The sequence below is a fragment of the Meriones unguiculatus genome, chromosome 18 (genome assembly GCF_030254825.1).
Source record: "Meriones unguiculatus strain TT.TT164.6M chromosome 18, Bangor_MerUng_6.1, whole genome shotgun sequence".
NCBI lineage: Eukaryota > Metazoa > Chordata > Mammalia > Rodentia > Muridae > Meriones > Meriones unguiculatus.
Genome location: NC_083365.1, coordinates 9,151,272 through 9,295,450, shown reverse-complemented (window position 1 = coordinate 9,295,450; position 144,179 = coordinate 9,151,272).

Sequence of the window (144,179 nt, the reverse complement as noted above, 5' to 3'; positions counted from 1 at the left end):
AGCCATTTTGCCAATGATTGGGTAAATGAAGGTCCCCCCAGGTAAATGGAGGTTCCCATGCTCAATTCTCTTTGATCCAAACCTTTCACCTCTGTTCACTCTCCCAAAAGTTTTCAATATACACCTAAAGGATTTTCTCCATAACCTACTTAACTTTGTCTTCTGCCTATATATATGTTTCAATAGCCTGCCAGACACAGATGTTTCCTATAGCCACAACAGCACCAAAGCAGCTACCACAAGGGTTCGAGTCTGACCTCACAGATTTCCATCAAGCTGGATCTGCACTTTCCCTCCCAGCCATGGATGTTCTCACAGACCCTGGACAGCATCAAAGCAGCCTGTTCTTCCGGACTTGGCCAGCATTTCAGCCTTTTGGCCTCCCTACAGTGCCCCCAGTGTCAGCAGGAAGTAGCCAGAAGAAAGTCGGTGCCAGTTATTCACTTATTAACAAAAGGCTGTAATAGTGTGCTTCAAGCCCAGGACAAGCAGCTCCAGGTTCTCCCAGCGTTCCCCAGTCCCTACCTGCTGCCTTGCATGGCTGGCAGCTCTCTGCTGACAATCCTCTACCCTAAATTTTCCAGGGCAGAGACTTTCCCTCCTCCTCTCCACCACATAATCTGACCATTTTGTTGCCATTATTTTTTCTCTCTTAACCCCTTACATGACATCCAAGAGCTGCTTCCAATGAACCTAAATTTATATACTTTAACTTATCTCACATGAGAAGTAGCCCAAGTTCCTCATTTTTTAATTATAGAAAAAGGGAGGAATGTTTGGATTTTGGAACTAAACCTGCTTCTGGTTTGCCTAGCAACTTATGATGTCATTGTGTCTCTGGCCAAGTGGCCACACCTGGAAGGCATGGTTACCTTGCTTCTTAAAAGGAAAAACCCCACACTTGGTCCCTCTCTTGCTCCCCTCTCTTGGTCTTTCCTCTCTTGGTCCCTTCTCTCTTGCTCCCCTTCTCTTGGCCTCTCTTGGCCCTCTCCCCTTCCTCTATTGGGGTGCCCTCTCTCTCTCTCTTTCCCACCTCTTTCTCCCCATCATGTCCTGCTCTCCCTTCTCTCCCTCTCTTCACTTCCACCTAATAAATCACTTTCATATAAAATCTGTTGCAATCATCATGATTTAATTCATCCCCTTACAATAAGCACCCCAAGAATATTGTGTGATCATTTCTGGGGATATCAAGCAATCGTCTATACCACAGATAGGGCACCACTGACAAAATGAAGATAAAACTCACTCAAGTCTCCTTAGTGAAGTAGTGAGATTTTTGGACTGTGAAGGGTTACTCATAGGAGCACAATGACTCAAAGGCAACTGGAGCACTGAGAACCCACTCAGCATGGGTGAGGACTCACAGAAGCTTTATCCTTCGAGAACACGTGCTCCGTGGTCAGAGTCTCTCCATAGTCACCAATTGCTTGTGCTTACGTAGCCTTATGAATCTGTTAAGTTTCAGAAACTCCTTGAGACTTGTGAGTTGTTTGCTTTTTGAGTCTTATAAATTTTGCTTAGTCTCGTACCTTAAGGAGTTGCCTCCAGGACCAAGTGAAGAAGTGGATATGTAGCAAAAAGGCAGCCTGTAAGATCTGATAAATGTCAAATGACACTTTATTCACAATACATAAATTTAAGGAAAACAGCATAAAGTAACAATATTCAGCTAGGCATTAAGACAGATGGGAACAGAAAAAACAGTAAGAAAAATTGGATATTAGAGAAATTATGCTGTTGAAATGTAAAAATAGTCTGGCTGCTTGTTCTCAGTAAAAAAGAAAATTTGTGACTGAATTGTTATTATTGAAGAATTAACTCCATAATGCAGCAAGGACTTAATAAAGATAGTAAAGATGTTAGTTGAGGAATTAGGATAGAGGAAAATAAATGGAGAGGCCGTATAAATACATAAAGTACAATTATATATTCAGGCAGATCGAGAGATACACATTTGGTGAGCAGATGAGAGTGATGATTGAAAGGAAATATTGATGGACCAGCAGCCGAGCATGCTGGTGCATATCTGTGATCTTAGAATTTGGAAGCATGGGCCAGGAAACTTGCTGTGAGTCCTGGGTCAGCCTGGGCTACGTAATAAGAGTCTCAGAAGACTAATAATAGCAATTATCATCATCATCATAATTGATGTTCTTAATAATGACATAAATACATGAGTATTCAGATAGAAATTGAACATTAATATTGAGCAGATTAAGTGAAATATATTCAGGGAGATTAAATGAAGACTTCCAGAGTACACTGGGAATTTAAAAAGTTACTGGGAGAAGAAGGACTACTTCCTAACTGGAATGACAAGTAGGCCAATGGTTACTATCTCAGCTTCAAAATAGCAGCTTAGAATGGTAGTGGCGTGCTTAGCATGCTGAAAAGAGAAGCTGGAGGTCTCCAAGAAGGTAAACTGTCCCATGAGAGTTAGCGTGAAGGCAGCACATTTCTGCATGTGTACAAACAGAGTTTACACGCTTACACTAACATTTCTTTATTGATGTTACTAAACAGAAATTCTCTATCAAGCTAAACCATCACTTGAAAGCGACTGTCAAATATGTTCAAACTCAAACTAAAAACCACTGACGACCCTTCAATGAGCATACTAGGCACAAAGAACGCTTTCCCAAGTAGTAACAGTAAATAACAAAGTAGTTAACTATCCAAAGAGGCCAAATTACGGCATGAGCTTAAGTGCCCCCAACAATAAATTGATAATTGTAAATAACAAAGTAGTTAACTATCCAAATTGATAATTGTAAATAACAAAGTAGTTAACTATCCAAAGAGGCCAAATTACGGCATGAGCTTAAGTGCCCCCAACAATAAATTGATAATAATACCTATATGTATTATTAATATAAAATAGAGTCTTACTCAACCATAATAAGAATGAAGCTATGTTATTTACAGGAAAATAGAAGAAACTGGAGATTTTATAATGTTTACTGGAAGGTAGTGGTTCATGAAAACAAGTTTTCCATGTTTTCTGTTGTATGGAGAGGCAAGAGTAAAAGAACATGAAAGTAAAAGGAAGCAAGGCGATAGAATCCAGAATCATCTGAGAAATAGGCCTCCAGGCATTCCTTTGGAGGTTTGCTTTTTTTTTTTAACTTTTATTAATTACACTTTATTCGCTTTGTATCCCCCATAAGCCCCTCCCTCCTTCCCTCCCAAACCCACTTTTCCTTCCTCTTCTTCATGCATGCCCCTCCCCAAGGCCACTGATAAGGGAGGTCCTCTCCTTCCTTCTGATCTTAGTCTATCAGATCTCATCAGGAATGGCTGCATTGTCATCTTCTGTGGCCTGGTAAGGCTGCTCCCCCTTCAGGGGGAGGTGATCAAAGAGCAGGCCAATCAGTTTATGTCAGAGGCAGTCCCTGTTTCCATTAGTATGGAACCCACTTGGACACTAAATTGCCATGGGCTACATCTGTGCAGGGGTTCTAGGTTATCTCTATGCCTGGTACTTGGTTTGTAAGAGTCTCTGGAAAGACCCCTGTGTTCAAATATTCTGGTGGAGGTTTGCTTTTATGATTTGATGAGGAAAGAGATATCCGTTGTGGGTGGAACCATTCTCTGGTAAGCATTCTGAACTATAAAAGTGGAGAAAGGGGTTTGAGAGGCAGCAGCAGCAGCAGCAGCAGCAGCAGCAGCAGCAGCAGCAGCACCCGCAGCACCCATCCCTCTGCTTCTTGATTGTTGATGAAGTCTGACCAGCTGCTTCAAGCTTCTGTCGTCTTGACCTGCCTATTTAATGGACCGTGTCCTTAAACTGTGAGACAGAATAAATCCTTGATCTCTTAAGTTAGTTTTGTCAGAGTATTTTATTACACCAGCAAAAGAGAAACTAAGAAATTTGTAAGAGGAACTGGGGCCTGGGGTGTGTGGGTGCTTGCATTCAATCCCAGCATTCTGGAGGCTGGAGGATCTCTGAGTTGGAGACGAGCTTGGTTTACATACTGAATTTTGGGCCTCTCAGGGCTACATAATGAGACAGCTTAAAAACAGAAGGAAAGAGGCTGTTGATGGGTAAACCACTGGCCATGTGATTCTTAGGCTTTTAGAGTTTTGTTTTTTTGTTTTCTGTTTTTTTGAATAGGAGGAATACAGATCAACTTGGAATCAATTTTGGGTTAAAAAAGCCCTTCAAGGCAATAAAGATAACATTACCTTCCTGGTGGGAACTTAGAAGACAGGAAAGTTGAGAAATATGGGCAGTGAGGGCCTGGCTCGTCAGACTTCAGAGGAGAACACAGATTTCATAAGGACTGATACTGCTTGTGAAATATTTTGACCAAGAATCGGTCTTCATTCTACCCGTGTCCTGAGAACCTGAGTGAAGTTGAATTGAAGTTGTTAATGGATGGGTTTGTTTTGCAGAGGAAGCGTGTGTGAGCGAGATTAAAGTTCTGGACAAAGGGAAATCACAGGGACAACTGGAAAGGTGCCTTGAGGAAGTGACCCTCCCTATCACCCATCACTCAACACCCATCATGCATCAATGGCTTTCACTTGCAAAGATGAAAATTTATGTGAAAGAAGAAAGCCTCAGCTGAGAATATAGCTGCGGTTTTCCCTCTTCCTCAAAAGCAGCTGCCTAAAAGAGTGTTTTGTCTCCCCAGGCTTAGCACACACAGACTGATACAACTGTGGTCCCGGGAGACCAGGCTGGACCCTGATCTACCCGTGGACCTTGGCAGTGCTGCCCAGTCCATGCGGTACTGTTTTTGGAAACATGAAAGATGGAAGATTGGAGTGATCATGGTGTCTTACCTCATTGTTTTAGAGAGTAGCTGGGGCCAGACAGTGTGTGGTAGGGTTAGAGTCCTTGCAGTGAGGCTCTTAGAGTGTGAAATAGTAAAGATGAAGGCTGGGTTATAGTGCACTCCCTGAAAGGCTGGTGATAGCAGCACTGTGAGACATCACAAGGAATGCTGTGAGCAAGCAGTGGAGCCAGCCCAAGAGAAAGTCTGTGTGTGCTGCAGATGGCATAGGTTAGTGTGTGTGTGTGTGTGTGTGTGTGTGTGTGTGTGTGTGTACAGTGCTTTGGAACTTAGTCAATGTTCTCACTAATCCAAGATGCCATACTCAAAGACGTAAGATTTGCTCTTTTCACTGCTAAATTTTGGTCTTGCTTAGATCTGATCACTTCTGTGTCCCGACGTTCTGCTTTTCAGAAATGTGTGCTCTGTGGCATCGTATGTTGGCCGTATGTAACTTGTTTTTGATTTTATAGGAATTCACAGTTAAGAGACTTTGATCTTTTAAAGTGGTGGGACTGCTAAAGACTACAGAGGCTTTTAAAGTCAGCCTGGATGAATTTCACATGGCTACATTGTCATGAACCTATGAGACAAGGGGCAGAAGGTTAGAAGGTTATGACTTCAAGATGATGTGTCAAGTTGGAAAGGGGTAGATTTACAGTGGTCGGTGTTAATTGCCATCTTGATAGAATGTAAAACAATCTGGGAGATGGGTGTCGGCTCACATCTGTGGGGGATTGCCTTGATTATTTTACTTGAAGACTTGAGTGGCACGTTCCCTGGCTGGGGTCCTGAGTGGACACCCAAGCAGGTGCAGCATTGTTCTTCTCTCCTCACTGACGGCAGATGGAATATGACCAACTGCCTCACAATCCTGGAGATTTGGTTTTCCCACCATGATGGATTATACCCTTGAAGCCAAAGTTTACCTTTCCCCCTTGAGTTCCTTTTTACAGAGTATGCAAAGACAGAAATGGAAGAGAAACTAAGATGGGAGAGTCCCAGGGGTGTAGACAAGGAGGGATGAAGGGACAGAGTGGCTAAGAAAGAGTGATAGAGGGTATGAATGTGATCAAAGATGATTATAGTCATTTTTGGAAATGCTTGGTTTGCTGCATACACTACAAGTGAAACAGAATACACTAATTAATGAGGAGAAGCAATCAGCCATTATATAAAGGTGAAACTAAAATTCTGAATAAAGAGCAGAAAGAAGAGGACAGTAATGTGCTCAATGCCTCAGACATCCTTGTTTTGCATTCAGAAGAGCCTTTTGAAATTTAAATGCCTGACCATTTCTCTTTTCTTGTACACAAAGGAGGTTAGAGGAGCAACAGAACATTTTACCAGCTAATTACCAGTTAAGTGGGAGAGGTCAAAGCTAGTCTGAAAGATTTGAACCAAAATATAAACTCACCCAATATGGTGCTAAGGGCTTATGTAAAAGAGAACCGCTAGCAACTTTGGCACATGTATTAAAATGTATCCAACTTTTATTTATTACTCAGGGTTATTCAAACTTCCTGTCTTTCTTTTCAACATAAGTAATTGTGAGTTAATTGTGGTGCTCTCTTTCAGAGGACTTAAGAATTGAAAGTTGAGATATTTGTCAACATCATGATAGGACAGGTAAAAATGTATTTTCCCATCATTCTGAAGATGTTTAACTTATTAAGCTTGTTGCTTCTGCCTGAATAAAGTGGATGTGGATTCCCTGTTCCCTCTTTGCAAGAGCTGTAGGTCCTTGAGTATTGACACAAGCTACTGTTCTTTCATGAAATGTTGCTCAGATGCTATCAAATGAAAGATAGTTCTAGCTTGATATGATGAGGCACACCTCATCCAGCACTCCATGGGCAGAGGCAATCGGATAAAAAGTTCAAGCCTGATCTTGACTGTGTAGCACCCATAAACAAACAAAAAAAAAGTTATATGTTTGATATAGCAGAAACAAAAAAGAAAGAAAATGTGCATGTCTGTCTTACAAAATAGGTTCAGACCACAGAAGACTCGTTTTCAGATGTATGTCAGTGTGAAGAGTAGCACGGCAAAAGGAGGAGACCAAATGCAATTTCATTTTGAAAGAAGTGGTTGCTGTTGTGAGGAAGTTTTGAGTCTTTATTGGTAAATGGCCTTTGGCATGATACATGACTTTCCTGTATTGTATTCTGAATAATTTACCAAGAAAATTAAAGACATATGCCAAGGGAAACCTGTGAGACTGCAATAAGACCTCTCATGAATTAGATATACACATACATTATAAATATACATATATTCACATATACATACATAATACACACATAACTATATATGTAAATTAGTGTGTACACCCCCTCTCTCTTGATCCTTCTGCATTATCCTAACTTCAATAGGGGATAAGTAATGCAGTATAAACCCCCAATCCTCAAAGTTTTTTTTTTAATGAGACAAGAGAAATGCATGCATTGTTATGTTACTATTTAATCAAAATAAGAAGGTGGAAACACAAATAACGACAGGCAATATATGATTCAGAGCTAACCTACCATCATAAATAGGCACACTTTTGAAAATCATTGAAAAGCAGATGCAGTGAGACTAGGTATACTGAAGAGGTTAAGATGGGCAATATGTGAAAGTGAGGCTGTGAAATAGAAACGGGAGAGAGAGACACACACACACACACACACACACACACAGAGAGAGAGAGAGAGAGAGAGAGAGAGAGAGAGAGAGAGAGAGAGAGAGAGAGAGAGAATCTGGTTGTGGCAGTTGGACGTGATGGGGAATATGACTGGGAAAGAAAGCTGACCCCAGACTGTCACAAGTCATAAATGCAGGTTCGTAAGTATATTTGCAAGTCACCTTGGCAGAAAGTGACACATAAGGCTGTTTTAAACTGGCAGTATGTAATTTCCATAAGTGACATCACTTGCAAAATTTCTAAGGAAGAGCTTACAAAAACCAGACTAAAGCACACTCAGGGAGAAATAATGACATATAAAAAGAAGTTAGAAGTTGTTGGTGGATCTGAGTTAAAATCAGTGATGACTTGGGAGGAGTTATATTTCTTTAGAAGAAATTAACAGGGTAGAATTTAGTTATGTATTTGACTGTTTCTCCTGAAGCAAGCCAGTACAGTAAAACTTCATGAAAAGGCAGAATGATGTTTTTCTGTTTCCAGTATGGTCTCCATCAGCTCCTCACTCAGAAAGACAAACATGATGGACATTGTAAGAAGGAGAAAACAGGGCAGGAGCCTACCACAGAGGGCCTCTGAAAGACTCTAACCAGCAGTGTATCAAAGGAGATGCTAAGACTCTTAACAAACTTTGGGCAGAGTACAGGGAATCCTATGAAATAAGGGGGAGATAGTCGTACCTGGAGAGGAAAGGAACTCCACAAGGAGAGCAACAGAACCAAAATATCTGGGCCCAGGGGTCTTTTCTGAGACTGATATTCCAACCAAGTACCATTCATGGATAACCTAGAACCCCTGCTCAAATGTAGCCCACAGCAGCTCAGTGTCCAAGTGTTTTCCTTAGTAAGGGGAACAGAGACTGTCTCTGACATGAACTCAGTGGCTAGCTCTTTGACCACCTCCTCCCTGATGGGGGAACAGCCTTGCCAGGCCACAGAGAACAATGCAGTTAGTCCTGATGAGACCTGATAAGCTGTGGATGGAAGGGAAGGAAGACTTTCCTTATCAGTGGACTTGGAGAGGGGCATGGGAGGAGATAAGGGAGAGAGGGTGGGATTAGAAGGGAATGAGGGAGGGGGCTACAGCTGGGATACAAAGTGAATAAATTGTAATTAATATAAAAATTGGTTAAAAAAAGAACTTTAAATGTGGCCAGTGCAACTAAGAAACTGCATTTTGAAGTTTAGTTAATATAAGGAAATTTAAAAGTATTTAAGTTGATGCACATGAGTGGTGGTTACCATACTGGACAAAGTTAGCATGCTTGAAAATAGGTGGCCCTCCTCTCAGTCTAGAGAAATGCTTGTTGTAGTACAGAGGATTGACATGTGGATTTCCTTTGGTAACAAAAGTTGTCATTTAAAGATCTAGAAAGATGGCACAAGAATGCTTGTTGTGCAGTCATTAGGACCAAAATTTAGACTAGCCACGGAACAAGCTGGTGGTTCCACAAATTTCTGTAATTCTAGCTCTGAGGCAGGTAGAGATGTCCTGTGACATCCTGCATTAAAAGTGTAAACAGTGTCAGAGGAGGACATCCAGTAGCCCTTTCTGGGCTCTGAATGTATGCACACACCGAAAGGTGGAAATAGACTTACTATAAACACAGAACAGCAATGCCACTCCTGGGCATACATGCAGGACTCCATACCCTTGGAAGATACCTGTACATCCATGTTCATTGCTGTTCCATTCATGATAGCTAGGAAACTGAATCAACCTAGATGTCCACTAACTAATTAATGGAGAATGAAAACCAGATGCATTTTCAGAAGGAACTCTACTAGCTGTAAAGAAAAATTAAATTATGAAAATTTCGGTTTTCAAAGAAATTTTAATGTATGTATGACCCACACACATACATACATGCACACACACAGACAGAAAATGAATAAAATACATTAAATATCGGATTTGAAACATAGCTTATTAACTCAACACTACTGGTTAGTTTTAAATACCAGCTTGTCACAACTTAGGATCAACTATGGGAGCATCACTTGAGAAATGCCTAGATCAGGTTGGTATGTGGGTATGTCAATAGGTAGGTTGCCTTGATTGTTAATTGGTGTAGAAAACCTGAGTCCATTGTGGGTGGAGCCATTCCTTAGGTAAGAAGCCCTGAACAGTGTGAGACAAGAGAAGGGTGGATGGAAGCTGGTTAGTTAGCAGACAGAATGATGGGTGCATTTGTCCCTCTCTGCTCCTGACTGTGAATGAGGTGTGACTAGCTGCTTGAGTTCCCACCTGACTTCTCACCAATAATGGGCTAAAAGTTGAAACTGCGGACTGAACAAACCCTTTCCTCCCTTATGTTGCTTTGGGTCAGGCTGTTTGGGGTAGTTTGAATGAGAGATAGTCTCAATCATATTGGGTATTTGAGCATGTGGTCCCCAGTTCTACTGTGCTATCTGCAAGGTTTGACATGTGTGGCCTTGGCGGAGGAAGCACACCACTGGGGATTGGCCTTGAGGTTAGTGAGCCTGTATTCCGTTTTCTTTCTTTACTTCATGCGTTTATTGGAAGATGTGCCCTCTCAGCTTCCCGTTCCTGCTACCTCATCTTCTGCCTGCCCCTCTGCCTCCCCACCATGATAGGATTATCGCTCTGGAATGGTAAGTCCGAGGAAGCTCTTTCTTCTCTAAGTTGCCTTGCTCATGGTGTTTTACCATAGCAACATAAGAGAAACTAACACAGTGCTTTCCACAGGAACAGAACTAGAAGAAGGGTAGTACCCATTTGTTGAGTCAAGAAGCATATTGGTAATGTGCTAGTCATTTTCTCATACGGTTAATGTGTGCCACAGTGGCATGAGTAGAGCCATGGTGTCCACACAAAGAAAAGGCCCTCAAGCAAAAGCTTCCCAATGTGGGCTGAGCTAAATCAAATCAGGGTAAAACATCTTCTGAAAGTTACAGTGGGTCTTCTTTTCCATTGACCTATCTATACACCTATTTATGTGGAAGCGTAGTGTTGTGATCTGTTACTATGGCTCTGTAGTACAGCTTGAAGTCAGGTGTGGTAATGCCACCCATGTCATTCCTTTTCCTCAGGATTGCTTTGGTTATCTATGGACTTCTGGGTTTTCAAAGAAATTTTAATAGAGGTGAAGACCTAGATATAATTTTATACAATTATTGCCATCTAACTTTTGACAAAGATACATATGAATACACACTGAAGAAAAGACACCATCTTTAAAAAAATGATACTGTGAAAGCTGGGATCTACATGTAGAAGAAAAAACTACATTGGGATCTTTTACCCAGCATAAAAACCAACTATAAATGGATTACCAATTTCAATGTAAGACTTGAAACTCTGAAATGGCCAGAAGAAAAAGTAGAGCATACACAATAAGATATAGGAATAGGTAAGGACTTTCTGAATACTCCCTCAGTTGCTTAGGATATAAAGTGAATAGCTGCCAAATAGAAACTTTAAAGATTAAAGTGCATTTTACAGCAAGAGAAATGTTCAACTGAGGAAGAAGACAGCTTACAGAACAGGTTAAAGTCTTTGCTGGTTGTCTACCTAACAGAGGATAAATGCCTGGAATACACAAAGAACTCAAGAAACTAAACTTCAAGAAAACAAACAACCTGATTTAAAGAGTGGGATGTGGAATTAAATAGAGAATTCCAAAAAGAAGAAATGCAATTGACAGAAAATCATTTTCAAAATATTCAACATCCTTAGCCATTGGTGAAATGAAAATTCAAACTACATTGAGATTCCATTTCACTTCAGTAAGAATAGCCATTACCAAGGGGAAAAAATGACAGCAAATGATGGCAAAGAGGGGGGAAGGGAATACACCGTTGGTGGGAACTACAGATTTGTGCAGGCACTGTGGAAATCAGTGTGGAGGTTTCTCGGAAAGGTGGAAATAGACTTACTATAAACACAGAACAGCAATGCCACTCCTGGGCATACATGCAGGACTCCATACCCTTGGAAGATACCTGTACATCCATGTTCATTGCTGTTCCATTCATGATAGCTAGGAAACTGAATCAACCTAGATGTCCACTAACTAATTAATGGAGAATGAAAACCAGATGCATTTTCAGAAGGAACTCTACTAGCTGTAAAGAAAAATTAAATTATGAAAATTTCAGAAAAATGAACGGAACTCGAAAGTATTACGCTGAATGAGGTAACCCATATTCAGAAAGGCAGGTGCTGCATGTTCTCCCATATGTGGTTCTGTATTTGAAGTTTTAGGTTCCTTTGATTGGTTCAAGTGTGTGTCTGTAGAAGCCAGGATGGAAGGGAAGAGCTATGAGGCAGAGGGTAGAGGAACACATGTGAAATGGAAATACTTGCTGAAAGGTTTAAACAGGGATGTAAGCACCAGAGGATGGGAGAAAGTGAGGGTTGGAGAAGAGCCAACCAAGAGTAAGGATGTTTGAAAAGACACATAGGAAATGTGCTACTTCTTACACCAACTTAAAAAATTGTTCATTGTTTGTTTTTGTTTTGTTTTATTTTTTAAGGGGGAAGCTCAAATGGAGGTTTCCTGTGTGGATGGGTAATGATAATGCTACTCCCAGAAATCATGGCTTTGTAAACTGAAATCCCAATGTCAGGGGAAGGGTACCTCCGTATGAAGTGTTGGCCAGGGAGTGTGCAGAGGCTCCCCAACAACTCAAGTCATTGTTACTGCTTTTGGTTTCCCACTTATGCTAGACGGTAGCGAGACTATCGCTGAGGACAGCATGTGTTATGGTAATAAGACACAGAGAAACGAAGCTGGAACTGAACAGAAGCTTCCTCACTGCTGGCTAACTTCCATATTCCAAGTAAGTGCTACCTCAGGTTGTTTAAAGGAGAAAAGCCATCAGTAGTCTAATCCAGCTTCAGATCCTGTATGTCAGCTTGCCAGCGAAGACATTCTTACTGGGGGTATGACTGTTGTAGCCATAGCCAACTACTTCCTGATTGGATTCAAGGCTCATTCCTTGGGAACGAATAATGATGCCTAGCACTGCAATGTGGCCAGAAGCCTGTGGCTAGGGAGGGCATATGCTCTAGGGCAATCTACTATTGGTGGTTTCCTACATGCAAATGTAGTTGTGCTGCATTCTTGCTATGTCTTCATCTACAGACCAGTGAGGCCTCCAGCTCTACTCAGAGAAGCTTCTTTTGGCAGTGGTTGACAATCAGGGCAGATTCATAACAGGTCAAAGTGCTGAGAATAAGGGAGTTGAGTGCTCAACTTCAAGTGAAACACCTGTACCACCTGCTTCAAAACAGCATGAAAGATGCAGCAGACACACTGGAAGGATGGAGGATGGGAAGATGCAGCAGACACCCTGGAAGGATGGAGGATGGGAAGATGCAGACACACTGGAAGGATGGAGGGTGGGGAAGATGCAGAAACACTGGAAGGATGGAGGGTGGGGAAGATGCAGAAACACTGGAAGGATGGAGGGTGGGGAAGATGCAGAAACACTGGAAGGATGGAGGGTGGGGAAGATGCAGAAACACTGGAAGGATGGAGGGTGGGGAAGATGCAGAAACACTGGAAGGATGGAGGGTGGGGAAGATGCAGAAACACTGGAAGGATGGAGGATGGGAAGATGCAGCAGACACACTGGAAGGATGGAGGATGGGAAGATGCAGCAGACACACTAGAAGGATGGAGGATGGGAAGATGCAGAAACACTGGAAGGATGGAGGGTGGGGAAGATGCAGAAACACTGGAAGGATGGAGGGTGGGGAAGATGCAGAAACACTGGAAGGATGGAGGATGGGAAGATGCAGCAGACACACTGGAAGGATGGAGGATGGGAAGATGCAGCAGACACACTAGAAGGATGGAGGATGGGAAGATGCAGAAACACTGGAAGGATGGAGGGTGGGAAGATGCAGCAGGCACACTGGAAGGATGGAGGATGGGAAGATGCAGAAACACTGGAAGGATGGAGGGTGGGAGGGCTACTACAAACTATTATCGTGTGGGTATGACATGGCCATCATAGTCATAAAGACTAAGCTGTTGTGATTATCTGCTCAAAACCTTCAGACACACACACACACACACACACACACCACACAGGCGCACAGAGCATGAAAGCAGGAAAGAGCCTGAGCGATTAGCTGAGATGTGTGGCAGAGGAGGTGGGAAGAGAAGAGAAAGTAATGGAGGGAGATAAATATAATCACAGTGCATTGTGTATGAGTGCAGATTCATCAAAACTTAAAAACTATTAATTTTACAATAAAAATCATAATGGCATTTGGTCTCATGGTCAGTTAATAGAAAGTGGAAAAAGTCTCCATGTAAAGAACTCTCATCAGAGACCTGAACTGTGGGTAGGAATTAGCTGAGAAGGACAAAGGTACCTGTGTTTCTAGCAGGAGAGCTTTATTTTTCATTTTTATCATTTTTTTTATTTCTATGTCTGTATGTGTGCATGCCACACGATGTGGGTACTAGTGGAGACTAAAAGAAGGGTTGGATGCTCTGGAGCTGTATTTACAGGCAGTCGTGAGTAGCCCAATGCTGGGAACTGAACTCAGGTCCTCGGGAAGAACAGCCAAACACGGTTCTCCTTGAGCCATTTCTTCAGCCCCCAGAGAGCGTTCTTGATATGTTTAAAAGAATGCTATATTTAAGGAACATGAACAAGCTATTTGGGACATAAGTGACTTGTGTTTATCCTAGGGAGGGAGAATGAAGTCCATCTTGAGTTATTAAATGTGGTTTCTATGGATGATTCCTTCTAAATTACACTCTTGCAAACATACCGCACTGTTTCATTAATTTCTTTTTCTTTCTAAGCCATGGAATTTCTGAGCAAGGCATAGACAGTTGTTCTCAGTTTCTATTGCTTCTGTTATAAACTTACATGCTCAGAGTGAGGATAGGTGTTAATTATCAATTTGATGGAATCTAGAGCAGTCTGGGAAATGGGCCTCTCGGCATGCCTGTGGGGATCATTTTGATTCCAGTCCTTGAGGTGGTGAGACCCACGCACTGTAGGTGGTGCTGTCCCCTGGCTGAGATCCTGGACCGTGGACATGGCGAAAAGAAAATGAAGAGTGTATGTGCTCATTGCTTTCTTCTGACTGCAGATGCGGTGGGATCAGCTTGTTTCAGCTCCTGCTGCCTTAGCTTCCCAGCCACGAGGGACCTGGAAATGTGAGATAAAATAACTCTTATTACCCTGTAAGTTGCTTTTGTCAGAATATTTCATCACAGCAACAAAAGAGAAACTAAGACAGAAGTTGATATCCAGGTTGGGGCCGTTTCCGTATAAAATAAACCTGCTTATATCGTTCCTAGGCCTATGGAACTGCTTCGTGGCTGGAATGTGGAACTTTGGAAACTTTGGAACTTTTCTTGCAGAAGCCGGGGCATGCTGGAGGAGAAATTACTGGATCACCCCGCTGGAAACATGGAAGACGGGAGTGCTAAGAGCCGTGTGCACAGGAGAGACCTGCCTCCCAACGTTTCAGAGAGGAACAGAAACGCTGTGAGGGACTGGGCTAGCGACCACTCCGTGATCTTTTGGCCAGGAATTTGGCTCCATTCTGCCCATGTACTGGGAACTTGAATGAAGCCGACTTTAAGACAATGGACTGTCTTATTTGGCAGAAGGATTTCAAGAGGGGAGAACATACAGTTTGGTGCCGAGAAAGCAGCGGTAGTTGTTAAACAGATCGGCACCGCTGAAGGAAAAAGATAACGATAAAGACGTCCTGAGGACAAACCCCTGCTCCTCGGAGGCTCCAGCTTCTGAAGATCCAAATTCACTTAAAAATTGAAAGCTTAAGCTTCTCAAAAGTGACTGCCTAGCAAAGTGTTTCCCAGGGCAGGCACACGGAAGCTGATGTAGATGGGGCCAAGGAGGGACAGCAAAACTTGGCAGCATTTGCTCACATGGTGTTGGTTTTGAAAGTTGTAAGACTGAGGAGGCAAGGAGAGCAGCTGAGGCAGGCAATGTGTGGAAGGATCCGAGTCCCTGGAGGGAGGCTCCAAGAGTCTGTTGAGTGAAGCTGAGAGGGTGAAGCTTAAGTTACAGTAGGGGTCTCAAAAAATGGAGATGACAGGACCGTGGAATTCTGCCTAGGAAAGCTGCAGACACGTCATGGATTCAGGCCTGGAGAGAATCTGTGTGTTAAAAGCTACAGAGATGGAGGGCACGGGCGGGCCTACCTAAGCATTTTGGAGCCTTGGTAATTACATTACAAGGCCTACATACCAGATATGGGTCTACAGCGTTTGGTGTTTGCTTTGCTGGGTCTTTGTTTTGCTTTGCTTTGATTGCTTCTCACTGCACCTCACTTCTTCCACTTTGTAATGATGATGCTTACTTTGTGCCTGTACACGTTGGAAGCATGAACTTGATTTTAATTTTACAGAGCCTGCAGTTAGAACTTTTGACTTTTGTCTTGGGTTGTTAAAGCCTATGCAGGTTTTTTTTTTCTTTTTTTTTTTTTTAGTTGGGCTATATTTTTCATTTGAGATAAATATGAGATTTGGGAAATAAAGGTGGAAGCTGTGGCTTCAAAGTGAGGTGTTTGAGTGTCAGTTAGGCAAGGGGTGGAGTCGCGCTGGTTACTGTTAATTGTCATCTTGATAGAATAATCGGGGAGATGGGCCTCTGGGGAATGATCTTGATTCATTAATTGATGTGGGAAGACCCACCCACTGTAGGTGACATCATTCTCTGGCTGGGATCCTGGACTGTATCCATGGGGAAAGGGAACTGGATGGCACACACGCAAAATTCATTGCTCTCTGCTTCTTACGGTGGATGTGGCTTGATGAGCTGCTTCAGCTGTGCTGACATCCCCACAGTGATGGACTGCACCTTGAACTGTGAGCGAAAATGAACCTTTTTGCTCTGAATTTTCTTTTGCCAGAATATTTTTAATCACAACAAGAGAAGAGAAACTGTGGTACCCAGCGTTTGTGTCATGGGAAATTGGAGAATTTCTCCCCAGAGGATAAAGAGTGTATTTCCCCACTCTGTTGTTGCAAGCCTTGGCCATGTGACTTGTTTTGATAAAGAAACGAGAGCCAAGTGATAGGAACAAAGGGTACAAGTGTCTGCATCATTTAGCTTGGCCTCATCTATTTCTGTTTTTCTCCGTGAAGAGAGCCTGTCTCCATGAAGAGAGTTACACCTGTCTGGTGTAGGTACTGGTTAATGACCAGGTGGAAACTTAAGCCCAATTGGCAGCCAGAAGCTAAATATTGTTAGTTCAAGAGGAGATTAGGCCAACTCCAGCATTCTGCAGATGTTACGGAGAAACAAAAGAAGTACTGATCAGCCACTGAGGTCCTTGGATTACTTCTTATATAGCATAATTGCAACAGAAATATGAGTAAGATAGAGGGATGGGCTCTATCTTTACAGGTTTAATACCTAATTATGTTCCACAATATTCTCACCGAGTAATTTAAAAGTTTTGCTTATTTCCTTTTATTGTTATAAAAAGCTTGGTCATGTAGGCAGCTATTTTTGTGAGGGTCAGTTAAAGCAGCTAACATTTCATACCGGTTAGTGTATGCTTGGGTGGGTTCTATCATTTAAATGAGGAATGTGTGTCACAGGTCAATGTCTCAAAGGCTTGGCCCCAAAGGTGGTACTGTTAGAAAACTCTACAGACTTTAGGGAGGTCAATCCTTACGGAAGGTGTTCCTCGGGTCATTCACAATGTGCTCTTCCAAGGAATTGTGGATCTCTGGTGATAGTCTCTCTCTACTTCTTGCCTCACAATATAAACAGTTTGCTCTGTCATTTGTTCCAAGTATGATGTGATTTCTGCACAAAACAATAGGCTACCTGATCATGGACTAGAAACTCAAGAACCATGAGCTAACTGAAACTTTTCTCTTCGTAAAGTTGTTCAGGTGTTTTGTTATAGCTATGTAAAATTGATTTATTTATTAGCTTTTAAAGTTTCTATGATTTGATTATTGTAGGATCATCTCTGTATAATAAAGAGGATAGAAAGTAAGTGACATTTTTTCTCATCCCATAAGTGTTCTCAGACATTGAACAAAGCCAGAGGTATGTGGGGAGAATACAAGAAATGCAGCTTTTTTCAAACAGATCTCATAGTCTAATTAACTAAATGGACAGCCAACTCAGTAATTAAGATAAAGAGTGAGGGGGTAGGATGAATATTGTCAAAATATATAATATACTTGGAAGAAAATATATTTATGAAACACATGCCTATCAGGTACAATGAATGCACAATGATAAAAAATCAGAAAGAAAACAATGAAGAGAGAGGAGAATTATAATGTCATGTGAAGACTTTGGGCATTACACTAAAGTGATTTCTTCTCTTAAATAAATTATTATGATTGAATGGTACACTGTAAATATTTTTCCTGCACACAATTTAGAACATTATTTCAGTTTCTAGAATCATCAAAGTCCCTGGCCCTCTTTTCTTTACACACACACACACACACACACACACACACACACACACACACACTCACACATTTTTAAGATCTGATGTAACTATAGTTGGTACTTAATAATTGTTCTGCCATAATGCCCTTGGTTCAAATCCTGGAATGAAGTTTTAGGCTTATAGCCTCTAGATATTGTTTCTGACAAAGAACTAATGGAACCCATCTTCTTCAATTTACAGGCCTAACTCTGATACCGTATTCACTATAATGGCTATTTCTTGAGTTTTCTGTGACAAACTGTTTGTGTGTGTGTGTGTGTGTGTGTGTGTGTGTGTGTGTGTGTAAATTTTGAGTCTCTATTAATTTTTTCTGTGTAAGGCTTTTGCAGACTATACCTTAGGGTTTAGGAGTTTGTGTAAAGATTTTTTTTAGAAGCATAAACCTGTATAAACCTTTTAAAGTTTGACATAAATTCTGTTGAAAGGAAGTGAAATAAAAACCCGGCAATATCCGTCTGAACTGCATTCTAATGACGGATGAGGGAAATATGGGAGTCAAAGTTTTTTCGACTATTTTTAGATTTTGACAAGATCTCCTCTGGGGGATTCTGTCATCTTATTACAGGATTGGATGTGGATCTATGGAAGTCAGAAGAAATACTGTCTGTTTCTCTTGCCTTCTTGAGGACGAGGCTTGAGGACAAGCCTTAGAAACAATGGTCTCCACAAGTGAGAGCAGCCTATCGCTTCTGGCGAGCAGCACGTAGGAAGACGCTGCTTTTGTTCTCAATTGGACAATCTCTAGCTTAGGTCACCCATACAGAGAGGGACTCTCAAGGTTATTGTGTCTGCGTGTTTCTATTTTCCGGTTTTCTCTTTCCACTTTCTCTCTTTTCCAGGCAAATTGAGCATTTTGGTCTCCTTAATTCACTTATTATTTATACTTTCTTTAACATTCTTTGAAGGCTTCCCTGAAACTTACTTCATTTTATTTGTGTGTGTTTATACTATTTCTCAGATGCCTTTTTTGAATTCCTTCTAAATTAAAAAAATATTATATACATATAAGGGCATTTTCGTAAAAGTAAATTATATTTTGAGCATATTTGTGACCCAATCCTCCACCACCTCTCTGCACTCTCCACATATTTTTAATTTCCCTTGTCTTCCTAGACAACTCCACTTCTACTTTCATGTCATATGTTCATTATTTTATGAATTTGTATAGAATCTAGGGATCACATAGAAGAGAAAATACATGATACTCATCTTTGAGAGACTGGCTGAAGTAATTTTCATCACATGTTTTTAATTTTTCTGCAAACAATATAACTCCATTTTTTATGGCTGAGAATTTTCTATATGTATTGCCCTTTTTTTTTTTTTAAGCCATTCTTCTATTGTGTCCACAACTTCAGTGTTATGAACAGTGTGCCATAAGCATCTCTGTGCAGTCAGCTCTGATACGCCGCTTTAGAGTCCTGTGGGCTGATAGCAGGGTCTAGGGCATTTGGCTGATCTGTTTTTGTGTTGCCGAGGAGCCTCCTTATCGGTTCCAGGGCGGGTAGACTAGTTTCCATTCTTCAACGCTGTGTCAGGGTTCTTTGTGTCCGCCCCATTCACCAGAACTTCTTGATGTTTGTTTTGGTAATCACTGTGATTCTATTTGGAGTGAGGCAGAATCTCAATATTGTTTTCGTTTGCATTTCTCTGATGAACAGTGGAATTGGACATTTTTTTCATGTGTTCATGGTTCATGTGTATTTGCTCTTCCGAGCACTAGTTTGTTAGTCTGTTATTCATTGTATTGGTTGGTTTTCTTATTTACTTGAGCTCATTGTATATTCTAGTTATTAATTCTTGTCTGATATGCAGCTGGCTGACCTTCTCTCGTTCTGCGTTTTCATTCGATTAACTTTTGCTTGGCTGTGCTGAAGCTTTTTAACCTTCACGAAGTCCCTTTATCGTTTATTGGCATTATTTCCTGAATGGCTCAAACCTCACTTTTTCTAAATTCTGTCTTTGTAGCTTACCATTTTATTTCCCTCAGACCATTTCGGAGCCTTGTTGCTTACACTGAAACCTTCGATTAACTTTGAATTAATTTTTCTGTAAGGTGAGAGGTAAAGATAGTTTCAGCCTTGTACATGTGGATATCCAATTTTCCTAGCAACAATGTTTGTAAAGTCTGTTTTTTTTTCCCAATTCATTCATTTCTCCCATTTAATTTTTTTAAATTTATTACAATTTATTCACTTTGTATCCCAGCTGTAGCCTCCTCCCTAGTACCCTAGCTAGTCCTCCCTCCCCTTCTCCTGCCTTGCCCCTCCCCCAGTTCACTGATAGGGGAGGTCCTCCTCCCCTTCCATCTGACCCTAACCTATAAAGGCTCATCAGGACTAGCTGCATTGTCTTCTTCTGTAGCCTGGTAAGGCTGCTTCCCCCTCAGGGGGAGATGATCAAAGAGCCAGCCACTGAGTTCATGTCAGAGACAGTCCCTGTTCCCCATTACTATGGAACCCACTTGGACACTGAGCTGCCATGGGCTACTTCTGTGCAGGGGTTCTAGTTTATCTCCATGCATGGTCCTTGGTTGGAGTAATAGTCTCAGAAAAGAACCCTGTGCCCAGATGTTTTGGTTCTGTTTCTCTCCTTGTGGAGCTCCTGTCCCCTCAAGGTTTTTCTATCTCCCCCTTCTTTCATAAGATTCCCTGCACTCTGCCTAAAGTTTGGCTATGAGTCTCAGCATCTGCTTTAATACCCTGCTGGGTAGAGCCTTTTAGAGTCCCTCTGTGGTGGGCTCCTGTCCTGTTTCCTGTTTTCTCCTTCTTCCAATGCCCATCCTGTTTGCCTTTCTGAATGAAAGGGTCTTACCCAGGGTCCTCCTTCTTGCTTAGCTTCCTTAGGTATACAAATTTTAGTATGATTGTCCTATATTATATGTCTAGTATCCGCTTATAAGTGAGTATATACCATGTGTGTCTTTTCGCATCTGGGATACCTCACTCAGGACGATCTTTTCTAGTTCCCACCATTTGCCTGCAAATGTCACAATTTCCTTGTTTTTAATTGCTGAGAGCATCAGGCAGCTATAACGACATAAGTTTATATCTGTATTTACACTATTCCATTGACCTTTAGGTATGTTTTTGTGCCAGTGCCACATTGTTTCTGTTAGCAGGTTCTGTAGCATAACTTGAAATTAAATGTGGTGAACGAACTTGTCAGTATTATTATTTTTATCCAGGTTTGCTTTGGCTATTCAGGATCTTTAGTGATTCCATACGAATTTTCATTTTTTTCTGTTTCTGTGTGGAACAGATTGGATTTTAAAATTAATCTTGTTCTTTTACAATTTCATACATGTATAATACATTCTAGTTGATTAGTTCTCATCTCTCTTCCATTCCTATGAGTGTGTCCTCCCTTTTCCAGATACATAACTTTTGTTTTGTTTTGTCTTGTCACCCTTGTGGTTTAACCAGGGCCATCTGCGTGAGTTTTGGAGATTTCATGAATATGTAGATTGATTTCAATAAGCTGGGCACTTCCAGAATACTAGTTCATCCAATTAATGAGCATGGGAGGGGTTTCAGTTTTTATATGTCTTCTTTCATCCTTCAGTTCTTATATTTTAGTTCTCATTATAGAGATATTTTGCCATGATAAGGTTTATTCCAGGTTCTTTTCTTTTACAGGTACTGGTGAATGCAACTGTTTCACAGTATCTGTTCTTGGCATACCAAGAACAATGAACCAGTGGTTTTTCTATGATAATTTTATGCCCTTTCATTTAACAGTGTTTATCAGCTCTAAGATATTTCTTCTGGAATGTTGAGAGTCTCATATATAAAACTATATTACCTGCAAATAAAGATTTCTGTCTTATTTGTATCCTCTTGTCTTATTGTGTTCCTAAAACTTAAAGCACTCTATTAAATAAAAGCAAAAAATGTGAGCCAGGCATGGTGGCACATGCCTTTAATCCAAGCACTTGGAAGGCAAAGTCAGGCAGATCTCTGTGAGTTTGAGACTGTCCTGGTGACATAGTGAGTCAGCCAGAGTTCTGGAGAGAGACCCTGTGTCAAAGAAAGAAAGAAAGAGAAAGAGAAAGAAAGAAAGAAAGAAAGAAAAAGAAAGAAAGAAAGGATCTAACAGCCACTGGTCATTAATCTCTCTTAATATCAATGGACTAAACTTTCCAATAAAAAGACACAGACTAACAGAATGGATGCTTTAAAAAGACCCAACAATATGTTGCATACAAGAAACACACCTAAGTCACAAAGATAGATATTACCTGAGAGTAAAGTGTAAAGGGCTGGAAGATGGTTCTCCAAGCAATTGGACCCAAGAAACAAGCAGGAGTAGCCATTCTAATATCTAACAAAATAGAATTTTATTAGATAATTTCAACCAAAATTAATCAAAAGAGATGGGGAAAGTTACATCATACTCATAAAAGAAAAATTCCACCAGGAAGACACCACAGTTCTGAACATCTTTGCCCCAAATATAAGGGCACCCACATTTGTAAAAGAAACATTAATAAACCTTAAACCATAAATAGATCCCCACACATTATTAGTGGAAGACTTCAACACCCAACTATCAACAAAGGACAGGTCAATGAAACAGAAATTAAACAAAGAAACAATGACACTAACAGATGTCATGAATCAAATGGACCTAACAGACATCTACAGAATTTTTCACACAAACAAAAAAGAATTTACCTTCTTTTCAGCACCTCATGGAACCTTCTCCAAAATAGATCGTATAGCTGGTCACAAAACAAGTCTCAACAAATACAAGAAGATTGAAATAATTCCTTGTATCCTATCAGATCACCATGGACTAATGCTGGACCTCAGCAGCAACAGAAATAGCAAAAAGCCTACACACACATGGAAACTGAACAACTTTCTATTCAATGACAGCTGGGTCAGGGAATAAAGAAAGAAATTAAAGACTTCCTAGAATTCAATGAAAATAAAGGCACAACTTACTCAAACTTATGGGACACAATGAAGGCAGTGCCAAGAGAAATTTCACAGCACTAAGTGCCTTCATAAAGAAATTTGAAACATCTCATACAAGCAACTTAACAGCTCACTTGCAATCCCTAGAAAAAAAGAAGCAGACACACCAAGAAGAGTAGATGGCAGGAAATAATCAAACTGAGAGCTGAAATCAATAAACTAAAAACAAAAAAAAAATAATGTAAAGAATCAATGAAACCAAGAGCTGGTTCTTTGAGAAAATCAAGAAGATAGACAAACCCTTAGCTAAACTAACTAGAAGGCAGAGAGACACCATCAAAATCAACAAAATCAGAAATAAGAAGGGGGACATAACAACAGACACTGAGGAAATCCAAACAATCATTAGGTCTTACTACAAAATCGTATATGCTACAAAAATTGAAAATCTAAATGAAATGGACAATTTTCTTGCTCAATTCCACTTATCAAAGCTAAATCAAGACCAGGTAAATGAAATAAATAGTCCTATATCTCCTAAGGAAAAGAAGCAGTCATCAAAAGTCCTCTACCCCCAAAAAAGCTGAAGGCCAGATGGTTCCTGCACAGAATTCTACCAGACCTTCAAAGAAGAGTTAACACCAATATTCTTCAAACTATTCCACAAATAGAAACAGAAGGAACATTACCAAACTTATTCTATGAAGCCACAGTCACCTTGATACCTAAACCTCACAAAGATGCAACAAAGAAAGAGAATTTCAGGCCAATCTCCTTTATGAACATTGATGCAAAAATACTCAACAAAATATTGGTGAACCGAAAGAACACATAAAACACATCATCCACTATTACTAAATAGGCTTTATCCCAGGTATGCAGGGGTGGTTCAGTATATGGAAATCCATCAATGATATCCACCATTTAAACAAATTGAAAGAAAAAAACCATATGATAATCTCCTTAGATGCTGAAAAAGCATTTGATAAAATTCAACACTCATTCATGTTTAAAGTCCTGGAGAGATCAGGGATACAAGGCACAGAGCTAAACACAGTAAAGGCAATATACAGCAAGCCTGTAGGCAACATCAAACTAGAGAAAAACTTAAATCAATCCCAGTGAAATCAGGGACAAGGCAAGGCTGCCCATTCTCTCTGTATCTCTTCAACAAAGTTCTTAAGTTCTTGAAGTCCTTGCTAAAGCAGTAAGACAAAGGAGATCAAGGGGATTCAGTTTGGAAAGAAAGAAGTCAAAGTATCACTATTTGCAGATGATAGTATACCTAATTCACCCCCAAAAATCTACCAGGGAACTCCTACAGCTGATAAACACTTTCAGCAAAGTGGCTAGATACAAAATTAAGTAAAAAATAAAAATGAAATCAGTAGCCCTCCTGTATACCAAAGACAAAAGGGCTGAGAAAGAAAATGAGGGAAACAACACCCTTCACAATAGCCACAGAAGACATAAAGTACCTTGGTGTAACTCTAACCAAGCAAGTCGAAGACTTGTATGAAAAAAGAACTTTAAGTTTCTGAAGAAAGAAATAGAAGATATCAGAAGATGAAACGATATGTCATGATCATGGCTTGGCAGGATTAACATAGTAAAAATGGCTATCTTACCAAAACTAATCTACAGATTCAATGCAATTCCCATCAAATTACTAACACAATTCTTCATAGACCTTAAAGGAAAAATTCTCAACTTCATATGGTATAACAAGAAATCCAGAATTGCTAAAACAATCCTGTACAATAAAAGATCTTCTGGAGGTATCTCCATCCCTGATCTCAAGCTGTACTATAGAACAACAGCTATAAAAACTGCATGGTACTGGCATAGAAACAAACTGGTGGATCAATGGAATCAAACAGAAGACCCAGAAATAAACCCACACACATATGGACACCTGATTTTTTACAAAGATGCCAAAACCATACAATTAAAAAAAGATCTTCAACAAATGGTACTGAACTTAATAGAAGTCCACATGTAGAAAAATGCAAATAGACCTTTATCTATCATCCTGCACAAAATTAAAATCCAGTTGGATCAAAGACCTCAACATAAAAGCAGACACACTAAACCTGTTAGAAGAAAAAGTAGGGAAAAGCCTTGAGTTCATCACTACAGGAGACAATTTCCTGAATAGAACACCAATAGCTCAGGCTCTAAGATCATCAATAAATGGGACCTCATGAAACTGAAAAGCTTCTGTAAAGCAAAGGACACTGTCAACAGAATAAAACTACAGCCTACAGATTGGGAAAAGATCCTCATCAACCCTACATCCAAAAGAGGGCTAATATCCAGAATAAATAAAGTACTCAAGAAATTAGACACCAATAAAACAAATCATCCAATTAGAAAATGGGGTATGGAGAATTCTCAACAGAGGAAAATCAAATGGCAGAGAAACACTTAAAGAAATTCTCAACATCCTTAGTCATCAGGGAAATGCAAATCAAAACAACTCTGAGATCCCATCTTATACCTATCAGAAAGGCTAAGATCAAAAACTTAAGTGACAACACATGCTGGAGAGGATGTGGAGAAAGGAGACCCCTCCTCCATTGCTGGTGGGAATGTAAACTTGTACAATCACTTTGGAAATCAATGTGACACTTTCTCAGAAAATTGGAGATAGCACTACCTCAAGATCCATTTAAACCACTCCTGGGCATATACCCAAAAGATGCCCCACCATTCAATAAAGACATTTGCTCAACTATGTTCATAGCAGTTTTATTTGTGATAGCAGAATCTGGAAACAACCTAGGTGTCCCTCAATGCAAGAATGGATACAGAAATTGTGGTACATTTACACAATGGAATGAATACTACTCAGCAATTAAAAACAAGGAAATCATGCAATTTGCAGGCAAATGGATAGAGCTAAAAGAGAGTATCCTGAATGAGATAACTCAGAAACAGAAAGACAGACATGGTATACACTCACTTATAACAGACATTAGCCGCATAATATCAGATAGCAATCTACAGATCTAAAGAAGCTAAACACTAAGGAGGACCCCAGGGAGGATGCTTAAATCTCTTTCAAAATGGCAAACAGGATAGAACCAGAAGCTGTGGAAGAGAAGGAAACTGGATGGGAGCCTACTATAGAGGGTCCTCTGAAATGCCCTACCCAACAGGGGATTGAAGCAGATGCTGAGACTCACAGCCAAACTTTGAGCAGAGCACAGGGAATCTTATGGAAGAAAGGCAGGGGGATAGAAGGACATGGAGGGAAAAGAAGCTCCACAAGGAAACCAAAAACACTAAAAGATCTGAGCTCAAGAGTTCCTGCAGAGACCAACCAAGGACTTTGCATGGAGAGGACCTAGACCCCCTGCTCAGATTTGGCTGACTGGCAGCTCAGTCTCCACGTGGCTCTCTGAGTGAGGGGAGCAGCCTCTTGTTTCATTGATGATTTACATTATTTTCATCTCTGTTTCATTCATGTCTTCCGTGTTCTTAATTCTTTCTTTCCATTCTCATTTTACATTTGAGTTGTTCTTGTCCATCCAAAGTGTTTTGTTTTGTTTGAGACAGGGTCTCACTATGTAACTCTGGATATTTTGGAGCTTCCTATGTGTTGGCTTTGAACTCACAAAGATCTGCTTCCCTTTGCTTACTCAGTGCTAGGATTAAAGGCTTGCACCACCATACCCACATATTGTCCAAGGCTCTGAAGTATATTTTAAAATTATTTATTTGGGATCTCTCTAATTTTTAACATAGGTGCTCATTGCTACAAACTTACCACTTAAGACAGGTGTCATTGCATCCTAGATCTTAAGACATTTGTGCTTTCATTTTTGGTCATAGGATTTTTTTTTTTTTTTGAGAGAAGGTTTCTTTGTGCAGCCTGGAACTCACAGAGATCCACTTGCCTCTGCCTCCCAAGTATCGGGATTAAAGGTTTTTCCCACTGCTGCCGGCTTGATTATAAAAATTTAAGCTTCTTCCTTTATTTTTTTTAATGACCCATTCATCTGTCAGTAGCGAGTGTCAAATCTCAGTGAGTTTGTGTATGTTATGTATCTTTTCTAGCTGTTGAGTTCCAGCTGTATTTCACTGTGGTCAGAAAGAATACAAGAAATTGTTTCAGTGTTCTTACATTAGTTAAGACTTGCTTTATGTCCTGTTACATGACTGGTACTAGGGAAAGCTTCACCCACTGCTGAACAGAGTGCGCATTGTGCAGTGTTTGAATGGAATGTTCCACAGGGGACTGTTAGGTCATTTGAGCTATGGTATCACTCAACTCAGATATTTCTCTTTAATATTTTTGTCAGGGTGACATGTTTATTTATGCAAGAATAGTATTGATGGCACACACTATTACTGAGTTGTGGATATATTGTATTTTTACACATTGTAGTATTTATTTTATCAGGTTTAGTGTACATGTTTGTCATGTATATTGTATTATTTATTTAATTTTAATTAAAAATAGATTTTTTTCTCATATAATACATCCTGATTACAGTTTTATCTCCATCTAATCCTCTTAGTTTATTCCAATCTGCCCTCCCATCCAGATCTACCCACCCCATTTCTGCCTCTAATTAGAAAACAAGCAGGCTTCTAAGGGATTATAAAAATAATACAAAATAAAATGACAAAAATATAAAAGCAAACACATTGGAAAAAAACAAAACAAAACAAACAAACAGAAGGAAAAGGGCCCAAGCAAAACTACAGGAAACAGAAAGACACAGAGACCCCCTTGTTCACACACTCAGGAATCACATAAGAACACATAAAAACAAAAGCCATGAAATATATACCAAGAGCCTGTAGGAGAGGAGAGGAAAGGAGAGGAGAGAGGGAGAGGTGGAGGAAGAGGGAGAGGGAGAAGGAGAGAGAGAGGGAGAAGAAGAAGAAGGAGAGGGAAAGGGAGTGGGAGAGGGAAAGAGATAAGAGAAAGAGAGAGGGGGAGAGATAAGAGAAAGGGAGAGGAAGAGAGATAAAAGAAAGGGAGAGGAAGAGAGATAAAAGAAAGGAAGAGAGAGAGGAGAGAGAACAAATACTTTTTAAAAAGCCCTCTCACACCATTAGGAGACAAGGAACTTTCAAATATGCTGATGAGATTTATTTTCTGTCTACTGATGGGCATTCAGCCTACCCTTAAAAGTAGTTTGTTTCTTGAGTTTTTGATCTTAGCCATTCTGATGGGTGTAAGGTGAAATCTTAGGGTCGTTTTGATTTGCATTTCTCTGATGGCTAATGAGCTTGAGCATTTCTTTAAGTGTTTCTCTGCCATTTGATATTCCTCTATTGAGAATTCCCTATTTAGCTCTGTACTCCATTTTTTAATTGGATTACTTGATTTGTTGCTGTTTAGCTTCTTTAGTTCTTTATATATACTGGATATTAGTCCTCTGTCAGATATAAGGTTGGTGAAGATCCTTTCCCAATCTGTAGGCTGTCGTTTTGTTCTGACGACAGTGTCCATCTAATATAGGATAAACCTACTAAAATCTGTACACCTAAAGAAACTAATCAAGAGGAAAGACTCTTACTAAAATGCTCAATTCCTATCCAGAAAGGAAAAGAGGATGGACATCAGAAGAAGGAGAAAAGAGAGAACAAGTCAGGAGCATGCCACAGAGGACCTCTGAAAGGCTCTGCCCTGCGGACTATCAAATCAGATGTTGAGACTTATGGGCAACCTTTGGGCAGAGTGCAGGGAATCTTATGAAAGAAGTGGAAAACAGTAAGATATGGAGAGGATAGGAACTCCACAAGAGAGCAACAGAACCAAAAAAATCTGAGCAGAGGGGTCTTTCCTGAGACTGATACTCCAACCAAGGACCATGCATGGAGATCACCTAGAACTCCTGCTCAGATGTAGCCACTTGCTCAGTGTCCAAGTGGGTTCCATTGTAATAGGAACAGCGACTGTCTCTGACATAAACTGATTGGCCTGCTCTTTAATTACCTCCGCCTGAGGGGGAAACAGCATTACTAGGCCACAGAAGAGGATAAGACAGCCACTCCTGATGAGACCTAATTGACTAGGATCAGAAGGAAGGAAAAGAAGACCTCCCCTATCAGTGGACTTGGGGAGGGGCATGCATGCAGAGGGTGGAGGAAGGGAGGGATTGGGACTGGAGGAGGGAGGGAACCACAGGGGGGATACAAAGTGAATAAAGTATAATTAATAAAGAATTTTTTTTTTTTAAATAGTTTGTTTCCCCAGTGAGACTCCCTTGGAGAACACTGAATTTTCATTTGAAGTAGTTGTCAGTTGGTGGCTTCTGGGGCGGCAGGATCGACTTGCATATTTTAAAACTGTGTCTTAGTTACTTTTCCATAGATACGGTAAGTTTCCCTGACTAAGCCAACTTATGCAGGAAGAAGTTTATCGGGAGCTTACAGCTTCTGAGGCTGAGTCCATGACTATTGGCAGCCGGTAGGTGTAACACTGGAGCAGTTGTTGAGACAATCATGAGATGGAGGGAGCTAACTGGGAAGGGGGTGGGCCTTTGAAACCTCAAGTCCAGTGACATGCTCCTCCACCAAGGCCACACCTATTAGGTGACTAACAGAGAGATCAAAGTCCAGCAGGAAGGCATTCCAGAGCTGCCCTTGGAACTGGAGGATAAGTGTGTCAATTATACACTGAATTGTCTCAAATTTAAACTCCTTTATTCCTATTGTTAGAGAATTCACTAAAAGAAAAACAGAATAAAAATTAATATACAGAAGATTAATAAATAATAAAGTAAATCAAGAGGGGGAAAGAAAGCATAAGTATGTGAAATAATACAGTAATAATGAATCTACACAGGTCAGCACTTACATAGGGGATTTAGCTACTAGATTCTGTAGCTTACAGCCCATTATTTTGAAGTGGCTAAATCCACCTATGTAACTGCTGACATCTGTTCATTCCTCTTCTTTCTCTCTCCAGCCTCTCCCAACTACCTTCCATCAAACACCTCCCGAATACCCTCTCTCAAGCTGATACCTCTTTCACTATGGATATTACTGTTACACACACACACACACTCACTCACACACACACACATACACACACACGTGTGTGTAACAGTGATATTCGCAGTAAAATAAAGTATATTTGTGAATGCACAAATAAATATAAATACAATTTGCTGAGTCTGTTTTTGTTGGTAGTGTGTACATGGTTTCAAGACTGACCACTTTGTACTGGGCAATCATTAAGGGAGGACTAACTCTCTTTAGCCTAGGTGTCCTTAGTTAATTGTAGTTCCTTGCCTGGAGGCGGACCCCAAGGACCTTTTCTCTCTCCACATTAACATGTCTATTGACATTGCCATTGTTCTGGTTTGCACAGCCATTTCTACAAGAAATTGTTTCGCAGCAGACATCCAGGGATTCTGGTTTCTTCGAATCTTCCTGCCCTTTCTTTGAGGTTTCCTGATCCACAGATGCAGGAGCTGTGAAGTAGCTGTATATGCTAATGATGGGCTCCGAAGTGATCTCCGCATTATGTCCAGCTGGGGTTTTCTGTGACAGTCTTCATTTGCTGTAAAGAGAGACTTCTTTGATGAGAGGTGGCAGCTACACTTACAATATAGATTTCTTTTCTTTCCTTTCTTTCTTTTTTTTTTTTAGAATAAATCAATATTTGGTGTGGCACTTCTGAAGGAAAATTCTAACACATAAAGGTGAGCCAAGATAACAAGCAGAGAAACACACATTCGTAGGAGGAACATAATAGTATCAGATGACAATGTCAAGTCTCCTCCAACAGTCCACAGAGGACGCGGTCAGACGAAAACACAGCAAGGTTCTCTGTGAGCACTTTGTGAAGTTATCTGTAAGCCTGCAGAGGAGCAAAGGGCCAAGAACTGTTGAGCAAGTCTGGTGACTGTGAGTAGTTCATACACAGGATGGAGAGGGATTTGCTCTTTAATTCTTGCTTTGTCTTTTAACTCCCAACTCTTCTGAGTGACTCTCTTCTTCAGAAGGACAAAGGCCAACAACGTGTGCTAGGCATTGGGTTGTTTCCATGGAGATTCATGGTAGAAAAGTCCTAAATTGAGAAACTGGTAGAAACTACAGAGGCAACAAGCTGACTCAGCAGTTCTGCAGTCAAGAGCAAATGCGTGTGATGGGTTTGCCTGATCACTTCTCCCTTCTTTATCTCGGGGAGAGAGCACATAATAATGTTGCTGTTTCAATGAGTGTGGAATCTGTCAAGTCTTGTAAGATTCATGTGACCTGAACCTAAATTATTCATGCTGTTTTCTACAATTTACTGCGGTTATAACACATACATGCAAAGTCACCTGCCATCATGGGATAGCATGTGTTGGCTGGGGTTGGTGGCACAGTTTTCATTTCTGGCCTGATTGCTGAATGAAAGTGACAATTTTTATGTTCGTGTCCATATGTTACATTGCAGTTCAGAGGTGTCAAGTACCCTAAGGGAAGAAAGACAACCTGACCTTGCCACACGTTGGACAAGTCCTGTACTGAGAGCTCTCTGGCTGAATTAGATTTTAAATGGACTAGACAAGGACTGAGTGATAAACAGGGTGTCTTGTCTTTGGGGAAAATAAAATAACATTCATACAATTGAAATACATGATGTACTCCAAAGGCTCTGGGCAGTTTTCTACACAAGCCTCATGGAAACACGACTTTTCAGTAATGCAGCTCCAAGAACTTATCACCTCAGCTCCGTGGAAGGTCCGAGAGGTGCAGATTTGCTTCTTTCTGGCATGCACATGATCTGAATTTTCTGTCAAAGTTCAACCTTAGGTATCTTTTTTAAAATTTATTTTATTATTAGTTACATTTTATTAACTCTGTATCCCAGCTGTATCCCGCTCCCTCATTCCCTCCTAAGCCCACCCTCCCTCCCTCATCTCCTTCCTGCCCCTTTCCAAGTCCACTGATAAGGGAGGACCTCCTCCCCTTTCATCTGACCCTGTTTTATCAGGTATCTTTAGGATTGGCTGCAAAGTCCTCCTCTGTGGCCTAGCAGGGCTGCTCCTCCCTTGGGGGGTGGGTAGGTCAAAGAGCCCGCCATTGAGTTCATGTCAGAAGTAGTCCCTGTTCCCCTTACTAGGGTACCCACTTGGATACTGAGGTACCATGGTCTATATCCAAGCAGAGGTTCTAGGTTATATCCATACATGGTCCTTGGTTGAAGAAACAGTCTCATATAAGACCCCTGTGCCCAGATATATTGGTCCTTGTGGAGCTCCTATTCTCTCCAGGTCATATTAACTCCCCCTTCTTTCATATGATTCCCTGCACTCTGCCCAAGGTTTGGTTATGAGTCTCAGCATCTGCTTTGATACACTGCTAGGTATTTTTACACAATGGAATACTACTCAGCAATTAAAAATAAGGAAATAATGAATTTTGCAGGCAAATGATGGGATCTAGAAAAGATCATTCTGAGTGAGGTATCCCAGAAGCAGAAAGACACACATGGTACATACTCATTTATTTAGACCTATAAGATATGATAAACATAATGAAATCTATACACCAAAATAAGATAAAGAAAGAGGACCCGGGTAAGATGATCAATCCTCACTTAGAAAGACAAATGGGATGGACATTGGATGTAGGAGAAAAAACAAGTAACAGGACGGGAGCCTACCACAGAGGACCTCTGAAACCTTAGGTATCTGAGGCCGAGGTTTAATCTTATTTTTCTGAAAAATGATGAAGCAATCATTCCCAACCCCACCTCACTGAGTTCATTGTGGCTCTGGGATGTGTCCTCCTCTCCTATTGTGTCCTGTGGTTTATGGCTGCTTTGCTTTCTCTCTCGCTGGGTTGACTCTACTGTCTGTGGCGTGTCCTGCAAACTGCTGGAGAGATATTTGAGGGGTTAAAAGTGTTTGCCACCAAGCCTGACAACCTTGATTTGATCCCCAGAGCTCTCATAGTGGAATGAGAGAAATGCCTTCTGAAAGTTGTCCCCCATATGCGTACTACAAAAATAAATAAATGCAAAAAACAATAAAAAAATAAACTCTCCCGAGAGTGACCCCAAAAGAGTGTTTGTGGGTAGATGTGAGTGAAGTTACACCCACATGGCCTGTTCTGACTTTGTCAGTAATGTGAATCAGCATAACACCAAACTCTAAGTTCTAAACAAGTTCAAAGCAGCCAGCAAGTACCTCACATTCTCTTAAGCTTACCTCTCTTAGTGGTTTATATTCTAGCTAGTTTTAGAAAAATGTGCATCAGTACTGTGAACAGAATAGCCTGAAGGCTGCCATAAGATGGTGGACTCCTTGGGTGTATCTCTATTTGCCTTGAATCTGTCAAAGTGTCAATAAACGGCAAAAGGTGCCATGTTCATGATGCCCCCGAGAGTGGATGGGTGATGCCAGGGGACATTAGCAAACCCGAGATCGTGTCAAATCTAGGCAGACTAAATGGTCTTTATGTGTTATTTATTACTGTGTAACAAATTACCTTAAATGTAAATGACTTACAAAACAATAACATTTATTATCACAAATAATTCCTGTGTTTCAGGACTTTGAGAGCAGGCTTGGGCTTAGGGTGTCTTGTAAATTTACAACAAAGATGTCATGTGGCAATTAATGGGAACTGGAAGATCTACATCCTGGTTAGGGTTTGGTCAACTTGACATAAGCCAGAATTATCTGGGAAGAGAAAACCTCAATTCAGAAATGCCTCTATTAGGTTACCCTATAAGCAAGATTTGTGGGGCTTTTTTTGATAAATGATTAATGTGGAGGCAGCTCGTTGTCAGTGGTGTCACCGCTAGGCAAGTGGTCTTGGGTTCTATTAAAAAAAAAAAAAGCTGAGTGAGCTGAGGGGAGTAAGCCAGCAAGGAGCATTTCTCCAGGGTCTCTGCTTCAGTTCCTGCTCCAAGTTCCTGCCTTAACTTCCCTCAGTGGTGGGCTAAGATCAGGATGCCTAAGCTAAATAAAGCCTTTTATCCCCAGAATGCTTTTGTTCATGGTGCTTATCACAGTAGTAGAAAGCAAGCTAGGGCTATCCGTTTTCAAAATATGTCGATCATGTATCTGACAGGTTGTTTTCAGTATTGTCAGGACACCTCAGTTCTTTTTCAAAGGGCTTATAATGATGAATAAACTTACTTGGCATTATGTTCTAGGAGTGTTAAAGCTGATAAATGATTGAAGACAGAGGGGAGAAAGGTAGTTCTGTGGTGGGGATAGAACATTAAAAATAGATAATAATAACATAAGTAGATAATAATAATAACAATGGATGGGCAAATGGTATATGCCCATTCAGTGGAATACTATACACAGATAAAAAGGGATATAGTATTGATAAGTCTACATTAAGCATGAACCTTAAAAACATTTTGTGAAATGAAAGCCTCCAGAGGCAATCATTGTATCATTTGCTTTATTCATTATGAGATATCCAGAAAAGGCAAGCAGAATGGCTCAACAAGACTGGATTTTCTGGGTTTTTATTTATATATTTCGTATATATACATATATACATATATGTATATATATACATATATATACATATATACGAAATATATAAATATATAATATATATAATATATAATTACATATATTATATATTTATATGTATTTATATGTACCATATATATAATGCATTGGCATGAGAGATTTTACTAAGGACATGAAAACTAAACTTGAGTTTGTTCAGTTAATTTTACTTCTTGATAGAATTATTAAATATCATTGAACTATGAATTTGAAGTGGCTAAATTTTATGATACATAAGATGTACCTAAATTAAAGTATAAAAATGAATATATTGAATATAGAAATAACTTCAGGTCATACTTTTATGTGGCTGTCTTTCCTCATCTTATTAGTTCTTTGAGAATTTTGGGTAATATCACAGATGATAAGACTATCAATGACGAAGCCATTTAATAACACACTTCAGTTATCATTACAGGAGAGAATTTGAAAGCTGGCTTAATTTCCGAAACTGTTTAAAACAGAAATTTAAGAACATACTACTTATTTCCTGAAAGAGCAGACATGGGGCACATTCTTTGGAGAAAACATAGGCGTGTACCTTGAAGAACACGAAAATGACTTAACTGTAAACGTTTAATGTTTGCTTGGCAACGGCTCCCCCGGTGAACTGCTTCTTTCTCGTTCTCATGTTGAAACGGGGTCTCACTCAACTGCCCAGGCTGTCCTTGAACTTGCAGCTGCCCCACCTTAGTCCACATCATAACTGGGATCAATAGTCTGCACTGCTGGCCCAAGTGAAAGTAGGCTTTCAATTTGGACAAGTGTGTAGTTTCCATGGAGGCAGTGGAAACTCTTAACCTGTAATGACATCTTCCTATGACTTCAGTGATTTTACATGTTAATTAGTACAGAATGGGAGTGTTGAGCGGAGTGTCATAAAGGGGGCAATCAGCAGTCTCAAGGCAAATTTCACTGGCAAAATGAGTTGGATAACTGGATTTTGTCCACAAAGTTGTGACAGTGGAGAGGGTTTGAATTGATTGCAGTGATTTCACAGATGGGGAAACCGAGGCTTAGAGGGCTTATGAGTTGTTGAGCTTACACAGCAGGATCAGAATGAGAACATGCCACTCCCTGCCATGTTCCTAACCACAAGTCCTCATGCTGTGGGAAAACCACAAAGGCCATGGGTGGGGTTTCCTGCACATTGAGTACAGAACCCCGTAGGTGGACCTGTCCAGTGTCTTCCGATTGATGGCTTGCTACCGCAAAGCTAGGCATCACCCTGAGTTATTTTTTTAAGTTCTGGGTTTTCTTCCTTGGATAGGTTCTCTCTCTGGTTAAACTGGGGTGTCTTCCCCAACTTTAGGCCCTGGCTTCAATTTTAGAATCAGTGATAAGTACGATCAGATGGGGAGAATTGCTAGCGAGCCCCAGAAGTCATGAAAATGACTTCATAACTTCATGGGTGAGATAGCCCGAGACCGCTACTTAAGAAAATAATGGGGCTTGTCATGTATTTCCTCTAAATAAATCTGGCTTTAATAGCAGAAGTCCCTGCTTTCCTCACTTCTGTTTATTTTCAGTCACTCAAACTGACGTCCGCTGTCAGTGTCTCCTCACTGTAAGTGTAAGCAGGAGTATTTAAAGAAAGCAGTATTGTTTTATTTTAGGGTTAGCAATTTTCCAGGGCCCACTGGCAGAAACACTTAGTGCTAAAGAATTGCATGTGTTTGCTTTGTTCTAAATATAGGCTAAACAGTGTGTAGCAGAGCCTACCGGCTTCAGACCAAAGCTTTGGAATATTAAAAAAATAAAATCCAGGAACAAAGTATCTCTTGCCCAGAATTAAACAAATGAGCCTTTTTTTTTTTCTTTTTGTAGTGTCAGGAAACGAACTGAAGATCAGATTTCTATTCAAATCTTTTGGTGGGTTTAATTTTTTTTTTTCTATTTCACATTGTAAAACCAAAGTCTGGCCACTTTGCTCCAGTAACTCCTGTCTGGCTCAGCGGATGGTCGGTGGTGTGTGGTCTTGCAGGACCTGGGAAAGGCTGACAGGTCACTGATGCAACTGCCCTGAAAAGACACAATTCCAGCGTGTTTCCCCTTGAACTCTGCCCTTAGAATACATTTAGTTTTGTACCAATCTGGCACAATGCCAAAGAGCATCCATTGCAAGCATTTTGCTTTTGGATTACATCACCAGTGAGGAGGGGAGGGACACAGGTAAGGCTTTGGATGTCTGTGGGTCCTCTTTCACCTTGTTTCTCAAACTGGAAACTGCAGACCCTGTGGCCTCCTGCAATATTTTCAGAGATACATTGATTGTTGTATAGATATATGACAGATTTACATACAAATATGGACATACTGAAAGCCTTGTAGTTGGTCTGTTGAGCTGTTGTAAGAACTGCCACAGGTTTAATGCAGCAAACAACTGTTCATTGCTGCACCACTGTGGAGGCTGCAGGTTCAAGATCTCCAACTTAGTGGCTTCCCAGGATAAGGGTAGGGATTTATTCCATTATTTTTCTAGCTCCTGATGGCTCCTGGCAACTCATCCATTCATTTCCCCACAACCCTTGCTTCCACATCTGCTTGGCATTTTCCTTATGTGTGTGTCCGTGTGTCCCCATTTGACAATTTTATTAGGATACCCACGTATTAGATAAAGGTCTACCCTGTTGATTTTGCTTTGACCTAATCATTTACAAAAGACCCCTTTTCTGATTAAGATCCCATTATGGTTCCCTGGGGTTCAACATCTTTTGGGGGGAAACATTTCATTTCAGAATATCTTCTGCAGAAGCAGTGCCATCTAGAATTAAAAGATATGATAAGGGCAAGTGATTTTAGTTGTCTTGTCCTCAAGAGAAACGAAGAAGAGGTGGGTTGGTTTGTGTATGGTATATTGGTACCGAGGAAAGGCACGGGAAGATGCCCTCTAGGACGTTTACCCGATGGTGCTTGGGGTAAAGGACAGTGGCGGTACCTAGGATGGCAGACTTGAGCCTAAGAAAGACATACTACAATGTACATATGTGAGATCTCATGAAGCAGCAATTCATGTTCTGCTTGGAACATGACTCGATGCTGAGTCCTGGTAATTGGTCACTACCTTGAAGTAGTGACCAATTTTATCAGGGGCAAGTACTCAAGTCCCTGAGTGGATTATTATGTAAAGTTCTGTCCTTGCTTATCATCCACTCTGAGCTTCATAATCTCCATTTGTTAACTAAAAGTTTTGGTGGCATTGACACATGGATGAATTCTGTTTAAACTCAAATTTTCCCCTAATTGATGTTATTTTTGATTTCTTAAAACTCAAGGAAGATTAGCATTTGTCAGTGGGCAGAACCTGGGCCTCAGCTCTGAATTCCACAACCCTTTTTGGTTTGTAAATCAGATATGCCCCTCTCCCATTTACATAAAATCAATGCAAAGGGAAGGCTGCAATGAGATCTATGGGCCCATGAACCTTCAGCGGGAATGCAAAGAGACCGCTGGCCAGGCAGGCCTTGACAGGGCGCTATTCCCTGAGGAGGAGAAACTCCAGGAGCAGTGGCTAAGCCTAATGGGATTAAGCCACAAAAGAGTTTACGAACCCCACTCCACCATGTTGGTAAGGCCATTTCTGAAGGGAGAGATGAAGGGAGTCTCTGATCTCAACTCCAGGTAGGTCTGAGCTAGGAGTCAGCTTTCAGACCACTCATGGGAGACTGTTTGCAAAGTTGTCAGTCTGCTCTGCTGACACCATTGCATCCTGGACACGTGGAGGAACTTCTATGATCAGAGACCATCTTGAGATTTAGGCAGCTAGATTTGCCTCTTGGAAAGTGTGGGGTGTTGAAGTCTGACAGAGAAACCAGTCATTTTAGGAGTTAGTAATTTCCTCATGGATTACGTACTTACTATTGTTTGTTGAACAATCCAGTACCCTCTTCCTTCCGCTCAATTTTGTGCCATAAAATATTTCCAACTTTAAGGCAAGCTAGACATGAATCAGGAATGAAATTGTAGTTAAGCAGCGGAGCCAGCTTGTTTCCATTTGGGGATAGTCCTTGATTGAAAAATAGGCTTTGCAGTGTCATTTCAAAGATTTTTTGTTTGTTTGTTTTAGTTTTGCTTTGAAAAGTAGGCTCAACGATCAGAAAGTGAATATGCAGTACGGTTTTTCACCACTCCCAGCCTGAGAAGTTCGTCAGAGTCTTTAACATTGCTATTGGAGGTAGAGAAGCAAGCCATCCAGGAGGGAATAATTTACTGCAGCCAAATAACTACCTTATCCCTGAAGTGCTTCCAGGATAGGAACCTGGCCAGAAGATCTGATTGTATAAAGTTGCTTAGTGCCAGTAAAAGCACCATAGGCCTCTACATGGTATGGATTATTGAACTTAACTTTGCTTTTGTCCCAACCCCTCTTCATTCTAGTTTCTTTGCTAGTTATTTCAGGATTGAGAGATGTTTAGTTTAAATATTTAAAATATGCATTATTTTATTTAATAGTATTTTATTATTATTAATGTTTTATTTAATATGTGCTAAATATTAAATAATTAAAACATTAAGTTTAAATATTTTAAAACAATAGTATTGCTGACCTTTCTTTCTTTCTTTCTTTCTTTCTTTCTTTCTTTCTTTCTTTCTTTCTTTCTTTCTTTCTTTCCTTTTGAAGTGTAACTTTCCGAATTTGAAATTTCCAAGCCAGGGAAGCAACCACTTCTTGGTTTTCCCTTTTGTTTTGCTGCTGAAATGAGGTGCTGTGCATGTGGCCACACATGTGTTACGCATGCTGCAAGTGCATCCCCACATTCAGAACCATGTGGAAGGAAATCCCACTATCCAGACAGTCAGGGAATTCTTGACTGAAGCTTCATATTTCTAGCATAGCTTGATGAAATGGGAGAAACAGAAGAAACAGGTTTGGATTCAGAGATAAAACCAAGAATTTCAAACACGAACACATCTTATCACCTGCCCCTTAGAAAATGCCCAAGGCAACTCAATGTCCAGGTGGGCTCTCTAGTAATGGGAACAGGGATTGTCTCTGACATGAACTCAGTGGCTGGCTCCCTTAAGGGCGGGAGCAGCCTTACTAGATCACAGAGGGAGACAATGCAGCCAGTCCTGATGAGACCTGATAGGTTAAGGTCAGATGGAAGAGGAGGAGTACCTCCCCTAGCAGTGGACTTGGGAAGGCACATGGGAGGAGATGCTGGAGGGAGGAAGGGCAGGGTTGGGAGAAGATGAGGGAGGGGACTACAGCTGGAATACCAAGTGAATAAGCTGTAATTAATAGAAAGATAAATAAATTACAAAAGAACCATTGACCTAAAGAAAGAAAGAAAGAAAGAATGAAAGGAGGGAAGAAAGGAAGGAAAGGCAAGGAAAGGCAAGGAAAGGCAAGGAAAGGCAAGGAAAGGCAAGGAAAGGCAAGGCAAGGCAAGGCAAGGCAAGGCAAGGCAAGGCAAGGCAAGGCAAGGCAAGGCAAGGCAAGGCAAGGCAAGGCAAGGCAAGGCAAGGCAAGGCAAGGCAAGGCAAGGCAAGGAAAGGAAAGGAAAGGCAAGGCAAGGCAAGGCAAGGCAAGGCAAGGCAAGGCAAGGCAAGGCAAGGCAAGGCAAGGCAAGGAAAGGAAAGGAAAGGAAAGGAAAGGAAAGGAAAGGAAAGGAAAGGAAAGGAAAGGAAAGGAAAGGAAAGGAAAGGAAAGGAAAGGAAAGAAAATGCCCAAGGCAAACTGCTGTGACCTCATCATATTGCAGATGAGCCGTGCTAGTCTTTCTTCCACAGTGGGTTCCATAGTGCATTCCTCATTCAACACATTTCATCTCCTGCCATGAACCAGTGTGGCACACCACAGCCGAGGCTGAAACATGTAAAGCCAGGTTCAGGTCTGCCCTATGTGGCCCACTCTTAAAGAATTCTACAGAAACTTCTATGCCAGAAGGTAGTGTAAAAATTTTTGGAAGGTTTGGCACATCCCCACAACCTCCTTCAAGTTATGTAGACACTGCAATTTCAGAGAACTGAGAATTCTGGACCAACTTGCTGAGTTTTACAGGACTTTATTTGACATTTTTTTTGTATTTCTTATATAATTCTTATAGAATCTTACAAGCATGTCTTAGATTGGTTTTAAAAATGTGACTTCAGCATCTCCTACTACGCAGGAAAAAAACAAAAGAGACAGGAAAAGAGGCACTAAGTTCAAGAAGAACCTGTCCAGTGTGAGCAGGACACTGCAGCATTCTGACCTGGGAGATGCTGGCATTTCAGCTTGCCAGGGTAGGGTTAGGGTTAGGGGTAGGGATAGGGGTAGAGGGTTAGGGTTAGGGGTAGGGGTAGGGTTGGAGGGTGAGGGTTAGAGAGTTAGGGTTAGGGTTAGAGGGTTAGGGTTAGGGCTAGGGTTAGGTGTTAGGGTTAGGTGTTGGATTTAGTGTTAGGGTTAGTGTTTAATGAAGGTGACCCCCAGAAGCTGAGTGACCTTACCTACACACCGAACTGAGGTCTCCTCTGCCCATGGTCTTGTCTTCTGCTGAAGATTTTAGTTGTCTCTATTGCAGCCTTTCTCCCTCCCCCACCCAATGGCTTATAATTATTATTTTTAAGTAGTGTTCAGTGACTCCCTGCTTAGGCAAACATAAATGACTCAGATATTGATTGATTGAGATACTCTTATCACTTCCCTTCCCATTCCTGAATAGTGCAGGTAACCAGCTCTGATAACTGGGGAGAGACCCCTCAGAACAGTCCCTATAAATACCTGCTCACAGTGGCATTTAGATGAAAGAAGGAGATGGAAGGGAATTCACCTTCGTAAATTTGCCTGGACCCTCTTCTGTACATCGGCCTTTATGTCAGATCGCAATACATAGAAGGTTTTTTCCCTACTCTTTACCAATAGTTGATCTATAAAAATAAAAATAAAAATATTTAGGGTGTGTTTATTTAATAAGTGTCTTGTTCTGAGCTAAGCACTGTAAGGCAGATTTGCTGTGTATGTGTACACACATACAGGTCTAGCTTGTGAGGCTTCTCTTTTGAGATGAGGTGTGAGGTTATATCATATTTTATATACCTATATTGAAGCTGAAGAAGCGAATTTCTTGCTCTTTTTAAAATTTTTCTTGTGCTGGGGATCGAACCCAGTGCCCCACGCATAATAGACAAGTGCCCTATCACCGAGCCTTACTTCAACTCTTGGAACCTTTGTGCAAAGGAGAAATGAATTTCGCTGGCTTCAAATGAACGTTTTAATAAATATGTGTGCATTTTGACAGTTGCCACACAGGGCTCCAGAGTTCTATGTTTTAAAACAATCACTAGGTGATCTTTTTACTTTGGAAAGTAGTTTTTTCCCCCCCCTGTCATTTTTGTTTAGGAGTTCAAGATTTTCTTTTAAAAGCTTTATTTTTATTTCTATTTATGTGTATGTGTGAGGTATGTGCATGTATGTGACTATGCTTGTGGAGGCCAGGAGGGTGCAGACATTTGGCTTAAACAAAGCCCTCAAACTTTGAAATATGAAATTATTGGCATTGAATTACAAACTCTGGGAATGGGGCTTGCAAATCTTGTTTTTTTTTTTTTTTTTTTTTTTTTAGTTACATGCTCACCTTAAAAAACAAAACAAAACAAAAAAACATTGCACTCCACTGGGCTCCTATGCCACACCGTTTAGGCAAGCTTTGTGAATTAAGAATGTAAGTATGTACTCAGCAGCCCGAGGGGTCAACAGCTGTGAGTTCTCACTCTCTCTTCTTATGTCACTTGTATTAGCATTGCCTGCGTGGCACTGCTTAAGGAGAACACCAGAATGGCATAGATGCAACTTATAGCCTCCCCGTCTTTTGAATGTTGACTACCAAAAAGTTGTGTGACTTGCTGCTCTAGCTGTATTTGTTGTGTTAGGGTTAGAACCTTGGGTATCAGTCAGTTTTTGTTGTTTTTATTGACCTAAATGTTGGCTGTTTTATACTTTCTGCTGGGTTGCTGGGTTGATGTCTTCCCTTTGCTCTTCCCAGTTATACGCTTGTTACCACATGCAGGAGGCTGGGCATGAGATGCTCAGCCTTAGCAGAGAGTATCTCATGCTGTCTCTTCTGTCCGCCTCTCTACCTGTAGGCAAACTTCAGTATCATCGTCCCCACTGAAGTAAGCAACCTAAGACTAATTCATTGTTGATATGATCGTTAACAAGAATTCACCTGCTCCCCCCCTTGCCATTAGATAACCTCAAACTATTTGTGGCTAACAAAGGAAACTTTGCTCGGTCAATCCCAGTGCAACAAGGATATTTTGCTAGGGCGATGTGCTTTGAATCATTCTGCATGATAAGCAACTTGACTCTGACATACACTTAAGTTGATTTACTTGATACGCTGTATCTTTGAATTCATCCGACACTGAAACTTGTAGTAGGGATATCAGTAGTTCAACTAGTGAAGAACCGAGCAGAATTCTTGAATGAGCAAGTGAAGGGAGAAGCTTCAAATATGTGCAGCTACAAGGCAACATGCTTTAGGGTCTGTAACCCTTGATTTTGATGCTCAGCACTCAAAAGAAACAAAAGGGTTCCCCAAGCTTTTTCAGTTCACGGAATATGTAATGGGTATAGATGTTCTTTTAGATTGTTTTATGGATCAGCTTTTTATTCTTGTTGATATCGTCTGCTCTTGAGCTTAGATCTGTCTCCACAAGTTTACCCATTCACTGACACAACTGCAAGAGTAAGATCTTCAGATATATGCTGGTGACTTGAGCAATGCTGTTCAGTTGTCTCTTTTTCTAGTCTGTTTTCTATTTACAAACCTTGCAGGTTTCCTAACAGCTTCCTTTCCTTATGGGTATTTAAGCTTATTTATTAGATGAAATTTTATTGATTTTATCAAATGTTAATTTTTTTGTTTTGTTTTTTTATTAATTTTAATTTTTTAATTTTTTTAATTCTTTATTAATTAAACTTTATTCACCTTGTATCCCCCTGTGGTTCCCTCCCTCCTCCCGTCCCAATCCCTCCCTTCCTCCACCCTCAGTAACCCACTTGGTTACTGAGGTACCATGGGCTACATCCGAGCAGGAGTTCTAGGTTATATCCTTACATGGTCCTTGGTTGCAGAAACAGTCTTTTAATTGCTGAGTAATATTCCACTGTGTAAAACTACCACAAATTCTGTATCCATTCCTCAATTGATGGACATCTGATTTGTACCAAAAGGCAAATCATCTAGACAGAAACCAAATAGGGAAATAAAGGCCCTAATTCAAATATTAATTTTTAAATTAACGTTCTAATCTCTGTGTATGGGTAATTTCTAACACTACGTACATTAGAGTGTGTCTGTGTGGGAAATGTCACGCGTATGGTACGTTAATTGTATCAGTCTCAACACAAAGAAACAGCTGCTCTATGGCGAGTCTCACCATTTACTGTGACGCTGAAGCTCAATGTCTTCCCCTGGAATCTTTGCCAAGGAAGATGTGCTGATGCCAGGCCAGAGGGTGTGTCCTGCTTCTCTTTTAGCTGCTATCAGGGTTCAAGTCCCAGCTCTCAGCACCTTCCAGCTCTGAGAGCTCTGTGCTTCGGTTCCTCTCTTCTGATCATAACAATAATGCCGCCCTGGCAGTACTGACATGGGATTTAATCCATGTAGCCAGTAGGTGCTCTCAACCTGAAGACTGATCATTCACAGCCTTACGTTTGGCAGCATTGCCCCTTTTCTATTTGCGCACTGTTCGCGTGTATGGTGTATGTGTTTGTGTGAACACAGAGGAGGGTGGAGGACATAGGCTACAGGAGAGGATGCCGGGGGAAGATGGCAGTGTCCTGCTCTGTCACTCTCTGCCTTATTTCTTTGAGACAGGATCTCTAACCGTATTTGGAGCTAGGCTGCTCGCAAGAAAGCAATCTTCCTTCTCTTCCCTGGAGAATGTCGGGTTACAGACACATACAGCGACGACTGGCCTTTTACATGGGTGCTGGGGATTCAAACTCAGGTCCTCATGCTTGTTTGGCAAACCCTTCTCACTCCCCTGTGCCTGGCTCCCACATTGCTTGTTTTAAAAGATTTCTTTTTATTTAAGTGTATGTGTGTGTCTTTGTGTGTGTGTATGTCATGTGTGCGCTGGTGTCCATGGGGGTCAGAAGGGGGTGTAAGAATTATATGTGATGTCCATGTGATGCAACTTATGTGAATGCCTCCATTTGAAGGCAACTTGAAGATCCTCCACTCTCTCAGAATCTGTTCCAGAAAAAGTGTTGACAATAGCCCAAGCCTGCTCTTTATGCAGGTTGTGGAAATTTTTGATGTAACCCACAAAATCTAGCTTAAATCTAGTCTTTAGATCTTACCCTAACTGATGGAACATGGCCCAGGGGTATCTGAAGGGTTAACTAAAGGAGCAGTCTGAAGCTGTCTCCAGGCACAGCTTCCACACCTCATTTCCACGTCCTAGCTGTCCTCTTCAGCTTCAACTGCAGTAAGCACCCGCATAGATGACCTCTACAAGCAGTCAGGACTCCTAGGAAAGCTGGCTTCCTCCTTACAACAAGACGGACTTGGGAGTTCTTGTCAGAGGTGTATGCATCACCCATGTAATGTAGTTGTTGCCAGGGTTCTTTATAACATGACCCAGCTGGACACTGGCCTTTTGCTGTAAAGCCTTTGAAGTGCTTGTGCTTTAATGTCCCTTAAACCTGTATCTAAAGCATATGGCTTATTGTATGTGGCAGAACGTCACTCACCTTATTGTTGTCTTTTGTGAACTGTGTGGCAAGACAGCTGATAATAGATGACTCCTCATTAAATCAGCATGGCAACCCCCCCCCCCCGGCATCCATCCCATGGACGAATGCCAACTGCTGGTCGCTTCCTTGTCTCATAATGGCAGGTCGTCAGAAAAAAAAAAACAAAAAACATTTTTTGTTGGACTTATGTTTTACTAATGATATGCTTAACAGGGGAGGAAAAACAGGGCATCAATGATCACAGATATGTGCATCTGGCATTATATATTGAAAGCAAAACAGATCACAGCTGCCTTTGACAGTTAATGTTATTAAAATGTTCAACATGGAATTTCTATCTTAAATAAGAAACACTTGAAAGGAATGGTTGGGATTAACAGGAGTTAAATTGAAACCATGTTGGTCTGTAGGTAATAGAATGCTAGACACAAATACTGCCTTTCTATAAAAGCATTCTTTGCCCTCAAATTATCCATGTGGCCCTGTTTGTGCCACTGGAATTTGATTAGGTTTGGCTTTTTCATAAAACCAGGAGGCAAGAAGCACCCATTTAATCTCCTGTTAAGTGGCTCATTCCCTGTCCAGGCCTTTGGGCACCTAAGTTTATTAAAATATTCTGGAGTTGAGGCCTGTTAACTCAGGGCTGTACTTGCGCATGCCTGGCTTCTGGCTTGTTCTATGGTTATAACATGATTTGCTCAACTCACGGGCCACAGAGTCAGTCTGCACTGGGAGACCTTGTTAAGGAACGGGTACAGTATTTATCAGCTCATTGTTTGGTTCACAGGTATTAGCTGAAGATCAGAATGCCCACAACTGACAGCCCTCTGGCTACCATTCAGTCTGTGAATGTAGAGTAGCCTGGGCATTGAAGCAGAGCTCCTGGTTTCAGTTCTCCAAACTCACCCTGGTGTCTCAAGGCCACTCGTAAATAAAAATGTATTTAGCTTTTCAGAAAAGCTTACATGGACCTGCAGCTCACCTTTTTTGTCATGCATGTGTCTTTGTCAAACAACTTTGAAAAAATATCTATACCCCTAGGATATTTTGGAGAAGAATTCATTCTGCATCCACACCCGGAATTCCAGAGAGCTAGGAAGAGAGGTAAATACACAGCACGGAAGTAGATTACGGCCTTCTTAAGAGAGCTGCTTCTGAAAGAAGTTAAGTTTTCTTGATTAAGTTTACCAGGAAAATACTATGTAAAGGTTTCTTCTCTGAGCTGCTAAGGGCTCTGGATTTACTGTTTTGCCTGTTTCCCGTCCTGTGACTGTCCACTGGCAATCCTTATGAGCCAGTATGTAATGTCTGCAGCCCCTGTCTAGTCCATCAATAGATTCTTGAGTCTGTTTCCTTCCTATTTATTATTCTTATGCTATTTCAATAGCTTTCTGCAAGCTTTCTTTTTCAACAGCACACACAAGTCTGCCAGAAGAATGCTACCCTTTTGGTTGTTTTGCTCATTATTCAAAAGCTTTCAGTGCTGCCAAATTGCCAATGGGATAGTTTCAAAAAAAAAAAAATCCTTGGTCTCATATAGCATGAAGCACATCCAAAAATATTAGTCCAGCTTTCCTTCCTGTCTTATCATCTATGAAGTCTCTTTAATCAGATAATTAATTCCAGCTAGTGATTTGGGTCTTTCAGAGGCCAAATTCTCCAGCAAACCTATGGATATATGCCATCTGCTGCCTGCTGTGTCTCACCCAGAGCCTCTGCCCAGGCATCTCTCCTCATTCTTTAAGACCTTGAGTCCAGCGTTCTCCTTGAAGCATTTCCTGGCAAAGTTAGAACAAACATAAAATTTCTCTTGCCTGGTGTGTAGACAGCCTGCTAACAGGAACTCTGGATGAGGGAGATTCTGTATCAAGCCAATCTTTTTTTTTTTCTTGTTGGATTCAAATTATTGAGTTGGAAAATCACCTTTATCCTTCATATTTCTCTGACTCCACTTTAAATTCTGAGTTATGAAGTGAACCCATTCTGTAACTGAAAAACAGATGATATGGTTGGTCTTGGTTATTTGGTGAATGGAGACTTACTACCGTGTGTGTCTGTGGGGACATTTTGAAAGAGAAGGAGTTACCTCAGTCTAGACACTGCTGTCTAAGATGTGCGAAGTCCATAGATAAAGAGGTCTGAGGAAAACACAGCTTGTTTGTACTTATCTTCTCTTCCTTTTGCGTGAGTGATACATGATCCTGTCACTGCTCTTGCCGTCCTCCAGTGATCTTAGACTCCAACTTCTGCAGCCTTCTGATGTGTGCTCAATTCTAGAAACTCTCCAGGGACCCCCAAAGTTTTCAGCACTTAGGTGGGCCTCTCCAGTATGCAGGCAGCCACCATTGAACTGCCCTCCTTCCATCATGCAAAAAAGATATTCTAACTTTGCACCATTCATAAAAATAAACCCCAGATCAGGCAGTAATGTTGTCAGATTATAGTGTGGAGAATATTTTTGTTTCTACTGTTAAGTAAGGGCCTATTCATTTGTTTATTTGTTTGCTTATTTATTTGTTTGTTTGCTTATTTATATTTTCAGTATTAGGGTCCAAGCCTAGGATCTTTTCCTCCCCTCTGGAGAAGTGCTCTGCTACTGGCATAAATCTCTGATTCTAAGAAAATCCTTTTAATCCAAGGAAAGGCTATATTTAATGTATTAATTGGGTTGGTGTTTTTCCATAAAACAGCCATACTTTAGTGGGTTATGATATAGAAATTCATTTTTTTAACAGTGAAAGAGGAGCGTTTGGATAAACAAATGACATTATAGCCAATGATAAACTGAGGGCTGTGCTCCTTTGTTTAGAATACAGCATTCCAAGGAAAGTTATGTACTCACTACAAAAGTTTAAAGCAAAAAGAAAAAAGCAGAACAGCGAAGCTAACACAGAGAGCTTCATGTGCCAGATCAGAGAAAGGCATCTATTTCTTCCATTCACACCACACTGGAGACAAGATGGTGAACGGGTGAAAGGCAGTCTGGGAAGTTACAGTCAAGCTTTGCTGCCGAAGAGGGATAGAAAGAATTTGATTGTCAGTGATGCTCAAAGTTCTACTCATAAAATGGAGTAGAAGGTACTATATTAAAGTAACAAAACGTGGATACACATGCCTCTATTAAAATAACAAAAAACTAACAAAAGAGTAGCCAGCTTAAGGGAGAAGTTTTACATACCATCCGAAGGACCGATTTAGGATATTTTGTTGCGGTGGCCTGACTGGGAGCCCCACAGGCCCAGGTGTCCCAGCGCGCAGTCCCCCGTTGTTGGAGAAGGTGCAGAGCATTTGGGACATGGAGTCTTCTTGGAGGAAGTTATCACTGGGGGCAGCCTGTGAGTGGCTAGAGCCTCGCCCCGGGGCTAGTTTGTTCTTCGTTCTTTCTCCTGTGTTTGAGGATGTGATCTCTCATGGTCATCGTCCAGCTGCCTGCTGCCATGGATCTCAGACATTACGGATTCTCCCTCCAGAATCAGAAACTCAAATATGTCCTTCTTCCACTTACATTACTTTTAGTCACCATGTTTTGTTTTGTTTTAGGCAAAACTTTTAAATTTTTTTAATTTAATTAAAATGTTTTTATTTATTAAAATTTATTCAATTTGTATCCCAGCTGTAACCCCATCCTTATTCCCCTCCCAATCCCAACTTTCCTCCCTCTTCTCTTACCATGACCCTCCCCCAGTCCACTGATAGGGTATAACCTCCTCCCCTTCCCTCTGACCCTAGTCTATCAGCACTCATCAGGACTGGCTGCATTTTCTTCCTCTGTGGCCTGTTAAGGCTGCTCCCCCATATGGGGAGGTGATCAAAGAGCAGGCCACTGAGTTCATGTCAGAGACAGTCCCTGTTCCCCATTACTAGGGAACCCACTTGGACACTGAGCTGCCATCTGTGAAGGGGTTCTAGGTTATTTCCATGCATGGTCTTTGGTTGGAGTATCAATCTCAGAAAAGACCTCTGTGCTCAGATATTTTTGTTCTGTTCCTCTCCATGTGGAGCTCCTGTCCCCTCCAGGTCTTTCTTCTCCCCCTTCTTTCATAAGATTGCCTGCACTCTGCCCAAAGTTTGGCTATGAGTCTCAGCATCTGCTTTGATACTCTGCAGTGTAGGGTCTTTCAGAGCCCCTCTGTGGCAGGTTCCTGTCATGTTCCCTGTTTTCTCCCTCTTCTGATGTCCATCCCATTTTACCTTTCTGAATGAGGACTGCTTATCTTACCTTCTTGCTTAGCTTTAGGTGTACAGACCTCATGTAACTGAAAAGCTTCTGTAAAGGAAAGGACACTGTCAACAGAACAAAACAATAGCCTACAGATTGGGAAAGGATCTTCATCAGCCCTATATCTGACAGAGGGCTAGTATCCAGAATATATAAAGAACTCAAGAAATCAAAAAGCAGCAAATCAAGTAATCCAATTAAAAAATGTGGTATACATCTAAACAGAGAATTCTCAATAGAGGACTATCAAATGGCAGAGAAACACTTAAAGAAATGCTCAATGTCCTCAGTCATCAGGGAGATGTAAATCAAAACAAACCTGTGATTTCACCTTATACCTAAGACCAAAAACTCAAGTGACAATATAGCTGGAGAGGATGTGGAGAAAGGGGAACCATTCTCCATTGCTGGTGGAAATACAAACTTGTACAACCACTATGGAAATCAATCTGGCACTTTCTTAGACTATTAGGAATAGGGCTACCTCAAGATCTAGCTATACTACTCCTAGGCATATATCCAAAAGATGCTCAAGTATACAACAAGGACATTTGCTCAACCATGTTTGTAGTAGCTTTATTCGTAATAGCCAGAATCTGGAAACAACCCAGATGTCCCTCAATGGAGGAATGGATACAGAATTGTGGTACATTTACACAATGAAATACTACTCAGCAATTAAAAACAAGGAAATCATGAGACTTGCAGGCAGATGGTGGGATATAGAGAAGATCATCCTGAGTGAGGTATCCTGGAAGCATTAGTTTTAATATTCTCTCCTCGCAGGCTCAGTGGGCTGTTTTCTGAGTTCCACTCATGTATGCCAGGTGATGAGAAGCTGTCTGTTACCAAAGGTCTCTTACCTTGGAGAAGGTGACTTCATTTAATGTAGCTCAAAATAGACACCTCTTATAATAATGTAGCAATGCTAGTGACAGGTCTAGGTGGTAGCGAAACTTCTGAAAGTTTGCTGAGGATACGATAAGGATGTTCACAGAAACATTGTTTGAGTTTCTTATCAACCACAAAAATCCATCCCAAATGTGTTTTTCCTTAATTAAAAGGAAAAATCAAAACATCGATTTTTTTTTACTATTACTAGAACGTGACAACAAGTAAATTATGCTGCTGGGCAGAAATATGGGCAATCCTCTAAAAAATAATAAGAAGATGGGTGCAGTGGCACATGCCTGAAATCCCAGCACTCAGGGAGGCAGAGGAAGGCAGACCTCTGTGAGTTCAAGGCCAGCCTGGTCTACAAAGTGAGTGCAGGACAATCAAGGGTACACAGAGAAATCTTGTCTTGGAAGACCAAATAATAGCAGCAGCAGCAGCAGCAGCAGCGGTTGTAGTAAACAAAATAAATGACTCATAAGAAATGGAGCATAATTCAAAAGAATAAAACCTACAAAATCGTTTTTAAAAAGAGGGGTATTGACACAGGAAGAGACAATGTATAGAATGCGCAAAAATCTTTGCTAAGCATACACTGGAGAGGGAAGAGGAAGTTAATGCATAGAGATTAATCTGTAAAGAATTTTAAAATATGAAACACCAAAATATAATAATAAATGGGCAAATGAATTGTGTAGACAGATCTCCAAAGAAGAACTTCAGATGGACAATAAATAGATACAAAAGCATTCCACATCCTTAGTCATCAAAGAAATTTAAATTAAACCTCATGTTTTTTTTCTTATATGTGGAATTTAGAAGATAATGGGAAGCAAATAATCCCAGCAAACTATGTAATGCAAATTTCTCTTCCAGGACATAGTTTGAGAGGGTACAGTCTATCATGGTGGAAAAGTATGGCGGCAGAAATGTGAGGTATCTGGCCATATTGTATCCTCAGTTAGGAAACAGATAAATAATGGTGCACATGACTTTCTTCCTTTCTCTTTTTCATTCACACAGGGACAGCAGCCATGTGATTAGAATGCTTACATGCAGGATCTCACTTAAACAACTCTGAAAACCCTCTTACAGCCCCAATGGTGGTCCCCAGATTGTCCCAGTATACAATGTCCCAGAATAAATGTTTCTGTTCTGAAGAGGAGTAATGGAGGTACAGCAATAAAAAGACCTGGTCAAAGCAGGACCAAAACAACAACAGAGAAAACACAGAATCCTATGCTTCTGTGTCCAGCTTCACTAAGTAAGCCCCCCTTGCCTGTCCCACATCAGCTCACGTCCCTTCCACCAGCTCCATTTACACCTGTAACTTTCCTTGGTAGATGCCCCACAGTCTCGGCATCTTCAGCAAGTTGGTATCCTCCCTGCCACGTGAGCTTCACCTATGTATCTTCATAAATGAGCCTCGTGGGAGCCCCATGCAGGGTACCCAACCCTGCTACTTAATTCTGGCATGTTGGTGTAAATCTTTATTACCCTTATGTGTGTGTGTGTGTGTGTGTGTGTGTGTGTGTGTGTGCCCGCAAAGCTAGGCCTGTGTAGATGATGCTTATGCCACCTGCTTGAGGTCTCTGTAGCTTGGCCTTCATACACCACAGCGCTGGGAGCCTCTGCGTGACTTGGTGGCTGAATCTGTAAAAACAGGTGTCTAGGTGGCAGTTTTCAGATAGGAAACTTCAACTGAAATGAATTTTTATTTTCATGAGCAGGTTATGTGGGTGGGTGGGTTAATGCCATCAAGGTTCCTTTCCTACTGTCCCAGTGTAAAATTGGAGGTTTCTGCTTAATTGTGCTGAGGACATAGGAGGATTTCCACTTAAAGCCAAGAAAGCTACAACCATTAAGTCTGTTTTAAAGATTCACAAAGACCCTTGCCAAGCTTGTATAGGTGCTAAGCAATTGTTGGGGAAGAGAATTGTCGGCAAGATGGACTGGGAACTCCAGAATGCAGATTTAATGAGTAATCTCGTACACTGGGGTGCAGGTTTTCAATGACTCAGCTGCCCCAGCCTCGCCCACACTCCTTTACTATACTCGTTGGCTACACTTGGATGGAATCCTTTCTTTGGTCTGTCTGCGGGCCCCGACTGAGGTAAACAGGGCTTTGTTCCCATCTCTCCAGCAGAAGCCAAGCACAAGGTCAACCGAGGAACCAGACAACTGACGGGACAAACAGACAGAGGATCAATCTCTGATTGACAGGTTCTTCCCTCAAAGTGTTAGCATCTCCATGACAAGATGACAAACGCAGCACTGTGGAGGCATAGTCAGAGAACTGAGTCTGAAGAAGTGGAGCTGGCCAGATGTCCAACAACCCATCTGCTTCATGATCCTCCAAGCCAGCGCTGCGCTTGCACTTTTCTTTGCTACCTTGTCTCTACACCTATACAGAAAAGCATCATGCTCGCAAGGCTCATCATTCATTGAACAACATGCCCAATGCAGCTTTTTGCCTGTGGAAGGAGAATATAATAGAAACTGGTATTTCTTATAACTCTCTCCACACACACACACACACACACACACACACACACACACTCACATACATATGTTTGTGTTTGTGTATATATGTATATACACATATATGTATGTGTGTGTGTATATATATATACATTATATATATATATATATATATATGTATATATATATATGAAGTAAAGTTAACTAAACAAATTTTTAGAGAGACTTTATTGAGATGTAATTTAGATACCATGTTGCAATTTCTACATTTAAAGAGTGCAATTTGGTGGCTCAGTGTGTTAGGAATGTTGTGTATCCATTGCTGTATTTGATTTTTAAACTGTTCCTTTACTCCAGAGGAAGCCCCTTGCAGTTTACACACTGTTTTCCTGTTCTGCCAACTTCCCTGTTTATTAACCTCCATCTTGGGTGGCCACAATCAACTACTTAACTGTGTATATTTTCCTATTTTGGACATTTAATATAAATGGAATTATACATTATTTGATCTTTTGTGACAGGGTTTTCTCATTTAACACATGGTTTTTAATGAACTCATGGACTTTTATTTTCATTATTCATTTCCTTGAACTAAAAGAAAAATATCTAGGCTAAAGAACTCGTGACATTGTTATGAAAGCACAAATGACCCTCCAAGCTTAGGCTGCAGCAAAATTTTATTTATAAATTCAGAAATGAGCATGTCCCCTCGGTTTTCCTTCAGGCAGACTTGACCAAGATTTAATTTGCATGTGTGTTGTGTGTGTGTGTGAGAGCTGGCTGTTTTGAAGGGAAGTGTGGAATCGGTTGTTTTTCGAATTTTTGCATCTTCCTATCTTCCTCTTCTCTCAAGGCCTCCAGCGTTCATCTTTATTGACTCTAAGTATCACGCTGTGATAATGAATGTTAGGTGGTATTTTTATTTCCACTTCAGACTTCTAGTTTTTCTACTCAAAGGAGAGCCCTCCATGTGCCAGCTTTTGAGCAACGGTTAGCTGTGTTTAGTTAACCCACTTGGCCAAAGACACAAGCTCTCAGACGGTGGAAGCAGATCGTGCTAACCCTCATCCCTCATCCCTCATCCCTCAGCACGAAGCCGCCATGCTTACTGCAGACAGTCTCCCTGCTGCTGCGTAGAGTCTTCAGCCCACAGCTATCTCACCTTGCCTCCTTACAACAGACACAAGGTACATCATCTGCCATTTATTCTGGCTGTTGGCTTTCTCTCTAGAGACAATGTAATCAGTTATGTCAACTGTGGTTCCTATAGATCACTTTTAAAAATTATGAAACTCAAACATTTTGTTTGTGAAGACATCTTCTGAGCCAGTTTCCAGAAAACTCCAGGCCTGCTTCTATAAGACTGACTAATGCATTTGTAATGGATTGCACGGAGGCCATAGTTACTACCATAACTAGAAAGGAGCCATTATTTGATAATTTATGAAATTGTCAGGCTAATGTGGAATGAGAAGGTATTCAACCCATTAACAATTTGTCAGCTGTCTAGTCAAGAAATGCTTTCACAGTCCTTCAGCCAGAAGTAAAAAGACACTAAGGTAAAGATATAGACACGTCAAATACTACGGCCTTGCAATGTTGTAGCTGAAACACATTTAATAATAGTATGGAGATAACGGGCAAAAGTATTGAAAATAACTCTAACTAATATGATAATGGAAATACCATACTAATAGGTATACATTGTGGCATTAATAAATTAAAATAGGTGGGGGAGAAGGGAAAGTGCAGAGTACATATGATTGAATCTAGATTTTAAGCCTAAAAAAATCAACAAGAAAGGCTGAACAGCCTGACATCCCTTGAGCTTCTCAGGAAGCAGGTTCTAAGGAAGATTCTTTGGATTTTAGCATGTACTTGGTGTTCTTAGAAATGAAACAAAGAAACTGTGTTTTTAATTAGAGGTTTTGGGGAAACAAGTATGACTCCGTGACAATTACAATAATTAACAATTTCTGTACTTAAAGTTTCAAACATGAAACAAGGCTAATGGCAACTTGGAAAAAAAAAAGCAAAACAAAACAGCAGCCTTTCATTTGTCCTGGGCTGTGGGCTCTTACTGAGTTTTCTAGGATGGCCAATATTTATGTTTTCGTCTGTGTTCACTTATGGAGCATACTTGGTTTTGTGCCGATCTGTTATTATCTCACTGTGGGTTGTCTGATGTTGGTGTTCTGAGAAAGTTTTTTTTTGTGTGTTCAGCATGACAGTACAGTGACTTAGCTGTGAGCACAAGCCATGCTCCTCAATACGCAGATAAGCTGCCGGAGACTGTTTTCTCTCTCTTACCAATCATCCAAATTTGTTGTGTAAAGAATTATGGGAAACAGAGTTTTCTTCTACTCTCCAATTTTACCTGTTGTTTAATGTGAGAAAGTTTATTTTCCCAGTGGAGTTTTGTTTTCTCTGTACATCAATCCTGTGTGTGAATATGTTTTAGTTTTCTTATACATTCTCTTGAATGGCAACAATATCAGTCAATTTGATGGTTTATTCAGATAAAAAGATGGACACAATCTTCTAGCATTGCCACTTTCAGATAACTCCTTGTTTGACTAATGACTAAGAAAAGATTGTTTCTATTTTCATGCTGTTAAGATGTCCTTTGTTGGGCCAAGAAAGAAATCAGGGAAACAACACCCTTCACAATAGCCACAGAGGACATAAAGTACCCTGGTGTAACTCTAATCAAGCAAGTCAAAGACCTGTTTAAAAAAAAAAAACTTCCAAGTCTGTGAAGAAAGAAATTGAAGAGATATCAGAAGATGGAAAGATCTCCCAGGCTCATGGATTAGTAGGATTAACATAGTGAAAATAGCCATTCTGCCAAAAGCAATCTACAGATTCACTGCAATTCCCATCAAAATACCAACACAATTCTTTACAGAACTTGAAAGAAAAATTCTCAACTTCATATGGAAAAACAAAAAAACCCAGAATTGCCAAAATGATCCTGTAAAACAACAGATCATCTGGAGGTATCTCCACCCCTGATCTCAAGCTGTACTACAGAGCAATAGTAATAAAAACTGCATGGTATTGGCATAAAAACAGAATGGTGGTTAGATGGAGCTGAATAGAAGACCCAGAAATAAACCCACACACTGATGGATACTTGATTTTTGACAAAGAAGCCAAAACCATACAATGGAAAAAAGACAGCATCTTCAACAAATAGTGCTGCTTTAACTGGAAGTCTACATGTAGAAAAATGAAAATAGGTTCATACTTATCACCCTGCACAAAACTAAAGTCCAAGTAGATCAAAGACCTCAACATAAAACCAGACACATTAAACCTATTAGAAGAAAAAGTGGGAAACAGCCTAGAACTCATTGATAAAGGTGACAACTTCCTGAACAAAATACCAACAGCACAGGCTCTAAGAGCAACAATCAATAAATGGGACCTCATGAAACTGAAAAGCTTCTGTAAAGCAAAGAACACAGTCATCAGAACAAAACGACAGCCTACAGACTGGGAAAGGATCTTCACCAACCCTATATCTGACAGAGGGCTGATATCCAGAATATATAAAGAACCAAAGAAGTTAAAAAGCAACAAATCAAGTAATCCAGTTAAAAAATGGGGTACAGGTTCCTAGGTTGTTTCCTGTTTTCTTCTTCTGGCTTCCAGAGGCCCTCTGTAGCAGGTTCCTAGGTTGTTTCCTGTTTTCTTCTTCTTCTGATGTCCATCCTCTTTGCCTTTCAGGATGGGGATTGAGCATTTTAGTTAGGGTCCTCTCTTTTGCTTAGTTTCTTTAGATGCACAGGTTTTAGTGGGTTTGTCCTATGTTGTATGTCTATATGAGTGAGTATATACCATGTGTGTCTTTTTGCTTCTGGGACAACTCACTCAGGATGATCCTTTCCAGGTCCCACCATTTACCTGCAAATTTCATGATTTCCTTATTTTTCATTGCTGATTAATACTCCATTGTATAGATGTACCACAATTTCTGCATCCATTCTTCAGTTGAGGGGCATCTGGGCTGTTTCCAGCTTCTGGCTATTACAAGTAAAGCTGTTACAAACATGGTTGAGCAAAGGTCCTTTTTGTGTACTTGAGCCTCTTTTGGATATATGCCTAGGAGTGGTATGGCTGGATCTTGAGGAAGTGCTATTCTTAGTTGTCTGAGAAAGCACCAGGTTGATTTCCAGAGTGGTTGTACAAGTTTACATTCCCACCAGCAGTGGAGAAGGGTTTCCCTTTCTCCACAACCTCTCCAGCATGTGTTGTCACTTGAGCTTTTGATCTTGGCCATTCTGATGGGTGTAAGGAGATATCTCAGGGTTGTTTTGATTTGCATTTCCTTAATGGCTAATGAGGTTGAGCATTTCTTTAAATGCTTCTCTGCCATTCGATAGAAGAAAACAGGAAACAACCTAGGAACCTACCACAGAGGGCCTCTGAAAGCCTCTGCCCTGCAGACTATCAAAGCAGATGCTGAGCCTGATGGCCAAGTGTCAGGCAGAGTGAATGGAATTTTAGGTAAGAAGTGGGAAATAGCAAGAGCTGGAGAGGACAGGAACTCCACAAGGAGAGCAACAGAACAAGAAAATTTGAACAGGGAACTTCCCAGAGACTCATACTCCAACCAAGGACTATTCATGGAGATAACCTAGAACCCCTGCACAGATGTAGCCCATGGCAGTTCAGTGTCCAAGTGGGTTACATAATAATGGGAAGAAGGACTGCCTCTGACATAATCTGATTGGCCTGCTCTTTGATCACCTCCCCCTAAGGGGGGAGCAGCCTTACCAGGCCACAGAAGATGACAATGCAGCCACTTCTGATGAGAACTGATAGACTAAGATCAGAAAGAAGGAGAGGAGAACCTCCCCTATCTGTGGACTTGGGGAGGGGCATGCATGCAGAAAGGTGAGGGAGGGTGGGATCGGGAGGGGAGGAGGGAGGGGCTTATGGGGGGATACAAAATAAATAAAGTGTAATTAATAAAAGTTAAATAAAAAAATAAAAAATGGGGTACAGACCTAAACAGAGAATTCTCAATAGAGGAATATAGAATAGCAGAGAAACACTTAAAGAAATGCTCAACGTTCTTAGTCATCAGGGAGATACAATTCAAAATGACCATGAGATTTCACCTTACACCCATCAGAATGGCTAAGATCAAAAACTCAAGTGACAATAGATGCTGGAGAGGATGTGGAGAAAGGGGAACCTTCCTCCATTGCTAGTGGGAATGTAAACTTGTACAATCACTTTGGAAATCAATCTGGTGCTTTCTCAGACAATTAGGATTACAATTAGTGTACCTCAAGATCCAGCTATACCACTCCTAGGCATATATCCAAAATATGCTCAAGTACACAACAAGGACATTTGTTCAACCATGTTCGTAACAGCTTTATTCATAATAGCCAGAATCTGGAAACAACCCAGATGTCCCTCAGTGGAGTTTTCAGGCAAATGGTAGGATCTAGAAAAGATCATCCTGAGTGAGGTATTCTAGAAACAGAAAGACACACATGGTATATACTCACTTATAAGTGGATACTAGACTTATATAATATAGGATAAACACACTAAAATCTGAACACCTAAAGAAGGCGAGCTAGAAGGAAGACCTTGGGTAAGATGATCAATCCTCACTCAGAAAGGCAAATGAGAGGGACATTGGAATAAGGAGAAAACAGGAAACAGGACAGGAGTCTTCCATGGAGGACCTCTGAAAGACTCTAACCAGCATTGTATAAAAGCAGATAATGAGACTCATAGCCAAACTTTGGGCAGCGTGCAGGGAATCTCAGGAAGGAAGGGGGGGATAGTAAGACCTGGAGAGGGCAGGAGTTCCACAAGGATAGCAGCAGAACCAAAACATCTGGGCACAGGGGTCTTTTCTGAGACTGATACTCCAACCAAAGACCATTCATGGCTATAATCTAGAACTCTTGCTCAGATGTAGCCCATGGCAGCTCAGTCTCGAAGTGGGTACCCTAGTAAGGGGAACAGAGACTGTCTCTGACATCCACTCAGTGGCTGGCTCTTTGACCACCTCCCCTGGATCGGGGAACAGCCTGGCCAGGCCACAGAGCAAGACAATGCAGCAAGTTCGGGATGAGACCACATATGATAGGGTCAGACGGAAGGGGAGGAGGACCTCCCCTATTGGTGGACTTGGAGAGGGGCATAGGAGATGAGGTTAGGGAGGGTGGAATTGGGAGGGGAGGTGGGAGAGGGCTACAGCTGGGATACAAAGTGAATAAACTCTAATCAATATAAAAAATAAAAATTAGAAAAAAATGTCCTTTGTTAAATTGTGCATGCTGGCCATCTTGTGACCATGTTATGTGATTTCAATGATGGTCCCTGATGTGGTCTTGGTTAAGAGTAGCACGTAGAAGTTTGGGGTTTCCTAAATCAGATTGACTTTCACATTTCTTCTTTGAATTTTACGTTGTCCATCTTAGCTCCTTCCCAAATGGGAACATCAGGGTTGCTCTGTTGAAATTGGAGAGTGAGTCTCAAGGTTAGATGCACATTGGAATTGCCTGGAGGACATTGGAAGCTGCTGTTTTCTAAGTTCTACTTCCAAGGAGTCTAATTTATTGGTGTGGGCTGAGATTAGTCATTGGGATTTTTTTTAAGTTTCCTAGAATATTCTACCTGGGAGCAGAGTTTGAGAACAGTTTGATTTTTTTTTTTTAATTTGTTTGAAACACTTATAGAATCACACTACGATGCAGATTTTCATTGAAGATGGTGGGGGCAGAACCTGGGAATCTGCAGTTCTGCTAGATGGCATTTATTTTGCTAGTCTGAGGATCACACACAGAGTAACAAGGGTGAGAAAATCTCTTCCACCATGTTGTAATCTAGCCAATTCTCATGATTTTTGTGAGACAGAATGTAGCTTAAGCTGGCCGGGCACTTATGATCTAGCACAGACTGGTTTTGAACTCATGATCCTTCTGCCTGAACCTCACCCGAGCTGGGATTGTAGGCATGCACTATCATGCCTAGCCAGTCTATACATTTCTCAGTGGTGTTTCAGGTGAGATATTTTGGTGGAGTCAGTGAAAGAGAAGGAAGACAGGAATGTAGTCATGCAGAGCGAATGTTTCCGCTACCAAAAGAACACAGCCGAGAGCTGGGATTTGCTGTGCGCGTGTGTTGAGGGTGCGTTGCTAAGGATGACTAGACTGTGTGTCTGTACCCACGAACAGCAAGTTCTTCTGTTCCTGCTGGGATGAGTCTCCTTAAACAAAGAGCCTCAGTTTTCAAGCAGTAAATCTCGGTGGGGTATGGCCCGGATACGGTTTCAGATTGTGTCATGTTTTATAGTTCTGTGCTGTGCACACTAACCACACTGGAAAGAGGCGGAGTTTAACTTCCTAGCCCTGCAGACCCCGTCAGACGGGAGGACACCCTCACTCTCTGGTGTCCAGTTGGAGATGCAGAGGAGACTCCAGGGCTGGCCATGCCTTCGACTCACAGAGTCTTTGCCAAAGAAGTAGCAGACAAAGGTGTTGCAAGGCTCAGCTGTGGTCAGTAAGGAAGGACTTGATTTCATTTTTCAGTGGTCTTGAAGAGATGCACATATCCAGCTCTGTAGCTGTAACTGTAACTCCTGTGTACAGCTCTGGTAGCTGGATCCCTTTCAAGCCTTGCACAGACCATTCTCTGAGGAGACATACTGATAGCTGGTAGAGATTGCTAGGGACCTAACGTGTTGGTATGTATACTTCTTAAGGCCCTGCTAGTGAAGAATTATTAAAGTGGTTTGTGGACCTGACAGGAATAAGCATAGGTCTTAACTGACCAGGTGAAATGGGAGGCTTTGATCAATAAACTTCAAGAAAAAGGAGAGGTGGTGACAAAAGATTTAAAATAAAAGGCTACCGTCTGCACGGTAGGTCCACTCACGGCGCATTGTTCTGGTACAGAATACATCCAAAGCGAATATCATATAGGGGTTGTTTGTTAGCAGCTTTTGGAAAGGAAACTATGTGTCATCGTTTTTCCTGCTGTCTTTGCATTTCAGTTTGTTCCCAAGGACAGGTGGGATAGAGATGATGAAAGTTACAGAGAAGCTGTAACATTCTCAGGTGAGAGAAGGCGAAGCCAAGGAGTATAGACGGGATCTTGGTGTCTGACACAGGCATTTCTCATGAAGCTATGCTGTAACATTTAGAGAGTGTGGCAGTCAGTGTATTTGGACGTGCCCATGTTGCCTAAGGGCTGTTGGGAAGCTTGGGCTCCAGCTGGGCACGTCTTTATCCCCTGATATCCCCCGCTAAAAGCAGACTGGTCTTTCAGTCCTTCAAGCGGAAGCAGCTGTCTCCAGCTACATTCATCTTCCTGGAATCCCAAATGCAAACTCGAGTTGCAAGTTATATAAAACGACTTCCTATTTCCAAAGAGGGAATGTTGTTGGAGACCTCAGCAAGACCCAGCACGGCTTGCTGGAGCAAACCCGGAGGGCAGAGTCAAAATGGACCCAAGCTAACTCGAGAAAATGTTACTAATGGAACCACACTCCGGCTCCGTGTTCGCCACTGAGGAGGACATGCAGATGGTAAATTCCCAAAAGCACAGCCTCTGCATGGCATTGGGAGAATGCTTTCTCATTGATGAAGCTCAGCAAGTTGGGGAGAATGGTTAAAATAAATAAACCACTGTGCTGCAGAAGGGTAAAACCAAAGCCAGCCTTCTCTTAGCAGTAACACAAGACTGAAGGTTCTGGGGGGAGGTTGGATCTGGACAGACGATGAACAATTAAAGGCTCAAGATATGAGAGTAATTATACTTGATGGGGAAAGCATCACCCTGTTTATTTACTGTCTGCATAACTGGAAAGAATATGTCATTTCATAAGATTTCACCATACAAACTCAGTTTCTCATATGCAGCACCTCATTTAACTTACTCTGAACCAAACAGTAGTCCTGCCAGACACACTACTATGAAATTGCTATAAACATGAGGGCTGAAAGGTCAAAACTTTCTTTATTTAGTTATTTAAATTTAAGTTATTTAAAAATTTAAGTTATTTAAAAATAACTTAAAATACTTTATTTCAGAACCCAACACAGAGCCCAAGAGAAATATTCTAAGAGGTTAAAAACAATTTAAAGCTTGGAAGGTCATTAATCCCAGAAGGTTTAATACTTTTGTTTGTCTAAGGCTGGTCCTCAGGATAGCCTTGAGCTCATTATTCCCCTGCCTCACCTTCCTGAGTCTTCGGCTTACAGGGTTATAGTGTGATGCCCACCTAGTTTGACAAATTGTAGAACATGATTCTTGAAAGACATTTCCTAAGAGAGGTTAACCATTTCTTTTCTTTTGGGGGGAGGGGCCTAAGGAGACGAAAATTGGTTTGGCAAGGGCAGGAATGGATCCTGTTAGCATCTCCTTCTTCCCTGTCCTCCCTTCTCTTTCAGGAGATCCTGTTTCTTTCCTCAGATTTAGACCAACCACATTTGTACCTCACATTAAAAGTCTCTGTAGTGACATTCAGTGTTGGGGAATGCCTGTTTATGACAAAGCCTTTCACTGAATAGATTGGTAAGATGATGGACAAACTTGCTTGAAATTACAGAATGAATCAGCGATGGAACCAATACCAGAGCTCATGTCGTTAACTCTCAGATCTGGGTCAGTGTGCTATGCCATGTGGACCAAATGAATCAAGGATATAAGGAAAAAGACACTTTGTTTCAAAAGAAAATAATTTTTAGAGACCCACAAAATACTCATGCTTGCTTTATTCACAGGTCACTGTTGATCTAGTTCTGCCAACTGTAGGCACGACTGCCTTACATATGCATTTTTACTTGAAGTTGTTGTTTAGGCTTTCTGTCTCTCCTTGAACATCCTGATTTAGACGGTAACAGTAGATGGTGGACAGACTTTGAATAAGCATCTCTCTGTTCCATGCATACTTGGGAGTTAGATGATGAGGATCCCAACTTAACATGTCATATAGTGGTCCTGATTAATGAGATAAATTAAAAAAATAATGGATTGGAGGTTCTGTACAAGAAAATTAAATGAGTATTTGACAATCTCTTTTATTAGCCATTTGAGAGTTTTGTACGGTGGTTTTTGATCATGTTCACCCTCTTATATTCTTCCCAGATTCACCCCTTTCTCTACCCACCTAACTTTGTGTCCTCTTTTTGCCCATCAAGTTCAATTTGTGCTGTCCACGTATTCGTGGATTTGTGGCCTTCCACTGGAAGCATGGCTGTTTTACCAGGTGCTACACCCTTACAGGAAACTCACTCTCCCTCTCCAAGCAGCTATCAGCTGCCAACAACTCTTCAGCTGGAATGGAGCTTTGTATCTCCTTCCCTTCTTCGTGCTGGACTTGGGTGTGGTCTAAGCCTACATGGGACCTGTGCATACTGTCACAATGGCTGTGATTTCATATGTACAGCTGCCGTACCCTGTCTTCAATATACTGTTTCCTTGTAGGCATTCATACTTTCTGGCCCTTCAGCTCTTTCCATTTCCTCTTCTGCAGTAGTCTATGAGCCCCGGGAGGTGGGGACATCATAGTGATGTTTCTTTTTAGGGCTGAGCATTCTGTAGTTTCTTCGCTCTCTACGCTGTGACCAGTTGCAAGTATCTGTGTTGAACACCATTTGCTGCAAATGATGCACCTCTGATGAGGTTTGACAAACAAACTAATCTTTGGGTATAATGACAGGTTTTTGAGAGTTTGTTTACTAAATCAATTTAAACAAATAGTAGGTTCTCACCTAAGGCCTATGTCATGTTTTACCATAGGTTCTTGGCCAGATAACAGGGCTGAGTATGGGTTTCATTTTATGGAGTGGGACTTAATTAGAAAATGGTTCATTACTTCCATGACATGTGTGTCACTTTTGCACTAATGGGTCATCTGTCTTGCTAGGTTACTTGTATCTTAGATTGCAGGGTATACAGCTGGGTGATATTGATAATTTCTTTTCTCTGATAGCTTGAATAACACCTTCTGTCACTGTGGAAGCTAGCCAGTGGGGAGAGAGTTTCCAGGTCAGTACCAGCTTAACATCTTTATATTCTGTGTAGAGCTTTACCATCAAGTTCTGCAGGGAAAACCAACATAATTGACAATAGTCTATTATGCTTGAGTGCCTAGGGACCTCACTCTCCACATCTTCATTCATCCATTGTTAGACTCTGGTGTGTACTAAGTCCATTATCTCCCTGTTGTAAGTCAATCTCTTGCTTGCTTAGTACAAAAATACTTAAAATTTATCTCATAAACATTTTCTTCATTTCGATACCCAATTTGTTCTTTGCATTCTTTATATGGATCTCAGGGTCAAGGTTGAGGACATTGATATTTTACTTTTCAAGCCATGTTCGCTTTCTCTGTTGCAGAAAACCAGCATGATATAAAGTGTGGCAAAGTGCAGTCTTCCTCTTGGGCTTGCAGAGCTTCCTTAAATCATAGCTCACTCTCCTCTGTCTTTATGAAGTGGGTTTGAACTCACTCTCAACCTTTACAGAATTTGCAAAAGTTTTCAGTCACGTGGTTTAGTGTAGTTGATGCCTTCCCTCTCCCCTGAAAGCACAGTGGTGCTGCATATCCCAAACACGGCCTCCTGTGATGCACTCCACAGTTTATAATTTTGCTTTGACCAGGACCCTCATCGTGCAACTCTTCCTTGATGTGACGGCTTTAGAACCACGAATTCCACAGACGTTTGCTAAGCATCCACAATAGTCACCCTCTGCTACATCCATGACATCATTTTCGACAAACACAGGGATGGTGGTTAATTGCATCAAAATATTATAGATTATATACATTCTATATTATATTTATATTATATGTTATAAATATTACAGAGTCAAATCGTTCATAAGTAAAGCACTGCGCATCATTCTGAGTAAAGTGGTGGGAGCACGCACTAGCTGCTCTGCTCTGCATTCATGCTGTATACACTGTTCGCTCGTGGGCCACTTAGTAGCTATCTCACTCACCAGATTAATCCTACATTAGTGACTAGGTTGAAGTGACTCTTGTGTATAACCTTATTAAAACACCGTCATTCATTTTACTTCAGCTCATCGCAGAGACATATAATCTTCAACATCATGAAAAGGAGAGTCTACAGTATATGGTATTTTTGAGGCAGGATCTCACTCTGTAGCCCTGGCTGGCCTGGAATCTGCTGTGTAGTCTAGGTGGACCTCAAACTCACAGAGCTCTACCTGCCGCTGCCTCTTGAGTGCTAGGATTAAAAGCATGGGCTTCCATGCCAGGCTTAATAACTTTCATTATAAGAAATAACTTTTATTATAATAAATTGTTTAATTGTTCTGTTTTTATCAATAGTTTGCATTAATAATCTCCTATTTAATTACAAGTTAAATTTTCTTTTAGGTATACATAGGGAAAACAGCATGTCCAGGGTCTGACATGATGACACATGTACTGGTGTCTTGCGACATATCCTTTGAGGATAAAGGAATGTTGACTCATCATGTGAAAACGTCATGGGAATTGTAACGAACAATACATTTGCCCCCTCTCTTTACAGATCTTGGAAACCTAGAAAGAACAGGATAGCCTTGTAAAGAACTCATTGAATGGAAGGCAATGGTGTACTGGAGCTTTTGCAGGAAACTGGAAATTGAGAGTTGCTAAAAATAGAACAGTCTGGGAGAAGACTGAACCAGTCACGAAGGACAATATAAAGCAGTATAGATTGGGAGCTGGGAAAATCACAATCCAAGCCCAGCCAAATGGCCAACAGCTTATTGCCTGTGGTCAACAATTTACTGCCAGTTCTGTGGTTTAACTCTGTGACGTTTCATGTACATTAAATGAGGCAAGCAGGAACATAAGCTTCAAGGGGGAGATCATGCGACAAAGCTCCCAACAGCTTCATGTTTGTTCACAGCAAGGAAGAAAAGGACACTCTTCTTTAAAAGACTGAACCACAGAGTGGACATGGTTTTAGATATTCCTGTCATGAAAAAATATCCCAGGAACATCCAGAATGAGTCCCAGGGACACAAAACGAAAGCTTGACTCTCTCTAAACATAAAATCTTAGGCTGACAAACTTCAAGCAGCAACATTTGCCTAAACTTTGGTTCAAAGTTACAAAAAGGAAATCCTCATGAAGTCAACAGAACCTAGAGGAGAACTGAGGCCTGACACTTGGGGCTTGGGGCTGAGTCAGCCTCTTAGGAGTGGAAGGCGTGCTGGGGATTAGAGCTCAAAAGTGTCAGTGTATTGTGTCTTCTTACTGTTTCCAGCTCCTTGTTTGGGCTCCCATATTCACTCTCTGGCAAGTTGGTTGTAGTTTTGGATTAAGTTCATCTTTTGAACCTTATCTGAGTGATGTTTGCTCGGATTTCCAAATTGCTCTGGGTGACATCTGCTTGTCACCAGCAAAAGCCGAAGGACTGCGGGGTAGATTGCCTTGCACAGAGCAGACAGGTAATTGCAGCCTTAATTTTGTTTTGTTTTTGGAAGGATCCAGGTGTCCAGCCTCTTTATCTCACAAAAGAACCTTAATAAATGTGGGAGTGTTGGCAGACGAGCTGGCCCAGTGGGCAGCCTGCCCATCAGATGTGCTAGCCTTCTGCTATTGAAATAGTGCTTCCCGTGGTCGCATCACACATCAGGAATTCTCTGCTGCTCCAAGCACCCCAACAGCTTCCAAGCTAGAAGCACAATTAGAGACACGAAGACTTCTCAGCAGCCAAGACACACATTTCACCCTGGAAATTCGGTTCTCAACAGAGAGTACCTGGGCCATGTGAATGTAAATCAGGTCCCAGAAAAGTCTTTCTTCATGTGAAACCAAACTGCCCAGAGCTGAAAGCTCTTGGCTGTTGGTAGGAGTATCTCTGATTTGAAGAACAGACTAATAGAAGCTATGCACAAAGAGAATAAAAACTGGTTACCTAGAAACCAGCTTCACACCACTCCCTTTTCAAACCACCTTGCTTTACTTCAGACATTTTTAAATTGGAGTCAGTTGTGGGAGAAGCAGTACTCAAAAGTAGAAGAGACCAAGCTCAGATCTAGGCTGAGGAGCAGCTCAAAAAGCTGCCCTAAGAAATGATGGAAGCAATATGAGGTGCTTTGGGCTCTAGGACAATCAGGACCAGGGGCATCTGGAAACAGGAAATATAGCAAGTCTCAGAAGGTAGAAAGAGCATAGAATGTCTGCTGTGCATAGGGACTGGAGTTAGTGGGTAGAACTACAGAGTTCTTAATCACATGAAGGGATTCAGGGGCTGAAGAGAGTTTCATCTGTTAGACTGATGACAGGAAGAAGTGAAGAGATTTTTGAGAAGGGAATAAAACCAGTGGACAGATTTAATTTTAGTTAAGAACTCATACGTCCCTAGAAAATCATCATTGCACTCCTCTGGGTCCCAAGAAAAATGATTTCAGGTACCATCCGAGCATAGCACACAGCAAGTAATGCTTTTCTTTTTGATAATTAAGAAGGAACTGCTATAAAAACCCTTGAATTTAAGTGCATGTAGGTAGAGCCATCTACATTGACTCGGATAGAACAGGTTTGATTCTCAAATGCTGGCAAGGGTACCTAATTTCAAGGCACTGGAAAAAAAAAGTTGACCCTGGACTCACTGTCTTGACTTGTGTGAGCTCAAAGAGGCCTCACTGCAGTGAACCTAACTGGGGTGAGACAAGTTGTCCACTTTCCTTACTCTCTGCCATGAGGGATACACAAGAGCAGAAGTAGTTGTCTCTGGAACCGGCCTGGAAGAAACAGCTTAAGCCAGGATGAGTCCAGCTTGTTTCGTGGCAAGAACTGCAAAGTAGCCCAATGGATGATAAAAGGGTTCCCTGTTGACTCGCATGGAGTACACACAGCATGTCATGAGGGACTAACCTAGAGAACTGTCAGACAATGAAAAGTTTGTTTCAAGTCTGTGGAAATCCATGCTCTCTGAAATGCACCAAAAAGTTGTGCGTCCATATGCCTCTGTTTCACCCAAGATTTCCAGTAATTTGCTATAGAATCAAGTTTACGTACTTATCAGTGGTCCATGTGGTGGCTGGTTGGGTGGTTTAGGAGTAGCCTCCAAAGGTGTTTGGGTAGACCGAAAAAGGTCCTTTCAGTAAAAGCTGGGCACCACTGGGGTTCTCTGAATATGAGAAGCCTGGGGGAGAAATTTTCAGTGCAAATGAGTTTGAGCCTATGACTAACTCAAAGAAAGTATTTAAAAGATGAATGGGGAGCTTTAGAGGGTTACAATGCTTTGTTTTAATTGTTGGTTTTAAATTTCAAGGTTAACTAAAACTGCCTAACATGGCGGTTCCCAACATATATATTAGAGAACATATATCAAAGATACACATATGAAAACTGAGATCTGTGGTTATAGCCAAAGGCTTACACTAAATCCTCCCCAGGATTCCGACTCTCCTGTTCTAGACACACGCGTGGCTGAAGTCTTGTGGTATCTAATCAGGAATACATAGTCCACTTAATGTACATGAGATTGCGCATGTCCTTCATTGGAGTCTACTCTCTGGCTGCTTCCAGGTTCACTGCGTCAGAAAAGTCAGCACTAAGGGACCTCTTTTGGAAATCACTACATTTAATGTTACAGAAGAATATGTAGCAGAGACAGATAACAGAGGAAACCAAGCAGCAACTGACAAGCGCCAGGCTTGAGGGAAGGGCATTGGCTGTAGTTGAATGCAGAGCATCTGAGGGTCTGAAGAGCATCAGGACTTGGTTTGTGGCCATCAGTGGGGTCTAAAAGAAAGCCTATTCTTTCTAAAAGAAAGTCCCAGAGTCAGGTCGTGAGGAACCTTCTCAGAGAAATTTCCAGGTGAGTTCATGTTCAGAGTTGACAGAGTTGACAGAGTCATGGACAGAGTTGAGAGCAGAGTCCCCATTCCCAGAACACCAAATAAACCACTATGGGACACTTGGAGAAGTAAAGGCCCAAACACAGATGCAGCCTCTTAAATAAGGAAACCTGCAGCGAGAACCAGTCTGGGTAATATGGAAGGTTCAGTGGCTGTGCCTGAAAATTTTGCAGAGAAAAATGGTTGGAGATTTACAAGGTTATTCTTAACTAAATGTTCAGTGATTGCCCTCATAATCAATTGATGTTAAAGATTAATAGGAAGACACAATTAAATAATTAGGTTTGAAGATACCTTCAGTCCTTTCATGTCCTCTCAAACACAAAGGATGACGAAGCACAACTGACCAGAAGAACCAGCCAACGTCAGTGTCATTTGCACAGTAGATGATATTGCTTGAGTTTTCATATTGATTGGTCTCTGCAAGTTTTTAACTTTTCTGGTTGTTACCTATTTGTAGAACAATTTTTAAAAAATATTCTATTCAGGAGTTGGGAAGAGAGCTCAGCTGCTAACCTGCTTGCTATGTAAGCATGAAGACATGAGTTTGAGTTCCTGGCACCCACTTTAAAGCTGGCCACAGCAACACAGGCCTGTAACCCCAGTGCTGAGGAGAAAAGAGTGGACATAGGCAGGTTCCAGCTCACTGGACATCCAGTTTAGCCAAATTGTCATCTTCAGGTTCAGTGAAGGACCATCTCTCTAAAAACAAGACAGGGAGTGATGAAGGAAGACGCCATATCCACTCCCGGCCTCTGGATGCGTGTACATGTTTTCTGTGAAGGTGCAGAGTACACACATACATGTCTCTACTCAGTCTTTTCTCCCTTTTCCGTAAAAAAATTGTATGTGAATTTTTAATCTTTTCTTCCCTTCCTCCCTCCCTCCTCCTCTTCCTTCTCTTCTTTTTTCTTAGATGCCAGCTTTGGTGCACAGACTCCCATACCATGTTTTACTTCCACTATTTACGATTTCTGTACGAAAATGTTTTTGTACCCTAGACAGAGATTTCTTTCTCTCTTTTTTCAGACAGAGATTTCTTTCATTTTCACTCCTCCCCCTCCTTAAAAAAATGAAACCAAAACAGGATTGTCTAAGGTTTTACCTCGTTCCCTCTGAAGTAGGCACAGTAGGTGCTATTTCATTTCTTTTTAGATTGAGAATCAGAGGGGATACACGAGTGGCTCCTGTGAGATTCTAGACTACAGAGCAATCAAGGCCATGACCCAGGTGCCTGTAGTTATTGGAAGATTTGGGCAACTCCGATCTTAAAGATGACAGGCCCAGTGCCACCCCCAGAGGCTGTCTGCGGTCAGCATATTTGGGCAGCGTTCAGGGTGGCATATCCTCCCCATCATGTGTCACCGCTCACCGCAGCCAGGCAGCACGCTGTCAAATGCACCCTCAGCGAGCCTCAGCTTGCCACACAGATAGGAATCCCTGCAGATAGAGTTTTAAATCAGCTCTGTGGGGCACAGGTGTTAACTGTCATCTGTCAAAGAAGCAGGGGGTCTCAACACTCTTGGTTATATCTGGAGGTGACACAAAGTGACATGTTAAATCCATTGCATTTGGAGGGAATGTGTTTGAGAACCTGCAGAAGCTACAGGGCAGCAGGGTGAGACCGTGAGCGCCCGCCGTTCTTTCTACGGTCAGTGGGTGAAACTGGCCACACAGCACAGGTCCTGAGCTCTCCCTGAACAGTTATCCTACTATGTTAAGATAAAAAGGTAGGTCAGAATCCAGTTAATACCTGCCATTGCCTAAGTAAAATGTATACACCATCTACAGTTTTTGATAGCTTATTTTACAAAGGAGATATCGGGTTTCCGTCTATTTTTATGGGCATTTTCCTTAGCTGGAATTCTGTTTCTGTATTTGCTTCTCATATGGGAGTATGCGCTTGTCAAGGTTACTGTATGTGTTCCTCAGATGTTAAATGCACTTGAAAATTAACTCGCTTTATGGAACACATGAAGTGGTCTAGAAACCATCTCCCCAGGAGAGGGTGGGCTGTGGAGTTGGCTTGATGTTGGCCCAGGAGGAGACCAGGCAGTAAACAAGAGACATGGCAATGTTCACACCAGGGAGTCCCTGGTGTGGCTATCTCTGCTTGAGTGCCCCAGAGCAAACTTCAAAGCAAGAACGTGGGCCTAAGCCTTCATTTCAGAGGGATTCTAGGAAGGAAGTTGTGGGAGTTGTGATGTGAGACAAAAAAAGCCAAGACAGAGTTTTATTGAGTGTGTTTTGACACTGGGCAGTGGGGTCTACTCCTGCTGGGGCCATCCATGTTGACAGCACAAGGGCAAGGATTTGGGCAGTCTAACCCTCCAGGCATATCCTTTGCTGTACCTGGCAGAGAGGTGTAGATGCGATTTGTGTTTGGAAACTGTGGGGTCCTTACATGTCCTGGAGCGTAAGCTAAGAACTTTCTGTAACTGGGAAGTCCTGGAGCTGAGAATCAAGTCTCAGAGTTTCCCAATATGCTGGGTAGGCTGCAGAGTCATGTTTCTAACTAGGTTAGACACGATGGGATACTTAGCCTATTCAAAGAGTTTACATTGCTGATGGTCCCCACTATTCATAGATGTCTGGATAACGGGGACTTTGTATATGTTAATTTAATACAGCATTGAACTTTAATCTTGGGTTGCATATTCGATGAGGGATGTTTGACACTATGTATAAGCACAAGGAGGAAAAAGGCATGCCCTGTCCTTATATGGTGTGGGGCATCTGCTTACTGGGTGCATGTTAACTTCCTTAAGGAAAAATGACAAATGTCTTGATTTTTAAATGTCCATCTATTCAATGCGGTATGGGTAGTGCAGATTATTTTCTTGAAATGGATTTGAGCTCAGTATAGCCTCTGGGTAGGAACTACACATTTTTTCTTGAGACCTTTAAGAAACCTTCTCTTTGTTACTGAATTGTCTTTGTGTTAAAATTAGTGACAGAAAAAGCGACCACACCAAAGCTTCCTTGCGTTGGAGAAATTTGAGTATCTTGGCAACAGTCCCGAGGAGTTGAGAGTAAGCTAGTGTGGGCAACTGGGTAAAGGATGACGTCTCCATAGGATGAAGGAGGGACAGATACCCACAGAGTACATGCCTGCCGAGGGCAGGCGAGCATAATGCAGGAAGTGAATACCACTTTACTTGTGGTGAACGCCTCCGAGAGCCACTGGTGTCAAATCTGGGCAGGATGTAAAATACAGATTAATATCAGATACGCATATTCCCCTACAAAGAACTCAAGAGAAAAAGGGGAAATTCACTATTTTTTCACTATTTATCATCAAAATCTTTCTGATTTGGCAGTGTGATAGCCTGTTGATATTTTTTTATTAATTATTTTATTTTATTTTTCTTATTAGTTACATTTTGTTAACTCTGTATCCCAGCTGTATCCCACTCCCTTATTCCCTCCCCAATCCCACCCTCCCTCCCTCATCTCCTCCCTGCCCCTTTCCAAGTCCACTGATAGGGGAGGACCTCCTCCCCTTTCATCTGACCCTGTTTTATCAGGTATCTTCAGGACTTAGCCTGTTGACCTTTAACTGTGTTCCTATCCTATAAAAATAACAATTTTTTTCCATTTGGATACATTTTTCAATTGCCTTTGGGGAGGTCAAGCTTGGAGAAATACACTCAATACAGTTGCAATAGTCTTCATTGTTTGACTCTGTGAACATTTGTACACTGTCATTTTCATGTTAGACTTTTCTATTCTTCTGTTGTCTTTCTACATATATACTGGGGACATGCATGAAGTATACATTTTAAATATGAACACATATGTATCAGTAAGGGTTCAATCAGGAAGGCAAAAGACAAAACAAACAAACAAACAAAAAAAACAAAATCCCCACTCATGTTATTTGACATAGACCATTTTTAATATATAGAACGTGTTAAACAAACACGTTAGAAAATTAGAAAATTAGAACTTGTTAGATAAATAAAAGCTACTATAAGCAACTACTGTGTTTCTCTTTGGGGTATGAGAACAAAGGAAGGACCTGGGTCAGGAGAAGGGTAGAAGAGGCTTCCTGGCCCTGAGAGAACCAAAGGAGACTAGCTTCAGAACATAGGAAAAGAATAAACAAACTCTCCAAACCAACACTGAAGGAGAAGCTCCCGTGTTAGCCAGTTTTATGTCAACTTGACATAAGTAGGAGCGATCTGAAAGAAGAGAGCCTCAGTTGAGACTTGTGGAATAAGATGTAGCTGTAACGGCCAACTGTTGGGCAGAGTGCATGGAATCTCATGTAAGAAGTGGGAAATAGTAAGATCTGGAGAGGACAGGAACTCCACAAGGAGAGCAACAGACTAGAAAATTTGAACATAGGGTTCTTTCCAGAGACTCATACTCCAACCAAGTACCATGCATGGAGATAACCTAGAACCCCTGCACAGATGTAGCCCATGGCAGTTTAGTGTCCAAGTGGGTTACATAGTAATGGGAAGAGAGACTGCCTCTGACATAATCTGACTGGCCTGCTCTTTGTTCACCTCCCCCTGGGGGGGAACAGCCTTACCAGACCACAGAAGAGGACAATGCAGCCACTCGTGATGAAATCTGATAGACTAAGATCAGAAGGAAGGAGAGGAGGACCTCCCCTATCAGTGGACTTGGGGAGGGGCATGCGTGAAGAAGGGGGAGGGAAGGTTGGATTGGGAGGGGAGGTGGGAGGGGCTTATGGGGGGATACAAAGTGAATAAAGTATAATTAATAAAAGTTACAAAAAGAAATTTATAGGAATTAAAAAAAGATGTAGCTGTGGAGCATTCCTTAATTAGTGATGGATGGGGGAGGGCCCAGCCTGCTAAGGGTGGTGCCATCCCTCTGCTGGTGACCCTGAGTTCTTTAAGAAGCACACTGAGCAAGCCATGGGGAGCAAGCCAGTATGTTGGACCCTACGGCCTTTGAATCAGCTCCTGCCTCCAGGTCCTGGCCCTGTATGAGTTCCTGTCCTGACTTCCTGAGTGATGGAGTATGGTGTGGAACTGTAAGCCAGATTAACCCTTTCCTCTCAAACTTGCTTTTGGTCATGGCATTTCACAGCAATAGAAACCCTAGCTGGGATAGTTCCTGGTCTACTGTGAGGTGAAGGAGAAGGACAGGGGCATGCCCGGTGGAACCTCATGCCAACAGAGAAGCAGGCCTTCTTTCTCTTCTCATCCTACTGACCATCCTTACAGATAGATAACTCACAGCAATAAAGATATGGCATGCAGATTCCTAGCCTCAGGATTCAAGGCAGCCTTTCGAGGTAGCTTGGTGGTAGAGCACTGCCTTATAATGGCCATCATGCATACATGTTGGATTGAATCACATGGACTCTCTGATGAGTCAGTTAAAAGGCATCTTTTAATCAACAAAGGTTTTTCCTCTTTCTTTTTCTTTCTTTCTGCAGAATGAACTCAGTGTCTTGAGTATGCTAGACAAGTGTACTGCCATTGAGATACATCTCCAGTCCCTTTCTCTCTTGAGACAAGTTCCTACTGTATAGGGTAGATTTCTCTCAAACTCAGGACCCTTCTAACCCTAAAGACTGGAGTTACAAGCATTTGCCTCTATACCTGACCAAGTATTTTTTGATTCACAGTTTCCTATGTTTTAAACAAATCCACATCTTATTTATTATAAACAAGATAGCTTTAATTTCTTCATAGACTTTCCTGCCTTAAACATATATATATTCAAACATGCAACCAAATGTTTAAGTAGGAAGAAAATATTTTTACACTTAACTAGGTAAAAGGATGCTGGCATCATTATCTGAAGGAGATAGAATCTATCTAATGTCAGCCTCTCAATGAAGGGCATTCATCCTGTGATCAAATGATAATTACATTGGCGTGGTTTTGTTTGGCATCTTTTTTACTCTGCATGGTGTTTTCTCATCAAGGATACATCATTAACTCATCCTATGTTCTTGACTGTGTCGCATTGAGTCTTCAAGGATTTACACAGGCATATTCCAGGAGTAAGATCCACTGAAGTGCCTTCATGTCCAGATAAGAAGAGGGAACAGGACAGCACGGTTCAATGGTAGGAGTACTTTCTAAGCAATCAGGGAGTTTAGACTCAATTCCCAAGTGTCATACATGAAAGAAGGAAAGGAAGGAAGGAAGGAAGGAAGGAAGGAAAGAAGGAAGGAAGGAAGAAAGAAAGAAAAAGAAAGTGGGATGGAGGAAAGGATGGAAAGGAAGGAAAGAAGGGAGGGGAAGAAGGAGGGAGGGGAAAGAAAAGGACTGTGTAGTTTGGTGCGTTTACTGTGTGTGTGGGGTGTGCACCCATGAATCCCAGTGCTTAAGAAGGAAGAGCAGGAGAACGAGAGGAAGGTAGAGGCCAGCTTCTGGCCAGAACACAGTGAGTTCTAGGCCAGGACTACATAGCAAGCTCCTGCTTCAAAAACAAAAGCAAAACAAGATAGGAAGAGAGAAGCAAGCCAGACTGCGGTGCACAGCTCCTTGCCACTGTGTCCCACATGCTTTTAATGAAGACTGGCTGCCTATTAGTAGCTTCAGATGCTCACATGTGTTTTTGGGCCTGGCAGTCTGAGTCTGAAAGGAGACAGGTATGTTTGCCTTTTCTTTATAGGAGTGATTCAGAGACCGTTGAGCAAGTCATCAGTAAGGCACACGGTGTACTCACAATTGGCCGTGTGCTCCCTGGGCATCTTTCAATGGACATTGTACTTTTCCTAAGGGTCATGATGCAGATTTCCACTTGGTCTGTGTACTTTCCATTACTCTGTTTCAGTGTAGTATAAAGGAAGGGAGAGTGAGGCCTGGAAAACCAGAACAGAAAGAATGACTCAAAGTATCTCTGAAGTGCTGGTGCAGCTTCAGTATGTAACTGGTTTAGGGGATTCCGGAAGTAGCTTTCCCTGAGGGGTGTGTCCGTCCTCCTCAGCTACCTGCTCTCCTTTCTAAGACCTCTGGTGCCTGCAGCCTTCTCTCCTCTCTCTGACAACTTCAAAGTGAGTCAAAGTCACACAGCATTGCCTTCCAATGCCACCTCTTTCACAAGAGTAGAGGAAACTGACAAACAGGCTATTTTTTGCCCCAGAACTTGGTCCAATTCTCAGGCATAATAACAGCAAGTAATGTTTGTGGGACGGTCTACTCATGAAAGATGACTATAATTGCCTTCCAGATCCCAGGGATAAGTGTGTGTGTGTTGAAATTAGCTTAACTCTTTCAGGCTCTTCAAAATACAATCTCCAGAGGCTCCGGAGGTGGGTTGGCAGTGCCCACTACTCTTGCCTGATAGATGGCTAATCACCTCCTCCGCTGACCCAAATGTGTGCTGGGCATTTTGTTTGCCTCACACTTTGTGTGTTTGTGATCTTGGATGGGTCAAATGGCACTTACTAGCACACAGAGGGCCTTTCCAGAGGGACTTATTATTGCCTTTACTACTTAGAAAATCCTGTTGTGTTTAATCCTCTCCGCACTTTTTTTTTTCATCCCATCTGTCAGTGGGCTTTTGTGCCCTGCAGGTCAGCATATCAACACTTCACTCTCCCTTCCCTGAGCACTGCTCCTGTTTCCGAAGCCCTTTCACTGGGGAACAACTGTTGGAACAACTTTCACAGGGCAAGTGGGGAAGCCCAAGGGAAAAAGAAGTCCGTGAAGCCGATCCACTCTGCATACAGTACTTTATAGCTTGCCAGGGGCTCCTACTGATTTGGGGTCTTCCCTAGAAATAATGGCACATTCTTATCTTGAGAACACCCAATTGGTGCCTTGTGTGTGTGTGTGGGGGCAGTGCAAAGATGAACTGTGGGAAGACAAAGAGTGTTCTAAATATGATGGTGACACCCCTTCATATTTGCTTCTTTTAAAGATTCGGGTGATTGTGGGAGGCATATCATGCTTTGGTGGAATTATTAGATGGAGGAAATAGGTCCTCAGTTTTCCCAGATGAGTGCAGCGTGTTTTCACTTTTTGCACACGCTCAGTGGAAGAGTTTCTAAAGCATACGTGGGATGAGGTGAGATTGACATTGACTTGGTCAGTAGGCAGGATAAGTGACCTTTGGCCCTTGATCTGACAATAGGTGAGAACATTCCTTCAGCTTAGTGCTGGGAACAGTGGGGAAGAGTTAAAAGAGTTCTCCCAACTCTCAAGTTTCCATCTTATTTTGCAAGCTGTGCAACTCAGTAAAAATGGGCCTGAACTAGCAGTTCGACACAGGTGAAATGTGATGACAGCTTGAGAGCCTCACCAAATGATCTGTGGCCTCTACATCTGAGTTACCTGGAAGGCGTCACAGAGTCATTTCCAAGGCCTGTGCCTGCTCCACTGATTCAAAGTTCTAGATCTCAGTGTTTAGTATATATGTCTAGCTATTGTGATACACGCCAATATTTGAACCAAAAACGATCAGTGAGTATAGAGCATCTCTCCCTGCTTTAGTTAGAGCCATGCATTGTACACCCTGGATAAAGCTGTCCTTTCTCCGACATGAACACTCTGCTCGAGAGACTGCTCCCAGTTTGAGTAGACCAGCTGGCCATGTCCTCACTTATTCTCACGTGCTGTATACTTTTTAATCTCTACAATTCTTCTCACTGTTTTAAACACAACAGCTACAAAAAGAAAGCGGAAATAACTGTGCCCAGAGGATCGGGGTTCGTTGGGGATGTTAAAGTAAACGGAGCCCCCAGCAGCAATCCCTTGCTGAGTCTGAAGAGTAAGCGTTTTTCCCCAGGCCTTACAGAAAACCGGGTCAGGATATTCTGATGCCTCGAGTCACCTTTTGTAAAATCAGTTTACAGGTAACTGTGATTTGTGTTGTACCCAAGGAAACATCCAGGCAGCCTCCAAAGACTGGGTTCTCTTTCCAGTTTGATGTAGGTGCAGCACCAGAAGCAATTTGTAAAGATGAAAGAGGCTTTGAGTTTATATTTGGTCTCGGGAACCCCAAAACTCAAAGCCGGACACAGCTGTTTTTATCCCCTGTGCTTGCTCGGCCACCCGGGCTGACTGTGCACCTGCTGGCTGGGAAGGCCAGAAAGTAACACAGTCCCAGAGAGCGGGTTTTCCACACCTCCCACGTGCTCAGCTTTTCCCTATCGGTTCTCTGAATCAGACAGGCTTTCCCCTAAACCCCAGGGCTGTTTGTCCTGCTAACCTCTGCCTTTGCACAGACGATCTTTTGTACAGCTTGCGCCTGGACCTAGACGGCTCTTTCCCTCCCTTTCATTATGAAGCAAAACAATACCAAAACTTAAAAAGTTAACAGCTCAGAACGAGGGGAGGAGAAGACGCAGGATGGTCTCTGGTTGGTCAGTCTGGATGACACGGTGTGAAGGAGCCCATCGGCAAGGGGCGCAGGGAAGGGTTAGCATGTAAGGAAATGTTGTGGTCACGTGACCAAGAGCTAAGGCTGAGAGAAACAGTAAAGTTTCTGCTGCTGAACAATGGCAAGGTTCAGTGGTGTTCTCAGGTGCGCGGGAGAGAATAGGGCCTCATTGTTGTGTGGGTCAGCACCTGCCTTTCTTTCCATTTCCTTTGCTGTGGCATTAACACTATCTTGTCAATCTGTAGACAGGCTGGCAGAGGACGCAGCCCTGATGGATACTTAGCCAGTCGGTGCATTAAAACGCTTGGCCTTGTTGATGTGTGTCTCTGGGCGCTCCTTGACGAGACTTCTAAGTAACTGAAACCTTTAGAAGAGAACCAAGCTCCGCGGGGAAGCTTAACCCTTTGTCGCCTAGCTATGGTGCTTTGGATCGTTACCTAGCGGAACTTAGCAAGTTAGACTTGGCAAGGTATGAACACAGGAGCTGTAAATATTCGAATCTAATTCCCGAGTCCATGTGAGATTTTCATTTGCCTTTAAAATAAGGTCAAATCATAGCATATATTACGCACCAAGTTGCAGTCTCTAACTTGCAGAACTCTACATGTACTTGCATAGTTATATACATATATACATTCATATATATCTATATATCACCCAACTGAGATGAACATTACTAAAAGCCCCAAAGCCTCCATTTCTGCCCTTTCCAAGTCAGTATCCACCCAACCCCCAAGACATACTAGTCTAACTTCCATCCCACACATACATTTTGCCTAGTCTTAAGCCTCACACAAATAGTGCAATGTAGAGATTTGTTTCTTTGAGTTTGGCTTCTTTCCTTCAAAATTATGCTTAAAAGACATTTTTCTTCAATTATGTAATATTCTACTACATGGATTTAACATGCTTTATAAATTCTTTATAAATTCTGGTGTGTGTGTGCATGTGCATGGGAGAGAGAGAGAGAGAGAGAGAGAGAGAGAGAGAGAGAGAGAGAGACTCGTTCTGTAATCTTGGCTGGCCTTAAACTCACTATGTGGCCTAGGCATTCCTTGAACCTGTTATCATGTCTCAGCCTCCCGACTGCTCAGATTATAAAGATGTGCATCTTATATAGCTACCACTTGATACAGTTTTTCAATTTTCCTGTTGTTGGTCACTGGATCATTTGGAGTCACAAAGAGAATTTTTATATAAGTCTTCTGTAGACAATTGTTTGTCTTGGGCATTGCCCAAGCATGGAGTTATAAGGTGGAAGATCACGCTTATCTTTAAGAAATATTGCTTAACAGCTCAATCTTCTTTAAAAGATGCTTATGTGAATTTCATCTAAACATATGAAATAGATTTAAAATACTCAGACTATTTACAATATTGAACTAGAAGAAAATGCCTTTCTCAGTGTTTGTTTATTTGTTTGCTTACTTACCTGTTTGTTTGAGACAGGATCTCACTGTGCAGTCCTGGATGACCTAAAACTTGCTATCTAGACCAGGATGGCCTTGAACTCACAGAGCTCTGTCTCTGCCTTCCCAGCACTGATACTGAAAGTATTAGTTACTCTTAAGCAATGTCAAAAATAGTGAGTAGAAGAATCAGATGATGCCTAGAGACATTTTTATAGTTGTCCATTTGATCAAAGAGAAATAACCAGAGAGAAAATTGGAGTCACCTCTGTGACTCTCGAGTTGTCTGTGTGACAAACAAATTGTCTCCATTGGTTTTAAGCTGTGGGCAAAGAGATGAGGTATCTGTATTTGCCAATGCGACATGCTGAAACCTGAGCAGGGATCATGTCATTTTTCATGGCAAAGAAAATAAGGGCAGGATAGATTCATTTTTAACAAGTCTTCAAGCATGGAAACAATTACACTGTATCTGTGGTAATCATTGATCACACCAACAAAAAAGATGTGACGGCGAAAGGGTGCAGTTCACTATTCTCAGGTATTTTGTTTTGTTCCCCTCCCCCCCCCAGGATATCTGCCTGATATCTGTTGGCTCGATGTTAAAGCTCTTCTTCACTATCATTTCTACTCCATCATAGACATGGTGGAAAACAAAGGTCACTGTAGACAGCTCCTGCCTTGAAGAACTAAAAATTTATTTGTCAGTGGAAAGAAACTCATTGGTTTGGAGTTAGGTCTTACTATACAGTGAAATACAAGTTCAGTATCACATGGAGAGTAAGAGTATGTTGGACAGAGCCGTTTGAGAAGCCTGTGGAGGAGGCCACGGTGTAGGCTGGTCTGAAAGTACACAGGGGAGCCTAGGAGAGAAGACAGGAGGGAAATCTATCTAAAAGAGACTTACGCAGAAGTAGCTGGCATTAAGTGGCATGGTAATCTTTCTTTTTTAAATTTAATTTAATTTTATTAATTACACTTTATTCACTTTGTATTTCTCCATAAGCCCTTCCTTCCTCCCCTCCTTGTCTCACCCTCCCTCCCCCTTCTTCATGCATGCTCCTCCCCAAGTCCACTGATGGGGAGGTCTTCCTCTCCTTCCTTCTGACCTTAGTCTATTAGATCTCATCAGGAATGGCTGCATTGTCATCTTCTGTGGCCTGGTAAGGCTGCTCCTCCCTCATGGGGAGGTGATCAAAGAGCAGGCCAATCAGATTATGTCAGAGGCAGCCCCTCTTCCCATTACTATGTAATCCACTTGGACACTAAACTGCCATGGGCTACATCTGTGCAGGAGTTCTAACTTATCTCATGCCTGGTACTTGGTTGGAGTATGAGTCTCTGGGAAGACCCCTGTGTTCAAATTTTCTGGTTCTGTTGCTCTCCTTGTGGAGTTCCTGTCCTCTCCAGATCTTAGACCGGCCCAACCCAGGGACCTGCTGTGCGCCACAGTGGCTAATCTTTCAAGCAAATGTTCAAGAGAAAGATGGGATAATTTACCCAAAGCCAAAGAGCTGTAAATGTGCTTTTCAGGGTAAAATTTGGGAAGTTATTTTTAAATCAGTCTGGCTTTAGAACAGTGACAGTGTAATGATGTACAAGCTCCACCATTGGGCATCGCCTGGGAATGCAGATTTCTGAATCATATTCCAACACTAAATACTGTCAGTTTACTGTTGTTTCGTAATAAACAAGCCGCAAAGTCAACGGCGGCAGCAAAGAAGGTGCTCGACATTGTGCAGACTTGATGTCTGTTCTTGAACCAAGACCAAAGAAGCAGCAGCCACGAGGGGCATAGTGTTCACGTGGTAGAAGCTGAACGTTTCTCTAAGGCATATGCTGAAAGCTTGTGCTGAAGTTATACCCACAAACCACCTGTCAAGCTAATGACACTGTCATATCAGTGGCACAGAGAAGCAGACTGTCTTCAGTGAGAGGACTTGCCCAGGAGTTTAGAAAAGTATCTGCAGGGGGTGAAGGCCGCATCTGCTAAGCCTTTAATGTATTAGCATACACCTTAAAGAGCTCTAGTAAGCCGGTCCTACTCTTTGTCTAATTTATGGATAATGAAACCATGGCTTAAAAGGCCAAGAGACTTAGCTACATTATCCTGCTAATGATAAGAACCCCAAATGTATTTCAAGTATAACATAAGTCCCATTGTACAACAGTGATTTAAACTGCTAGAGGAGACCTCAAATGCACACTATTACAGCAGCATACTCAAGATCCCTGAAGCTGACCAGGGGACTCTGCTGCTCAAGGCTGTTGTTAGCATCTCTTGCCTGGATCTCCTTAAGCATACCTTCTTTTCTGGAAATAACTTTGGCTAAGGTTCAAGTTTCCTTCTACTTTTTTGCTTCCCCATATGGATATCAGTTGATATAAAAATTCATTGGTGTTGCTTTATATTTAAAATAATTGAAGTTGGGGTTGGAGAGATAGGTCAGTTGTTAAGAATGCTTCCTGAGCTGGATTCAGTGGTGCATGCCTGTAATCCCAGCACTCGGGAGGCAGAGGCAGGTGGATCTCTGTGAGTTCAAGGCTAGTTCAGGATAGCCAAGGCTACACAGAGAAACCTTATCTCAAAAAACCAATGAATGAATGAATCAATGAATGAATGAATGCTTCTTCCTCCTCCAGAGGCTCCTAGTTTGATTTTGAGAGCACCTGTCAGGGTGCTCTGACATCTTCTGGCTTCTGTAGGCACCTGCATACACATTCACAGAAACACACACACATGTGCACACTCAGGCACACACACATGCACACATGAACTAAATGAATAAAGGAGTAAATAAATAGAAAATTAAGAATCTTTCAAAAATAAAATAATTGAAGATAATTAAGGATATAACGAATATCGCCATGTTATAGTTGCTAGGTCAGCAATCAAGATGACCCACATCTTATGGTTTCTCTAACTGGTTAGTCTGCTACTCACCCAAAACCTTGTTCTTTCTCTTTAGAAGCCTTATGAAGAAAGATTGGGCCCCTTCAATCTGTTAAATTCAAGGAGTTTGACCAATACATCATTCAGTTCAGGGCTTCATTTTTCCTCCTCTGTCTTTGCTTTCTCTTCTGTCTTCTACCTCTAGTGTGTATTATTTTTGTGACCAGATACCCGTATCCCTAATTTTCTCACCATTTTAACCATCCTTTGGGATGCTATCAAAGACAAATGCAAGAGAAACCATCACTACTCTTTACCGTGTGTTCCTGATACCGAAGGCCATAGAGTTAACGGCATGTACTGGAAAACTCAGAAGGTGTTGCTGGGTTTGTTCAGTATCTTACAGGCTTCTTAACATTGTTCATTGATGTGGACCTGATGGGTCTCAGAGTTCAAGAGAATAGAGATTGTGGACTAGTTTAGAAACTGCCTGATGATATTTCCTGACACACGGCTTCTTGAGGAGGGCATCTCACCAGATAATGCTCCAAAGTGCCTTGCCCTTTGGACTCATGGGTCAACCTAGAAAGAGGCACTTTAAAGAGATTTTGGAGGACCACTTGGCCTCTTTGTCCTCTGTGAGGTACTTCTGGATCTGGGCAGGGGCACCCGACTCTCTCAAGGACTTGTTGGACTCTTCTATCTTATTTCTGCTCTGAGGAGCTCCAATACTTGTTTCCCTGTTTTTCCCGACCACCAAATAATAGATCATTTGGGTCAGCAACCATTATTAATAGAGTAATACCAGTGGATGTAGAGATGACCAAACACTAGACTGTAAGCAATGGCAAGACTATACAGATATAACTCTAGGATCCAGACTTAGGGTATGAATGACATTTTATATACTGTGTTAAAGTGCCTAAATTATTTTGTGTGTATGGGTGTTTTGACAGCATGTATGTCTGTTTACCACTTGTATACCTGGTACCCACATAGGCCAGAGTGGACATTGGATCTCCAGATCTGGACTTATAGATGGTTGTGACAATCAGACTTGTTTTAGGAACTGAATCAGGCCCTCTGGAAAATCAGTCACTTCTCTTAATCACTGAGCCATCTTCCTAGCTCTCCAAGTGCATTAATGTTTAATGAAATTTTTTTTAGTGAAATGGTCCCACTTAGCAATAAAACATATATTAAATGCATACTATTAGAAACTACTCTAGTGTCAAGCATCTAACCCATTACCCAAGTTTCTCACTTGGTGTTCTACTTTCTATCTCCTAAAGAAGTGCTGCAGCCATTGCTACATCTACATCTGTGTTTATATTTAGTTTCCTTTATTTTGAAATGGAAAGATTTGTTCATCAATGAACCTTATAAATACAGTCTCTTATTCAAGTGATTTTGGGGGGCAGCTTGATTAGCTTTTCTTGGTGAATTCTCTTTTTTGCATTTAATTTTTTATTATTATTTATTACAATTTATTCAATTTGTATCCCAGCTGTGGCCCCTTCCCTAGTCTCTTCCCAATCCTGCCCTTCTTCTCCCCCAAGTCCCTTCCCAAGTCCACTGATAGGGGAGGTCCTCCTCCCCTTCTATTTGACCCTAGCCTGTCAGGTCTTTAGTAATCAATTATAAGATGAGCACGGTGTTTGGAAATGGTTAAAGGTTTTACTTTGTTGTGATAGCAAGATCACCTGAGCAATTGTTCAAGTGCTTCAACTCAGCAATGACCTTTTCACAGCTCAGCAGGCAGGTACCTTTCTGTTCAGAAAGTTTCTTTTGATGTTATCCTTGTCACAGAAGGGTAAGTTTGTTACAAAAAGACTTCAGAGGGCTTTGAAATACAAAGAATAAGGATTGTTTATCCTGAGACAGCAGCTCTCTTTGTAGCCCAGGCTGGCCTGAAATTCATGAAGTCCCCATTCTTCTGTGTCTGCTTCTAAAACTCTAGGATTGTAGGTATGTGTTGCCTGATCCAGTCTTGGTCATTCATTCTGTAAGTTTTGAGCTATTTACACTGAAAATGAAGACAGTCTTTTGAACATGGCACTCTGGAGAATGCTATCTACAGTTTTCTTTATACAAACTTTTGAATTGAGGCATCCTAGATGGTCATGGTCGCAAGTGAATATCAAATTTGTTAGGAAATTTCCTCTAACTTTTCATTTTCAGAAACAATCACTACTCTAAAAACAAACAACTCATTGCTTGTTTTATTGTAAAATGTTATTTACTAGGTATTCTTTTTGACCAAAAAAACGTTAAGACCATATTTTTTTAGAATTACTATCTAAAAGAGGCCTTGCTTTGCAATAAAGTCTGACCCTACTTGAAGTCACCTCTTCTGTCTCAGCTGTGACAATGGAAAGGCAGGCCTGGGGTGATGAAGGGAAGAGAAAAGTGCTCACTCTGTTCTTGTACTGAGCACTTGACAAGAAATACACGGGGTGTGGATTTGGCAAGACAGAATCAGGCTCATTCCAGTGATGTCAGTTTTGAGAAGATGGAGGATCTGTGACCTCAAATCTCTGTCTTCTGGGGCCTATAAGGTGCAAAAGGTTTTCGTGGAAGGCAAAGGAGGTGGAATAAGATAAGAGTTCGAGGAAGGTGCCACAGCTAGGTTTTTATTGCCTTGATGAGACACCATGAATTCTTTTAAAAGAAAACATTGAATTGGGAGTGTCTTACAGTTTCAGGTGTTTAGTCTATTTTCAGCATGGTGGGAAGCACAGCAGCATACAGGCGGACATGTTGCTGGAGAAGGAGCTGAGAGTTCTGTCTTGATCTGCAGGCAGCAGGAGACTGCCACACTTGGTATAGCTTAAGCATGTAAGACCACAGCGCCTTCCTCCAAGGTGATGCACTTCCTCCAACAAGGCCACACCAACTCTAATTAAAGCCGTACCTCCTAATAGTGCCGCTCCCTGTGGACCAAACATTCATACACATGAGTCTATTCAAACCACCACAGAGGGCAAATGCTGAGAAGGGTCTTCCTTCACCCAAGATATATGTCTCCCTTTGTCTCCTCCAGACCACTGAGACGATCCTCAGGCACCTCCACTCAATTCCTTCATATTCTTTCCAGACAAAGTTTTGCTTTGCTGCAAATTAATCTACAACACCTTATGTTAATTTTTAACATAATAAACATTGTTTAAAATAGAGATAAAGATTGAGGAAAGACATTACAAATGTCATCTTACATTGCAAAGGTATGGCTACTGCTTTTTAGTATTTAGAAAGCTGGGCAAAGGGATGGGATGCAGAACCATGAGTTTTAATGGAGCTTAGTATGTAAACCCTGAAAACAGAGGCAGAGATTTTCCTTTGCAACCAATAGCTGAGTCTTGGCCACATACAGAAGTCATGCTTCACTAAATCACAGGTTAACAACTGTTCAAATTCAGATGAGGCAAACAAGAGACTAGAGGACTGTAAACTTGCCAGGTGTCTCTGACTCCCACTCCTGCCTCTTGTATGTTCATGTACTTTCCTAGATATGACTGTAACCTGCACATGAGATTTTATTTATCAACCTGTGCATGAGAGTTCCTCAGATAAACTCAGAAAAGAGACGAGCTCAGATAGTACGTGAGGTACGGAAAAGGCTATGGGCATAGGGCGTCTAGGGAAGAAGTGGTCGCAAGCTACTGAAGGGCGAGAGAAGCACATATATGGAAGGTACATCTCGTAGGCAGAATAAAATGGCTTAAGTGATAAAAGTCGCCTCATGGCTGATGTGTGTGGACTCAGTTGCTAACAAAACCTTCCCTGTGGGTGAGTATCACAGCAGTAGAACACTTACCTAGCATGTGTGACAATTTGCACTATAGCACTGATGCAAAAAGGCCAGTTTCTCTTATTAAAATGCGGCTTTTCCAGAGGCTCTTCGGAGTCTACACTTCCTCAAAGTGATCGGCTCACAGGCATCAGTGTATGGTCGTATACTTAGTTGTCACGGTTGGCCTCTTCTCGGCCTGTGTGGGCTAGTGTGTCCTGAACCTCATTGCTGGCATATTTGGACATCTGCTTATGGCTGACCTCTCAGTCTTGGAGCATGGCCCTACAGGATTTTTAGAGGCATCAGAGCTTCTGACGTAGGATTTGTGATCCCCTCTGTCAAAAGGCGCCTGCCATTATTGGCTGCACTGAGCCATTCCCAGCTGTTCCATTGTTAGGTACTCAGCAGGGATAACTTCACCATTGGCCTCTAACTTGTCAGGAGACCTGGAGGATGTGTAAGGAAGGGTATGGGAGACTTCTGTGTCTTTTCAGCTAGGTGATCTGGCTATATGGGCATCATGTAAATCAGGCTCTTCAGGGCGCTGAATCAGGAGCAAGGCTCTAATCACTAGTGCCTTTGGCTGTGTCTCCTGCTGTCTGCTAAGGTATTGATGGCAGGTATAGTTGTGGGTTTTCAATTGGGGGGGGCAGGGCTGTGAGACACAACTTCACATTACCACTAGAGACAGTGCTCCACATCACACTAGAGACATGACATTCATCCTCACTCTTTCCATATGCATGGTGATAAGCAACAATCCAAAGAAAAGCTCTTTGTCAGCCTGGCTCCCAGCTTGAGGCCAGAGCTGAACTCAGCCCCTGCTGACCTGTGAGAGACATAAGTATGAGCAACAAGTGAAACTCTCACTGTTTCAAGGCACCGAGGTTTCTCTTCCTTCCTATCTTCCTATCTTCCTTTCTTCCTTCCCTTTAAAAAAAAAATCTATAGCATAACCTAGCTCATCTCAAGTATTACAGGTGGGTCACTGGAAGACTAAACTCATTAACATGCCCCCAAACAACAGAGCACAATGCCACAGTGCCTCCCAGGAGACAAATGGGACTAGGAAGGTACTTGATGACTTAGCATCCTGGGACTCAGAGGGAAAGCATCCATCCTTGTCTGCTGTCTTGCCAGGGGAGAAGTGAATCATGGTTCAGTGATTGACTGTGTGATCAGAGCCATGGAGGATGACCAGACTACTGCGTTTCTTATCAGGGTCCAACAGTCTACTGGGGTGCCTGGGTTCATAGGTTGGAGGACTTGGTGGAGTCTCCTAACATCACGGCTGTTTATTCTAGGACCATATAGGTATTCCCACTGATCATCGAAAGAAATAGAAGTGAGTTGTGGGAAAGCAGGTTGGATGGGCATAGATGCCGTCACTCTGGTATTGTATACTTAACCTCCATTGTCAGTCCTTTCTAAGTTCCCTTCTGATTTGTTGTTTTTAAGATTCTAAATTCTAACGCTTAAGTGACAAGTAAGTGGTAGAAACTAGCTTGAAATACAAGTCCATTCAAGGACTCAGTTAGGTAGTCACCCAGACACACACACACACACACACCTGTGATTTTGCTTGGAAACAGAGGGTAGCTCATTATGTATCTCAAAACCCCTCTGGCAAGTAATCCTACATGGGTCCTGGTATGTATGCACCAACGTACACACCAGGTATGTGTGGCCAAGCAGAGTGGGCAGGAACTGGGGAGAAAGGATAAACTAGAAAAGGAGCAGCCATGTAAACATGAGAGGCTTCACATTCAAACAACTAGTCAGTCACAGGCTAAAGCAGTCAGCCTTCAGCCTCTGTGTGGGCCGCATTCACAGTGAGGCCAGAGATCTGCATCGGTTCTCTTACCTGCTGTTGGTTGTCGGGGGGAATAGAGAGCAGGGCGAGGCCAGGCGTCTCCCAGCAGATGACAAGCATGAGGCCAGCTCTCAGATCTCAAGAGAATTGCTGGAAATGATGAGCGGCTCAAAGCCACTGACTTGGATAAAAAGACCTGGCTGGCTTCCCTGTGCTTATCAGTGAGCCTGGATGGTAGAAGCTGCCAGGAGAAAGGAGACTCTGTGGAGTGGAACGGGAGGTAGGTCTGCAAGATCTCCCCTGCGAATGTGCTGACGGGTGAGCCACTGTCCTCGGGGACTCTCCCGTCTTTCCCGAAGGCTTGGAAAAGCCTCATCAGGATTTTGATTTCTATCCCCATGTGCAGTTGTTCAAAGGGAGAAATGACAAAAAAGCTAGCTGTTATCAAAGGTAGAGTGGTGAATGAATATGGCCCCCGTGATGTGGACCTTACTCAAGTATACCCCTTACACAAATTGCAAAGTTACCTGATCTGGAAATATTCTGTTTCCAGATATGTAACTCAACTTAATTGAAGATGTAACAATTCCAAGACTGCTCTGCCTATTTAATTGTGTGCTTATATAGCTACCTTTCGAATACTTTCGAGGACTGTGTTTAGCTTAGTGATTGAAAGCCAGGGTGTACACACTCTGCTAAATGGTGAAAGTGGTCCTACTGGATGTTTGGTGCACACCTTGGATGTCTTCATTATTGTGATTTTCCTGCTCCAAATTCAAATTTCTCCCACAAGGAACAGGTCTTAGGAATGGTTTGTCGCATGTTAAAAACCTTAGATGAGAAACAAGAAACTCCTCCAGAACGAGAGACAGTCTGTTTCCCCCTACCCCAACCCGCCACTTATCTGTGAGTGGCTTTGTAATAACAGCTGCCACCCTAGAGCTAAGAAGCCCAGCTTCTTCCCCACACAAAGTGATTCTCTGGGGTGAACCAGCTGGGTCTAGAGACCTGTTTCACAACCTCAGCCTCCCAAATTTCACAAGCTCAAATCAGGCTTGCCCAAAGTGGGCACAGTGGAGCATCAAAGAACAAAATTCACACAGAATACAGAAGAAATGGTTTCCTTCCACAGGTAGCCCAAGGGTGGAGGAGCAGGGGCAGAATGCATGCACTGAGAGGAAGGTAAGAAAAGTAGAAGAATCTGGATGCCAACGCGTGAGCGCGTGCGCGCGCGCGCACACACACACACACACACACACACACACGCACACACACATGCACACACTAAGTACAATTAAATTCTAACATCTGTATTGACCATTTCATACAGCTCTTCTTTTTAATTCAATTACCCAATGTACTTCAGTCTCACCTTACTATTCTGCAGAACCTTGTTGGAAATATGGATCTACGGCCTTCTGGTTTACAAGCATTCTAGTTTCTTTTCTGCCTAAGTTTGCTTTCTATGGCTGCAATGAAACACTATGGCCAAAACTGACTGGGAGAGGCAAGGGTTATCTGGCTTATGTACCCTGGGTCACACACAGTCCATTGAGTAAAGGCAAAGTAAACAAACAAACAAACAAACAAACAAACAAAACCCTAACCAAAAGAATTTGGAAGATAGTCCAGAAAGACCCCCCCGGGGGGGGGTCTATGATCCGCTCATTTACCTTTGGGGCTTTTGGATGAGCAGTAAAATAGCTGAGCTACTTGCTTTATGCGGAAGGACCTTAGCTGATGCTCTATCCTGTTCCAGAGCCCCAAAAATCTGACACAGGAATGCAAGCAGCTTTGTGAAGTGCCCTAGGGACAGAGCTGGAAAGGGTAAGGTGGGGGGGGGGAGGCAGAATGGGCTTGCTAGGGACTTGGCTCTGTAGGTGGTGACTCAAATCGTAGTTACTCCATGCTGCAATGTCATGTGGCTTGAGCTCTTTGAGCTCCCTACTCCACCAGGGGGCAAGGATCCTGTCCAGGACCATCTTGAAAACTGTAGTAAAATGCATTTGGAAGTAGTTTTTGACACATGAAAAGCACCCAGCAATTGCAGCTTTTATTTCATGGCTGATAAGGTATTGTTAAAATCTTAATTCATGCCTTTTGTTTCAAAATGAAAAAAAAAAAAATTCAGGCCCATCCATGGTGGCTGGATTCAGGTCCCATGATTCACAGCTAGCAGCTAGAATTACATAGTTCAAGTCTGAGTCCAGCTTTCATTCATTTATTTTGTGAAATTTCTCACAGCTCTTGCCAAGCTGTGGTTCAGTTCGCTCTTGTACCTCCCCCCGAGGTACCTGGGAGCGAAGATGATATAGAGAGGCACGGCCACACTGGGCTGCAGAGCAGTGGTTAGCTGGGGACATGCTGTGTTGGTGAGCTCACTGTGAAGGCTGCCTTCCCCTGATCTGCCCTTCTCGTCGAAACTAAACGCTCTCACCTGGAAACTATGCATCGTCCTCAAACTTGGGGCTCCTCCACTGTTTCCAAGTGTCCTATGGCGTGAGTGTCTGTTTCCCTTCCTCAGACCTCTACCTAGCATTTTTAATGAAGGAGCTTACTATGATGCAGTGGAAAAACGGAGAAGCGAGACCTGGGAAATGCTGTTTCCAGTTCTCGTCAGGACACCCAACGGAGTGGCGTTAGCAGTGGCTTAAGCTTGTTATTTTATGCCTTATTTCTCAAAGGTTCATGGGATTGATTGAGAAATGTCTCCTGAATATGAACTTCTGGATTTGTTTTCTTTTGATGCATGATCTGACCATGTAGCCCTGGCCAGTCTAGAAGTTGGGTCCCCCTGCCTCGTTCTTTTGAGTGCTGGGGTTATAGGTGTATGCAGCAATGCCTAGAGAAAGGAAGGAAGAAACAAAAATTTTCTATAAATGAAGCAATTAAAATGACTGACTGATATTTTATGGTTTTAGAGAATGAAGAAAATCAGCATAATGATTTTTTTCTTTTTACAGAAAATTTTTTATCATATTTAGAAATCTTATGAAATGTGTGACTTAGGGCTCACCTTGAAAACATGACGGGCATAAACATGTTTGCTTTGGGTTGGTTGTTGAGTGACATATATAATTACCTATATAAAGCGGGGGTTGATGCTTTTTTCTTTGGGCCAGTGTTTCTAAGTGTTGGCATTTCTGACATTTTGAACGAGACCTTTCTCGATTGTGAATGCCCTCCTGGGCATTGTGAGAGATTTGTGGAATTCCTGACCCGCTAGATGCCAGTAGGGCACCCCACAGATTAACTGTGAACACCCAAAAACTACTCTAGACACTGGCATTACTAAATGTCCTAAGGCAAGGGCAGGGCATAAATATTTCTTGGGAAAGAGCCTCTACGTTAAGAATATGTGTATAATAATTTTATTGCTTTGTTTCTCAGCTCCTAATTGATACACGTTTTTTCCATTGCCTTGGTCTGAGGCAGAGTTGAAGTAACAAACAACTCGAATGTTAATGGCTTCCTGGAAGACATTTATTCTTGTTCCAAAGCAGCTGTGTTCCCTGGGCTGACTGAACAGGCTCAGGTCACGGTAGTTCCTGGCTTCCATAGTTGTGAAGGCAATGTTTGAAAACCACAGAGAGAAATGACCACCGCTCTGGGGTGGACTGGCCCACAAGTGGCTTGCCTCCCTCAGGTATGGCTGCGGATCATGGCACACTCTAGTCACACCTTTTTCCTAAATGCAGGGGGACGGGGACTGCCTGGGAACGGGCAGATGTGTGGTTTATGAGTATTACTCTATCTGCTACGCTAAGCATTTACAATGCAGAGAATTGGCTGCTTATAGTGGAAGCCCAGAGGGAATTTTCCACCTCTCTGCCATCTTGTATCTTGGGAGAGGCCACTAATAACGAGAACAGAGATTGTTCTCAAATTCTCCCTTGCGCTCTGTGCTGCTCTTTATTAACAGCGGCTAGCTGCCCAGCAGCATTTTCTTAAGTTCTACTTCATCAAAACTCCTTTAAACAAGTCTCCTGAGAAGGTGGCACTATAAATTAATTTGAAATTGACCTGGGGGGAGTTTTAGTGTAAGTTATTCCTTGCCTTTTTCTGCCTGGAAGCTCCCAGTGCCCAGTGGAAGCAGAGATTGTAGTTGTGTTTGCAAAGCTGTAACCTACAGCAGTTTAACCATCTTGTGAATAAATACAAGCTCTCTGATCTGCTTGGAGCAGCTGCCACTTTAGCCAAAAATGATTACCTTTTCCATAAGCCCATCCACACAATTGTTGGGCTCTCAATAACCTCTGGCTGTCATTTGAGACAGGCAAGAATGTAGAGGACTAGACAAAGCCTGCTGGTTTTCCCCAAATTCTGCCTCATGTCCCACACCTCATCCTATACACTGTCACCATTTAGCGTTCTACCTTCTTGCATCTCTGCCTCTGAGAATGAGTTGCCCAGCTCGTGTTGCCTCCTCCCCAGCATCTGCATACCAATGAGAATCCCAGATGCTGCATGAGAATCCCAGATGCTCCTTCCATCTCCAGAAGGAGCAAAGACTATGCCCCTCGGTCATAAGCAAACACTTTCTTCACAGCCAATCTGCTTCCAACTTTCTGACGTGGTCCTTAACTTTAAATATTATTTTCATTTCTTTTTGAGAATTTCATCCACAATTACCATATTTGTAGCATTTCTACCCTTCATGCTCCCCTTTCAACTCCTCCTGTGTTACTCCCACTGCCTCTCAAACCCACTATCTTTTTATCTTTAATTATTGTTTTACACACACACACACACACACACACAGGCTACCAAATTCGTGGTGTTGCTCATGAGTTTCTGTATTTAGGGCTTACTTCTTGGGATGGGAGAACTTGTCAGATAGCTTTTCTCTGGCAAAAGTCTCCTTCTCTCAGATGCCATTGCTCGCCTGTAGCAGTTCATCTGTGAGATTTCCCACATCCATACTGGCATGCCACCTGGTATTGTTGTTGTATGGACCTTGGTTAGGTGACCATATTGTTGAGATTTCATGGGTTCGGGGTTCTTGTCACATATAGAATACACGGTCTCACAGGAGAGGTCCTGGCCCTCGGGTTATTACAGTCTTTCCCACCCCTCTTCTCTGATGCACTACCATAGCCTTAGGTGCAGGAGCTGAGTTGTAGAAGGTGTTGGACATTAACTCTTCTTTATGGCTGGGTTCACTATGTCCATGATCCTTCTAATTCAGTATAATTTCATTTAGTTATAAAACAAGTTACCCATTTACTGTTGAAAGTTGCAAACTGCTTTTCCTGCTTGGAATAACTTTAAAGGGTCTTTTGGCTTTGTGCACGTGAGTGGAGGTGGCATATTATAATTACTTTAGAGCATGCATTTTGCTCTTGGTTATTCATCAATAGATACTAAAAGAAACAAAGAAATAAACAAACAGAAGAAGTAGGGAAAGAGAGGGTGTATGCTGTAATGTTATCCTGAGACCTGAACATTCTGATGCTGAAAGGAAGCATCCCAGCTTATCGGTGGAAAAAGCTGGTAAACATGATGGTAACTACATGAGCAAAGCTAGAGAGGAAACAAACTGACAGCTGTGTTTCCACGAGATGGCATGACAATGCATTGATTGTATGAGCTTACAGTCAAACTGTCAGAAACTGGCCCCATCCTAGGAAACACCAGATGAAACCAAATGAAGAGCATAATAGCCCTTCGTTCATCCTACTAACCAATGGCCTGCAGAGCAGAGGTCAGCAACTCTTCTCATTAAGACTCTTAAAGAAGACTGAGTTGACACAGCAATTAAATATCCCCTAGGTTCTGGACAGAGTGAGTGATAGGTACATTACTGGATAGTCAATGTCTTTTGTATGGGAATTAATTATGTTAATTTTAAATGTTCTAATTTTAACAATTATATATTAGCTATGTAGGAGCATGTCCCTGTTCTTAGTAAACACACAGAAAGGTATGCAGAGTAAAGATTCATGATGTTAACTTATTGTCAAGTAGTCTAGAAAAATGTTCTATGTACAATGTTGAGAGTAATAAGGAAAATGTAGCAAAATACTGAAAAGTATTTGAGAGAAAAATTTATAGAACCTAGATTCTTGAAATCCTGTAAAATTTAAATTATTTTCTATTTAGAGGTTAAAACCATAGGAACACACACAAATATACATATATCTTTTAAAGGCACACATGTTACTTAGTGTTTAAAGTCATCAATTGTTTGATAACTAACCTAGAAATTCAGTAGGCACCCAAAACTATCTTTGACAGACAAAAATCTTGTGAGACAGTGCTTCTCAATCTTTCCAATGTTTTGACCCTTTACCACAGTTCCTCATGTTGTGGTGAACCCCAGCCATACAATTATTTTTGTTGCTACTTCATAACTATAATTTTGCTACAGTTATGAATTGTAATATAAATATCTGTGTTTTCTGATGGCCTTAGGTGACCTTTATGGAAGCATGATTTGATCTCCAAAGGAATTGTGACTCACAGGTTGAGAACCACTGCTGTAAGGAATTGATTTTAGAAAGAGAGAGAGATGGCTCTTGGCTTTGAATTTAGATTCTAAAAAAAAAATTCAGACTTTTAAAAGAAATTTCTTAGAAAGCAGTGGTGTTTGCAGCAAACACTGCTGACGTGATTCAGTAGTGCTGAATTGAGGGAGACACTCTAAGAATTTTTGCTGCACACAAGAGGCTGACATGGGGGACCTCTGCAGATGGCCGTGGTCATGCATCACATGAGGAACAGTTACCCAGATGGCAGCCGTGTGCGTGGTCCCCATTATTGCCAGGGTAGTATGTTGCTGTACACAAGACCATATACTGACCAAGCCTTCACTCAGAGCTGTGTCATGTGGCTGGCTTGTATACAGAGGAAACTCACCTCATCCCCGGCTGAGCATGAAGTCTAGTTCATTATGATGATCTCATGACATCTGCACAGACCATGTGTTCAGACATTCAGGTGAAAACTCTCAGCAAACAGGAGATAAAGATTTCATTTACATAATCCTTCCTGAATGTTGAAGAGATAAGAGGTGGGTTTCTGCTTTGAAAATTTGTGTTTTCCACTGTTGGTAACTATTAAGTTTTAAAGATAGAATAAATTTTTGCACACAAACTAGAGAAAGACTGAAGATTTTGAGGACCAGAAGCAGTGAGACCTGAGAGTCCTTTCATTCCACACAGTGCTGGCTACACTGTAGCTTCTGAGTCTGTCCCCAGGGAAGCTATCCACAGAGCACAAATCTGTGCATTTTCTGAGGAACAAGCTGCAGATTTTCATCAGCAGACAGACAACACCATCTTTCTAATATAAATGGCATTCCTCCTTACCATCTCAAGATTTCCATGGAGAAGGTGATTTTATTGCATTTTCTAGAACATGTAATGTGTGTAATCATGAAACATTGCATTCTTTCCCTCTCTTAAGATACTAAAATTGTCTGGTGGCAATAATTCCAGCACTTGAGAGGCAGAGAAAGACAGATCTCTTTTAGTTGGAGGCCAGCCTGGTCTACATAGTGAGTTCTAGACCAGCCAGTGCTATATTTTAGACAGCAAGACCCTGTCTAATAAATAAATAAATAAGCAAGTAAATAGGAAAAATATAAATTCTTATCTGTGAATAAAAATTCTGAGATTATTTTTACTACATAGATTTTTGCTGATTTCATGTGAATTTTAGATTTTTCTCATTGTTTATGAATAATGAATAATGAATAATAAAAAGAATAGAAGTGAATCTGTGTTACTGTGGATAGTATAAACATTTAAAAATATCCATTCTAAGAAAATGGTATCACTTTCCATTTATTTTTCTTTAGTTTGTCATCAAGTTAAGTGTTATCCTAAACATATTTTCCTTTAAAATTTCATTATGATTTTGATTTTCTTTAATAAACATTATTAATAGTGTAAATAAAGGCAAATGATTTTTTTTGGTACAGGGACCAAGTTTTGGATTTGTATCCAAAACTTATTAGTTCAAACAGGTTGGTTTCATTTTTCCTTTTCTCTTTATTTGCGTACTTATTTATTTTGGTTGATTCTTTATGACTTTCTATACACATGATGATTGTGTCATCTCTAAAGAAAGGATAACTTTACTTCACTGTTTCCAGCGTCGATCCCTCTAATCTTTTACTATATGATTACTTATGCCAGTATTTCTGTCTCAATACTGAACAGAAGTCATAAGAATATGCATTCTTGACATCTACCAGATCTGAGAAAAATACATTTTGTTTTTCTCATTGACTATGGTGTTTGAGGAAACTTCTTTTTCTAGCTATCTGACTGAGAGGTGTTTGTCTGTCTGTGTGCCTTGCAGCAGCAGCAGCAGAAGCAGAGGCAGTTTGCTAAGATAGCATGCGCTTCTATGAGAGGAAGCAGACCAGAACAGAGAGAAAGATTAGAAGTTCAGTGGTGACTGTGCCCTGTGGATTAGGACCTTGGTAGTTCATTTTGCATGAGAAAGGCTATGAGTCCTGGTGTGAGGGATTTCAAGAGTTTCTCTTTTCCAACTGATCTTTCTATATGTTAATTTCAACCTCATGTTCTCCAGGCTGTGGTTCCCTCACTCTCTGCTTGACTTGCATTCTAGACCTCAGGTGAACCAACGAAGGGACGTTCCACTTCCTGTCGCGTCCTGGTCTCTGCACCATGGCTCAAGTACTTCTTGCTCTCTGGATTGCCTCCCATATTTGAAATACTGCTCTCTGACTTCCTCACTGAGAGGCTTGAGCTTTGTCAAACTCTTGTTTCTATATTTTTTGTTTGTCTGTTTGTTGTTGTTATTTTTTAAATAATCATTCTATCAGTGGAATACACACCCCTGACTGGTTTAGTGGGTCAAGTCAACATGGCATTTCATTATACCATGTATATTTTTCTTGTGTCATATGTGTTTTGCTAATGTATGGCTATGTTTTACCTAAATCTCTATCAAAAATACTGATCTGTGGTTTTGTTTTCTTAAAATACTTTTGTCTGGCTTTGTATTCAGGATGATGCTACATGCATATAATGAGTTTAGAATCAGTACTTCTAACCATTGAAGGACTGGCATTCATTCCTTGAATGTTCAGTAGAATTCTGGGCTTTTCTTTGTTGGGTAGTGGCATTTGATAGCTGCTTCAACTTCATTGTTGGTTTGCCCAGGTTTTCTATTCTTGTGAATTTAGTCTTGGTAGAACGTTACTCACTTCCTCTACATTCTCTAAGAATGTCTTAGTTAGATTTTTTTATTGCTATTGAAACACCATGACCAGAAGCATGTTGATGGGCAAAGGGTTTATTTGGCTTACCCTTCCATCACTGAAGGAAATCAGGACAGGAACTCTAGCAGGGCTGGAACCTGGAGGCAGGAGCTCATGCAGAGACCATGTAGGGGTGCTGCTTACTGGCTTGCTCCTCATGGCTTCCTCAGCCTGCTTTCTTAGAGAACCTAGGACCACCAGCCCAGGGGTGGCACCACCCACAATGGGCGGGTTCTCCCTGTCAATCACTAATTATGAAAATGCCCCACAGCCAGATCTTTTGGAGGCATTTTCTACGTTGATTGTTTCCTCCTTTTAGATGACTCTAGCCTTTGTCAAATTAATATAAAACTATCGAGCACAAAGAGCTGGCATGCAATTGTTCATTAGAGTTCTTACAATGCACTTTACACTCAGAGTGCATTCATCGTAATACCACCTTTTTCACTTCTTACTTTATTCCCTTGAGTTCCCCAGTGCTTCTCTTTTCGTTTGTTTGATTCTTTTTGAGGGAGGGTCTCATAGAGATGGGCCTCAGCCTCCTTAAGTAGCAGATGCTGACCTTGAATTTCTGATTCTCCTGCTACCGAGTTACACATCTATAAGACCGTGGCTGGCGGTTGGTCTGTCCTCATCTTTCACTGCCGGACTCTGTATATCTCAATGTCACCCCACCATCTTCTTTACCCTTGAAAAACAGGATGACTTCAGGCCAGAATTCCCTGGACAAGTAGGCTAGCTAAACTGCACAGAATGGAAGATGGCTGACAGAGTGACCACCAGGCCACCTTACCAGAGTACAAGAGGTCTGAACGGCAAATAACACACCCTGCCAGTGCCATCACAGCCCACAGTTGCTAGACTAAGACTAACTAACTAACTAACTAACTAACTAACTAAATAAATGGAGCTGGCACCAAATTTTCAGAATATAACCCATTGTCAGGAAAAGCAAACAAATATTCCTTCCTATACTAACATATTTCTCTTCACCACTTCTTCTACCCTGTATACAAGTTCCTAAACCCAATGGGTGGAGAGATTGACTTACAAGTCTAGATTCCATTTCTGTTTATGTTCAAGAATAAAAGTTTCCTTTGCTGCTCAGTTAGGTATTTTTGGTATTAGGTATTGATACCAATTAGGTATCAATTGGTATTTTTCACTGTGTGCGTGTGTCTGTGTTTTGGGGTATGTGTATGTTTATGCTGAGAGATGGAAAAGACCTACCTTGGAGTAAAAAAATCAGTAACAAGAACTTATCTGGGCCCAATTTGAGTGAGTCTCCCCACACAGGTAAGGCAGTGATGTGATTCAGGTCTGTATGTAGCCTGGCACAATAGGGACAGGCCTCAGATCATCATGGGGCTAATGAACGCTAACTGTATATTCCTACGAAAAGGGGCTGATCAGTTTCCTCTGCACATGTACCGCCACACAGATCTTTTAACATCAAACTGATGGCACCTCAGAGCTGTCGCCATGACTTTCTTTCCAGTCTGGTTCAGCATCACCTGCTTGTAATGAATTACATTGGCCTCCAGTATGAATGAAGAGCTGTCTTAGGGGCACTGTGACCTCGGAAGGCTCCTGCAAGTGGTTAATCGTGCACCACTTCCTAGACCAGCCTTCCATTATGGGTGGTTAAGCTGGTTTGTTTCCCTCTAAGCTACTGAGGGGATGTAGCCTTAGATTAGCTTAACGATTCAGCCGGGCAGAAATTCCATATAAGGCCGTAAGAAACGTAATATTTCCATGCAGGAAATGACCCCAGCTTATAAGCATTTTATCATAAAGTGTGTGTGGATGTTTGAAAATCCCCCATTAACACCCATCCTCAGTCTCTTCCCACTTTCTTGTCTCTTAAACACCTCTCCCCAGGCTCAGCCTGGAAAGAACTTCTAGCTGGCAAATGCCTTCCACAGGCTGAAGCAATTTGCGCCAGATGATGCCGGTGGGCTGATAAGCAGGCTGTCATTAGGACTGTGCTGATAGCAGGCTCCAGCTATGCTCTTCTGGGACTGTTGATAACTTTGAATGTAGTGGCATGAGTGAGCTCCCCCCCCTTTGTTTTAAATCTCAGTGGCATTATTATTTTCTTTTGCGGGCAATAACTCTCTGTAACAGTTTTGCTTCGTTCACCTGAAACACTTTAGAACACCTACTGTGTACTAGGGCCTATAAAGATTTAGAACTTGCTGATAAGAAAAGTCTGAAGAAACACAAGTAAATCAGAAGGGCGTACACTATTATCCATGGCAGGAGGTTTGTGGATGTCCTGCTCGAATCTCCACTGCCATCTTTGCCATCTTGATGTGAAACTCGAACTAACAGTATATAATTCCCGTAGGTCAATAATTCTAAAATATCTCCCGCTAACACCCTTCAGATGGCCAAGTTATGTTTTCATAAGAATGATACTCCTTTCTTCATTAAGTCTTCATTCTTCTGTGCCAAAATGCCCAGTTGGCTATTCTGTCCTCCTGTGGTAAGCTGTCTTACCTATTTTTTTTTTTTTTTAATTTCAGTTTTGAGCCATTTCCAAAGTCAGTTGACGGCTAGTGTTTTGGCAGTTCGTCCATCCTGTCCTTCTCAGGGCTGTCTCATGGGAGGAGTGCACCCTGCAATCATCAAGGAAGCTGAGTTATTCTCTCACTTCTGTAGCTGATAGCACTGTGACTGCCAGCCAGAAAGTCAATGTCTTGCATTTTTATATGAAATGTGCTATTAGATGGTGGTTTTCACTGCCCCTTTAAGTTTTAAGCACAGAGAATGGGTCACAATGCACTCTACTTTAGGGCACTGAATGCTTCCTTAAAAGTAGCGGGAATTCATTAACATTTCAGGCACATTCAAATGTGGTTGATGTTGGTTGAAATGCCATTTTTTTCCAAATAGAACTTTAAAGTGTTAAGCACATACCTCATGCCAGTATCTTTTATAGAGAATAACTAATGGTTCTACAAACAATGGACATAACTGTGGAATCAAATCCTCGTTAAGCTTCCTACTTAGTTGTGACCCTGGACAAACTGTTTAAGCATTTCTTGTCCCAGTTGTTTCATATATAGTTGTACAATTCCAGACCATGCTATTAGATGCTCTTAAGTAAAGGCAAGCCTTGAATTCATGTGGCAATGAAAATGAAATATATATTTTGTGTTAGCTAAGTTTGTTTTTATCTTTTAACTGGAAGTTTGGGATAATTCACCAAAGGTCTCGGGAAAGCTATTGTTTTCCGGATGAGGTTACTTCAAGGCCCTGGAGCTCCATCGAGATGAGAAGGCTCCTTGACATGATCCGGGGAGACGTTACTCCTCACAGATGTCATTGTTTTATACGACGATTGATAAACAGGAAGGCCATGATGTTACCCAGCCAGCGTCCCTCCCAGGGGAACCATGTCACAGGTGGTGGCTGGGCAAAGCACCAGAAAGAACGGCTGGACCCACACCCAGGCGCAGACTGCGCTGAGGCTGTGCGGCCTTGCGTTTGCGCTCCATTGCTTTACAGTACAGTTAGTGAACTCAGATCCAGCTTCGCTCCAGTATGTCCTCCTGAGACATCTACTCTTTATCCCTCATGACTCCATTCCTAAGCAATCAGACTGCAAAGGCAACTTTGCTGGGAAGGAATATGTCACTTGTTTCAAAACTACATGTGACTGGTTGTTGGACTGTTAGTCCCGTTCATTTGTGTGGTGGCAGTTTTCCCTGTTCAGGGTCCATTGTTCAGGTAGGCTCTGTCCCCTTACATTAGAATGCAAGGCTCACATTTAATAGTCTTGAGGGGGAATGCCAGGCACTTACTGAATTACCCAGCAGAGCTGCTGTGAGTACTTGCTGTCCTGGAATAACTAGCACACCTTCTTGGGAAACAGCCAACCATGCTCCAAATAATAGAGACGCAGATGGCAGGGCTAGTGGTAATGCATGTTTAAAGAAAGAAACACATTGTATTTAAGAGGAAGGCTAACCTTAGGTTTTCCTCTGGAAACTTTAGAAGTAATGACCAAATTAAAATAACAATATTACAAATAAACAGCTTCATCTCTGGAGATGTCATTTAATCTCACTATACAGAAGAGAATGTGCAGATTCGCGAAACACAGTTTCTCTGGGTAGCAAGCTTTTTATTTCTTCTATTTACCAGCAGTAGCTCACATGCCCTTCAAAACTTTCTGTTTGTTTTATTGAGAGATGCTTGGAACTGAACAGTTGCTTTATTATTTCCTTAAGTTGCCAGCAGGTGATCTTCAACCAACAGGAGAACTCAATTAAAATGAAACAGCATACAAAGCTAAAAAGAAAACTCTGATGTTCTCACATAAGTTCACCCCGGTTTTCCTTTGGTCTGTGACCTCCTCTGTTACATGTAGTTTCCCTGTATTTCTTTCTTCTCTAATTACTTTTGTCTGTCTTTTCTCTGGGCTTTTGTAACTTAATCCACCAAATGCCTGTTGGCACAATAACATTTCAGGGGACAGAAGACAAACACAAGTTGAGCGTAGAATTTGCCTTCATGATTGCGCCTCCCGCTTCTGTCTGGGCTGAAAACTGGAGCAGAAGAGACATGTCCAAGATGCAGAGACAGTGGGCTATGTAGCCCATCATGAATGCAATTTGCTGAGTCTCTTTCATGAGTTTTCATTTTGGATCACCATTGTACTGTGGAAGAGTTCTAACTATACAGTTTTTATGCTTCCACCAAAAAGAAGCAAAGTGAGATGAGCAGAGTGGTGGAGCCATCACTGGCAATTACCCACAGTTCCAACTGGATTTTTTTCCTACTCTGTAGTGTTTCCTACTTAATGACAGAAACTGAAGATCTTTGACCATTCATCCACCTATTCTGATAGCTGTCAATCAGCTTATTGCCTGGAGATTCTACCAGGACTGTAGCCCACTATCTTTTTGAGTCAAAACTAAATAAAACATTTGAACACTAAAAATAGAACAGCTATATGATGCAACAGCCTGTTTCTGGGTATATGTATAAAGGAGGTAGTATTGTGGTCTCAAGACCCAGGTTCTTTGCAAGACAGAGACTCATCTTAAGTGTTCACTTGGAGCTGACTGGAAAAAAGAAATTCAGCATATTTACGTGAGAAAATACTATTATGCTTCAAAATAAAAATAAAATCTTATCATTGGTCACAACATAGGAACTCATGGAGAATATTATACGAGACAGAGACAGAGGAAATTTGTGTAATTTCACTGAAAGGTATGACCAGAAAGTAAAAGTCAAAAGAACACTGGTGGAGATGACGAGGTGGTGACTGGAGACTGGGGAGAAGGAAAGCAGAGATGGTGGTTAAATGGTACAAACTTCTGATCACAAAAAAATCAGTTCTGCACGTCTGGAAACCTAGCTATAACACAGTAAGTGCAGGGAATAGGGTCGCACACACTTGGAATCAGTCCAGGGGACATTGCCAATACCCTTGATGAAGTGTCGACTAGGCGATGTAATGAAAATTATATCACATACCCACAAGAAATGACTTTATCATTCTTACATCAGTGAAGATGTTGGAGATCAACACAATCACCCAGGCTCACGGAGCCTGCAGAGTCTGCGGAGTTCAAGGCCAAGAAATCGTTCTCCTAACTGTAATGTTATCGCCTTAACTATTGGCTAGACTTCACTAGACCCATCCCTTCCATATTATCATCAGTTAAATCCAAAGAGCCCTATATTCTCGAATATCTCCATGCCCCTATACAGCTCATGAGAGTGATTTCATGCCAATGAAGAATTTGACTTTAACTTGCAGTGGGCAAGACTGTATCTTCGAGACAGACTAGACTTAATATGACCTGTTTAGATGTCATCTGAAGTAAGCCCCATGCATTGAACATACAATGTCTACATATTCATTTTTATGAAATCATTAAATATATAATGTTATAGAGAATAAATATCCATGGAGGAAAAGTATACTTGACATACTAGCTTGGAGACAATGCCAATTTCCAGAAAACCTATGAAGAGTTTCCTACTGTGAAACCTCACTTCTTCAGAAGACCAAATTCCAGCAATGGAAAAAATGACTCAGTGAAACTAAGAACATTGCAGAGGACAAAATAAATCTGGAATCAATAGGTTGAGGCTTTCCTTCAGTGTTCCAAAGATCCCTACTAATTACCAAGTGTCACAGGAGCAGCACAAGCTAGATAAACAAAAGGCAGAAGAACACCTTACTCTCAAAACAATCTGAACAATTATGACTCAGAAAAGAGTCATGCTGTAGCCTAGAATAAATCAGCACAGTGAGCTCTTGTGGCTGAGAATCTTGAGCTTCCTCAGAAAGACAGAAAACTTTATTCATTCTGTCCACGGAAACATAGTTTATCCACACCTAGTCTTGTTTGCACTATTTGGTGATTGTAGTTCAAAAAAACCAAGGGTTGTCATGGAGACAAGCAGAAAGGAACCATTAAACTACTAAGCAATTAAAAACAAGGAAATCATGAAATTTGCAGGCAAATGGATGGAACTAGAAAAGCTCATCCTGAGTGAAGTAACCCAGAAGCAGAAAAACACACTTATACTCACTTATAAGCGATATTAGCCATATGATATAGAATAAACATACTAAAATACTAAAGAAGCTAAGCAACAAGGAGGATTCTAGGGAGAACGCTTAAATATCATTCATAAGGGAAAACAGGATAGACTCCAGAAGTGGTGGGAGAGGGGAAACAGGATGGGAGCCTACTATAAAGGATCTGAAAGGATCCACCCAACAGGGGATTGAAGCAGATGCTGAGACTCACTGCCAAACTTTGGGAGCGTAGGGAGACTTATGGAAGAAGGGCAGGGCGATAGAAGGACACAGAGGGGAATGAAGCTCCACAAGAAGACCAACAAAACTAAAATATCTGAGCCCAGGGGGTCCTGCAGAAACTGATGCACCAACCAAGGACTTTGCATGGAGAGGACCTAGACCCCTGCTCAGATGTAACCTATAGGCAGGTCAGTTTCCATGTGGTTCCAAGAAAGGGGAGGAGGGAATGCCTCTATCATGAAGTTGGTTGTTTGCTCTTTGATCACTTCTACCTGGCAATGTGGTTTTGCCAGGCCACAGAGGAAGAAGATCGAGGAAGTCCTGATGAGACTTGATAAGCTAGGGTCAGATGGCAGAGGAGGCAAACTCCCTCTTTCAGTGGACTAGGGGAAGGGGATAGTGGGGAAGAGTGAGGGAGAGTGGGGCTGGAAGGAGTTGAGGGAGGGGGATATAAAATTAATAAATTGGAACAAATAAAATAATGATAAAAAGCAGAGGAAAAAACTATAGGAGGAGTGTCTTTATGACAACAGCCTAAGAAATAGCATCCCTTAAAAACCTTGAATATAAGAGTAATAGGAAACTATTGCCTGTGGTTAAGATGCATGAGCTCATAATCCCATGAAGCAATAGATCACATAAACAAATCACCTCAAAAGACTATGTTGTTGATAAGATTAAGCCTCAGAATCTAAAAAGACATCAATTTGTAGATGCCAGATCAAGATAGCTCTTTGAGTGACTAAAGATTTTATATATGATGTTAAGTATTTCATGTTGATATGAGAAGCAACCATTAAATGATATTCACAAGATGTTGTATCTTATTATTGGTGAAAATGTAAAACTGTACTCTTGCATTAGGAAGCCTGTTCAACTGTAAGTTAGTGAACCTCCAGAGCCTGTCAGACTAAAGAGTTGGTTTCACCTAATGTCACTAAGTTCTGCCTCTGACTACATCCAGCTTTGGATTGTTCCCTTTCCACCTCCTATTCAGAGTGACAGCAGCGGAGTCAATTTCCGTTGCTGAGGTATAAAGGTTTGTTAGTGTTACCACCCTGCACAAAACTAAAGTCCATGTGAATCAAAGACCTCAACATAAAACCTGACACACTAAATCTGATAGAAGAAAATGTGGGGGAGAGCTTTGAACTCATTGGCACAGGAGACAACTTCCTGAACAGAACACCAACAGCTCAGGCTCTAAGAGCAACAAACAGTAAACTGTATCTCAAGAAACTGAAAAGCTTCTATAAAGCAAAGAACACTATCATCAGAACAAAACAACAGCCTGCAGACTGGGAAAGGATCTGACAGAGGGCTGATATCCAGAATATATAAAGAACTCAAGAAGTTAAACAACAACAAATCAAGAATCCAATTTAAAAAATGGGGTACAGAGCTAAACAGAGAATTCTCAATAGAGGAATATCAAATGGCAGAGAAACACTTAAAGAAGTGCTCGGTGTTTTTAATCATCAGGGAAATGGAAGTCAAAATGATCTTGAGATTTCACCTTACACCCATCAGAACTCAAGTGACAACTCATACTGGAGAGGATGTGAAGAAAGGGGAACCCTCCTCCATTGTTGGTGGGAATACAAACTTGTACAATCACTTTGGAAATCAATCTGGCGCTTTCTCAGAAAATTAGGAATAGTGTTACCTCAAGATCCAGCTATACCACTGCTAGGTATATATTCAAAAGATGCTCAAGTATACAACAAGGACATTTGCTCAACCATGTTCATAGCAGCTTTATTCATAATAGCCAGAATCTGGAAACAACTTGGATGTCCCTCAACTGAGGAATGGATAAAGAATTGTGGTACATTTACACAGTGGAATACTACTCAGCAATTAAAAACAAGGAAATCATGAAATTTGCAGGCAAATGGTGGGAACTAGATAAGATCATTCTTAATGAGGTATCCCAGAAGCAGAAAGACACACATGGTATATACTCACTTATAAGTAGATATAAAACACATAGTAAAAACATACTAAAATCTGTACATCTAAAGAAGCTTAATTAAGAAGGAGGACCTTGGGTAAGATGCTCAATTCTCATTCAGAAATGGGATAGACATTGGAAGAGGAAGAAAATAGGGAACAGGACAGGAGCCTACCACAGAGGGCCTCTGAAACACTCTACCCAGCAAGGTATCAAAGCAGATGCTGAGACTCATAGTCAAACTTTGTGCAGAGTGCAGGGAATGTTATGAAAGAAGGGGGAGATAGAAAAACCTAGAAGGGACAGGAGCTCCACAAAGAGAGCAACAGAACCAAAATATCTGGGCCCAGGGGTCATTTCTGAAATTGATATTCCAACCAAGAACCATGCATGGAGATAACCTAGAACCCCTGCACAGATGTAGCCCATAGCAGCTCAGTGTCCAAGTGGGTTTCCTAGTGAGGAGAACAAGGACTGTCTCTGACATAAACTCAGTGGCTGGCTCTTTGATCACCTCCCCCTAATGGGGGAGCAGCCTTACCAGGCCACAGAGGAAGACAATGCAGCCAGTCCTGATGAGACTTGATAGGCAAGGGTCAGATGGAAGGGGAGGAAGACCTCCCCTATCAGTGGACTGTTGGAGGGCCATGGGAGGAGAAGAGGGAAGGATGGAGGGAGTGGGAGGTGACCAGAGAGGGGACTAAAGCTGGGATACAAAGTGAAAAACTGTAATAAATAAAACATTTTTTAAAAAAGATTTGTGAGTTATCTTAAGAGGAAAAAAAAATTTCAGACACTGTCTTGGAGGGATTGGCATTATCTGGGCGTTCTCCTCTTCTGTTAAGGTGCAGTAATGTGAGCCAAAGTGAAAGGCAGAGAACCTCAGAGAATTGGTACTATACTCTCCGTGACAGACATCTTAGAGAACGAAGGAGAAGTAAATAGACGCTGTGTGGCAGCAGTGGAGGGCAGAGAGGGGCTGCTGGGAATGCGCCCTTGGCTGGAGCCGCAGGGAGATGGCACCTAGCAGTGGGAAACATTATGGAAGACCCCAGTTAGCCAGCCTCGGCATCCCTGAATCTCTATGAACTGTACTCTTGGGAAGCATAAAGGAGTGTTCGTGAGATTGTGCGGTGAGGCCCGCCTAGTGCAATACCTGCAGACGGCGGAGAAGAAGCTGAATCAGAATGATGCAACAGTCAGCAGTGTGGAAACATGGCTGGAGGTAGCTTGTAGGGGCATGCAGACAGGCTCTGGGTAGGGACGTGACCAGAATTCTCAGGGTGATCTCCAGCTGACTTCGCAGAGGGTAACTGCCACCAATACGACCTGATTTATGAAGGCCACGGTGGGTCTGAGAGCCTGGAAAGAAATGCTTGGAAACAACAGACAAGGAACTTCATTCAGAAATCCGTCATGATCAGTTCTACCCTCTTTATTTAATATCTGATGTAAATTAGTGAGCCACCTCTGCTTACACTTCTTTCTTTCTTTCTTTCTTTCTTTCTTTCTTTCTTTCTTTCTTTCTTTCTTTCTTTCTTTCTTTCTTTCCTTCATTCTTTCCTTCTGTTGTTCTTTCTCTCCTTTCTCTTCTCTTCTCCTTTCTTTTGGTCCCTCTGTTCTTTCTCTTACCACTTTCCGTTTGTTAGGATCTCCCAATAAGCCTGGAACTGTGAGAGTGCAGTTTATGCTACTTGAGAGCTGGGGCTGTGTTGTGTTGTCTGACTGCATGTTTTTACTTTTCTTCTTCATTTTACCTTTCTTCTTCATCCACTTCTAGCCACAGCTGCCTCATTTCCTCCACTTCTTGTCCCATCTTCTACTCACTTTATTCTCCTCTATTTTTATTCTACCATCCCGGTAATAATCACTAGTCTTATGCTTTTTTTTCTCTTTCTATTGTGCATACAATAATGCACAATGTCTTGGGTCATTGTCTCATCAGTGTTTCTTTATTCTCTAAAAGCATTAGGTTTTAAGCAGTAATTTTTTAAATTACTGTGATTTCACAGTAGGCCTACCCTTTGATAGCAATAATTTTGCAGATACCATTAAACTCTCAAGGAAGTATTAGAGTAGTGGTTCTCAACCTGTGGATTGTGACCTCTTTGGAGTCAGATGCTCCTTGCACAAGGTTCAGCAAGACTGCCAGAAAACATATATTTACATTATGGTTCATAACAGTAGCAAGATTACAGTTATGAAGTAGCAACAAAAATAATTTTATGGTTGAGTCATCACAACATAAGGAACTGTGTTGAAAGGTCACAGCATTAGGAAGGTACTTGAGAATTGACTCAGGAGTTCAAATATGTGGACTAAAAGTCTAAATACTGACCTCCATATCTAGCAGAAATGGACAAATTCCAATGCCAAAACAACAACAACAAAAACCAAACCAAACAAACAAACAAACAAACAAAAACCTGATGAATGAGGGCAATGTAGCTCTTCTAAAAATCATTAAGCATACAGTAACAGCCTCATTTGGGAATGAATTAAATTATATCCCAGACAAGGATTTCAAAGTAATGCCTATAAATATGCTTAAAGCAATCAAGGAGGATATAAACTCCCGAGTAAATACCAAGAGATCACAAATAACAGCTGAGTGAAACAAGGAAGTCAATATAGAATATGAAAATGGAAGTTAATAAAGAGAAATCCTGATAAAACTAACTGAAATTATGCTGTCTTAGTTAGGGTTAGTATTGCTGTGAAGAAGCACCACAAACAACAGCAATGTGGGGAGGAAAGGGTTTATTTCACTCACAGTTCCATATGACAGCTCATCATCAAAAGCACTGAGGGCAGGAATCTGGAGGCAGGAGCTGATGCAGAGACCACAGAGAGCTGCTGCTTACTAGCCTTCTCCTCATGGCTTGCTCAGCCTGCTTTTGTATAGAACCCAAGTCCACCAATCCAGGGTTGGCACCACTCCCAATGGGATGGGTCCTCCCTCATCAATTGCTAATTAAGAAAATGTCCTATAGCTGGATCTTATGGAGGCATTTTCTCAACTGAGGTTCTGTCCTTTCAGATAATTTTAGCTTGTGTCAAGTTGGCACAAAACTAGCCATTATATGCTGAAAATGAAAGTTCAATAAATTAAATAAAACTCTCCATGGAATGTCTTATCAATAGAGAAGATCAAGAGAAGAACAGAATAACAAGGCTTGAAGAAAGGGTAAAGTCATCAGAACATTTTAGCAAAAAGAAAAGTAAATTAGGAAGAAGGTAAGAACAAAGCATACAAGATCCACAAGACAGTATGAAAGTCACAGGTATAAAAGATAGAAAAGCATTTCATGCTAAAGCATTGGGAACATCTCAATAAAACCAGGCAGAACTCTTCCAGAACATGGGGATAGAGATGGCCATACACTTGTAGGAAGTAGTTAGAGTGCCAAACAGACAAACTAAGAAAAGGAGCTCCACATACCGTCCTACAGTTACACTGTTCTGGACACTAAATGTACAGAAGAAATAAGGTGTATTGAAGTCTACAAGAAAGAAACACCTCCTATGAAGGTGGGGCCAATGGAATAACCGTGGGTCTTCAACAGAAATGTCAAATGCCAGGATGGCTTGGATCTGTGCATTTAAATCTCCACAGATAATACCTTCCAGCCCAGATTATTTTACCCAGCAAATTTAAGAAAAAAAAAAAAAAAGAAAAAATTTCTGTCTCTCTCACACACAGGCCAACAATGAAAAAGATACTTGAAGAAATCTTGAAATGCTTTGTACTCAGAGAAAAAGAAACACATCAATGAAGTCATAGGAAAGAATAAATCATGTTAGAACTCTAGGGAAAGAGAATGAGGAATAGAGAGATACAAAACAGATAAAATCAAGAAAATGACAGTACAGGTATCAACACAAACATTTCAATAACTCTAAATATTAATGGATTCAACCCTGAATTTCCCAGTCAAGAGTCACAGACTAGAAGAATATAATATATTTAAAAAAAACACAGAACCCATCTATTTATTGTCTCTAAGAATCATATTTCAAGATAAAAATTCTGGTTATAGCCAGACATTGTGGTGCTCACATTCAATCCCACCACTAAGGAGCCAAAGGCAGGAAGATCTCTGTGAGTTCATGGCCAGCCTGGTCTACGAGGCGAGTTCCAGGTCAGCCAAGGCTTATTATATAAAGCAACCTGGGAGAGAGAGAGAGAGAGAGAGAGAGAGAGAGAGAGAGAGAGAGAGAGAGAGAAGACAGACAGAGATAGGGAGAGAAGGGGGATTTTCAATTGCTTAACCCCAAAATATTTATTGTTGACCTAGCACAGTCCAGCATGTCAGACAACTTTCTAGGGCTCATGACCTCATGTGGAGACTCAGTGAGCTGGGGCACTTTCATCTCATTACTTTATCATCCTACCATGAGGCTATGTTGGCCCCTTCCTCTCAGCTCAGTCTTGGAATCTTCCGGTGCCTTGCCTTTGCCTTCTCCCTCATTTGAGGTGCTGACTTATACTCTCTTCTGGGTTCTTGGCAGCTGGCACCCTGACCTCAAAGCTTTAGATTTTACAGCCACACTGAGTCTCCTCCAATAGGGAGCAGCTGTCCCCCGTTACAGGGTCTGTGGCTGTCCGACTTCGCGGCCTCACTCAGAGCTCACTAGCACCTTTCCTTATTCTAATATCCTTATCATGACCGATTCCTTTTCTTACCTTTATTCGTCCTTTTGGACATGTGGCATGTTCCCCCTGTACTTGTCGAATTTCTAACAGAGAAACATATGCCTCGCTTGTACTAATGTCACTAAAATAGGCCTGGTCAAACCCAACTCTCCTATAGAGGCAGTCTGGACTTTGGACTTAATAAGCAGAGACTGTGAAGGATGCCAACAGAAGGACAGGAAACACTTCATGACCCAGGGCCTCCAAGTGTCCCCCTACCTAACCCTCCCTGCCGTGTAAGTGCCCAGGCAGTGCAGCAAGCTCCGGGGCTGAGTGGCAGCCACTGGCATTTTCAAACAGCTTGTTGACGGACCAGCTTGTGAGAAAACCAACATTACACTGAAACTCTTAGGGATACTTTAAATTGGAGGATTCTATGGTCGCTTGATTAAGTCTGGGTTATGTAAACAGTGCAGTGTTTAGAATCAGGCTCGGCTGTTGGAGTCTGGGCAGCTGTTTGTACTTAAGTGCAGTAAGACGTCTTGTTAATCAAAGCGCTGACTGGATTTCTTTCTTTCTCCCGGCCCCGCCTGCGTCTTTTTTGGTACCTGTGTTGTTTTTCCTCCCGTCCAAAGCCTTTGGGCTCAGGATTGTTGGGAAGCAAAGCTCTCTGAGGACCGGAGACTTATTTTTTTGATTACATAGTGATGTGCCTCGCAGACTTCCCTCACTGTGAGGTAGTCACTTCATTTATCCAAGCTCTACAAAGCCTTTATTATTTCAGTGAGTTCATATTTTTGAAGCTAAGTCATCAGTTTGATGCGTTTGTTGTAAAGTGTGGTTTAACAGCTTGTTAGCACATTTATTATTTTTTTTAATGGAATCCAAAGATATTTCATGCTTGAGCAGCAGTGGATTTAAGAGCCGATGAAAAGTCCCCTGAGCTGTGTGCATTCAGCCCAGGACAATGCACCACGATGGTGAGCGTGTGGAGCTGGTGTGCCTTGGATGGATGGCCAAGGCCCTGCTTCCAAGCTCTGCGAGTCCCCCACCCCCGACCTTGCCCCCTCACCCTTGCCAGTATCTCCTGGGTAACCAGTGTTGCCAACGCTCCCTGGCTTCAGGTGGTCTGGATGCCCTGGATTGTTTGGGATCATTTGGGCAGTCTGAGTTCATGTGATTTTTTTTCCTCCTCACCCACTGAGATGAGTCTATTCTCTTTTGTCCACAGAGTCAGGGGGAGACTTGGGTGGTTCTTGTCTGGCTTCTGCATGTGGCTTGTAAAGTTGTCTCAGAACTAACGGGTTGGAACTGAGAGCTATTGTGGAGCCTGGTAGGCATCAGCCAGCCTCTGAAAAGCAAAGACAGGGAAGGGACTAGCTCTTTCCACGGCTCCGGCACAAATATAAACAAGGTCACTTTCCTGGGCAGCAGCAGGAGTGAGCATTCTTTGTTGACCAAAGACGACCTTTTGGGTGAGGTTTTTAAAATCCAGGCATGAAATAGAGGCAAATGGACTCCTTTGCCTGACTTCAGACCTATTTTTGTACCAGGCTTGCCGCTGGGCTGAAGGATCTGCAGCCCGTGGGAGCAGCCTCATGAAAATGGAATCGATGAAATGACTTCTCTGGTCAAGCTCAGACGAGTTGCCTGGCCCACAGATGAGTTGCCCATTCTATCTTCCTCCTGTGTTTTTCTCAGCTGTCAGTGCACAAACCAGTCTTCAGTGATGCCTTCTCACTTGAATAAGCCAGAACCCCTTATTCCTTTTAGATTCAAGTCATTTGGGATTGAGGACAAGTATTGAGGGGAGGAGCTCAGTCCTTGTTTAGTAAGTTGTAGGCTTTGTTGTTTTAGTGCTTACTAATGTGTCTATTCTTGATCTTTCATCTGTGTATCTATGTATCTATGTCTATCATCTATGTATGTATGAATCTATCTATCTATCTATCTATCTATCTATCTATCTATCTATCTATCTATCAGCTACCAGTTACCTATTATGTATCCCCCATACTCTGTCATGTAAGAAATATTGAAGCACTTGCAGGAAAGAAAGTGATCCCACATGAGGAAAGAGACTCATGATCTCATCACAGTGGATGAGAGCCATGATTCTGAATCTGCCCACCCTGCAAATGTCTCTTTGAGGTTGAGAACATAAAATGGAATCTGAGAATGAGGCAATCTTAGGTTTGCTGCTGAATTAAGAAAATCCAGATGTTATGGTAATGTGTTCATTTACAGAATGACAAAAACTACTTTTGGAATATAGTTTTTTTAGTTATAATTATCATTATTATTATTATCATCATCATTTATTACAATTTATTTAGTTTGTATTTCAGCTGTGGCCCCCTTCCTTGTCTCCTCCCAATCCTACCCATCCTCCTTCTTCTCCCCCTATGCCCTTCCTCTAGTCCACTGATTGGGGAGGTCCTCCACTTCTATCTGACCCTGGCCTATCAGGTCTCATCAGTACTGGCAGCATTGTCTTTCTCTGAGGCCTGGCAAGGATGCATCCTCATTAGGGGGAGGTAATCAGAGAGCCTGCCACTGAGTTCATGCCAGAGAAATCTCCTGCTGCTCTTACTAGGGAGACTGAGTCTATGGGCTACATCTGAGCCAGGGTTTTAGGTCCTCTCCATGAATTTTCCTTTGTTGGGTTATCATCCTCTTTAGGGCCCCCAGGGCTCAGTTTTTTTTTTTTTCTCTATTGGTCTCCTTTTGGAGCTCCTGTCCCCTCCAGGTCTTTTTATATCCCCCTTCTTTCATAAAATTCCATGTGTTTTGCCCAAAGTTTTGCTATGAGTCTCATCAGAATGGCTAAGGTTAAAAAAAAAGTGATAATACATGCTGGAGAGGGTGTGGAGAAAGAGGAACCCTTCTTCATTGCTGGTGGGAATATAAACTTGTACAACCACTTTGAAAATCAATCTGAAACTTTCTCAGAAAATCAGGAATAGTACTGTCCCAGGATCCAGCTATCCCACTCCTAGACATATATCCAAATATGCTCAAGTACACAGCAAGGACATTTGCTCAACCATGTTTGTAGCAGCTCTATTTGTAATAGCCAGAAGCTGGAAACAGCCCGGATGTCCCTCAGCTGAGGGACGGGTACAGAAACTGTGGTACATTTAAACAACGGAATACTACTCAGCAGTGAACAAGGACATCATGTTATGTAGTTTTATGTGAAGCCCAGGTGTCTAATTTTGGAGACAAAGCAAGTTGCCTAAGATTCTCTCATTTTCCTTCTGATCTCAGCAAATATGTGACCTTTTGTGTCTGGCTTCTCTTACACGGCAAATATCCCTTAATTCTGGAAGTCCCACATTAAATGGTTAGCTAATAGGTGACCTTTTGTATCAAGGCTTGTTCATGTTGCAGCATTATATACCTTCTATTGCCTACTGCCTGAATAATATTCCATTGTATAAATATTATATTTGCTTATCCAGTCATCAGTCAACAGGCTTTTGCTGGGTTTTATTTCTAGACTATAGTGGATAGTGTGGTTTTGAATACTCATATGCAAATTTTCATTTGATCACCTGTTTTCAATTCTTTCAAATCCCAGTAGAATTGCTGTTGCCATGTAATCCTATGTTTAACTCCATGAAGAATCACTAAGTTGTTTTTAAAGGGGGCATGCCATTTTTACATGCCTCTCGACAATATGTGAGGGCCCCCCTTTCTCCACATCCTCAGTACTTGCTATATTTTATGTTTGGATTTATTATCTATTCTTGTGGGTATGAAGTGGTCCCATTGGGGGTTAGATCTATGACTCCCTGATACTAGTAGCCTTGACTATTTTTTCATGTCCTTCATTGCCAAGTGTATATGTTCTGTGGACACGCCCTTTAAGACAGTTGCCCGTCTTTAAAGACTGTACTCTGTTGTTATTATTGGGCTGTAAATTTTTGTTATAGTTTGGATACCAGATCCTTTTCAGGCTCATAGTTTGCAGACACCTTTTGCCAGTGTGAAGATAGTCTTCTCTCTTTCTTCATAATGTTTCTTGATGCATTACAGTTTTAAAGTCTTGGGTGCAATGCATTACATCCAAGTGCATGAAGCTTGTTCTTTTCACGGAGCTACCAGGGTCCTCTCAGGACTGTAATGCCAAATGCTGTAAGCTTCCAATAAGAATGTTTTGAGAGTGCTTCTGAGCATGAACTTTCCTACACTGTGGCTCAAATACAGTCAGCTCCTTTGGACAGAACCTTATAGTCTGTGGGCTTCAAAGCAGGAGGCACAGACAATGGAGCTCTTGTCAGAGACTGACACTCCTGACTGACAACGAAGAAAGCCTTTGGCTTGCTTCTCCGGTGTGGAAATGTCTCTGCTCTGCACACACAGCGGGACGTGTGAATGGGCTGGGAGGACTGGGGCCTGGCTAGGTGTCTCTCTGCTGCTCCTGGAGGAGTGAACCCTGAGACTGGGGGAAGACAGGAGCGCCCGCCCTCTGTGCGGCGAGAGCTACCTGGGCAGCCTCTGCAGTTGGAGCCTCGAGGAACCTGCAATGCCGGGACGCTTCTCCTGATGGGGAAACACTGTGACCCTTCCCTGGAACTTCAGCGAAGCTGCTGCAGCGCTGCGCCAGGGAGGGAGGGATGGAGCAGCTGTGACTCGAGGTTCACAAATTATCACTGTCCTTAACAAGACGCGCATGACTTTTAAAAGCGGTCCCTTACTTTCCATATGACCTTAGGACAAAAATATATTTTTTAATATAATTGTCACCAAGTATAGGCATGTGGTCTGTGAACACAGGCGTGGATTCTAATGCGTCCCTTCTTTTCCCTCCCTCTCCCAGCCCCATTCCTTGCTTCTTGCCCTCTCCTAAGTGAAGCACCTGCTAATTATCCAGCACTTCTTCCCCTGTCTGTATGTTACTGTTAATCAGTCCTGGAAAGCTAAGGTCTCAAGCAGGCCTCCACTGCCTTCCTGTCCTAATCGAGTACCTTATATCCCCTGTTTCGATGAAACCGTATTGTAGCTGGAGTCTAGATTTACCCTGGAGCAAACCCTGCAGTCAGGTGTCCTGAGACTGGGTTTAATTCCATTTCCTATGGTTCCTTAAATAGCTCCTCCAGGCTACCTCATGACGCTTTTAGCAGGTTTTTATGTTAAACATAAAAGGGTTCATAAGGGTCCATCAATGTTGTTTATCTTTTAAAAGAATCATTTTGTCATTTCATTGCTTGTTTGAATTTCTTTATTGTTTCTATTTCTTTAATTTCTGCCTTAATTTTTATTATCTCTCTGTGTCTATTCTGTTTGGAAGTTTGGTTTGTTTTTGTTTTTCCAAAGCCTGAAGATACACCATTAAGTTACTCGTATTCTTTGTGATTTTGTTTTTATTTACATGTATGTGTGTGTACCTGCTTGTCTGTCTAAGTACTGTGTTTGCTGGTGCCCATGGCAGCCAGAAGATGGTGTTAGATCCCGAAATTGGAGTTATGGGTTGTTGTGAACCACCTGATTTGGGTGTTGGTAACTGAACCTGGGTCAGTTCTTGTCAGATCTCAGATATAGAACGTACAGATAGACAGAAACCTCTAATCAGTGTTTTCAGGTTCTTATTGCTGTCGGAGAAAGAATGTACTAACAGAAAGAATGTAATGAAGGAAGCTTTATTACAAAGTGAAAATTCATTCTCAAGAAGGAGTATAGATGTCTTAGGGTTTTAATGCTGCAGAGAGATACCACGACCTAGGCAACTCTTATTGAGGAAAACATTTAACAGGATGGCCTAGAGTTTCAGAGGGTTCGTCCATTCTCCTCAAGCCAGTGTGCAGGCAGACATAGTTCTGGAGGAGCCAAGAGTTCTACCTCTTGATCTGCAGGCAGCAAAAGGAGACTATATTCTACACTTTATAGCCTGAGCATAGAAGACCTCAAGCCCTCCCTCATGGCTGCACACTTCCTCCCACAAGGACGCACCTACTCCAGCAAGGGTATACCTCCTCATAATGCCATCACTATGGGCCAACCATTCACACATGTCAGTTTACGGGGGTCATTACCTCAATAGGCGTCTCAAGAAAGCATAGTTCCCCAGAGCTTGGACAGCCTATAAGCAAGCATTAATAGAAGGCAGTTCATGAGTCCTTTCATAGTTTTCAGATATCATGTCATCAGATAAATGATCAGATACATGGCTGATGATTTGGATATGTCAATAAAATAAGAAAAAGCCAGGTAATGGTCTTCAGGATCAGTCAGTTTGAGGTGGTCTTGCTTTTCCCTGCTTGAGTGGCCACATGATGTCCTCCTGAAACAGGTCTATGGCTGCATCAGCCTCCATTTACCTTGTTGCCTGTTTGTTTGTTTGTTTGTTTGTTTGTTTCTGTAGACCTAGCTGAGAAAGTTAGACAGCAAGGGAATGGAAAAGGTCTACTTGGGACCCTCTGTGGCTGAGGCACTAACTGAGACACGAATACCGGTATGCTGGTGTCCTTGGCACAGGGGTATTGTCTGTGGTCGGTTCTGCCCTGTACAAGTGAGCATAGACGACTGCTAACCTCCTTCACTAACGTAAAGCAGCAGGTGCTTCCCGCGTTTGCACCTTCTGTCCTGGAGAGGAAGCTCTGCTTTACAGCCTAGAGAAGAGTAGCCTAAGCCAGGAGATGAAGAGGAACAGGACAAATGTGGCGAAGTAAAGAGCCAGGTGGAGCCGTGGCCACTTCAGTGAGATACACACTCACACTCCCCAGATTCAGTGAGATACACACTCACACTCCCCAGATCCCCACTTCAGTGAGATACACACTCACACTCCCCAGATCCCCACTTCAGTGAGATACACACTCACACTCCCCAGATCCCCACTTCAGTGAGATACACACTCACACTCCCCAGATTCAGTGGGATACACACTGCTCACATTCCCCAGATCCCACCCCTTCAGTGAGATACACACTCACACTCCCCAGATCCCCACTTCAGTGAGATACACACTCACATTCCCCAGATTCAGTGAGATACACACTCCTCACACACCCCAGATCCCACCCCTTCAGTGAGATACACACTCACATTCCCCAGATCCCACCCCTTCAGTGAGATACACACTCACATTCCCCAGATCCCACCCCTTCAGTGAGATACACACTCACATTCCCCAGATTCCACCCCTTCAGTGAGATACACACTCACATTCCCCAGATCCCATCCCTTCGTAGAGTTGTTCAGACTTTTGCTGCTGAATCCACCCACTTCTGATTTCCAACTCATACAATGTGGCTCTCCCACCCTCCTCACTGTCAGTTTCTTTCTTCTTAGCAGCTTCTGAGGTTCCAGAGTCATTCCCATTGTTGCTTTCTTTCCTCAGCTCCAAGAAATTATTCCCTTTTGTGTCCATTTTTAAATCCTTTTATGACAAGTCCTAGAATCTGAAAACTGGTATCCTATGGTCACATACATAACCTGCTTCAAGGGAGCAGATATTTTAAAAGGAACTTGTGGGAATTCTAGTGGCAATGAGTCTGTTGTAGACTATTGGACATCCTTCCTAACCAAGTCCAGATGAAACCATGTCAGAGGCCCATAGGGAATGGAGAAAAAAGCTAGTTGTAAAGTTGATAATCCAAATGATTGATGAACTATTGATCAGATGGATTATCTAAGGCAGTCACCCCTTCCTCTAATTACCCCAGATGCAAAAGGGTGCTCTGCTACCATCAGGCCACAATGATTACTCTGTAATGAAGTGGGAGAGAAGGGGCTTGCTGGGAGCCTGGAACAAGATAGTGGTGGAGAAAATCCTGAATTGAAAATGCAGACTTTTACGAGAAAAGAATAGAAGCTATATGTCGTAGCAGCTCCCCTTCAAATGAAGCTATGTTCACCCATCAGAGTGATGAAGTACCTGAGACAATAAACTTCAGAGGAAGAAGGCTTCTTTTGTTAGCATTTTGGAAGTTCTGGTCTCAGAGCAAGTGTAGTGACAGCACTGTGCTCTGGTGGACATGCTGCCTGGCAATGGCAGAGATGTCACAGCAGAGCAAACTATTTGGGTCGGGGCCAGGAAGTAAGGCTGAGGAAGGGGACCAGTGTCCCGGAAGGGCACATTTTCAATGCATGCAGCCTCTCCTCTTTAAGGTGGCACTCCTTCCCACTTGCACAACCCCAAGGACTGAACTTTTAACGCATGGCATTCAGGGTACAGGGAAACAGTTACCCAAACCCAAACCAAAAGGCTTGCTATTTTCTCAGCCCTCTACTCTTCCTGAATTAAAGATTGCCTATATGCATAAACTCAAGCTTGCACAACGGAAAGTACTAAAATCATTGAATTGCACTTACCTGAATGGATTTTATAGTACGTAAATCATATCAGGAAACTGTCAAAAGGGATTGGTTGTGGTCTAGACAGCAGACAAAGGGTTTATTCACGGTTAGGACCAGAATTGCTTCCTCTTCAGTGAGATAAAGGACATTCTTATGCCAATTTTGCATAACATTTTTCCAATAAGGATCATCATCACTGTTGGTTTTAACTTGGTTCATTTGCATGAAAATGTTGTATGAGCTGGATCTGCCCTGTGTAATTTTCCTTTCAGCTCTCTCTTTCACCGCTCTGCTGACGGCCACCTGCTATTCGGATCTTAAGCCTTTGCCCCAGTTGGAGGACCTCAGTGTCTTCCAGCACACAGACTGCTTTCATCAGTCTCATCCTCATCTCTTCATCCTCCGTTTCCACCCGACATCATTATGAGTCAGTGCTGCAGAGAACAGAGTGTCTCACTGTATGAACTCTGCAATGGGTCTGTCCGTGGAGCAGGCTATGCGTGTGACCATAGGATACCAGGACTGTGTGTGTGTTGTTGCCAGGGCCCTCTGTTTGGTGGGCAAGGTGATCTGGCTCTCCGGTGTGGGGTACAGCACCTTGTTTCCCAGAGTCGCTATGTCTGTTGCCATCTAGTGAGAGGATGGGCACTAAAACTTGATCAGTCGCGTGACCATCACATTACATGACCAATCTTACTGATAGAACACATTTGTAATTGTTCGGTTTTTCCTTCCTTCCTTCCTCCCTCCTTCCTTCATTCATTCCTTCGTTCCTTCCTTCCTTTCTTTGAAAATTGCTACTTTCAGCTTTATTCAGAAAATGGTAATAAAGCTCTTCAGAGGAGGAAATAATGACTTTTAATAACATTTAAATGAAAGTTCTAGAAAAAAAAATAGAAAATCACTACGAGGAAGAAATGGAATTTACCCTTCTAGAGAATGTAGAAACTGCTGAATCAGTCACGATACACTTGCAACCGAAAGATGAACGAGCACTTAAATTTCTTTCCAAAGGAGATATTTCCATTTTCTTCTGGAACACCCAGTCATTACACAGCAGTTTCTGCAAAAATTAATAACAAAACACCAAATTCATTATGTAATATTTTTGTAAAATATAATCAGGTAGAATCTGAGAGGGCAAAGTGGGAACAGTAGATTCTTCTTAAGGTATAAATTTCATATACTTCATTTAGTGCAGATTTTTGTGAGGGAAATGATGGTAAACTGCCTTCAAACAAGTAAAAGCAAAAAACAAAAACAAAAAAAAGAAAACAACAACAAACCACAATCTAGCCTTCCTACACCCAGGAATTTACCCAAGAGAAAGGAGATCATGCGTTTATACAAAGGTTATCAAATAAGCGTGGTTAAACAACTGGAACCAATGTCTGTCAAGGTGTGAATAGCTCCACGGATGGTTGACTACTTGCGAACTATTACTTGAAGACGAAGGGCGTACACCATTGCTACCTTCATCTGTAGGTGGAGAAGATGGAGGATGTGCATGCTAATGACAAGGCAATGGGCCAGCGAGATGGCTCAACAGGCAAAGGCACTTGCTGTGCAAGTCTGGTAAACTGTGTTCTATCCCAGAACCCACGTAAAGATGGAAGGAAGAAACCCACAGTTGTCCTCTGACTTGCATATGCGAACAATGGCGTACATGACCATCCAAGCACATCTTCATGCGCACACTCACACACACACACACACACACACACACACAGAGAGAGAGAGAGAGAGAGAGAGAGAGAGAGAGAGAGAGAGACCAACAAAAGTAATACAGATGTTAAGATGACAAGGAAAAACTGGCACGATGAAGTTCTTGCAAGTGTTATATGTTTCAGATTCTCTGTTTGCTGACAGTTTTGGAAATTAATGCTCAAAATACCCATATTACCTATTGTTAATATGGCTAGTTTATCGTGTGTTGGCTATGCCTCACGAAAACTGTGCAAAAATCAGAAAACCGCCTCCTTAGAACTGCACACCGCCGCTGGCCTCTGTTCATGCTTATGTTCATTCCCATAATCTGACTGTTAATAAAATCAATATTTATCTGAAGGCAGCACAAGCAGTTCAGCTGGTGCTCCTAAGACATCAGTCATTCTCTGAAATAATCTAGGCTCTATCCAACTAAACAGCAAATATTTACCCTATAAGGTCATTCTCAAGTAATCCTTTCCATTAAGGCATTACAGAGAAGTCCATGGGCAATCAAGAGCACAGCTCTGTGTTCTCCCGTGTGAGCACACCTGTGTAACCAGGGCCCAGATCAAGAAATAGGATTAGTAACATTCCAGAAAAACCTCTTGCTCTTCTTACTCAAACCAGCATCTCCCAGGGAGCACTCTGATTTCTATATAAATCAGTCATGCCTGCTTTTGGATTTTCTGTTATTGGAATCATATAGTATGTGCTTTTTAAAAGCTGCCCTCTATTTATTTCAGCACTCTCTCTCTCTCTCTCTCTCTCTCTCTGAGTGAGTGAATGACTGTGGCATGTGTTTAATATATACATACTTACGTGTAGGCACACATGTATCTAGAGTTAGGTGTCTTCCTCTATCATCTCTGTCCTGATCCTTTGAGGAAAGGTTGTTTCTCCCTCAACTTAAAGTTCCCATTTTGGGGTTTGACTGGAAGCCAGCTATCTTCCTCTAACTCTGACTCTGCTCAGTGCTGGGGTTTCATGTATGTGCAGGACCATACCTGTATTGTTATATGCGTTCTGAGATCCAAAACATAGAGGAATTTTAATTCAGAGCATCAATGCTCTGGCACAAGATCGCGTTCAAAGACTGTCTAGGTCTGTGTGGTCTGGCTTTAATACAGACACCCCTTTAATCCCAGGAGACAGGCAAGCAGATCTCTGAGTTCAAGGCCAGCTTGATATATAGCAAGTTTCAGGTAAAGAAAAGCTTAGGTCCAGGTGTGGTGGTACACGCCTTTAACCCCATCACTCAGGGGAAAGAGGCCTGCAGATCTCGGTGTTCTAGCCAGTCCTGTTCTGCTCAGGCAGTTTGGTTGGGCCGGTGAGTTGAGAGGCACTGGAGTTAAGTTCATGGCAGTTCAGTGTGTGGAATTCAGAGGCAGTCTTACCAGGAAGAGTTTTGCAGGTTGAAGAGAGAACAAGCTAGACACAGGTAAAGATAGAATGAGCCAGTGAGTGAGAAGGAGCCAGAGGATGAAAGCATATTGCCGAAATTAGTACAAAGCCAAGCAGAAATTCAAAGGCTGAGAGAAGCCCGTTTGAATCAGTCAGCTTGGAGAGGAGTTTGAGCCAGAAGAGCTGTGTTGACCAGCCAGCCGGAGTTCAGAAAGAGCTAGAAAGGGTGAGCTTATTCAGCAGTAGGTCTCAGAGGCTGAAAAGTATTCTAGGCCTAGATTAGTACAGAGTTTAGAAGCTTCTAGGATGAGGCCTAGCTTAGCAGATGGAGGTAGTAAGCTTACAAGAGGACAATTACCTCACGTGAATAAAAGTTACTTTATATTTTTATTTATTACAATTTATTCATTTTGTATCGGCTGCAGCCCAGTCCACTGATGGGGGGGCCCATCTCCCCTACTGTCTTTGATTGTATTCAAAGCCCTCTCCCAACTCTTCCAGATCCACTACCCTTCCCACGCAACTTTGTGTTTTTCTCTACATTTGTTTTTAAACTCACTGAGTCAATTTGCAGTGTCTAAATATTCTTGAGTATGGGGCCATCCTTCAGAGGATGATTGTATTTTGAACACTTCTTAACTGGGGGTGAGAGTTCACACCAACCTTCCTCCTCCACACTGGGATTCTGTCTGTCTTGTGACTGCATAAGTCTTATACATGCTGTGACTACTGTGAGTTCATATGTGTAACTGTCCTGCTACATCCAGAAAACACTGTTTTGTTGCAGTCCTTTACTATCTTTGGCTATTAAAATATTCCCACCCCTCTTTTGAGTCCCGGATGAAGGGGTATGATATATAGCTGAACACTCCATAGTCTCATTTTTTTTTTTCAATTTGACCAGTTGTATGTATATTTGCTAATCACCGTCTACTTCATAAAGAAGCTTCTCTGATGAGGATTGAGAGATGGACTAATTTATGGGTGTAATGATAAGTCATTAGGAATCTGTTTAATACTATATCTACTTAGCAGAATGCTAATAGTAGGTTTCTCACTATGGCCTGTGACCTTTCTAGCTACGTGTTCTTGGTCCCAATAATGGTACCAGGTATGGGTTCCATCTTGTGGAGTGGGGGGTCTTAGAGCCAATAGAATATGTTTGCTTGTTCACATAGAATGTGTGCCGCTATTGCTCCAGAAGGCATATCTTGACAGGCTGGCCATTGCTGTACATGCAGGGCCCACCACTAGATAAGACGCTAGATACTCCTCTCCTCTGCTGCCATGCACAGCACTGTTGAGTCTAAAAGCTAGCAGTAGGGATGTAGCATACTGGTGAGTGCCAAACAGATTTCTTTGTTTTGTAACTTGAGTACATAATCTGTTCAGCAATAGAATCTTACCATTAAGGTCTGGCAGGAGCAATGAGAGTACTTTGGAATATTTGGAGGTCTATGAGGTCTCACTGATCAATAACTCCAGAAGGGGTAGGCCCTCATGGCACTGGGTAATTTGTTAGCTAGCCTGTAGCGTCTAGTAAGTGCACCAGACAAGTTCTTCTATTCATCTTTCTGTGAACACAGAGTATGTGTTCTAATGGAGATGCTTTGGGTTGGCATTTCTAGACCTTAAAGCTCACAGTCACCTGACGCTCTGAAATAATTGCACCACTGTAGTTGCTCTTCAGAATTCCAGTTGCTCAACCAGGCAAGTGTGTGATATTTCTGTTTGTTTTTCCCTTTAGCTCTTCTGTTATCTTACGATGACACTTAAATTTTCATTTCGCTGTTGATTGATGAAGGTGAGAATATTTTCATTTGTTAGTGTGAAATGTCTGCTCAACTCATTTGTTTATGCTTCTGTAGGAAAGCCTTTCTCTGCACTTTGCTCCATTTCTTTTCACTTTTTAGTTACTATTACAACTTTAGGAGTTCAGTGTAACTCAATATATTGATGTGGCTGTTAAGATAACTAAGGTTATCCAAGTCATAAGTATTACATGTATTATTTCACAATGAGTAAGTTACTGGTTTCTACAGGGCTCATACCTTAAGCAGAAAACTTCAATTTTTAGTGAGCACACAAGTGAGAGATGTTTGAAACAACTATCGAGTATTTTGGGAACAGAAAGAACTTCAGTCCTAGGCTCTCGGTTTAAGAATGTGGAGAGATTTGGATTGATCCTACATGATACATAGGGAAAAGAATTGTTTTGGAAGCAGAAATTAAATTGTTCTTTATTGTTACATGATGAAAGCCCTGGCACAAAAATGTGAAAATGCAAAGGATGTAACATTATGGAGGATTCACTCTCCTCCACAGTGACTCAGCTATAATATCAATTAAAGGCAATTCTAATCAACAGTCCCATTGCCCTGCCTCATTCAAAGGCTCACATTGCATGGTTCTAGTTACATACAGTAAAGTACAGTGAGAAAATCTAAGTGAAAAATGTCAGTGTTCCACAGTTAATAAATTCTCAGTATTCGGATGAAATGTTTGCCATCCGACAGGTGTGTGATCACCCTTGTCTAGCACACCCACACTGCACAGTGCCTTCCCAACGGCCGCCCCTTGGGTAGGATGGCACGCTAGAACATCACTCGTAGTCTAATGCTGCATCCGATGCCTCCATGATTTGCATCATGTTCTCTCTTCACATGGATGCTATAGCATCTGGTATTATCACAAGAAGAACAACTTCAGTGAAGAAGTTATTCTGAGAGCGAGAGAGACCTTATAGTCACATAAGTTTTATTAAATTATATTGGTTTTATTGATCTATTTTACCATCATTTATCATTGATACCTTGCCTAACTTCTAAGTTAGAATTTGTCACAAGTGTGGATGTATAGAAGAAAGCAGTGTACATATGGTTTGGTACTAGTTTCAGCTTCAGGTCTTCACAGGGAATCTTGAAAAGTCTCACCCATCGATGGGTGGCTACTGAGATATGAAATTGCATGGAAAATTATCAAAAGGAAATTAGCTTTCTGTGAGTGTTATAATCATCTTAATTTCAACCACATCTTGGATTTCCCAAGAAACAAACATTATAATTGAAAAGGAAAGAGAGCAGTAATGTGAGCAGAGGAGCCAGAACTTATCTCATTCTAAAATCAGAGCTGACCAACCCTACAGTGAGCTCCAGGAGCCACAGTGGCCCCTCAGCATTGCCTCCAGTGATCCTGAAATGGCCAGGCTTTGGGAGGCCCACCTAGATCAAACATTGCAGGTAGCCTTCTCCAGGAAGGGCTGTGGTGTGGGTCTGGGGAGCTCTCTGCAGCAGATGCAGTGTGAAGGTTCTGAAATGGTGTGATCACACTTCCAAGAGTGCATTCCAAGTCTTTCACTGGAGAAGGATCACAGTGTCTACCGCAGAAGGTTGTAATTCTCGTGTGTCTTTAAAAATGAATCTTATTTGTGATGTCCATGGGAATGTCTTAATGATAGCCTTCCTCCAAGACGTTCGCTGAACCCACAGTAACGCGATACCTTAAGAGCAAGAGTGACACGGATCCCATGGACAGTAGCAGTGACTCGAGAAGTCACATCTATGAAGGTCCTTTATTTACAGTCAGAAATGCCTCTTCATGGACTGCCCGGCTGCCTTGAGAACTGTGCTCCCCAGCTCATCACTGAACAAGCTTGCCTGGAGGAGGGCTTGTGTGAGGTGCTGGAGTTCTGTGTGCCTTTGTGCTCAGCAGTAACAAGCTGCAGACAATCCAGTTCCATGCAAAGACCACAAACCATGTCCATACCCCGGGATACAGTCTTCCAATCTGCTTCATCGGCTGGATCATTAGAGCAAAGAGAGCTAAATCCTTAAGACGTTATTGGAAAACAGGGGGAAAAACATAAAGTAAAAGTGTGTTTCATACTTATGCCACAATTTCAGACAGCAATTTTCAGCTCCTTTGGGTAAACAAAAAGAGCATGGTTGGTGGGTCTTATCATAAACTGCCAGTTCATAAACTGCCCAGCTGTCACTGTTAGTGTCCACACTATGACATTCTGAGTTCTCAGCAGCAATGAATGAGAAATCCGTGTTGCTTGGTATTCTCACCAGCATTTACTCCTCAGTGTCCTGCTGATCAGACTCAGGGTCTTGTAAGTGCTACAAACAGTCAGTCCTAGTTTTAAAAATTAAAATACTGAGAGATCTAAGGTGGCGGCGATGAGCGTGCACAGTTTCTGAGTTGCAGTGGAGCTGAAGCGCTGGAGTTGGTGAGTGGCGGGACGACTGAAGTCAGGGAAATGATGGTGAGGCTTTCTGAAGCAGAAGGAATATCACAGGAGGTGAGACCTTTGGTCTTGGGTCACCCGTGGACTTCTTTGGGGAAGGAGAGAAACGAGCGTTTGATCTCCCTGCACTCCCCCTTTTCAGGCCTCCCTCCTCCTCAGCACAGCTGGCTCACTGAGATTCTCAGCTCAGAGCTCATGGCCTGGGGACTGCGCAGAGGCGGGCTCCTGGCCCCTCCTCCGCAGCGCTGGCTGTACCTGCTTTTGTAGTCCCCGATCTGCTGTGCCATCCTCCCTGTGTCCCAGGTCTGGGAGAGGCCATTCCGATTCCACACATTCTCCCAGCCACTGACTCAGGCCTCACCGAGGCCTGCTCAAAGCCTCGGTGGCAGATGGTAGGCTATATAGCCACCAAAGTCCAGTAGATCGGCCAAAAAAAACTAGGCACACAAGGCGTCGGTCCTCCCAGGTCTGAAGATTACAGTGGGGGGCCCTCAGGACTTCCCAGAAGGCATCTGGACCACCATCCCAGCCTCCAGCTGCAGCTGGACTTCCTAACCTGGCGGCTGCGGCAGCACTGACCTGGCAGAGCTCATCAGTCCTCCTGCATATAACTAAACAGGTCCAAACCTGAGAGTAGGGAGCCGGATTCTCCGATCCTTGCTGATGTGACCTGCTTGAAAGTGAGTACACCCTCAAGAGCCTGCAGAGCCCCAGGTCCAGGGTCCTTCTAAACTAGTGGCCAGGTATCAGACCCCTCCCACCCACATACCCATTGTGGGAAACTGAGGGATTCTTGGGACGTCGAAGCCCCTACTCTGCTGGTCCAACAGTGGAGTTCAGGAGGATAACTCCGGGAGCTCAGACAGAGCCGAATACCAATGGTAGGCGACTGAGGTATGCAGAGAATTTGCATAAGGAAATTGTGCTGTCATTATCACCAGCGCATGCTACATCTACAGCACATGCACAAGTAACCCCTTAGATGCCTGCAAGGCAGAGCCCTTCCCACACACTCAATGGTTCAACATTCTCTATCACTTTTTCCCTCGAGGCACACTTCCACACACATTTCTATGCACACAATCGCTCGCGTTTGTCTGTGCCCACGGACTTTCCTCCCACAGGTACAGCTGAAGCACCAATGCACACACTGAGGCCACAGGACCTCTCTCAGCTTCCTGAAGAATTCTCCAGATGTCAGAGAGAGAAAGTATCAGTCTGAACTGCTGAATCCAGGAACAAACAGGGAAGGTTGTGGATAAGCAAATGGCCAGGGGTTGGTGAAAGAACACATCCAACATATATCAGGACATCATACAGGAAATGAACAAATATCTCAAAGATTTGGTCAACCAAGTGGAGGCAAAGAAAGAGGAAATGAACAAAATTCTCAAAGAAACACAGGCAAATATAGTCAAACAAATAGAGGCACAAGTAGTGATATAATTAGTGGCATGTAGAGAAGAAACAAACAAAAAAACAAAAAAATAGAGACCATCATATAGAGACAGGAATTAACATTCAAACAGATGAAGGAAATGGTGCAAGGCATGAAAACAGAATTAGAATCAATAAAGAAAACACAAACTGAGAAAACCCTGGAGCTGGAGAACTTAGAGAAAAAAAATCAGGAACCACAAAGGTAAGCATCACCAACAGAATACAAGAGATAGAAGAGAGAATCTCTGGTGCTGAAGATACACTCGCAGAAATTGATACTTCTCTTAAAGAAAAAAATAAACTCAGAAAAGTCCCAAACACAAAATATCCAAGAAATCAAGGACACCATGAAAAGACAAAAATCTAAGAATAATAGGAATTGATGAAAAAAAGATTCCGGGTCCCAAGTTCCCAAAATCAAACAAAATCATAGAAGAAAATTTTCTCAACCTAAAGAGATGTCTATAAACATACAAGAGGCCTACAGAACACAAAATACCCTAGACCACAAAAGAAAAACATCACGTCACATCATAGTCAAAACACTAAATCTACAGAACGAAGAAAAGATATTAAAAGCAGCAAGGGAAAAAGGCCAAGTAACATATAAAGGTAGAGCTACCAGAATCACACCAGACTTCTCATCAGAAACTATGAAGGCCAGAAGGGCCTGGGTAGAGGTCATGCAGACTTTAAGGGAACACAGATGCCAATCTAGACTACTATACCCTGCAAAGCTTTCAATAAACATAGATGGAGAAAACAAAATATTCCATGACAAAACTAAATTTAATCAATATCTACACAGCAAATCAGCCCTACAAAAGATACTAGAAGGAAAACTCCAATCCAACGAAAACAACTATACCCAAGAAAACATAGCATACAGATAATTTTCCAACAAAAATTAAAATAAAACAAACAATGAATCACAGTAAGACCACCAACTCCACAATAAAAGGAACTAACGTTCATTGGTCACTGTTATCTACCAACATCAACGGATTCAACTCTCCAACAAAGAGACACAAACTAACAGTGTGGAAACAGGATCCAACATTCTGCTGCATCCAAGAAACACATCTCTGCAACAAAGATAAACACTACCTCAGAGTAAAGGCATGGAAAAAAGTTTTTCAAGCAAATGGACCCAGAAAATAAGCTGGGGTAGTAATGTAATAGCTAATAAAATAGACTTTCAACCAAAACTAATCAAAAAAGATGAGGAGGGGTACTACATTCTCATCAAAGGAAAAATCCACCAAGAGGACATCACAATTCTGAACATCTGTGCTCCAAATACAAGAAGGCCTATGTGCATAAATGAAACATTATTAAAATATAAATCACACATTGATCCCAACTCCTTAATAGTGGGAGACTTCAACATCCCACTCTCACCAAGGGACAGATCATTTACACAGAAACCAGATAGGGAAATAAAGACATTTAAAGAGGCCCTAACTCAAATGGACCTAAGAGATGTCTACAGAACTTTCACCCAAACACAAAAGAGTCTACCTTCTTTTCAGCACCTCATGGAACCTTCTCTAAAATAGACCATATAGTTGGTCACAAAGAAAGCCTCAACAGATACAAGAAGATTGAAATAATCCCCTGTATTCTATCTGACCACCATGGACTAAAGCTGGACCTCAACAACAATGGAATTAGAATAAAGGCTACAAGCACATGGAAACTGAACAACTTGCTGCTCAATGACACCTGGGTTAAGAAAGAATAAAGAAAGAAATTAAAGACTTCCTAGAATTCAATAAAAATGAAGGTACAACATACCCTAATTTATGGAACACAATGGAAGCAGGGCTCAGAGGAAAATTCATAGCACTAAGTGCCTTTAAGAAGAAATTTGTAACATCTCATACAAGCAACTTAATGGCCCAATTGAAAGCCCTAGAAAAAAAGAAGCAAATACACCCAAGAGGAGCAGACACTAGAAATAATCAAACTCAGGGCTGAAATCAATCAATTAGAAACAAATAAAACTATTCAAAGAATCAATGAAATCAATAGCTGGTTCTTTGGGAAAATCAACAAGATAGACAAACCCTTAGCCAAACTAACTAAAAGGCAGAGAGAAACTATCCAAATCAGCAAAATCAGAAATGAAAAGGGGGACATAACTACAGACACTGAGGAAATCCAAACAATCTTTAGGTCTTACTACAAAAGCCTATATGCCACAAAATTTGAAAATCTAAAAGAAATGGACAATTTTCTTGATAGATTCCATCTACCAAAATTAAGTCAAGATCAGGTAGAAAAATTGAATAGTCCTATATCCCTAAAAGAAATAGAAGCAGTCGTCAACAGTCTCCCTTCCAAAAAAAAGCCCTGGGCCAGATGGATTCAGGGCAGAATTCTACCAGACCTTCAAAGAAGTGCTAACTCCAATTCTTTTCAAGCTGTTCCACAAAATAGAAACAGAAGAAACATTACCAAACTCATTCTATGAAGCCACACTCTCCTTAATACCTAAACCACACAACGACCCAACAAAAAAAGAGAACTTCAGACCTATCTTTCTTATGAACATTGATGCAAAAATACTCAATAAAATACTTGCAAACCGAATCCAAGAACACATCAAAGATATCATCCACCATGACCAAGTAGGCTTCATCCCAGGCATGCAAGGGTGGTTCAACATACGGAAATCCATCAATGTGATCCACCATATAAACAAACTGAAGGAGAAAAACCACATGATCATCTCCTGACATGCTTAAAAAGCATTTGACAAATTCCAACACCCATTCATGTTTAAAGTCTTGGAGAGATCAGGGATACAAGGCACATACCTAAACATAGTGAAGGCAATATACAGCAAGCCTATAGCCAACATCAAACTCAATGGAGAGAAATTTAAATCAATCAGACTGAAATCAGAGACAAGGCAAGGCTGCCCACTCTCTCCATATCTCTTCAACATAGTACTTGATGTCCTAGCTAAAGCAATAAAACAAATAAAGGAGATCAAGGGGATACAAATCGGAAAGGAAGAGGTCAAAGTTTCACTTTTCACAGATGATATGATAGTATACATGAGTGACCCCAAAAATTCAACCAGAGAACTCCTTCAGCTGATAAACGCATTCAGTAAAGTGGCTGGATACAAAATCAACTCCAAAAAATCAGAAGACTTCCTGTATAACCAAGACAAAAAGGCCAAGAAAGAAATAAGGGAAACAACACTCTTCACAATAGCCACTAATAACATAAAGTACCTTGGGGTGACTTTTACCAAGCAGGTGAAAGACCTGTTTGAAGAAAACTTCAAGTCCCTGAAGAAAGAAATTGAAGAAGATATCAGAAGAAGGAAAGATCTCCCGTGCTAATTATCATGGTGGAAAAGGATTATCATGGTGAAAATGGCCATCCTGCCAAAAGCAATCTACAGGTCAAAGCAATTCCCATCAGAATACCAACACAATTCTTTACAAACCTTGAAAGAAAGATTCTCAGCTTCATATGGAGAAATAAAAATCCCAGAATTTACAAAATGATCCTGTACAACAGATCATCTGGAAGTATCTCCATCCCTGACCTCAAGCTGTACTACGGAGGAATAGTAAAAACACAAAAAAACAAAACAAAAAAAAACCCAAACAAAACAAAACAAAAAAACTGCATGGTATTGTCATAGAAACACAAAGGAGGATCAATGGAACCTAATAGAAGACCCAGAAATAAACCCACACACTGCTGGATACTTGATTTTTGACAAAGAAGCCAAAATCATTCAATGGAAAAAAAGACAGCATCTTCAACAAATGGTGCTGGTCTAACTGGATGTCTACATGAAGAAAAATGAATGTAGATACATATTTATCACCCTACACAAAACTAAAGTCCAAGTGGATCAAAGACCTCAACATAAAAACAGACACACTAAACCATTTAGAAGAAAAAGTGGGGAATTGCCTAGAACTCATTGGCACAGGAGACAACTTCCTGAACAGAACACCAACAGCACAGGCTCTAAGAGCAACAATCAATAAATGGGACCTCATGAAACTGAAAAGCTTCTGTAAAGCAAAAGACACTGTCGTCAGAACAAAACGACAGCCTACAGATTGGGAAAGAATCTTCACCAACCCTTTATCTGACAGAGGGCTAATATCCAGAATATATAAAGAACTAAAGAAGTTTAAAAGCAATAAATCAAGCAATCCGATTGAAAAATGGTATATGTAGCTAAACGGAGAACTCTCTGTAGAGGAATACGGAATGGCAGAGAAACACTTAAAAAGATGCTCAATGTCCTTAGCCATCAGAGAGATGCAAATCAAAATGACCGAGATTTCACCTTACACCCATCAAATGGCTAAAATTAAAATCTCAAATGACAATACATGCTGGAGAGGTTGTGGAGAAAGGGGAACCCTCCTCCACTGCTGGTGGGAATGTAAACTGGTACAACCACTTTGGAAATCAATCTGGTGCTTTCTCAGACAACTAGGAATAGCGCTTCCTCAAGATCCAGCCATACCACTCCTAGGCATATACCCAAAACATGCTCAACTATACAACAAGCACATTTGCTCAACCATGTTTGTAGCAACTTTATTTGTAATAGCCAGAACCTGGAAACAGCCCAGGTGTCCATCAACGGAGTAATAGATAAAGAAATTGTGGTGTTTTTACACAATGGAATACTACTCAGCAGTTAAAAACAAGGAAATCATGAAATTTGAAAGCAAATGGTGGGATCTAGAAAAGATCATTCTGAATGATTTATCGCAGAAGGAGAAAGACACACGTGGTGTATACTCATTTTTATAGACCTATAAGATATGATAAACATACTGAAATCTATATACCTAAAGAAGCTAAGCAAGAAAGAGGACCTGGGGTAAGATGATCAATCCTCACTTAGAAAGACAAATGGATGTACATTGGAAGAAGGAGAAAACAAGTAACAGGTCAGGAGCCTACCACAAAGGGCCTCTGAAAGACTCTACCTAGCAGTATATCAAAGCAGATACTGAGACTCATAACCATAACTTGGACTGAGTGCAGGGAATCATATGAAAGAAGAGGGAGTTAATATGATCTGGAGAGGACAGGAGCTCCACAAGGACCAAATATATCTGGGCACAGGGGTCTTTTATGAGACTGTCTCTCCAACCAAGGACCATGTATGGATATAACCTAGAACCTCTGCTCAGATGTAGCCCGTGGTATCTCAGTAACCAAGTGGGTACCCTAATAAGTGGAACAGGGACTATTTCTGACATGAACTCAATGGCGGGCTCTTTGACCTCCACCCCCCTCTCCCCCGAGGGAGGAGCAGCCCTGACAAGCTACAGAGGAGGACTTTGCAGCCAGTCCTGAAGATATCTGATAAACCAGGGTCAGATGGAAGGGGAGGAGGTCCTTTCCTATCAGTGGAGTTGGAAAGGGGCAGGGAGGAGATGAGGGAAGGAGGGTGGGATTGGGAGGGAATGAGAGATCTGGATACAGCTGGGATACAAAGTTAATAAGCTGTAACTAATATTAAAAAATAAAAATAAGTAGCAATAAGTAAAATATTAAAATACTTATGCATACAAAGCATCTGTTCTTTTAATTTGTTGATTTATCCATTGAGATGTTATAGTTTTATTTATATAAATCTTGTCCACATTTTGCAATAGCTTTGAATTTTATTTGGGGGACACTGATGTAAATTATACTGTGTTTTTCATGCAAAATGCCACTTGCCTTTTGATTAATAAGGAAGGCATGGCCTTTCTAAATAAAATCATGCCATCTATAAACAGCTTTGTTGTTTCTTTTCTGTCTATCTTCTATTTCCTTCTCTCAGTAACGACTTCTGACATAGTGCTGGAAGCTTAGTGGTGAGACTTGGTGTCCTTGCCTTTAAGCAAACCTCAGTGGTAAGTTTTCCAGCATCTCATCCAGTTTGCTGGTACCTACAAGATTTTTTTTTCCATCAAACAAAGGTAGTTCCCTTTACCCAAGTTTTCTGTCATGAATTGCAATCAGATTTCTTCAAAGGCTTTTACTGCATATGGCAATACGATGTTATCTTTCCTTCTTTTAGGCTGTTAATGTAATAGGCTTTTGACAGCTGAGATAGTTTGCATACCTCAAGGAAAACTTACTTGATGATAGTGCTGAATACTTTTTATATATTCTTGGATTTGACTTGCTAGTGTTTTGTTGGCAGTTTTAATATTTAGCTGCAAAAGCGATGTTGGTCTGTAGTTTTCTTTTCTTGCAGTGCCTTTTGTCTTGTCTGGGTTTTAAGCATTGTTGTCCTCACAGAATAAATTAGGAAGTACTCCTTCTGCTTTTAACTTCTGAAAAGAAAAAAAAACCTATGGAATATAGTTAATGTACTTTCTCCTTTAAATGCTTAGTACGGTGTATGTATTTTAATTTTAGCACTAGTTTAAATCTATTGTTTATTTAAATGCTTGGCTATTATTTAGAGAGAGGTTGTCTGGGCCTTGGTGGCAGAGATCCAGGCACCCATTGGCCTGATGGAGCTGTCAGGTGGCAGAGTGGTCCAGGTTCCCCTGTGATATCCTCAGCATGCCCAGGCATTGCTAAGCCAGGTCACCAAGCTCACTAACCAGTGCTGAGATGCTGTCTCATTCAGCATCTTTTTGCTTGCCTCCCTTTTAGTGAGCTTACTTAGAAGTCTTCGGGACAAAACAACTGTGTGTTGATCACTGCACTGTATCAGCTTAGGACTGACACAAAGTGTATCATATGATAGCGTGAATGCTGTGGTGTGCTGCTGTGATGTTCTTTTCCGGATAAAGACCTTACTGCCTGATTCTCAAGATGCTGAAAAGGACAGCTTGTACGTGTTCCCTCTAATCTTCTTTCTGAGAAAGGCTGTGCCCAGCCAACAGTCACTGTATGTGAGAAAAGCCGGGTGCATTGCCATACTTAACTATCCACACCAGTTTCTGAGAGACTCGGGGTTGAGTCTTTGTGAAAATGTCATTGTAGCCCACTTTCTCTTTCTCTTCAATTCTAATGATTTCTCTGGTCTTCCAGAGATCCATATTCCAGAGCCACCAAAGGCTTTCTAGGGTCGGATCCAAAGCCCTAATACTAGGTTATAGGAACGACTGTCTTGCTGTTTGGCTCGGTGGTGCTGTCACATTTGCTGGGTTCAAACTCTGGTTCACTTATCCATGCATCTACAGGACCTTGGGCAGGTAATTTAATATCACTGTCAGTTTACCAATATGTAAAGTGGACAGAAATGTGCCCATATTATTGCCTATTACACCAGCCTTATGCAGTATAGTCTGGAGATTCTAACTCTGAAGCGACTTAATCCAATTGGAGTGAAAGTTTCCTACATAGAATATTTATTAGAAATCAATGGACATAGCCTAATAAGTAGTTGGTTATAAATAGAAGAAGACTTAAATGAGGCACAAATACATTAAATACTGGACAACGTGAGCTGGGTTTTTCTTAGAAAACATTTCCTTATGACCTTTGAGCAATGGAGAAAATATATCCACGATATGGTTATTGGAAAGAGAAGAGGGAAAGTGGATGGATAAAGTAACAGATAATACTTAGACTAAGAGGAACATCATCATGCTTTGATATACTTCATCCATATATAGTAAGTAGATGTAAAAATTAAATGTAATATATGGAAACCACAATATTTAATAAGAAAAAAGTACAAATAGTAAAAATACATAGGATGACAACATTTTATTTCAGTTGATAAAGAATATCATTTGTCTGGGGAAAAATAACTTACCCTTTTCGTGGTACATAACGTACAGAAGAATTTGTTATAGGTGCCATTATTTTCCATCTTTGGAAGGTTACAGAGTAGCCAGCCACAGAAGAATATCGTTTGATGGAATTTTTTTTTATTTACTCCATTAAGATGAATAAACAATTTAGAAATCAATTTATTGTCATGCCAGGTGAATGCCTTTAACCTGGCACTGGGGAGGTAGTCAGGTAGATCTCTGAGTTCAAGGCCAGCCTGAGCCGGGATAGCCAGAGCTATATAGAGAAAGCCTGTCTTGAAAAAAGTCCAGATGTATCTTCACGTGAGTGTTGGCAGAGAAAGCACACTCGTTTTACACATGTTCACAGTGCCTGCCTGACTAAGGGGCCATATTTAGAGCAAACTGATGGTGAACGTTTTAGAAGGTTTGTACATCAGGGTCTCGGGGAAGCATTCAAAGCCTGGATACCCACACTACACTCTGAGCCAATTATACTCCATCTCTTCTGTGAGCCCAGCTGACCTGCCAAGCTCCCTAGGAGCTTTCTCAATCCAACCAAGGTCAAGCACACCAATAAGAAGGGACAGAGTAGTAACTGTCATCATTAGCCTGTCCTTTTTGTTTGGTAACATTTTTTTTTCCAGTACAACTTACACAAATGCTGGCTTGCAGTCAAATAATAGGCCTACATATGTCTAAAGTACCAGTTATATGGGGAATTGATCCAATAAGCAAGCCAGCAAGGTGGACTCGGGAGTAATAAAACCATAGACTAGGGGAAGCTAGTGAAGGCTTGAGCAATCATCCGGAGGTTGACAGGGAATTCAGTTGTACCTCTGTAGAGTCAAATCCTGTAATTCTCCTCAGTAGCTCAATTGCAGGTTGGTAAAAAGTTAAAGAAAATTAAAAACCAGAGGTTGCTGGCCTCTGGAAACACTAGGCTGATTCAGGAGATGTTCTGGATTTCAGCAGCGCAATTCCGCCAATGCCTGAAGACTTAAAGTTCCCAGGAATTAACATGAAATGAAATTTCATGAATCAAAATGTGTTTGTGAGGGACTTGTAGATAATAGCGTCATTCTCTACCCGTGTAAGGTGGTGGCCTGACATCTTATCATAAGATCTAAGGCTCTAATGGAATTGCAAATCGTTCCAAGGGCTTCATTCTTTTCTCCTTTGGAGGGCTAAGCTCTGAAGGCTTCTGGCTACCCATTTATTGCTGAGCCTTTCTGTATCACACTAGGTTCCACAGTTCCCATTGGCTCTAAGCCACTTCTCGCTTCATCTGCATATTATCCGGGGTGATGTTCAGGGACGCTCTGCTGAGAAACACAGAAGCTTTGACCCTGCACCCAACTCCAAGTCCCGAACCCCTGGACAGGTCGTCACACTGTTTCTTAAAGCTGTTTTCTCTGATTAATGTAAAGGCAATAATCTTATCACCAGAATGTTTAATATGATTCTACATAGGCAAGATGTTAAATGTGTAAATGTTGATGCAATTTTTAGCAAAGGTTATAAGAGGAAGAGAAACAGACTAGCTAGATTTATAAGTCATTATTCTAGTCAGATTTGAACGTGGTCTACAAAAACGCACACAAGGAGGTGGACCTGACACACCAGTTCATTCTGGAGAAAGGGATGGTCATTTTCCAGGGCTGCTTTGCAAACAGATGCAGCTGTCCCCTAGCAATGCATCCAATGGGCAAATGTACATGTATACTGAAATTCGAAGAGCTTGTGTTAAAATAGCAGTGAAATGTGGATCGCTAATGATTCTATGCTGATTATATCTCAGTCATATAAGGTCTGGGGGAATTTATTACTATTCTTTTTTTTAAAGGGGGGGTGGTGTCACTACTAGAAATTTAACCTTAAACATGAGTCTCACTTTCTAGCTTGTGACATGCTTGTGCTAGGAGGTATTTAAACGCTTCCTCCTGTGCCGGCATGGTTTAATGAGAGAGAAACACCGAATCTCACAAAGGACACCTTCTCCAGCAGCTGCAATGCCTTTTTCATTTTCTTTTGCTAGAGGTCAGGGCTTTCATGAAAACATTCTGTTCAGTCCTTGCTGATGTGCTCTTGTGTCTGTTGTACATAAAAGAATGGAGATCCAGTGTCCAGCCTCAAAGAAGTCAGGTGATACATACAGCATGGCCTGACTGCTGTCAAAAGATCTTTGCCACAAAGAATTGATAGAATCAGAGTCTCTGGATTCTCTCAGCTCTCGAGCACTGGCTCCAGCACACCTCAGTAAAGATGAAGCTGAATGCATAACGGTTCACATTACCCAGGCTGTGACTTCTCGCCTTATAGGGAGTCTCACTGCAGAGATCTTGGGCATACTTCTAAATTGCATTTTTCTGCTTAACAGCTCTGTCTGGCAGGTTAAGCATATTTGTCCTGCACATGAGAGGGGATCCCAGGAGTGACTGTCAATCGATGGAGTGCACTGATGGCCCTGACTGGGCCACGTGTGAGTCAGGGTCTACAAAATGATCCTGAATGAGGAAGTGGTCCATCTGCCTCTAGCAGTGTCCCCCTCCATACTGCTCACTGCATTCCTTCACCATGCAACCTGCCATCCGCTCCCCAAACACTCAAGTAGACATCTTAAGTTCAGCACCTATGTTTTGGTGGGAAAATAAAGTTAGAAAAAAAAAAGACAGGGGATGGAAGAATAGCTGTATGTGAAGCAAAGGCACCAAGCGTTTCCAAGCCGGCGCCCGGTAGTTGGGCCTTGTTCTTCTGTAGGTTTCAGGGGCCCCTCGTGGCACACAGATGGATTTTTATCCCACATTTGACTTCAGTTGAATCTGTATAGTCAATTCTAGCATGAAACATGCACTTCAAGTTGCCATGCCTGGTTCTACATTAGAAGGTGCTCTTTGTATGTTACTCTATCTGACTGATTCTTCCTGTTTTCCACCCTTAATACCACTGAAGTATGTGCCTCAATGAACCAGCATTTGTAAAGCTGAAAGTTGATATTTACTTAATCAAAATTAGGCTTCCTAATACCTAGTAAAGGGAAAACCCACTGGGAGAAAAAACATAAAGGATAATGCTCATATTATTTTTCAGACAATAAATAGCCTGTATAATCCTATTATAAACATTAGCATACATTTCACAGCCCATCTGGCAGACAATGAAGGTTGTGACTGTGAGTATTTGAAATGCTATCCAGATCACTGTAGTGGGGAAAATGGTACGCCTACAGCTGTGTCAGTGGGTCAAAAAGCGGTCACAGTACATTTCTCAGAGATCACACACTACCTAAATAGACTATTCTGAAGAGAAGCTGTGTGCAGGAAACACGTTTTTCAAGGTCATACCAGTCTGGAGGGATAAATGTGAGTGTTGGGGGTGGAAGACAGGGAAGGTGTTACCTGTTTTGGTTCATGGTTAAATTAATTGTAAAAAAAAAAAAAAAAACAAAACAAAAAACGAAACAACAACAACAAAACCTCTAGTATCTTGTGTAACGCAAATTGTTATTTTAAAAATCCTTTACATAGCTGAGAAAATGTAGTATGTAGTAATTTGAAGATTCCCCCAACACAGAATTCCCCATGGGATCATTCTGGTTTAATCAATTTGCCCAGAAGTTTATAACCCGTAAGACCAACAGACCCCTTTCATAATTGGTAGTGGTAACATTGCATTGGTAAATTTGAGAGTCCATCAGAAAAATTTAAAATTATGTGAGGTGTTAGAGCACTGCTGGTGAGGTTCTTTATCTACTCTTAATATCCCTGGCTCATCCCTGGCTCCTTTGATCAACCTGATACCTTTGATTTTTTTTTCTTGTCTCCATGTATATTTTTTCTATTAAATCACACGAGGAATTACTTTAAAATATGAAACCATCCTTGCAAATATGTTGTGGTTGCAAGTCTAACCCTGGGAGACAGGTGCCGCCTATTAAATGCTGGTCTACAAGGCTGCATATCTGTGCTATTTAACAGTTAGACTTGGGGCCACATTGCCAGGGCCCTTCACTACTCATAAGCCTCATAAATGTCACTATCACCCTAAGCAATGTCCAAGTCATTTCATATATACATTTTGTTTATCTAATACATAAATTTGAAGCACACTCATTTGCCACAGTTTTTTTTCTCTGACAGAAGTGATGAAATTTTGTTAAGGAATTCTTCAAGTGTGTATTGAGTCTGATTGACTGGTAGTGTTCATTGTATGCTAACATCCTTGATACAACATTGAGGATGAAACTGATAATAGTCAAGTTCCTGGTGCCTTTCTCTGGAATCACCATAGACACCTGATGTGGATTTCTAAATCAACACACATTTTCAGCAGGTTGGACAAACAGTTTTCATCAAAACAACAGAGGGTAAAATCTTTCACTCCATGTCAAGCCTGAAAACTCTTCTAATTCTAGAGAACTTGGGGTAGGAATGGGAAGTCCTGGTCCTGACTGGAGGAAGTATAATTACACACACACACACACACACACACACACACACACACACACACACACACACACCTTGATAAACCCAATGCTGGCAGAACAGATGCATAGGATCCCAGAAAAGGCAACACCTGCTTAACACACTGTGATGGTATTGCCCTCTTGGCTGTAAATTCTGAACAAAGGAAGCAGGAAATAGAATTTTATCCCATTGGAGTTGAGTCCTGTTGCAAACAATGACCAGTCCATATTAAAGGTGTCGGTAGGATGGCGGGCAAAGACCCAAGGCACTGCAGGAGAAAATTCTTCTGGACCGCACCAGAAGGGTTGATACTTCGTAGTCTTTGGCAAAAAATTGTCATCACTTTTTTAATCATTAGTGTTAGGTGTTAAGTTATTTTTGTGATAACTGGAGGTTTCAGTTCAGTAGAATATAGTCCTAAATTCTGATTAGCAGGTGGTTCTCGACATAAGGAATAGGATACCCAGGTTTGTTCCATCATCTGTCTCTGCCATCTCATGGGCACATGGTAGAAAGGACAGGGGCCATGGAGGAGGAGGAGGGACACCTGCTTCTACAGCCTTGGCTGAAAGTGTCACTACCCCTGCCGCCTCTGTCTGCATGTGAGAACCTGTTACCCAGCCAGACCCAACTCCAAGAGGAGAAAATGACACAGCCCATGGCCAGCGGTCCACCTCGTTGTCGCAGGTGTTTTCGAAAAAGACAGAAGATTATGGTCGGCAGCGCTGGCTATCACCGTGGGAGGGACTGAAGAATTCCTCACAGAGGACCTGCGGCATTTACCTTCTGATCTGCAAGGAACAAGAAAGACACATTATAAATAGGTCTTTGCCATTTGAAGTGTCATCTGTCCTTCAAGGCTCAGCTTTTTACTTATTTTTTTTAATTGGGGAGGTTATAATTTAAAATATAACATAATTATAACCCCCATACACACAGAGACACACAAGAATATGCATCCAAAAAAATCTCTCTAGGAGAAGACCTGAGAACCTGGACCATATTAGTTTCCAAGGGGGTAGTCTGTACGTTATTGTCACGTATGCCATTGTCTTCACCTCAGTTTTCAAAGGTGAAGCATATTTTAAAGCATGGTTTCAACTGCACCTTGATTAGGAAATCAAATTCCGAGGTTTCCTCCCATCAGTCACTACTACTCGATTTCACCAGTCCTGTACACTTCCGGGACCTTGCCCTGAGACCTGAACTCAGGTGGTGGTGTGGGCATGCAGGGCTGTGATTTGTGTGACTCCCCACCTCAACAGGCAGGTTTGCGGGTTTCTCCACACTGCAAGCAGGAAAATGAGCACGTTATAGGCTCCAATTTAGGGAAATCTCTCTAACCAAAACATACAAGCAAACTACAGTATCTCTTGAAATAAAATATTACTGGGCAGTGTTGGCACCCACCGTTAATCCCAGCATTCTAGAGGCAGAGGCAGATGGATAGCTGTGAGTTCAAGGTTAGCCTGGTCTACAGTGTGAGTTCTAGCACAGCCTGGGCTCCACAGAAAAATGTTGTCTTGGAAGGGGGGAGGAGGCATTGCATTAGTGAGCTGAGGATGCATTGATTCACTGCTTTGTAACTGCACCCCAATGAAGTACTCACAGATGTTTGTTTGTGTCCCTTTATTTTCATCCTAGAATTTTCCCACTTCTATATTCCCTCTCCTTATAGCCACAGGTAAGACAGGAAAGAAGAACCACAATTGACCCTATTTTTTTTTTTTAAAGAACATTAATAAGCTTCAACGCATGACTCGCACAGCTGCAATTTGGGGTGCCATTGATGTGGTCTGAATGCCTTCAAAGTCTCAGGAGACCTACCTTAGGAGTCAGTCATCAGAGAAACACCTACTTGCTTTTTGAAATTCTCACACTTGGCTTAGGACTGGCAGAACATTTGAGGCTCTACAATGAGCTAATGCTTCATTAACAGTTTTAATAAGCATCAGACGTGACATCACTGCTGCGTTCCAACTGCTTCCCGGGAAAGCCACATGGAAATGATTCTTGAGGTGAAGTATTTGGGAGCACATTTCAGAACGTTCCCAATAGGAAAGTCAGATAAGTGCTTTGTCTGTATGGAGACAACATACTCATGGACCCTGGATAACTGGGGAAATGGGGTGGTTCATTTTCCTTACAGACTCTCAAACGTCACATAATTTCTCCGCTAGCTGGCAGATGGATTTATTCTCATAGGCAAACATAGTTTTTTTAAACCTTTCATTGCTCAAATCATTTCTTTTACTTGAAATCACTTGACTCCTCTAGTTTGTAATCTCAAAGACTTTTCTTTTGAGCCATTATGGATGCATTTCCAAGCTTAAGGGACACTCCCTAGACTGAATGTTTGCAGTTTGATATTGGATGATGTTCATGCTTTTACCTAATTTCTGCCTGTCTCAAGCTGGCAGGCTTGTGTAAGTTGTCTTCTTTGGACAGGACCTTTCATGACTCCCACATCACAGGGCACTCTCACTGTGTGCGGGGCACAGCTCAGTTTTCCCTGAGTGCTCACCATACACTTGACTGTGTGAACATACACGTATCTCATATTCCACAGCACCGTCCTTCCTGGGTCTCTGGATGAGAGGGGGTCAGGAATGTCACATGCTTCTTCATCTCCCTTCCTTGACCCAGGGTGGCCTAAGGGTGTCTCACACTCAAGTGTGGAAAGGAATTCACTCCCTTGCCCAGCTCTCCCGACACATCCTGCCTGGGGAATGCTCTGGACATCATTGGCAAGAGTGTGTCTGTGAGCAAATCAGATGAAAGGGTCACACTTGCCTTAGGGAAGGTCTGCAGGACCTGCCTTCTCTACAAGGAGCAAGACCTTGTCAAGTGTCAATTAAACACAGATAAGGAATGAGGATGGACGAGATGTGCACAACTGAAGTGTGTGCTGCTACGGATTGACAACTGCATACATTTCCTAGAGAGGCAAGCATAACGCATGTGCACACACAGGCTATGAACCGCGCTGCATCTAAGAGGACACAGTGTATCTGCTTCACTGCAGATCTTCAACAGACCTACGGAGGGGTTCACCAAGTAGCCGTGGCATCTAGAAGAGGGCAGTCGCTTGCTCCCTTTGAGTTAAGCTCTATTCCACAGACTTACACAACTGTATTCAGCCACATTTCATATGTCCCCTATCATGAAGGTCACCACAATCCTCCACCTTCCAGTTTGAGTGGAGCAAAGAAAATGGTTAAGTGTTAATTCTCAGTGTGAATTACCTGTGTGACCTTTCAGATGTTGTTAATGAGAAAAATTGCCCATTTTCCTCATCTGGACAATGAATATAATCATATATCCATGTCAGATTGATCTGAGAAAAAATAAGGATATATGCAAACCGCCCACCATGGTGCTTGAACAAAAATAAATAAGGTATTCCACACTCAATGATTGAGCAGGTGTGCGCATTGCACATCTGCTATGTGAGAAATTCTGTTCCAGTAGGAAAAGACTATGTAAGTAAAGCATACAGTGTGATCTTTGTGTCCCACAAAATTGACTAAGGCTGTGAGGTGTAAGACAGATTCTAAAATAGATTTTGGGGCACATTTAACTGATTAAGTGAGTTGACAAAAAATTTTAAGGAAGAAGCAAGGGAGTTAGTCATGTAAAAAGATGGGGTGCACTGGTAAGTTTGGGCTGCTTTAATGAAAGTTCTCTAAAGGGCATGGAATAACAGTTAAATGTTCTACAAGTAGAAAAATGCAAATAGATCCATATTTATCACCCTGCATAAAACTAAAGTCCAATTGGATCAAAGACCTCAACATGAAACCAGACACACTAAATCTGTTGGAAGAAAAAGTGGGAAAGAGCCTTGAACTCATTGGCACAGGAGACAACTTCCTGAACGGAACACCAACAGCACAGGCTCTAAGATCAACAATCAATAAATGGGACCTCATGAAACTGAAAAGCTTCTGTAAAGCAAAAGACACTGTCATCAGAACAAAATGGCAGCCTACATTCTGGGAAAGGATCTTCACTAATCCTATATCTGACAGAGGGCTAATATCCAGTATATATACAGAACTCAAGAAGGTAAAAAGCAACAAATCAAGCAATACGATTAAAAATGGGGTACAGAGCTAAACAGAGAATTGTCTGCAGAGGAATATAGAATGGCAGAGAAACACTTAAAGAAATGCTCAATGTCCTTAGTCATCAGGGAAATGCAAATTAAAATGACCCTGTGATTCCATCTTACACCCGTCAGAATGGCTAAGATCAAAAACTCAAGTGACAACACATGCTGGAGAAGATGTGGAGAAAGGGGAATCCTCCTCCATTGCTGGTGGGAATGTAAACTTGTACACCCATTTTGGAAATCAATCTGGTGTTTTCTCAGAAAATTAGGAATAGTGATTCCTCAAGATCCAGTTATACCACTCCTAGGCATATATCCAAAAGATGCGCAAGTACACAACAAGGACATTTGCTCAACCATGTTTGTAGCAGCTTTATTTGTAATAGCCAGAACCTGGAAACAACCCACTTGTC